The 120,203-nt window shown below is 38.2% G+C and overlaps 4 protein-coding genes, 1 non-coding gene and 1 pseudogene across 6 annotated transcripts; 4 read left to right on the top strand and 2 right to left on the bottom strand.

The window, feature by feature from the left end:
* The first annotated feature begins 2,498 nt into the window (after positions 1-2,498).
* LOC143880624 (uncharacterized) lies at positions 2,499-24,350 on the top strand (annotated as a pseudogene). The gene is made up of 20 exons (XR_013251767.1): positions 2,499-2,574; positions 3,019-3,236; positions 4,608-5,170; positions 5,992-6,409; positions 6,837-7,319; positions 12,693-12,882; positions 12,970-13,313; positions 13,491-13,615; positions 13,724-13,800; positions 13,901-14,025; positions 14,115-14,241; positions 14,359-14,486; positions 14,815-15,078; positions 15,208-15,593; positions 17,702-17,907; positions 18,059-18,143; positions 18,243-18,385; positions 22,001-22,652; positions 23,226-23,571; positions 23,791-24,350. The product of XR_013251767.1 is annotated as an uncharacterized LOC143880624 (transcript).
* Positions 24,351-33,507: 9,157 nt separating this feature from the next.
* On the bottom strand, positions 33,508-40,950 carry LOC143880623 (protein FLX-like 3). The gene is made up of 6 exons (XM_077383608.1): positions 40,801-40,950; positions 40,279-40,370; positions 37,031-37,552; positions 36,719-36,864; positions 34,670-34,749; positions 33,508-34,461 (listed from the first exon to the last, which is right to left on the bottom strand). Exons 1-6 carry the CDS (start codon positions 40,948-40,950, stop codon positions 34,378-34,380), a joined length of 1,074 nt encoding a protein of 357 aa, XP_077239723.1. The 3' UTR covers positions 33,508-34,377.
* Positions 40,951-48,343: 7,393 nt separating this feature from the next.
* TRNAA-UGC (transfer RNA alanine (anticodon UGC)) lies at positions 48,344-48,416 on the bottom strand. Its single transcript has one exon. It is a non-coding gene; the product is annotated as a tRNA-Ala (tRNA).
* Positions 48,417-48,588: 172 nt separating this feature from the next.
* On the top strand, positions 48,589-58,724 carry LOC143881046 (transferases/nucleotidyltransferase). The gene is made up of 13 exons (XM_077384039.1): positions 48,589-48,743; positions 48,823-48,918; positions 49,036-49,113; positions 55,562-55,642; positions 55,930-56,149; positions 56,230-56,288; positions 56,436-56,485; positions 56,597-56,684; positions 56,773-57,033; positions 57,145-57,240; positions 57,870-57,974; positions 58,243-58,359; positions 58,441-58,724. Exons 1-13 carry the CDS (start codon positions 48,678-48,680, stop codon positions 58,522-58,524), a joined length of 1,401 nt encoding a protein of 466 aa, XP_077240154.1. The 5' UTR covers positions 48,589-48,677; the 3' UTR covers positions 58,525-58,724.
* A 6,902-nt stretch (positions 58,725-65,626) lies between these two features.
* LOC143881045 (WAT1-related protein At5g07050-like) lies at positions 65,627-69,459 on the top strand. Its single transcript, XM_077384038.1, has 7 exons — positions 65,627-65,933; positions 66,031-66,093; positions 66,180-66,296; positions 67,282-67,531; positions 67,823-67,981; positions 68,121-68,272; positions 69,020-69,459. Exons 1-7 carry the CDS (start codon positions 65,731-65,733, stop codon positions 69,285-69,287), a joined length of 1,212 nt encoding a protein of 403 aa, XP_077240153.1. The 5' UTR covers positions 65,627-65,730; the 3' UTR covers positions 69,288-69,459.
* A 14,038-nt stretch (positions 69,460-83,497) lies between these two features.
* Positions 83,498-117,895, top strand: LOC143882088 (cytochrome P450 734A1-like). The gene is made up of 7 exons (XM_077385490.1): positions 83,498-83,991; positions 85,035-85,234; positions 93,421-94,062; positions 102,196-102,346; positions 106,391-106,588; positions 110,342-110,490; positions 117,417-117,895. The coding sequence occupies exons 1-7, from the start codon at positions 83,703-83,705 to the stop codon at positions 117,522-117,524; spliced, it is 1,737 nt and encodes a 578-aa protein (XP_077241605.1). The 5' UTR covers positions 83,498-83,702; the 3' UTR covers positions 117,525-117,895.
* Positions 117,896-120,203: the final 2,308 nt, after the last annotated feature.

Here is a 120,203-nt window from a genome sequence, read left to right as displayed (position 1 = left end):
GTTGAGTTTTCCCAACCCGGGTTTAGGTCGGGTTTGAGTTGAGAGCTCTGGCAACCCGACCTGAGTGAAGCCCGGCCGACATTTTTTTTATCATTCTTTTTAGTAAGCTTAAAATCTCGGGTTGGGTTGGGTTGGGTTGAATTCGGGTCAGGTCAGGTTCAGCCCGAGCCAACCCGACTCGATTTGTACCCCTAATCTTCAGGCATTTGCAATGCCACCCTACCTTGAGACGTCTCATGCTTTTATCATACTTGAATTGTGGGGCGGTGGTTTCCAATATGCCTCACAAGATTTCGTAGTTGAAGTTTCTAGCTTTGAAACAACTGACCAGAATATAAAAGGAGGAGCAAGTTCTCTGGAGTTTCCATTGACACACTTACTTAACGACCCGCTATTTCAGCTGGTTTCAAAGTTTTATGAAGTTGTTCAGCCAATACTTTAAGGAGCTAGGCAAGGTTAAGAATCCATGGCATAATGATGCTCACAGTGGGGGTATTTTTGAATCATTTTGGTTTAACCGAAGCATGGTCGTGACCCAGATGTTTTTGGTCACATCCAAAACAAAGGTCCCATAAGATAAGAGTACTACAAGAAATAATTTGGCTTTTCTACATGAATGACTCTTGATGGATTTAAGGGCATGAGTCAAAATTTATGTTTGTTGTTCAGGTCAACGGTCAATGGATCTAATTAAGTAAATGTAGCAGCAGCGGGGCCCAATGAACGAAAAATTGTTTTTATTTGAGTAAGGAATGCAAAATTGTTTCTTTTAGGAGAATTTATACGATGCCCGACTGTCAAAATCAGATGGGCGAGGTGGTACCTCGCCAAACCACCTGGCCTTTGGATTTTGATCTGGTCAAAACACCTGGTTTGCCACCTAGCCCTTGAGATTTTGACGGTCGGGCACCATATAAAAACTCTTCTTTTAGAACGGAACACAAATTTGTTTTTCTTTTTAGTCTTCCGACTTTCTTTTCCTTGCTTTATTCTCTTTTTCCCCTCGGTCTTTTCGGATGAACAATGCAATATTGCTTCAGTTTTCTTCATTTTTTATCTCCTGTCCCCTCTTTTAGGCTTTCCTAGTTCTTATTAATTATTGCCCACAAAAATTTTACATTCATAGTTCTTATTAATTGGAGCCAACTAAGGAGTCTTATAAATCTCTTTTGGTAAAATAATATCTGTAGGGAAATAATATCAACACAGCCATGTGTTAGTAATTGCACCGACCCAACCTCTCTTTTCTTTTCTATTTGGCTTGTGAGAGCTTTTGGGAACTGTAATAACCTTTTGACATCTCTTTAAATACTAAAAGACAAGATATGTTAGTGAAAATATCAAAACATGGTTGTGCTGATATCATTTCCATATATTTATAGGTAGTAAAAATAGACAACGTTCCTTTTCAAAAAAAAAAAAAATAGACAACGTTAACGGTGAATACCATGTTGGTGTATCTTTTACCACGCTTCACCGTTTGATGATATCAAAGTTGCGCAGCTAATATACATGGGAATATGATCCCCTTGGGTTTGGAGATTACATAATAATCCTGTATATAGAAAAACCACAAGAATCTGAGAATAATTATTCAGTTAGGTATCTCATGTACAATCATGTTTAATGTATATATGTGCATATTAATAGTCAGCCATCCAAAAGCAGGCTATTGATTCAATTGCTTAGGCTCTGTTTGCATTGGATAGTGAGAATCAATTTTTAGTCCAAAACCAATTCTTTAAAAACTTGAGTGTGTTTGGCTTGCAGTGTAAAATTGATTCTGGAACTGGACTCAAATTCGATTCTACATCTGTGAAGCAAACAACCAAATTTTCCAAGAGAATCAAAATGGATTCTTAAAATCCAAATCAAATGGGGCCCTATTTGTTTTGGATTTTGAAAACTACTGCTAGTCCAAAACTGATTATTGCACCAAAAATCAATCATAAATTTGACCCTAATAATCAGTTGAGGACAGACAATCGGTTCTCAAAATCCAAAACAAACAGGGCTTCAAGATTCAAGATCAATCGCATGTGGGCCACTTGGACAATTAAAATGGTATATACACCACGCTCCAGTGTATACCAGCCTCTATACCATAACTTCCAAACAAGTGTTTTTTTTTTGTTGGGAAAATTACATTTACACATCCACTTCTACCCCTATAGTTTAAAACGTGACAACTACACCTCCTGTAGTTTCAATTTGTAAAAGGTAGGCCCCCACAATTGACGGTTCGTCCACAGATTGAAGGGTTAGGAAGATCCGATGGAGCTGATTTTTTGTATGTCAGGGCCCATCAAATGAACGCTTTGGATCATCCAAACAATGTGGGCCCATTTGGGCCCACTGTGTTTTTGGTAGTGTTTGGCTTCGGACGTATCAATTCAATAGAATATAAACATAAAATAAAGAAATTGAGACTGCTATCTCACCTGCACTGAGTACTCTTTTCCATCCTATATAACTTTTCTTTGCAAAGAACATGATCCATGTTGTGAAAAATGGGTGAAGATGGAGAGAAGAAGAGAAAGCTTGGGGGACTCAGGACAATGCCTTTTATTTTTGGTGAATTATCTATAATCCCATCTTTATTTTTATCTTCTTTCTTTTTGAATTCCATTGAATGCATATTATGAATTGCTTTATTTTAAAAATCTTACTGGTAATAAATGATTTTTCTTTCTCTCTTTTTTTCTGGGTTTTTTTTTATTTGGATTTGGATGGGTAATTTATTTGGATTTGGAGTATTTGTGCTACCTTTATTGAATAAATTTATCTATTTCGACGGTCTTAAAAGTTAAAACCCACGAATTTTGTCACTCTCTTTTCTCTTCTTTGGATTCAATCGGCTTGCTGCTTTGTTCAAAAGCTGCTAAATAACCACAAATTTCTCTTCTTGACTTCTGTTTAGCTGCAATAGAATTTGCATACTTTTAGATTGAGAAACACAACTTATGAAGGGCTGATAAAGAGAAGCTAAGATTGTTTTTTTTTTCCTATCTGGTGCAGCCAATGATTTCTGTGATAGATTTGCTACAAGTGGTTTTCATGCCAATATGATAACATATTTGACTCAGCAGCTACACATGCCTCTGGTCAAGGCCTCAAATACCCTCACCAACTTTGCGGGAACGGCGAGCTTAACGCCCCTAATCGGCGCCTTAATCGCTGATTCTTTTGCCGGACGGTTTTGGACCATAACAGTGGGTTCCATGATGTATCAGCTGGTAATCAGTGAACTTCGTACTACTATAATTAGTTTATGTGCAGAAAAAGATATCTACACTCCCTTTCTTGATTGGATTTCGATGATTTTTTTTCGTAGTTTTAAAACTCCCATTCGTCATCATCCGCTTCCCCAAGACAGACTCCCTTTTACCTTGGCCTCATTCTTGACTCTCCCAAGTAGGGGTGTTAATGGATCCACTTTGGATATGATCCACCTATGTCTTCGTCACAATACATTCAATTCTCTTGTCGGTCGGATCGGATTCGGAGTGTTCTTTGGATCCTACTTCCTGTGTCTGGGTCATCATGATCCATTTCAAATAAGATGTCCATCGGAGTGTCCTAATAAGTCCTACTTTCATTTTTGTATTTTACTCATTTAAAATGCTCCTAAGAGGTTGAACATGAGCATGAACGATAGATGGGAGGGTGAGATGGAGGGTGACAACTGAGGGGGCTAGCAACTGAGGGGGCTAGGGACTTAGGTCAGTGGTTAGTGAAGGAAGGCAACTGGGGACTACAGAGAGATAATGAAAAAAAAAATACTAAAATAAGGATTCGGTAGGAAAAAAATGCATGACTTATTTTTACTAAAATACCCCTGAAATAATACTTAAAGTTATACAAAACAAGAGGGTATCTTTGTAAAATAGGATTTAGAACGGTCCCATAGGCTTTTGTTAGTTGTCTGGATCTGATCAGTTTGGATCATATAATAGGTTCGCGAAATGTGTCCATGGATCTTGTCCAATAAATTTTGTATTTGGAGGGTTCATTGGCACCCCTACTTGGGAGAGTCCATTGATACCCCTACTCCCTAGTTATATATGGCCGCATCAACCGAGTACTCTACCGCGTCAACAGAGTACTCGATTGCGGTGCACCGAGTCGACTAGGATTTGCTTTGGCCGCTTTTGCACTGACATCCATGTTTTGAAATACTTTGGGAGTCTACCCATAACAATCGATCAATTGAAAGTTTGAACCATTCTTAAATCAATAGAGTGTGGATATCATTTTCATTATATATGTGTGTGTGTGTAGCCATTTATAACAATTTAAGAATATAAAAATTGATGGATAAGATAAAGATAAATGTTTAGGTTAATAGGTGGATAAAAATATAATTATATAAATAGTAGGGCAAACGCATTTTGGCAATACATTGTATAAAATAGAGTTATTGATTGTTTTGGGACCTCTTGGAAATGATATCGACACAAAATTTTGTCAAAAGAAAAATTGGATGGCGTTGCCTTGACCTGATTGAATACCAAAACATAACATCAAATTAAGTTTACTATGCGTTTGATTAGGGTACATATTATCATTTTTGCTACTATGATCAAAATCAAAAGTTGAATTTACAGGGAATGATCAGTCTCACCATTTCCTCAATCCTTCCTGGGCTCCGGCCCAAACCATGCCAACTGAACCAACCATGCGAACAAGCCTCCGCGTGGCAGCTCTTGGTCCTCTACATCTCACTCTTCCTTACTTCTCTAGGCTCCGGCGGACTCCGACCCTGTGTCGTGGCCTTCGGTGCGGACCAATTCAACCTGGTCAATTCCACTGGACAGGCTTCTCGGAGCTCGATCTTCTTCAATTGGTACTATTTTATCATGGGCTTAGCAACCCTAATGGCCCTAACTGTGGCAGTATATATTCAAGACAATGTGGGCTGGGGTTGGGGCCTAGGGTTGCCCACGATAGCCATGGCTATATCTGTTGTGGTTTTTGTGTTTGGTTACCCACTCTACAAGACTATGAAACCCGGGGGCAGCCCATTGACCCGGTTGGCCCAGGTGGTTGTTGCTGCAATCAAGAAGAGGAATGCGGTTAGACCGGCGGACCCGGGCCTTCTATATGAAAATGGAGAGTTGGATGCAGCCATTTCAACCACTGGGAGGATTATCCATACCAATCAACTGAGGTACGTTTATGTTTGAACAATCATCCGATAGTGTGTTGCTTTATTGCAGATAGTCGGCCCAGCCCACATGTTGAGGGGTCCGGAAGGGAAGTTATATATTGGCCCCCATTTTTTCTTCAGGCCAGCCCCAGGTAGTGTACTTATGACCACACTTTTTACACTCCAAGGGGTGGACCTGGGAAGAAATGGGGGCAAATATATCATTTCCTGTCTGGAAGCCCATATAGTGGGCCCCTATTTGAGTGGGCAAGACAATCCACACTGTGAGCCCTACATTAGACTGTTTTGACCCCTGAACCAAAATTATTGTTACTAATTGGTTGATTGAAAGTCCAATCAATTTACTTCTGATTGTTGAATGCTGGGAATTTCCCCAATTGGTCATTGAAATTTGTGAAATGGACTAAAAATTTATTTTATTTTTAGATTTTTTTCAAAGGTCGATAGATACTACACTGACCTTCGTGTAGTTCACGCTGGTCTTTTATTATTTAATAAGCTGTTAAGAGAATAGAAAATGCAGATCTGCACCATTATCAAAACATAATACTGCCAACTCCGATTTTTCTTACTCTATTCATACCTATTCACTATTGCTCCTGTATAATCCCATATCAGAGAATCTTTTCTTACTGATATGAGACGGATAGAAAGAAAGAAAAAAGATGGAGTGAATAAATATAAGAGTGCAATAATCTCTTGTTTTGTTTAGAGATGTCAATTTTGATGGGGGTACACATGACTTGATGTGTGTTTTATTCAAAATTTCGTTCATGTATGTCATTTGCTTGAACTAAACTTTGTAACAACAATGTGTGAAGGTTCTTTGATCGAGCGGCCATCAAACAAGAAGGCGACGAGCTGGAATCCGGACAACCCAATCTTTGGAAGATCTCCACCGTACATCGAGTTGAAGAGCTAAAATCTGTCATTCGATTGATGCCCATTTGGGCTGTCGGAATCATGGTCGTGGCCGCAAATTCCCACCAAAACTCCTTTTCCATCCAACAAGCCCGCACAATGAACCGCCACCTCTCCCACTCCTTCCAAATCCCTCCTGCCACCATGTCGATCTTTGCCGTCCTTCCAATGCTCCTAGCACTTGTGGCATACAACCGCATCTTCGTCCCGATTACTAGCCGATTCACCGGTAATCCCTCCGGGATTTCGTACCTACAAAGGATAGGCATTGGCCTAACTATCAACATCCTTGCCACCATAGCGGCAGCACTCGTGGAAGTAATGTCAAACAATCAATTACTCTAAAAGCTTAAGCTGTTAGAGTTGGTGTTATTTAGGCAGCCCTATTTGTTTGAGATTATGATAACAGATGGTGAGGCCCCAAACTGGTTATTGGACTAAAAATTAATTTAATTTGAGTCTAATAATTGGTTTGGGTCTCACCGCCGTCATCATCTTAAACAAACAGGGCCTTAATTAATCATTTATATTTCAACACTTCCCTTTACGTTTGGCCTATCTTTTTCGGGTTGGCTAAACACGTGGATTTTCTTCTAATAAAGGAGCTGTTGTGTTCTGAACCCAAGAGTCCAAGACTGTCAGTGAGGCAATAGTTCATATTTAATAAGCTGTTAGCTAGAGTTGGTGTTATTTAATAATTTCATATTTCAAAGTTAGTGTTATCTAATCATTTATATTTCAACAGGTAAAACGGAAAAGTGTGGCTGCTGATCACGGCCTACTTGATAAACCACAAGCCATCATTCCCATAAGTGTGTTTTGGTTGGTCCCACAATATAGTATTAACGGATTGGCGGAGGCTTTCGTGGCTGTGGGGCATATGGAATTTCTCTACGATCAATCGCCGGAGAGTTTGCGAAGCATAGCGTCGGCGCTCTTTTGGTTGGCGATATCAGCCGGGAGTTACCTGAGTACATTTATTGTTTCACTGGTGCACAAATATTCTGGTGAGGAGCGGAATTGGGTGCCTGATACCAATCTCAATAGGGGGAGATTAGAGTGTTACTATTGGCTAGTGAGTGGTTTACAAGTATTGAACCTTGTATACTATATAGTATGTGCGCGATTTTATACGTATAAGACATTGGAAGTGAAGGGGCCTGCGGACCCACCTAAGGAGAATGATACTGATGGAGATGGACACGTGGAGCTCACGGGGAAGGACAAGGTGGATGTGGGGGGAGAGGGACATGTGGAATCTGTTTAGCTTGACACTTGTGTAGTTGTCAATTGGCTTAATTGGGGGCATTGGAGTGAAGTTTTCATTTGTTAGTTTGCTTGTGTAAATTTGCTTTAGAATTACTATTGTCCAAGGGAAAATGATAACAGCACTGCAACCTTTTGATATTCACGCTCTCTTATCTTGTCTTTTAGTATTTAATAGGCTTGTGAGAGCTTTTTTTGGAACTGTAATAACCTTTTTACAGCCCTTTAATTACTAAAAGACAAGCAAGGAGAGTGTGAATATCAAAAGATTGCAGTGCTGATATCATTTCCCTAATCTGAAGATAGTTAATAGTGCGTTAATGGACCTAGATGGTCTGATGGATCTAAAGGGTCTGAACTTAATTGGGTAGGACTTGAGCATAGCGGTTGGATCCATCGGACATGACTCAAATCCATGTGCTAAGGTCTAAATTATACTGATCGGGCCCGTACATAACCACAGAATCAGTTAGAACATCTAAATATTATTAGATGCTGATAATATATGAAAATAGCTTCAAATTGTATATGAAATACTATTTATGAAGGGCATTTTCATCATATAAAATCGCTAATCAATATCTCTCTCACACACACACTTGAGAGAGGTAGCCCAAGCCAGAGCACGAATCCTCAAAAGAAGAGTAACCCATATTCCTCCTCTTATTAGAAGCTCTTCCTTCTACTGCTGTGTAAGATCAGAAATCTACCGTTTTATTACTTGCATTCTTCACCTTCTGTTTTAGGAGGAGGTAGAAAATAGCTGCTTGACACCGCCATGATTTTACCTCTCTGCCTCTATATATTTTATGGATTTGCTAGGCAATTTCGCAGCCACATGTGCTGACCTTTGGCAGATTTTGTCTTTTTTCATTTAATTCATCTGAGGTGGCTGTTCTCTCTTGCAAAAGTGAACCGCAATATCGCTTTCTGCGAAATTGCCAAGCGCATTCCTAGATTCTAATACTAAATTTAGTATTTTTTAACTCATCAAAAAATTACTTAATTTTTTATCGAATTCATTCCATGCATGAGCATGTGCCTCGATAAAAGCTGTGATGTCTTTAGGGAGAAGTGAAGCCAAGGGAATCGTAGAGTTAGCAAGCCAAGCAAAGGGTGCCTCTCAAGCAAGAGGGGCATACATTGATGGGACAAAGAACATGTTAGGCATCTTATGACGTTTTACAAGATCAATGGCAGCAATTTCTCATAAATGCCCCCTATGCACGCCTCCCCTTCTACAATACTAAAATTGTTGAGTTGGTGATACAAAATCACCTGTTGTATTTTAGGTCACACTTGGCCCTTTTAAGTTGAATATGTTTTCTCTCTATATATGTGGTTTGTATATGAATGAAAGGGTTTGAAGAATAAGGAAAAATATAGAGAGGAAAGGAGAGAAGGCTAGGGCAAGACAAGAGGGGTTTTTTCTTAAGGGCCCTAGGAGGGCTTTTGTGGTGAAGCAAAAGCAAGGTTCTTCTTCTTGAGGAGAAAGCCAAGGCAAGGCAAGAGGGGTTTTCACTTGGAGGCTCTAGAATGGCTTTTGTGGTGAAGCAAAAGCAAGGATCTTCTTATACTGAGGGTAGAAGAGAAGGTTTAGGGCAAAAAGAGGGGTTTTTTGTTGGGCTCTCGAAAGAAAAAGGGGTTTTTTCCCCTCTTCTTGTTTATCAAGGTATATTATCCTCCTTCCATTGTTTTTTTTCTCCACAGAGTTTTCTTCTTTGCAAAAGGGCATTGTATTGGAGGGTTTTCTAAAGAGGTTTTCCTCATACTCGATGTAAGGGTTTTATCAGTGGATTTTACCGGTGGAGGTAACATTGTACTATTTTTATTCTAAATAGTGGATTGATTGTTGCAGTGTCCGTGGAGTAGCCCATTATGGTGAACCACATGTATTCGTGTCTTCCTATGGTTGTTTGTTTTGCTTCCCTTTGGTGGTTGTGGGTTGTTGGCATATATTTTCTCCATCTTGTTTATGCAAGATCTTGGATATTTCCGTGTATTCGCGAGTGGTAGATTGGCGGGTGTTATTGGTGGTGGGTTTTGTCCGCTACAAAAATTGCCCTTTATAATTCACTACAAAAGTGACTTTGTGCGTGGTCATTCTCTTGCAAATAATGACCAATTTTTGCGGGATCCAAAGGAGCCCTAGCGGCTGTTTGGATGTGGAAAATTTGTATTTGAATTTTTTTTCATGGAAACTAATTTTTCCTAGCATTTGGTGAACTCATTTTTCATGAAAATTGTTTTCTCGAATTAATTTAATTTTATATTTTCAAGGAAAACTGCAAGCCTACTGGCCTTTGAAATTTTTTCATAGAGTATTAATTTTTACTAGTTTTTCGCTAGATCCAAACACCCCTTAGCGCTGTTTGGAATACAGGAATTTTCTAGAAAAGTTTGGAAAGGAATAACTTTTTCATAGTCCGATTTTCTTCTAATGCATAGCTTCTCTCCATTCAGGTATTTTCACAGCTTGTGAATAGGTATTGGGTTCTTGTGTGGTTTGAAGAGTAGCTGAGAAAACTTGGTGAGAGCTTGAGAAATTTGAATAACTTAAGTAATTGGAAAGGGGATAGGGTATACCTGCTGAACCTGTCTTTGAAGATGTGAGAGTGGATTGGTTTAGGGGTGGATGGTGAACATGAGAGCATTGGTAGTCATTGAGGTAATTTGGAGGTTTAGTGGTACGATTTGAACGCCTTGGTTGCAAAACAGGGGCGGGCATGGAGTTGTCGTGTGGTGGAGGGTTAGAGGTGGATTTATTATTAACCATAGGTGAGGAGGTAGGAATATCAATGGTGAATGGTCTAGGAGAAGAGGTTGGAAGGGGTGGGAAATGGCAGATGGGGTCTGTAGGGGAGTGGGTGGAAATAGGATTAGCATTGGGTGAGGGACCATGGTCCAAGGCAGGTAAGGGGAGGACTCTGTTGTGATTAGTTGTGGATTGTGAAGCATTTTGGGATGGAAAACTGGTTTCATGGAATTTGACATCTCTGCTACTGAAAATAGCATGGGTTTTAAGGTAAAAAATGCGATAGCCTTTTTGACTTAAGGGATAGCCAATAAAAATACCCGGTCTAGCGCGATGGTCAAATTTGTTTTTATGGTGGATGCTGTGAGCATAACAAAGACATCCAAAGATACATAGGTGATCGTAGTTTGGTTTCTTATTAAAAAGAATCTCATAAGGTGATTTTCCACCTAAGAGAGATGAAGGGATCCTGTTAATTAAATAAGCAGCAGTTAGAACGCATTCACCCCAAAACTCTAATGGAAGATGTGCTTGGAATCGTAGAGCAAGGGCAACCTCAAGTAGATGCCGGTGTTTACGCTCCACAACTCCATTTTGTTGAGGTGTGGCAATACAACTATGTGGTGACGGATCCCTTCCTATTTGAATAGCAATTGCATCTTGGTAGGAAGAAGTCAGAACAGTTATCTGTTCGAATTTGCTGAACTTGACAATGGAATTGAGTTTGAACAAGGGCAAGAAGTAATGTAACATAATAATAAGTTTCAGATTTATGTTGCATTAGATTGTTAAATTTTAAATTGTATTTTTTTGGAACCCTATATTGTTTAGCTTAGTTTATTTTATTTTATTTTGAGAGATGTAGTGAAGGCAAATATGTATTTTTGTGTCCTTGGGCATGTTGGCCATTTTCCCTAGCTTGCACATGTGTGAGCCACACATGTTTGCTCCATCTTTTCCCACTACTCACCTATTTCAAATTCAAACCTTACTTGGAACTCCAACCCACCACTTCCCTAAGTATTAAGGACACAACTTTTCCATACCTACTACCACCTACCAAAGCTAGGGGTGAGCATTATTCGGTTAAAACCGAACCGAACCGAATTGGTCGGTTCGGTTCGGTTTTTTTCTTCTCTTTTCGGTTCAGTTTTTTTTTTTTTTGGAAATTCGGTTATTCAGTTTCGGTTCAGTTTTCTATATAAAAAAATCAGTTAGCCGAATAACCGAAATTATGGATGAAAACCATTTTTTTTCCAAAAAAAAAGTGTTATATGTGCACTCCCTAGGATGATCAAAACCGTCAATTTGATTGATCACAACTTTATTAGGTTGTGCTCAAAAAATTATTTCGATCGGATGATCCTAGCCCTCCGATCCAAACCGAGATTTAATTTTTTCCCTCTTTTTCTCCCACAATTCGGTTTTTCAGTTATAACCGAATAACCGAATTTTTATTCGATTCGGTTTCGGATAATTTCGGTTCGGTTTCGGTTACCGAAGTTTGGTAACCGAAAGTTACCAAACTTCGGTCTATTCGGTTCGGTTTAAACCGAATAACCACCCCTAACCAAAGCTATTACCCCTCTACTCTCCTTTGACTAAGCATTTTCTCATTTACTCTTTTGTGTAGAGATTCTCCACTATCTTCCTAGACTTCCATTGAAGCCATTGAGGCTTTCTTGTGTGCAAGCTAGTGTTTGAAGAAAAGGCCAACTTTTCCATATTTTGTTTATGTATTGAAGCTTTCTTCTCCCTTTTTATTCTTTATCTTGTAGTGTTGTTCTTTCTATCATATATTGAATCACATCTCTTTTGGGCATTGTTCTTCTTCTACTTTGGTTGTTCATCTTGGGCTAGTGTAAACTTTGGTTTCACTATGTGAGAAAAGGATTTTCCGGTGTTGTGAATTCCGTCTTTCTCTTTATGGAATCAGAGGTACAAGAGTTGTAGTCGGTGCTTGTCAAGATTCCCTTGGTGAAGAAGTTCAATCGGTGCTTCGGAGATGAATATGAGTGGAAGGGTTAGCGCACTCGGCATTGAGTTGCTAAATCAATCAAATTACAAGATATGGAGAACATGTATGGAGTCTTATCTTGTGGGAGAAGATTTATGGGATGTTATCTGTGGAAATGCCAATGTGGCTCCGGAAGATACACAAGAAAATGCCGATGTATGAAGGCGTGGACGATGAAGAATGCCAAGGCCGAATTTCTTTTGAAGTGGTCTATTTCTCATTACTTGTTTGAGCACATCATTGGGTGTAAATCGGCGAGTGAGATTTGGACTACCCTTAATGGATTGCTTCACAAGAAGAATATGGCTCGTCTACAAATGTTGGAGAATGAGTTGGCGAATACTACACAAGGCGATCTCTCTATTTCTCAATTCTTTTTTAAGATAAAAAATCTTTGTTCAGAGATTTCTCTAATGGATCCGGAAGAGCCTATTTCGGAGGTACGAATGACGCGGTATATTATTCGTGGGTTGAAAATAGAGTATATTCCTTATGTTACGTTGATTCAATGGTGAGATCGACAACCTTCTTTGGTGGAGTTTGAAAATCTTCTTGCTTCACAGGAGTTTTTAGCTAGACAAATGGTGGGTTGTTCAATATCCGGGAGTGAAGGAGAAACATTATTTTCAAGTAAAAAGAAGCCCTCCAACAAATACAAAGAGAAGAAAAATGTTCCAAATAAAGGTGGAGACGAAGGAGGATCATCCGTTATGGGTAATGGAAACCGAAAGGGTATCAAGTGTTACCGATGCGGTATACTTGGGCATATACAAAAGAATTGTCGTGTGAAATTGAAGGATATCAATGTAGCCGAAAATGTTGATGATTGAAAAAATGAAGAAGATTGGGGTAGATGTTTCGTGGCGGAAACTACTACGGTGGGTGCTTTAGCATCCATCAATTTTGAGGATGATTGGATTGTCGGTTCCGGTTGTGGGCATCATCTTACCGGCGACGAATCTAAGTTCTCAAAGTTCCGAAAATATGAAGGCAATGATGCTATCATCACGGCAGACAACACCATATATCCGGTAGAGAAAGAAGGGGTAATTACATTTGATGAAGCGAATGAGGATCCTATTACACTTAAGAGTGTGTTTCATGTTCCCGGCATGAAGAAGAATATTTTCTCAGTAGCAAATGCGGTGGATGGGGGCAATTATGTTTTATTCGGGCCTAAGGAGGTGAAACTTCTTTAGAATATTTCAAGCTTGAAGGCGGATGTTGTCTCCACCGGTAAGAGAGTTAAAGATTTATTTATTTTATCGGCTTCAACCTTATATGTTGATAAAATGAGTACCAATGATGGCGCTTCAATTTGGCATACTAGATTGTGTCATATTAGCATGGATAAATTGAAGGTCATGGTGATTAGGAATTTAGTAAATGGGCTACCAAATTTAAATTCTTTTGGTGGTGGAAAGGTGTGTGAGGGTTGTCAATATGGTAAGGCTCACCGTCTTCCATTTGACAAGTCTCTTTCAAGGTGCAAGGCTTCATTGGAGCTTATCCATAGTGATGTAATGGGACCTTGTAGGACACCTTCATTTTTCGGCTTCCGCTATATGTTATTATTTGTTGATGATTTTACTAGATTCACTTGGGTGTATTTTATAAGGGAGAAATCTGATGCATTGTCTAAGTTTTTTGAGTTCAAGAAGACCGTTGAAGGTGTGCTTCACAAGAAGATCAAGCGGTTGAGAACCGATAATGGTGGGGAGTTTACTTCCGATGAATTTTTCGTATTTTGCCGTGATCATGGTATACAAAGGGATGTCACTTGTGCCTGTACGCCTTAACAAAACAGAGTTGCGGAGAGGAAGATTAGGCATCTTGTGGAAACTTGTAAAAGTTGGTTGCATGCAAAGAACTTACCCAATGCCTTATGGGCGGAAGGTATGGCATGTGCAACTTGTGTGATTAATCGAGTGCCTCTTAGTCCGATTAATATGAACTCTCCTTATGAGTTGATGTTTGAGGTGAAGCCTAGTGTCATGCATTTCAAGGTATTTGGTTCAATTTGCTATGTGCATGTGCCGGATGAAAAGAGAACCAAGTTGGACGCTAAGGCGAAGAAGTGTATTTTCGTTGGTTATGATGAAAGGAAGAAAGGTTGGAAGTGCATGAATCCTACAACTCACTAGTGTATTATTTCAAGAGATGTTGTGTTTGATGAAGTCTCTTCTTATTATGGTTTGGATGGTGGTTCCACTAATGATGTGGGTGTAGGTGAGCAAATCTTTGTTGAGTTTGAGCCTCAAGCAACAATGAACTTGCCGGTGACACTAAATGTTCCAATGGAATTTGGGTCTTCTTCTTCTTTGCCGATGGGGAAGCAAGGTGATAGAGGGAGTGATGTAGCATGTCATGTTCAATAAGATGAGCAAAATGAAGAAACTAATGAAGAGGAGTATAGTGCATCACATCCTAGAAGATCAAAAAGAAAGATTGTCAAGCCGGCACGGTATCGGGATGAAAACATGGTGAGCACTTATTCTTGTTTCCTTTCCGGTCCATTTGATGACAATGAGCCTTCTTCTTTTGATGAAGCAAAAGGGGTAAGAGAATGGAAGGATGCCATGAATGAAGAGATGCATGCACTTGTGAAAAATGAGACTTGGGATCTTGTTCCTAAGCCTAAGGATGTGAACCCGGGTTACATGTAAATGGGTGAACATATTGAAGCGGAAAGCGAATGGGAGTGTAGATAGATTCAAAACATGGTTGGTGGCTAGAAGGTTCTCTCAAAAGTATGGAGAGGATTATGAGGAGACCTTTAGTTTCGTTGCAAAGATGACTTCCGCTCGAGTTGTTATCTCATTGGTCGCTTGTCAAGGTTGGAAATTGTTTCAACTTGATGTGAAAAATGCATTTTTGTATGGTGAGATTGACAAAGACATCTACATTGAGCAACTGCCGGGTTACAATTTAAGTGATCATCCCACTTATGTTTGTAAGCTCAAGAAAGCTCTTTATGGGTTGAAGCAAGCTCCAAGGGCGTGGTGTGGTAAGATTGCCGAATACTTACAATTTTGTGGTTAGTATGCTTCTAACTCTGACTCTAGTTTATTTGTGAAGAAAGACAAAGGCTTGCTTGTCATTGTGCTTCTTTACGTCGACGACATGATTGTTACCGGCAACAATGATGTTGAGGTTGTAAAGCTAAGGGATGAGCTATCTATTTGTTTTGAAATGAAGGACTTGGGAGAGCTAAGTAACTTTCTTGGCTTGGATGTGGAAACTTTGAAGGATGGAGTGCTAGTTTCTCAAAAAGGTTATGCGGAGAAATTAGTTGGAAGATTTGGGATGAGTGGAAGTAAAAGATCCTCTACTCATGATCCCAACATAAAGATAAGGCAGGGAGAAGGCAAGCTTCTTCTGGATGCGCAGGCATATCGTGCTCTTGTGGGTAGTTTCATCTACTTGACTATCACAAGACCCAATATGCCTTTTTCCGTGGGCTTGTTAGTCGCTATATACAAGCGCCACGGAAACCACACTTGGAAGCGGCAAAGAAAATTTTGAAGTATGTGAATTCTACCCTTGACTTTGGGTGCATTACAAGAGAGGAGTTGATTTTGTGTTGAATGGATTTACCGATGCCGATTATGGAGGGGACTTGGATGATCGAAGATCTACTTCCGGTTATGTGTTTTTGTGTGGATCAGCGGGTGTTTCTTGGTGTAGTAAGAAACAAGACTCGGTGTCTCTTTCAACAACGGAATCGGAATATAAGGCCGCCGCTCTTGCCTCTCAATAATGTGTTTGGTTGCAACGGTTGATTGAAGATGTTCATTTACCAATTCACAAGGCGACAACTATCTTGGTGACAACAAAGTGCGCTCAAACTTGCCACAAATCCGGTTTGTCATACAAGAATAAAGCATATTGAGATCGAGCATCATTTCATCTGTGAAAAGGTGTTAGATGGTACAATTGGTGTAGCGGAAGTGAGGAGCAAAGAGAACATTGCCGACATCTTTACCGAGTCACTATCCAAAGGACCATTTGAGCTACTTAGGGGTAAGCTTGGAGTAGTTTCCAAAAATTCACTTTAAGGGGGAGTGTTAAATTTTAAAGTGTATTTTTTGGAACCCCATTTTGTTTAGCTTTGTTTATTTTATTTTATTTTGAGAGATGTAGTGAAGGAAATATGTATTTTTGTGTCCTTGGGCATGTTGGTCATTTTCCTTAGCTTACACATGTGTGAGCCACACATGTTTGCTCCATCTTTTTTTACTATCCACCTATTTCAAATTCAAACCTTACTTGGAACTCCAACCCACTACTTCCCTAAGCATTAAAGACACCACTTTTCCATACCTACTACCACCTACCAAAGCTAATACCCCTCTACTTTCCTTTGACTAAGCATATTCTCATTTACTCTTTTGTGTAGAGATTCTCCACTATCTTCCAAGACTTCCATTGAAGCCATTGAAGTTTTCTTGTGTACAAGCTAGTGTTTGAAGAAAATGCCAACTTTCCCATATTTTGTCTATGTATTGAAGCTTTCGTCTTGAAGCTTTCTTCTCTCTTTTTGTTCTTTATCTTGTAGTGTTGTTCTTTCTATCATATATTGAAGCGCATCTCTTTTGGGCATTGTTCTTCTTCTACTTTGGTTGTTCATCTTGGGCTAGTGTAAACTCTGGTTTCACTATTTGAGAAGAGGATTTTCCGGTGTTGCGAATTCCGTCTTTATCTTTATAGATATAACCAAGTAGCACGAGAAAAATCATCAACTATGGTAAGGAAGTAACGCGCACCACAATGAGAGGGTGTATTGTACCCTCCCCAAATATCAACATGTAACAACATAAAAGGAGCAGATGTACTGATATTACTGGAAGAAAAGGATAAACGAGTCTGTTTAGCAAGAGGACAGACATGACAAAGACAATTATTTGAAACAGAAATGGATGGGATTAACTTGGAAAGTTGTCGCAGGCGGTCTGAGTTGAGATGCCCCAACCTCCAATGCCAAATATTTGATTTTGGGGAAGTGCTAATGGAAAGGCTGGCATGATGTGGTTACAGTACGAAGAGATCGCCATGTTCCTTACCCAACCCAATCTTTGTCTTCGTCGACAGGTCCTGCAAGACACATGAATCAGGAAAGAAAGTTATAGAACAATGAAGTGACTTTGTAAGTTGACAGAAAGTAAATTATGGTTAAAAGATGGAATGCAAAGGACATTGTTAGGAGTGATATTAGAAGACAACTGTGTAGAACCAATATGTGAAATATGAGCATGATTTCCATTGGGAAGAACAACTGGTTTGGGTGCAAAAGAGTTAGAAACGGAAGATAAAAGAGAAGGAGAAGACACCATGTGATCGGTGGGTCCTGTATCAATGATCCAGGTAGAAGAAGGGTTGATAGGAGGAGACTTACCAGCTAAATGGACAGCCAGCCGAGAAGTACCTGGAGAGATCATTGGGAGAATTTGTGCATAGTGGTCAGGTGTGGAGGACTGAGCAGTTGGGACAACATTATTGTCACTACCCACAGCTGTAGCTGATGAAGAAGCTGTAGCAGTACTATGAACATTAGCATTGTTGGCACGTGCAGGTTGTTTTGTACGTTGGCTGTGATTGATTCGCTTCTTTGGATACCCAATAAGTTTCCAACAGTTTTCAATGGTATGGTTGTCACGCCCACAATGGCTGCATTCTCTTCACTTTGGTACTTTGGTGGAAGGAACTGGAGCAGAGCGAGGTGGTCGGGCAGCAACAAGGGCAGAAGTTTCCACGAGCTGTTTAGGTTGGATGTGGAGGGCACGTTGGCGCTCCTCTTGCAATAAGAGATTGTATGCCCGATTAACTGTTGGCAAAGGGTCCATGATGAGGATTTGGTTCCGAATAGCAGAGTAGGAATCGTTGAGACCCATCAATAGTTGCATCAAACGCTGTTGTTGTTCAAATGCAGAAGAGCTTTGTGCTGCACCACACGAACAAGAAGGCTTGGCCGAGATAGCGGAGAGTTCATCCCAAAGTGACTTCAGCGTTCCAAAGTAAGTGATAATGGAGAAATTTTCTTGTTGCAATGTGGCGATAGAGCGGGTTAGCTCAAAGATACGAGGTGCCTGGCTTTGAGAAAACCTGTCACGTAGGTCAATCCAGACATCGTATATAGAGGAAGCATTGATAATGCTATCAGAAATGTCCCCAGAGAGGACATTGAGGATCCAAGAAAGGACCATATCATTGGCCCTATCCCACATAGAGAAATGTGGAGAAGAAGGATCTGGTCGTGGTAAGGAACCATTGACAAATGCCAATTTATTTTTGGCATTGAGCGCAATTTTCATGGCGCGGGACTAATTATAATAATTATCTCCAGTGAAGGGTTTGGAGACTAGAATGGCACCGGGGCTATCCGAGTGATGAAGATGATATGGGGAACTGGAATAAACATCAGGAGTGATGGACTGCTGATTAGAATTATTCCCAGGGACTTGAATAGAATTGGTAGGGTCGAGAGATGGGGTGGATAGTAGTGTAACATTAACAGAAGTATTGTCTGCCATGGTGGTGTGGGGAGGGAAAAAAAAATACGAAAGTGAAGTGATTCGTGGGGGAAAAAAAGGCAAAGGATCTTATTGCTCTGATACCATGTGAAACTACCAGTGACTCCAGGCGCTTAAGCTTTTGGAGAAGGCAGTGTTTAATCTTTTATACTTTAACACTCCCCCTCACATGTGGCCCCTCTTTTTAGGGTTGGCCTACGCGTGGCACATGTGGCTCCTCTTTTGGGTTTTGCCATTGCATGTGGATTTTGCTATCAATGAGGTTTGAACCCAGGCATTTGCTTTGATACCATGTTAAAAACAGATTTGGAGGAAGTGCTCATCTTCTATTCACATAGAGAGAGTATTTAAATACAATGGAATGCAACTCCCATGAATCAAGGGAGAGATAAACAACACAGTAACAAATCCAAGAGATAAGGATAAGATATACAACACACATCAGTTGACAATACACAGCTGTTGAGTGAGGTAGTTGCACAGGTAACTCCAATAAAATTTAATGGTTTTCCATCATTTGATCACATGAAAAAAAAATCATATATTGAAAGAGCGGTTCATGTTTTATTTTGAGTGACCTCAGTTTATGGTGACAACCCCTGAATAGGGCACAATCATATTATTTCTCTCTAAAAGAAAAAATAATAATTTATGCAGAATCGATTTGAGTCCAAATTTGATTCTACATATGTGAAGCAAAGGCCCAATTTTGCCAAGACTTGGTTTTGGACTCAAAATCGATTATAAAATCCAAAGCAACCGGGATTTAGTAACTCTGTGATAATTAGGCCCTGTTTATTTTGACCATGTCCGTTTTAGATTGTGACAACCGATTGTGAGCCCCAAGCCTATTATTGGGCTCAAAATTACGTAATTAATTTTGAGTCCAAAACTGATAATTAATTTTGAGTCCAATAATCAGTTTTGAACTCACAATCAGTTCTCAAAGTGCAACACAAACAAGGGCCTGTGGACCAATTGGACAATACAAATGGCTTATAAACCAAGCTCCAGTGTAAACCCACTTCTATGCTTCACCTTCCAAAGAGGGGGATATGTTTTTTTACTAAGTTTGTTTTAAACAAAGGATATTCTTCTGTCGTAGGTGCTTGGTCGCATCCATAGGCGGACATATCAATTCAATAGATTATAAACGTAAAGTATAGAAATAGTCTGCCTATATAACTTTTTCTTTGGAAAAAAACATCACCCATGTTGTGAAAATGGGAGGAGATGGAAAGGAGAATAAGAAGCTTGGGGGACTCAAGACAATGCCATTTCTTCTGGGTGAATAATCTATAATCATATCTTTAATTTTTTCTTTCTTCTTGAATTCTCTTGTCTGCATAATATTATTTGCTTTATTTTAAAAACCCAGAAAAAAAATATAAATAAAATAAAAATCACTCGTTATTTTTTCTTCTACCTTTATTGAATAAATTTATCTATTTTCAAAGGTCAGAAACCCATAAATATTTTGACCTTGGTAATCAGTAATTTTTCATTATTATTTTTCTGGGTTTTTTTTATTTTGATTTCTAGTATTTCTGCTAACTTGATTGAATAAATTTATCTATTTTCAAAGGTCTTAAACCAACGAATTTTCTAGCTCTCTTTTCTCTTCTTTGGGCTCAATCTAAAAAATATCTAAATGTCTTGATGCTTTGTTCAAAAGCTGCTGATAACAAAAAATTTCTCGTTTTGACTTGTGTTTAGGTGTAATAAAATCTTCATAATTTTCGATTTAGAAACACAATCTATGAAGACAGTGGTGTTAAAAAGAAGTTGAATGTGTTTGTTTTGTTTTGGTGCAGCGAGTTTCTTCTGTAATCAATTAGCTGAAATTGGCTTTCATGACAACATGATAACATACTTGACTCAGGAGCTACATTTGCCTCTCTTCAAGGCCTCAAATACCATCGCCATCTTCGCCGGAACGATGAGCTTAACACCCATAATCGGCGACTTCATCGCCGATTCTTTTGCCGGACGGTTTTGTACTATAATAGTGGGTTACATGATCTATCAGCTGGTAATCACTGAACATCAAACTAGTATTAGTCTATATGTTGAAAAATGATGTAGGGAAATGATATCTACACTCCCTTGATAATTGACTCCTTTGTCTAATCAGATTTTGTGTGTGTGGGGGGGTGGGGGGGGGGGGGGGGGGGGGGCGCGTCTTTAGCTAAAAAGGAATAGTAATTCCACCCTTATAATTTGGCACTCACACCATTTTTTATGCAGTATGAAAGATATATACTTTGTTTCGAGATAATCTGATGGGGCTGCTTGGCACCGAGATAACTATCTACACTAGCTAACCCTGCAGTGGTCAGATCCCCCATAGGCGGTGATCCACTTTCCAGACAACCATGGGAATTCTAGCTAATTGCAATCTCTATTTTCTTCTTTCTTTCTTTCTATGTACTGGTCTAAAATTATATTTTTAGATATTAATATATGTAATTGTGAAATTTATCGGACACGATCTGGTTAATGAGGCTTTCAAACACCTTCTATGCATGCATAGAATGTTGGAGTGAAGAGAGATCAACACACAAATAATATAATGAAGATGAAAACTAACCCTTCTTCAAATTCAGACACAGAAAGACTAAGCAAGAATCACCTATATGTTTCAACCTACAAATATAAACAGAGTAACAGACTAATAGCTAAACAAACTGACAAATTGCTTCCTCTACTTATGTTATGTTGTGAAGGAACATCGAATTAATAATGAAGAGAAAACGGGCCAGCGTGGGGGTGGGGTGGGGGGGGGGGGGGTGGGGGAGATATTTTCTCTTAAGAGGACATTTCTTTTTGGAGACTTTTTTTTTTAATGAAATAAATTATATTAATAGGAAAGGGGAAAACCCCAAGACCGAGGAGGTCAACAGCAAAGGGATAAAGAAATGAAAGATGAGAATGGAGAAACAAAGTTCAAGGAGGGAGATAACAAAAACTTTCAAAACTCACTTGGTTCACCCTAGCTATGGAAAGATTATCTTCCTCTTGCACCATTTATGGTTACTTTATAGGTATATTATAATAAATGGAGGGCCCCTCCAAGTAAAAATTGAATAGGGTTGGTTCAAGTTATCCTAGAAAGGGGAAATTTCAGAAATATTTTTCCTTTCTAAAATTTTCAAGAAAATTCCTGCAATTCAAACATGGCCTAAAATTGCTAGGAGTACAAGTGGGCCAGGCCAGGCTCAGTCCGTGGCCCATCTCGAATGAGGTTGTTAGTCAGTCCATTGCTTGGGACAGATATAGGCCCATTTATTAACCAGACCCGAAAATGGGCTCAGGTACTTTGATTGGTTTTGCATGTCAAGCCCAAACCCATCAAAGTTTACTGTGTGTTTCATTAGTGTACATTTATCATTTTTCTTACTATGATCAAAATCAAAAGTTGAATTTACAGGGAATGATCAGCCTCACCATATCCACAATCCTTACTGGGCTCCGCCCAAGGGCCTGCGAACCGAATCAACAATGCGAAGAAGCCTCTACATGGCAGCTCTGGGTTCTCTACATCTCGCTCCTTGTTACTTCTCTAGGCTCCGGCGGACTCTGGTCTAATGTCGTGGACTTTGGTGTGGACCAGTTCGACCTGGCCAAATTCTCCAAACGGGGTACTTGGAGTAACAATTTCTTCAATTGGTACCGTTTTAGCCTGGGCCTAGCAACCCTAATGGGCCTAACCGTGGTAGTCTATATTCAAGACAATGTGGGCTGGGCTTGGGGCCTCGGGTTGCCCACCATAGCCATGGCTGTATCTCTTGTGGTTTTTGTGTTTGGTCACCCTCTCTACAAGACTATGAAACCGGTGGGCAGCCCGTTGACCCGGTTGGCCCAGGTGGTTAGTGCCATCATCAAGAAGAGGAATGCCATTACACCGGTGGACGTGGGCCTTCTAAATGAAAATGGAGAGTTGGGTGGAGCCACTTCCAACAAGGGGAAGGTTATCCATACCAATCAACTGAAGTAAGTTTATGTTTTGAGTAATGATTCGATTAAGTGTGCCCCTTTAGTGCAATCGATCGGCCCATATGTGAGGGATCCAGAAAGCCCATATGGTGGGCCCATCTTTGAGCCCTAAAAGTGGGCCAGAGAACCCGCACATTGAGCCCTTAGATTGGGAAATGATATATTCGTCCAAACATTTACCTGTCACTTTTGACAGGTAAATGTTTGGCGTGCATCTCAGGTCCATTTTTGGGGTTTCAGGTAGTTAGTTTACCTTAAAATCAGGTTGGGTTCAGGTTGATTTCAATCCACTTTTTGGCAAAAGCTGAACCCAACCCGACCCAAGTCGCTCCCTTATTACATGTATCCTTGCTTATTTGTATCCTTGCTTATTTTTCTTGGGGAAACGATACATTCGCCCTTTATTTTTTACATACACTAGAGCAGGCTGTCCCAAGTTTTAAAAAGGGCAGATTTATCATTTCCCATATATATTTATATACGAATTGCACCTAAATTGTAGATTTTATTGAATATTTCGTTCATGTATGTCATTTACTTGAAATAACTTTGTAAGAACAATCTATGAAGGTACTTCAATGGAGCGGATGAAGAGCTAAAATCCGTCCTTCGACTGATTCCCATTTGGGCTGTTGGAATCATAGTCTCCGTTGCATCGGCCCACCAAGGCTCATTTTCCATCCAACAAGCCCGCACCATGAACCGCCATCTCTCCCACTCCTTCCAAATCCCCCCGGCCACCATGACCCTCTTCACCAAACTTCCAATGCTCCTAGTTTTCATGACATACTTCCCCCTCTTAATCCCAATCTTTCGCCACTTCACTGGAAATCCATCAGGAATTACATACATACAACGTATAGGCATTGGCCTCATGCTCAACATTCTTGCCACCATAGTAGCGGCGCTCGTGGAGGTAATGTGATACCATAAGTTTGTTATGATAAGGGATAGTATACAAGCTAACCCCATTATCACTAAAAAGATCATCATAAAAACACAATGAATATGCCCCTTTGACAGGAGGAGAAGTCCCTCTGCCTCTGTAGCCCAAGAGTTTGATTATTGGATCGAACATATATAGTTCTCTTCTCTGCATTCATACATTGCATCGATCATCTCTATGGTTTTTCAGGTAAAACGGAAAAGTGTGGGCGCCGATCATGGCGGGGACCCACATGCCATTATCCCCATAAGTGTGTTTTGGTTGGTCCCACAATATAGTATTCACGGGTTGGGTGAGGCTTTCGCGGTGGTGGGCTACATGGAATTTCTCTTTGGTCAAGCGCCGAAAAGTATGCGAAACATAGCAAATCCATTCTATTGGTTGTCGGTATCAGCTGGGAATTACCTGAGTACTTTGATTGTTTGGTTGGTACACAAATATTCCGGCGAGGAGCGGAATTGGGTGCCTGATACCAATCTTAACAAGGGGAGATTAGAGTGTTACTATTGGCTAGTGAGCGGTTTACAGGTATTGAACCTTGTATGCTATATTGTATGTGTACAGTTTTATACGTATAAGCCCTGGCCCGTAGACCCACCAAAGCAAAATGAGGACCCATCAAACCAAAAGGATATTGATGGAGATGGACACGTGGAGGTTGGTGGGAAGGACAAGGAGGATGTGCTGGGAGAGAGAGACGTGGAATATGTTTAGTTTTCAATTGCTAGTTTACATGTGTAAATGAGCTTCAGCATTACTATGTCAAAAGCGTTATAAGGATATGTCACGGTCTGATGAATCCAAATTCCAAAGGGTCAGAACTTAATTGGACATGAATTGGGCATGGAGATTGGATTCGTTATTCAATAGTCTAATAGATGCTTGTTATATACCACTCATATTGTAAATGAAATAATATTTATGAATGATAGTTTCGCCTTGTAAAATCTCTCTCTCTCTCTCTCTCTCTCTCTCCCTCCTAGGACTCCTTATTTTAGCATCTTTCTCTTTTCTCTTGCTAGGATTTATCCCTCCCTCTCTATGACAAGCTAGGGTTTCTGTTCCTTATGAGTTCGAGAAGGCATGTAGATTTGGGGAATACAATGAGTAGATCTTTGGAAGCCAAGAGAGCCAAGATTTGTTAGGTTAAGCTTCATTTTGATGTTATTTTGGAAGAATCTTCACTAGGGGTGAAACTTGGGCCGGGTGGGTTCAAACCGAAAAAAAGTCAGCCCGGGTTGGGTATCCTTCGAATTGGGTTCAGGTTGAGTTTTCCCAACCCGAGTTTAGGTCATGTTCGAGTTGAGGGCTTGGCAACCCGACCCGAGTGGAACCCGACATTTTTTTATCATTCTTTTTAGTAAGCTTAAAATCTCGGGTTGGGTCGGGTTGAACTCGGGTGAGGTGAGGTTCGGCCCGAGCCAACCCGCCCGATTTGCACCCCTAATCTTCAGGCATTTGCAATGCCACGCTACCTTGAGACGTCTCATGCTTTTATCATACTCAAAATTGTGGGGCGGTGGTTTCCAATATGCCTCACAAGGTTTCGTAGTTGAAGTTTCTACCTTTGAAACAACTGACCAGCATATAAAAGCAGGAGGAGCAAGTTCTCTGTCAAATGCCGATTAGTTGTGACAATGAAGATTTGTGAAAAATGGATCCGAGATATACATACCGGAGGGAGTTTCTTGAAACACTTGCTTAATGACCCGCTATTTCAGCTGGTTTCAAAGTTTTATGAAGTAGTTCAGCCAATACTTACGGAGCTAGGCAAGGTTAAGAATCCATGGCATAGTGATGCTCATAGTGGGGTATTGTTGAACCATTTTGGTTTAACTGAAGCATGGTATTTTACTGTTCTTTTCAGTGTCTCAAGAAGCACAGGACTATGCTCTTAGCTAACAGACAATCAATCTCCCGCCAATGGCCTGCCGAATCAATGGGCCCCATACACATTTTTTTTTTCAAATGGACCCCATATACATGGACCGCATTTACAAGGGGATCGATAATCAGCTCAGATATGTTACGATAAACTGATATTAAGCAACGAACTGTTTCCAAAACCAGCTGATGTAAACCATCTACACTCATGAGATTCATGGCGCAATTGAAAACAACAGAAATTAGAAATGGTGCAAAAATTACATGTGATTTTCTGAACTGATTTTTCAGATAGAAATTCCTCTGTGATACTCATAAATCTAATAAAAATGTAATTTACTCAATGTGGTAAACCTACAAGGCTACAACTGAAGTCATCTATAGGTCAAGCTGATCGCCCTTCAATCGTGAATAAAAGATTTGCCTTCATTTAACCATTTTCCGGCTCAGGTTTCTGTTTTTATGCTCTTTAAATTGTTTCCCTAATTTTCTTTCTCCTGAACTTGGAAGATAATGTTTCCAGCTTTTTTTTCCCATTTGACAAATGTAGGGCCAATCCCCTTGGCCGCCAAGAAATCAACATGCTCACCATGGGAGGCATACATGATGGACCTTCTAGCTGTGGCTCCATGTCTTGTTTACCACAGGAACATGTCCCCATTTTTGCATTGAGGCCCACTATTTTCTTATGTTTTAAACATACCCGAGTGCTTTTGCTAGTATGATCAGAACATCAGAGTTAGGGCTTTTGCTAGTATGTTCACAACATCAGAGTCGTAGAAGCAGGAATCTTCCCTCGGGGTGCCGCTCCCGACTCAGAACCTCGATTTGGTGCTACTTAGGAAGGAACTTCCAGGGAGCACGATCCTAAAGAGATGGAAACCACTCCCAACCCGCTCCTATTACTCCATTAGTAACCCCTCACCAACTTACTTGCATCAAACTCCTCCAACTGTTCAAAGTACTTCATTGGACCAAGCACGGAGGCAAATCTTCAGAAGGCATGAGGAAAGACGGCATGAAAATCAAGACGGTTAGAAATTACTACTTTTGATGTACTTAAATTTAGAAAGATTATATAAGATAGTTAAAAATTACTACTTTTATGTACTTGAATTTTGAAAGACATGATGAAAACATTACATTAACGATTCCACGGCGATCCCAACCTCAGACTCTTCTAGATCCCCACGCTTCCCCGCACCCGCTTCGTGCTTCTATGACCCGAGTTAGGGCTAGTATGTTCACACAACGTCAGAGTTCCTCTCCCCCGCATAGAAACAATACATGAAAATTAAAACAAAAAAACAGCAATTAAGAACTCAAACTGGCATTCTCAAGAACTGGTAAAATAAAATTCAGAGTAAACAATAAACAGAACAATCATTCTAATTTCATAGATTAACCAGTAAACTGAAAAATTGTAATGAAAGGTGATCCATGAATTGCATACAAGTACCACATATGTCAACGATAATCAAATACCTAACAGAATGTCGAACAGAATTATTAAGACATACGAATTTTTATGTAATACATAGTAAAAATCTAATTCATGATACATCAGAAACTAGAGTTGATCACTTGATCCTATTGGTCCTAATCGGGAGTATTGATGGGTTCCAAAGATATACTCAAGCCAATTCATAGTCCTGCAAGATCCCATCGCATTACCCCTTCTAGGTTTCAATAGTGAAAACTTTGCAGTCCTAAGCCTAGAAAATACCACCAAACACGACTGATCCATCCTAACCCCATACACATCCAAAGAAACCGAATCCATTTTTGCATTTCCACCTCCACTCTCTCCCCACTACGTATTGACCAATATTTCCAGTACGTTGAACACTATATATTGCCTAATCTCCGTCCACTACATCAGTCACTAAGAACCCATTAATCAGCTAGGATCAATTTGTATATAGCATCATCAAACAGTATTGAGTGGCATTGGGATGGTCCCAGAGCAAGTTTCACGAGGTTAACCATCAGGAAAATATTATTCATCTTGGGTTTATGTCGACAATTATGATAAATCATGAGTATAGCCAGTACAAGATGAATCAGAACGGTAACCATTTAAAAAAAAAAAAGATGAATCAGAAGTGTCAATTTCTCACGTGTACCTGACAACAAACTCAAACGGTGATAGTAACAAGACAAAAGAACAGCACGGTTTCTTTTAAAACCAATAACCTTGTAATCCAGGCCACCCTTCTTGAAAACAAATCAAAAAGTTAAAATTTGTTAGAAAAAAATAAGAAACAAATATATCAACCAAATTAAACAAAAAGACATCTTTTTACACAGAACATCAATGAAAGGAGCCATTTATAATACCCAATGCTGACTATAAATATTGGAAACAAAAATAAAAACATAACAAAAGACAAAATCTAAAATTGCAACATCTCCTTCGAATACAGTATTTTTGACATTGGCAAAGACCCCTCCCTTTGGTGTAGAATTCTTTACAAGTAGAAGAACAGAAAAATATTTTGAATGTCTTTCTTCTCTAGGGGTATTTTGAGAGTTTGTAATGTAGTGAGAATTTCATGTGTTTATAACTCTCTCATTTGCTTGATGGGCTAAAAAGAAATAAAATGTCATTAGATGTAGAACAACTATAAAAGAGACTGAACACACGACTAAAACAGGAAAAAAAAAATCTTGAATTAAAAAAAAAAAAATTCCGAATGAAACAGGGTGTTCCGCCATGTTTCGTACAAAACAGATCGAAATGGATGAAACAAACATGATGTTTCGTTCGTGCTTTACGTACCAATTTTGCAACTGCTATGAAACGTTTTGTCCATTTCAGATGAAAGAAATTCATAACTAGGTTATATATATACTATCTCCGACCTGGGTTGTCAGACACAGCAAAGACCCAAAATTAAGAAACGGGGACACGGCTAAAACAGAAAGTATATATAATCATAATTTGTGAATACAGATTTGTATGTCGAGTTTCTACACGGATACGAGGTGTCTTACATGGCAACCCTTAAAAATCTAGAAATGGTGGCACACTTATCCACGTACATACATGTAAAATTACTGGTGACTATCATAATTTACAACAATATAAATATGGTATTTACTTAACAAGCCAGAGTTACCAGGTCTGGAAACAGATACGGGAACCAAAACGTGAAATACGTAAAAAAAATTAAAAGGGAAATGAGAAACGGGAAACAATTGAAAAATGCATGTGAAACACATTGGGAAACGTTTGATAAATGTTTGGGATACACGAGGGGAATGTACATGAAACCTAAGAGAAACACAAGTGAAACATATATGAAACCTAAGAGAAACACATAAGAAATGTGATGGTAACACACATTAATAGATGAAAATTCTTGTACTAGAATCTAAAATATAATATATATATATATATATATAACATGAGCAAATCAAATGCTATTCAAACTTCAAAGTGACTCCTCTTTAGTCTTTACACTAGATTGGGCTGTCCCTGGTAAACAAAAGGGGCAAAGATAAGTGATATGTTCACCCCCCTCTTTATACTTGAAACAACCCCCTTTTACACTACATGGGATTGTCCCATTAATTACAAGGGGCGAAACATTTCCCTTTGTAAAAATATGTAAAATGCTTTCAAGCAAACACATTTTCAAGAAAAAATAGTCGTTTCCCTTCCTTTCTTGGAAACGCATTTCCCCCACGTTTCCCATACGTTTCCTAGGCGTTTCCGCCGCATTTCACACTCTTTTTAAAAAACCTTTTGTTCCCGTTTTGGAAACGTGTTTCCGTGGAAAAGAGTTTCCCACTTAGGGTAGGCGTTTCCTGCAACTATGTAAGAAACCAATAAATCATAGGATTAATAAACTATAATGTGAAATAAACATGACATAATCAAATAACAACGCATTCCTCAATTTAGTCTAGTTGTCTTCATTCTCCAATGTGCAGCGAGAAAGGGAGACCAATAGGATACAACGAATATAATATTGGAATAATAGATTGTTTATGGTTTTAGGTTTAGGAGAGGGGACATAACATCAAATATTAGTTAAAGAAGAGCTAAAAGAAGTGTTTATAATAAAAGAAGAGTTAACGAAATATGAATGTGTTGTTAAGATGGTGCTATCGCTTCCATTTCCATTTTGTCCAGCCCCCTTTGGCAAGTTTGTCCGCTTCCTGGAGTTTATGAGAGAACTGGGGATTGATCATCCTACGTAAATTTCCGATCGCAGCAATAATGCTGGATATCTTCCATGGAGCTGGAGCTGATTTATTTGCCCATGCTAGTACATTGGAGGAGTCCTCCACTATCAGGGGAGAGATGGGTGTTTCCCATACAACTTTAGACCCCACAAAAGAACCCTAGCATTTGCATATGTTTCCATGATTTTACAGAATTCCCATTGAAATTTCCAACTGAAACCGAAATATTTTAGTTACCGAGGTCACCGAAACCAAAACTTAAAACCTTGCTATTAAGTAGACCCACTACTTAATAAATCATCCAAGTTCATAGTCGTACATGGAGCCAATAAAAGCGATTTTGCCGGTACCATCATTGTGCTTTTAATGTGATGGAATCCACTCAGGTAAAACTCATCCAAATTCTGAGGTCAAGAAGTAGTAATATTTTGTACATCCTTCTTCTTCTTTTTCAAGCAGCAGTTGCAATTGCCAAAACCCATCTTGGCATAGTATTTAAACCCAATGCATTGATCAGTAATGTGAACTTTGGTGTACATCATGTACACCAAGTGATGTAGGACCGGGAAAAGAAAGAGGAGAAAAGAAAAGGAGAATAAGAAGAGAAAAGAAGAAGAAGAATAGGAGAAGAAGAAGAGAAGGAGAGAAGAAGAAGAATATATGAGAACGAGGAGGAGGAGAAGAAATCTGTAGAGGGGAGAAATCAATCTTTATTCATCCAAAAATAAAAATCCCTAATACATGTGACCTATTTATAGGCAATTGAAATAAAATTCCATGGAAAATAACTAAATTCTCTAACTCTAAATAACATGGAAAATAAAAGCCCTAAAACTAAATACCATGGAAATAAAAATCCTAAAAACTAAATATCATGGAAATAAATCCCTAAAAGTCCTAATGGGCAAATAAGCCTCTTATTAGGCCTACTATCCAAGCAAAGAGACCTTAACCTCGAGCTTAGTCTTGAGTAGTAGGTGAATCCCATTTAATCTAATTCAGAAAGTATGTTGCTCACAGGTCAAGATGGCGAACAGCCTGCGGCATGATTACCAATTTCAATAAGCGTAATTATCTAGAGCATTCCTATCAAACAATGTTGGCATTGCAACTTGTTCAACCTTAGTAAGCTTAGCTACATTAAAGAAACCCACATTTTGTTCCTATATCCAAATATATATAGTTACCTAACAGGTCTATCTGAAGGTTGAATTTGTTCCATGCAAACCAACCCTCCCTTCCCCTTTCGAATAACTAGTCAATTAGGGAGTTCTACCAACCAATGTTGGCGTCAAGCTAGTTCAACTTTGGTAAGCTTCTTGCATTGAAGAAACCCACATTCTGTTCCAAGTTCAACTAATTATGTAGCAGGTTTATATGAAGGCCAAATCTGTTCCTTACAATTCCAACCCCTCTCTCAAACAAGCCCAGCGCCCCAAGACTCCCAAGCAATAGCAAGGAAGGTAACCATGCATTCTCCAACAGGATTCTCAAGAAACCACCTACATCTTTTCCATCACTAATTGGGTTTGTAACTTCAAGGGCAATAATTACTAAGTTAATACCATATGTAATAAATCTATGCAGCATCGTAAAACCTATTCTTTCAATGTGATGTCCTAAGCAGCATTTCTGACATTCACAGCTGTAGAAGTTTGAAGTCAGGTCTTTCTGACTCAACTGCGCTGTAATGAACATCTCCCATTATAGTGATCCAGCCTTCTTTTTTTTTGAATGTCTGATGATCCAGCGTATAATCACATTCTTCTCTTAAATCTCATGTGGATCAGAAAAGAAGCAAAATAATGAAAATAAGTGGTTACAAATAAGTCTGACAATGCCGCAGTGCAGTTGAGATAACTAAGAACTCTGGTTCGGAGCAGCAACTTAGATTATCTGTTCCCCAACTTGTCAAACCTCATGTAAGAATACACAACCATTGCCACCAGCATATCTTTAATTGCTAAAGTGAGGAAACAAATTCTCCATGAAGTGCGACCAACAACAATCCCATCCCCACCAACCGGATAACGCATAGTAGAGCAAGGAAACATATAATGGTCATTTGAAAGTTCTTTGTAAATTGTAAGGCATAAAAGCTTTTACAGGGAGTCTTACAGACATCCTTTGGCCGCACTTTCCAGAAAAAACTCATGGGTTAGAGGGCAATGCAAGTGGCATTGTACTACCTAATGGTATGTGGGGAAAAAAGGACTAACAATGACCAATTTAAAAAGGATATAATATGACCGATTGACAATCAAACGCCACACAATAACAGGACGATAATAAACATAATATGGAAACTTTAGCTCAAAATATAAATTACAAAAAGGCAAATAACAGAGAAGAAAAACTTGCCTATAAAGTTCTGACCATTGATAGACAACCACTCGCCAAATGGATCATCTAAGCTCATGGGAAAGCAACTTGTTAAACATGTAGGTGGCCAGACTATTTCGACCACTGAATTACAAAAGGCAAAGTACGGATCAAACAAATAATTATTAGCAATCTATAAAATATGTACTTATAGATACTCCATATAAGTATAAGCTGAATAGATTAAGGTTCGATAGGAAGCACCATGGCCAAATCGTAAAGTACATTTTATCCACCACGTCCAAGATGCCACTGCTGGACATATAATGCACATTGCTGCATATTCAATGTCATTGCTTGGCTGATCAATCAAACCAAAGAAACAACGTGAAAGCTCCATTTATTGTCACATATAATCCCGATCAGACCGCTCCAGACCCACATTACAATTTCTGCTCTCCTCCATATATTCTTAACTTCAATTCCCCTTCATTTATCTGTAATCCTCTGCATTCATATCCATGTCAATAACTAAAATGAAGAGAAGGGTAACGAAGAAAATAAAACAAACCCGCCATGGCCTATTCCACATAAAATGCCACTAAAGATCCACAATATCCAATTCCTCCAATATGGCACTGGTCAATAAATCTCATTAAATACTTAGCACAGAAAAAGGACTATCCATGAAACAAAGGGACAAAATATAAAAGTGAACGCCTCAATCTAATAACTGAGAAACTAGCTAAACTGGAAAATCAGAACAAATCAATCTAAAATCAAAATATGCTGTATCCATGGTCATACCGTATCGCATCATTGAAGAACCTCTAAATAGGTATTGGTAGCTGAACAAATGTCAGCAACACTGATCATCACCAAATCACTTACAAATAGATATCCATAATGCCTCCATGTATGGCATTCGAACAATGAAAAAAAGTTACATGGTTTACAACATCTTGTACTAATACCAGTACGTCCCCTAAAGAATGAATCTAAAACAAAAAAATCCAATTCATCAAAAGCTATATTCAAACTCCAATTCCAACTTCTGACCATAACATATATCATTCAATTTAATTATACCACCAACAAATAAACCCATATCAACATATAATGATCCTTAATTGAAGGTAAATTATCTGTACCACGAAAGAGCATATGAAATAGATGGAGGGCACTCAGTTATTTCCAATACATCAACCAAAATCCAATAGATATTTTCCATGACACACAGAACCTAGAACCATTGCATGACTTGTGCTTCATGGAGGCTAGCAAACGCCGAATACAAAGATACAATGTCAAGGATACTAAGCACCTAGGTTATAAATTCCACTATTCTCCCATCTGGACGGAATATAGGAGTCCACAAATACGCTACAAAAGTGCATAAGGAACAATTGCACCCATGTGAACCAACCCAAAATTCTGTTTCACAGCTGCCGCAGCTGAGTCAGATAGGCTAAATGAATACATAATTGGCAGATCTCAGACAAAATAGCACGTCCCAACTTCAATCAGTTGGAAATTCATTATACTGCCATCAAATTTTAAAACTGTTTCATCAAACCATGCTCATAATCCTTGAGGTAATCAATTTTCAGCAGTCACACTCACTAAGAACTTCGTTAAATACAAGAATTAGCGGCTATAACTTCGAAGAATATGATCCAAATCATCCAAATGATGAAACATCAATGCAATGCTCCACAACAATCCTTTTGGGAAATGCAGTCTAAAACTGAGGTCTGATTACTTTGTCTCCAAAAAAGATACTCCCAGTGCTTTCCATAAATGTCCACAAGCATCATTAAGCATGTTAGTGAGTCTGATAATATTGAAAAGACATTTGGTATTGGCAGAGTTTCCCCACATCTGAGGAAGTATTAGAAGTGTGAAAAATAAAGGAAATCATCCCCTGATATCAGCCTTCACATTGCAAAACTGCATAAAATAATTCAAATCCAAAAGAGTTTAGTATCTCCATTGTTCACAAGCAACAAAAAGTTTACTGGAATTGTACAGAATCCATATCAATTCATATATCCTCCTGAGTGTGCTACAGTTCAAAACTGTACCACTCGGGAACAAAATGCAACCATATTCTACAAAAGCAAAGCATATTGTTTCTTGGATAAATTTCAAGAAAAAGGATTGAGTTCAAATTTTAAAGACTAAAACAGATTTTGTATTCATCAAAGTAAAGCTACATCAGAAGTCCCGCACCATGTATAGCTTAGATGATTAACAAGATTCTGTCACTAATGCCGCACACATAAATTAACACTACTAATCCTTTGAATATTGAAGTATCATAACTCAAAATAGGTAAGGGCAAGCTTTCAGCATTACAAACAGAAGCAACTGGACTCAGCGACGTGAAAGGCGAGACTTCTCAAATGCCCCCCATGAGCCAGAACCCACATCATACAGAGGACCCTTGTCAGAAACACCCTGACAATAAACAGAGGGAACGTGATACATTAAACAACACAACCTGAGCACTGATAAGCTTTAGAGTTAACAGCACCAAAATGTAAGTTCAAAAGGTAGAATTGAATTTCAAGTTTATACAGATGGATGGATACATATGGGACAAGGCTTAGTTGAGTTGAGTATATACAGATGGATGGATGGATATATTCCAAAAAAGTAGCCTTACCGAGTGAAGCCTATATCCATCCCCATATGAAGAAGGAAACTTCCCTTCAGGGCTGCCGAGTTTCATACCATATGCTCCACCTTCAGCCACAGATCCATCAACAGAAGAATTTAGAAAGAACACCAACTAATTAAACCCAATATATATATATAGAGGAATTCTAGACTGAAGGGAGCCGTTGCAAAAAAGAGGTGAAGGGCTTTCCTATTGGCTGCACATCACCATCATGCATTAATAACGGCTGAAAAGTCAAACATGATTAGGGGTGGACATGGTTCCGGTTCGAACCGAGGAACCGAACCGAACCGGCACATATGGTTCGGTTCGGTTCGGTTCCATAGTTATATGGTTCGGTTCCGGTTCTAATAACCTGGAACCGATGGAAATTCGGTTCGGTTCTGGGTTTGGATCCCGGAACCGAGAACCGAACCAAGAACCGACCCACCTTAAAACCCTTAGTCAGACTGGAAAACAAGTTTTTTAATCTCAGCACTTGCCCAAATATTTTTAATCTCACCAGACAAGCCTTAATATTTTAATGGCAGGAAAGAAGATGTGGGAATCCTTTTTGTTTTTAATATTAACTTAAAAGTTTTTGTAAGTGTAAGAAGAAAGTGAAAGGCTTTTAAAAATAGTAAAATATTATGAGAGTAGTTTGTATAACGCCCCCACAAAGTCATATTCATCATTTCATTAGAGACTTTTGTGCTCTGCTTTTCCCATAATGATGATGACAAGCTGGAAACAAAAAATTATTCTATCTCAAGAAAAGAAAACCAAACATTCAAACAACTATTGTGAAGAAATTCCGTTGATTTGATGAAGATCGGGTAAACCCAGAACCGAACCGAACCGAACCGATTATATATGGTTCTGGTTCGGTTCGGTTCCAAACTTATATGGTTCTGGTTCGGTTCCAATTTCAGGGAACCGATTATATATGGTTCGGTTCTGGGTATACCCCAAAACCGAACCGAACCGAACCATGTCCACCCCTAAACATGATGGTGATGTGCAGCCAATGGGGGAGCCCTTTCACCTCTTTTTAGCAAGGGCTCCCTTCAGTTTAGACTTCCTCATATATATATGAGGAAAGTGTTGAGCGCACCAAGCGCTTATGGTGCGCTCGAGTGCCCAATCACATGGGTCCCACATTTTTTGGGGTGATCCAAACCATTCATTTGCAAGGCCCTATCATAGATAGGGTGTGTACCAAAAATCAGGTCCGTTGAATCATCCTAACCCCTTCAAAAGTGGAGGGAAAAATGGGCAGATTTGTGGACAAACAGTGTCTGTCCATTTTGACCTCCACAGATGGATGGGTTAGGATGATCCTATGGAGCTGATTTTTGGTACACACCCCATCTATGTAAGGGCCTTGCAAATGAATGGTTTGGATCACCACAAAAAATGTGGGACCCATGTGATTGGGCACTCGAGCGCACCATAAGCTTGGTGCGCTCGAGCGCACCAACTCTCTCTCTCTCTCTCTCTCTCTCTCTCTCTCTCTCTCTCTCTCTCTCTCTCTCTCTCTCTCTCTCTCTCTCTCTCTCTATATATATATATATATATATATATATATATATATATATATGCATTCTATTTATAACTCGGAAAATGGCAGACAACAGTTGGGACCTGTAAATGCTAACAAGAACAGTTTAAGAACAAAATTGACATAAACCATAAGTAACATGGGACACATGCAACTGTATGTGCATGATCCTTTCTCAGATTGGCACTCTAGTATATGGAACAACTTCGCATTGTGCAGCTAAGCTATTCTTTTTTATTTTTTTTCTTGAAGGGTATGCAACTAAGCTAATTGGATCAACAGAAATTCCTGGTTGGAATACCAAACACTTTTCTGGCAAAGAAATAATTGGAAAGTTACGATACCATCAAAAGGGTAGCACATGCCACCCCCCTACCAAACCAAAAAGTGGATCACCACGTAAAATAAAGGAGCAAGACATGGTGTTATTGTGGATGAAATAAGATTAATTCATCCACATAAGATTAACAAGCTATAGGTTAGAGAAAGAGTACCAGCACCCCATGGTCTAGCATCAGTGCTAGCATAGTCTGCCCGTAGCTTTTCGACTTCACGAGCCATGGATACCACGTTTTTCTCCATTGCTTGCCTCTGTTCCATCAGTTCAACATTTGCTTTCTTCTCAAACTCAAAAGCAGTCCTGCAATAGAAAGTTTTCAGAATTTGAAATGTACAAGTGTTTGGATTTTCCCATTGACTGATTTATGGCAAATGCTTAGCCGTACAAAAGGGTCATTCTTTGAACATTTAAAAACAAAAAACTGAAAAAAAAAAAAAACATCTTAGTAGAGAATAAAGAGCCTAACCTAGCACGCACAATCTCCTGACGTAAACCGTCTATCTCTGTCCTCCAAAGAGAAATTTGCTGATTATCATCTCGTAACCTAGTGAGTTGTTTAGAAAGACTGTGGATTTGCACATCCATTTGCTGTTTTACACTGTTCAATTTTTGAACTTCCGTGTGTAACTGCACAACCTCATTTCTCAAAGGCTCAGTTGATCGTAAATCGGCTTCTAACTTCAACCCTTTCTCAATCAACTCCCTAGAATGAGCTTCTTTATCTGCTTGACTGTTTGCAATGGCCATATTCATACGATAAAGTTCCTCCTTTGCCATAACTAGTTCCCGCTGCAAACCCAAACGATCTTCAGAAAGCCTCCGGTTATCACCCACAAGCCTCCGGATTTCTCCATGCTGGATTTCAAGCACTTCCTCCAATAATGCAGGATGAGGTGGGCGAGGAACGGGACCCCGAACGAATGGGGGGCCTTCAGGAAAACCATGCCTACCATCATTAAAAACATGACGAGGTCCGCGATAAAGAAATCTGAACACAAAAGGGAAAGACGACAGTATCCCATATAAAAATAAAAAAGGGCAAATGATTAAAAAAATGCAAATATTATGCTAAATTGTTAATAAAGGGTAGATATTTAAAAATTATTAAAAAATGGCTGTGAGGTGAGAGAGTATTAGTTTAATGACAAATATACCCTCACTTTCATTCATTTTCCCACCATTTCTTAAGCTCTTTTTCTTTCTTCTTCCTCACCTTACCCAGGGAACGTCAAAAATAGCAGAGCCATTCCCATCCTTTGGAAGGTCTAATCCCCACGGTTTTCTTTCTTCTTCCTCTCCTCACCCAGCCAAGGTGAAAAATACCAGTGCAGCCATTGTCATCCTTTGGAAGCTCTAGTCCCCATGTTTTTCTTTCTTCTTCCTCACCTCCTCAGATTTTGCGAGTGCAAGAGAAAGAGGTATCATCTTTAACGTTTTAAAAAAGAGTAATTTATAATTCAATAAGCAATTTTTTCTAGCATTGCTTTTTAATCTTCTATTTTATTTCTTTTGAAAGGAATTTTACATGCTAAGAGTTCCTTGAAGACTTGATATTGGCAGAAACTGAAAAAGCCCAAAGACCTATACTTATATTAGCATCGGTAAGTATATGGGTATTATGAGTTTATTTGGTCAAATACAATTTGATATTCTCATATATGATTTTAATAATTCACTGCTAGAAATAAGAAACAGTAGAGGAGAGCAAGATAGATGTTACTAGAAACATGATAGGAGAGAGGTTATTGAAAAAAAGATTAGGAACTCATTTTGGTAACAGTTATAAATTTTGTGAGGTTGTGTAACAACTCGGCCTTCACTTTAGGGTCGAGATTAAAAAAATATGCTTAGATAGCTCAGCTCTTTACAAAAAAACTGAAAAATGATTCTTCCTGGATTGCCGTCTGAGAAATTTGCAATGTCCGGTCAAGAACGTTGTTAACCATGATTCTTTTGTGATCTGGCCGAAGAAGTGTAAGAACTAAGAACATCAAGAACTTTGAAAAGCATGCATGTTTCTGTAGCTGTTTTGTACGGGACATTTGGGGTGTGAGGTGAGAGAAAAAATGTATATAGACAAAATTACCCTTAGTTTAGGTTTTTACCTTTTACACTGTTTAAAAAAAGGGTGTGAGGTGAGACGAAAATCTCCCTCCCTCCCTCTCTCTCTCTCTCGTCCTCACCCCATTGAACAAATTCCCCATCCAGGAACCATCGCATTGCAGATATCCCCTAGTATATAACCTCTTTTGTAAAATAAAGTTTCAGGAAACTCACTCTCACCAATTAATGACTCCCTAGCTACAGCTGATGGAAAACAAACAAATTTCTTTACAAGAAAAAACATTATGCGGGAGAATTCGTTCCTTTCGACTCCCTATTTGCTTTCTCTTGCCATAGAAACAGCACCTCTGCAAAATCTTTAAAATACAATGTGACAGAATCCCTTTCTCTTGACTAGGTTTGTTCCCTTCTTTTATCTCATAATGTTTCAATCATTGAATGGATTGTGGCCGCATATGGGTATCATATATTCCTTGTAACATTCAGATTGTATCTAGGTTACCTATTGGTGTTTTTGTGGAGTTTATTTGAGATTGTGACCACTTCTTCACTATTTTTGGGTTGTAATGTTTTGAAGTTGAATATGTATGCTTGGGAACTTGATTTCGGACAATATAAGATCTAGTGTCAATCTTTTTTAGTCTTTTTTTTCTGCTTTGCAATGCTTTTATTTGCTATCAGTATCAGTTTCTTGAACTTCAATGGACATGGACAATTACATGTTCTACTTTGATAAAGAAAAGAAATGTATGTTTTTAGCAGCATGCTCTGTTTTTCTGTGCTCTTGTTCTTTAAAACCTTGCCATATTATGCCATACATACATGACAGACTCATAGAGTGATACAGAAGAATTCATGCATGAATTTCATTCAAATAAACCCATAAAAATATCCATTAACCACATAATTCATGGTCTTGAAATTTTATTTTTCTAAAAAAATGCTACAAGCAGGTTGACATATGTCTGTCATAGCACTGTCAAAGCATCCCACAGATAAGGGAAGCAATGACTCCAGTAGATACAAATACAATCCAAGAAAAGCGCATAACCACAACCAACATAACTTTCCAAATGTGAAGGATATCATGCTGAAAATACAAACCAAACAATAAAAAAGCCAAATAATGCTAGCATATTAAGTGAACATTGATTAAGTTTAAGTTTTAAATATAAAAGGTACAACAATGCAAAAGGCATTCCAAGTTCCGACTGCTGTTTAGTTGTTAAATGTTATTATATGAGTAGCTTTCTTTAATTTCATCACACAGGCCAATAAAAAGAACCAACATATTTGGAAGAACTTTTTCAATCTATACAACATTCTCATTCGTAACAGTTAAGATATAGAGCATAAATCTGTAGTACGAGTGGAAATCACCGTAAATTCATGTCAGATACCAATAAAAAAAGAAACGAAACAGTTAGGAAGAACATTTTTTCAATCTATATAACAGTCATTCCTAACAGATAAAGGTATAAAGCATAAATCAATAATAAAAGCTGAAATCATCGTAAATTCATGTCAGTTAACCCTCATGCCACATCGTTCACTCAATTAAGGTGAGCATCTTAATTTGGTACACATTAATTTTACAGAAATAAATCCTGAGTACAAAACAAATGATACAGTACGAAGATGATAACTTACAAGCTAACCAAGAACTTTAGTTTGGTAATTGAAGGTGAGAATGTTCCTGAAAAATCATTTGATGCCAAACTCCTGCAAATATCAGTCACAAACTAAAAGTAGTGCAAAAGATACACAGATTGAGACCACAGGAAAAAAAAAGGGCAAATGATGAAAAAAATGCAAAGTTTATTTGAAATTGTGAATAGAGGGTAGTAATTTGAAAATTAGAAAAAACGTGTAGTGAGGTGAGAGAAGATGGGATGTAGGACAAATATACCCCTCTTCGTCTTTTTTCCCTCCACTATTTCCCCTATCCCTATACGTTCTCACCTACCGTCTTCTCCCTCAACCCATCTGTAACGTGGAAAACTCCATGGGAGGGTTTTTTCTTCGTCAAGGCATTTGTAACGTGCAAAACTCCATGAGAGGGTTTTGAAGGTTGCCATTTACCTACCACCTTCTTCTTCCTCAAGGCTTGATGGAAGGTTTTTGAAGCTTGCCATTGCCATTGAAGTTTTGGAAAAAAACTCCATTGCCAACGTTTCCAAGCTCCATTGCCAATGTTTCCAAGCTCCAGTAGCATTTTAGTGTTGAAAAAGAAACTCCATTTGGAACGTGATAAAGGTCCATTGCCATTGTAGTTTTCGAAAGAAGGCCATTGCCAACGTGATATAGCTCCAATGGCGCCATTGTAGTTTGGGAAAAAAATCCCCATTGCTTATTTGGGTGGTCAACATAGCTTCAGTTAGGTTTAACATCTTCTGTTAATGTTTTCATGTTTTTTGTGGTTAGGTTTTTTCACCCTATTTATGAGACTCTTTGTTTGGTTGCAATGTTTATCTTGACCTCTCTCTATCTCTCTCTATGCATACAATCATGTTTGGTTACATGTTAGAATGTAGTGGTTCCGGGGTATAAAATGTGGTTCGAAAGGGGTTCCGGAGTAGAAAAGCCCAATTGTTTTGTGTTGAAAAAAACAGAGATATTACCGAAGTTGTTGTAGGTTGTATAATTGTTGTCATTCTTTTCTTGGGTTTTAAAAGAAAGTCAGAACCACCATTTTCTCTGTTGGAAAAAGACCATTACTTGTTTCTACCCAATGTGGTTCCGTAGTGGTTCTGGGGTAGAAAATGTCGCTTCGTACTGGTTCCGGCGTATAAATGTGGTTCCCAAGTGGTTCCGAGGTATAAAATTTGGTTTCGTACTAGGTTCAAGGGTAAAAAATGTGGTTCCCTAGTGGTTCTGGGGTATGAAATGTGGTTCCCTAGTGGTTCCAGTATATAAAATGTGGTCCCGAAGTGGTTCCAGGGTTGAAAATGTGGTTCCCTAGTGGTTCGAGGGTATAAAATGTCGTTCCCTAGTGGTTATGAGGTATAAAATGTGGTTATGTAATGGTTCTGGAGTATAACATGTGGTTCCCTAGTGGTTCCGGGGTATTAAATATGGTTCCCTAGTGGTTCCAGGGTATAAAATGTGGTTACCGAGTGGTTCGGAGGTGTAAAATGTGGTTCCGTAGTGCTTCGGGGGTATAAAATATGGTTTCGTAGTGGTTCCGGGGTATGAAATGTGGTTCTGTACTGGTTCCGGTGAATAAAATGTGGTTCCCAAGTGGTTCCGGAGTATAAAATGTTGTTCTATACTAGGTTCAGGGGTATAAAATGTGGTTCCGTGGTGGTTCTAGGGTATGAAATGTGGTTCCCTACTGGGTCTGGCGTATAAAATGTGGTTCCCAAGTGGATCTGGGGTATAAAATGTGGTTCCGAGGTATAAAATGTGTTTCCGTAGTGGTTGTGGGGTATAAAATGTGGTTCCGTAGAGGTTACGTGGTATAAAATGTGGTTCCATAGTGGTTGTGGGGTATAAAATGTGGTTCCGTACTGGTTCCGGGGTATAAAATGTGGTTCCCTAGTGGTTCCGGGGTAGAAAATGTGGTTCCGTAGTGGTTCCGAGGTATAAAATGTGGTTCCGTAGTGGTTCCGGGTAGAAAATGTGGTTCCGTAGTGGTTCCGAGGTATAAAATGTGGTTCCGTAGAGGTTACGTGGTATAAAATATGGTTCCATAGTGGTTGTGGGGTATAAAATGTGGTTCCGTAGTGGTTCCAGGGTATAAAATATGGTTCCCTAGTGCTTCCGGGGTAGGAAATGTGGTTCCGTAGTGGTTCCGAGGTATAAAATGTGGTTCCGTAGTGGTTACGTGGTATAAAATGTGGTTCCATAGTGGTTGTGGGGTATAAAATGTGGTTTCGTAGTGGTTCCGGGGTATAAAATGTGGTTCCCTAGTGCTTCCGGGGTAGGAAATGTGGTTCCGTAGTGGTTCTGAGGTATAAAATGTGGTTCCGTAGTGGTTCCGGGGTATAAAATGTGGTTCCGTAGAGGTTACGTGGTATAAAATGTGGTTCCATAGTGGTTGTGGGGTATAAAATGTGGTTCCGTAGTGGTTCCCGGGTATAAAATGTGGTTCCGTAGTGGTTCCGGGGTAGAAAATGTGGTTCCGTAGTGGTTCTGAGGTATAAATTGTGGTTCCATAGTTGTTGTGGGCTATAAAATGTGGTTCCATAGTGGTTGTGGGGTATAACATCAGGTTCCATAGTGGTTCCGGGGTATAAAATGTGGTTCCGTAGTGGTTCCGGGGTATAAAATGTGGTTCCGTAGTGCTTCCGGGGTAGGAAATGTGGTTCCGTAGTGGTTTCGGGGTATAAAATGTGGTTCCCTAGTGGTTCCGGGGTAGAAAATGTGGTTCCGTAGTGGTTTGTGAGGTATAAATTGTGGTTCCATAGTTGTTGTGAGCTATAAAATGTGGTTCCATAGTGGTTGTGGGGTATAAAATCAGGTTTCGTAGTGGTTCCGGGGTATAAAATGTGGTTCCGTAGTGGTTCCGGGGTATAAAATGTGGTTCCCTAGTGCTTCCGGGGTAGGAAATGTGGTTCCGTAGTGGTTCCGAGGTATAAAATGTGGTTCCGTAGTGGTTACGTGGTATAAAATGTGGTTCCATAGTGGTTGTGGGGTATAAAATGTGGTTCCGTAGTGGTTCCGGGGTATAAAATGTGGTTCCCTAGTGCTTTCGGGGTAGGAAATGTGGTTCCGTAGTGGTTCTGAGGTATAAAATGTGGTTCCGTAGTGGTTATGTGGTATAAAATGTTGTTCCGTAGTAGTTCCGGGGTATAAAATGTGGTTCCGTAGTGGTTCTGGGGTATAAAATGTGGTTCCGGGGTAGAAAATGTGGTTCCGTAGTGGTTCCGAGGTATAAAATGTGGTTCCGTAGAGGTTACGTGGTATAAAATGTGGTTCCATAGTGGTTGTGGGGTATAAAATGTGGTTCCGTAGTGGTTCCGGGGTAGAAAATGTGGTTCTGTAGTGTTTCCGAGGTATAAAATGTGGTTCCGTAGAGGTTACGTGGTATAAAATGTGGTTCCATAGTGGTTGTGGGGTATAAAATGTGGTTCCGTAGAGGTTACGTGGTATAAAATGTGGTTCCATAGTGGTTGTGGGGTATAAAATGTGGTTCCGAGGTATAAAATGTGGTTCCATAGAGAGAAATAGGAAGAATAGTGAAGGAGCGCGAGAGAGAAATAGGAAGAATACTGCTAGATATCAAGATTGCTATACTATGGGGAAGAGGGAACAAGCTCAAAGCCACAAACACGGTGAGTGATATTCTAAGGGGTCGGACAACGAATCTCATGGAGAAGAGTGGAAAACCTAAAACCTCGCTAAAGTGGTACACCCCACCCCTTGGATCAATCAAATTCAATTTTGACAGAAGCTACAAAGGAAGCCCGGGCTGGGTAAGGATTGGGGTAATCTTCCGTAACTACGATGGGTAAACAATCCCATGCCATTAAAAAAATATCTTTAAAAATCTTATCTTTTTCTGTACCACTGAGCATATGTGATGCAAATGAAGTAGAAGCCCATGCCTTAATTCTTCTTTTTTTTTGAATGTTGAAGCTTTCATTAAAAGGAAGAAGACCAAGATGATCGAAACTCCAAAGATTACAATGACAGAAAAACAAGAGAAGCCCGTGCCTTACTATGGGGGCTGAAATGGTATTCAAATGCTAGACTAGAGCCACTGATCATCGAAGGGGACTCCTCTAACGCCATCGCTTGGGCTGCTAGTAAATCGTCAGGACCTTGGAAGCAAGATGACATAATAGCAGAGATTAGATATTTGTGCTTATTCTAGCACTTCCTAAATCTCATCTTACATGTCCAGCATTTCCATAGGTTTTCATGATTTTACAGGATTTCCAGCAAAATTCCGAACCGAAACATTTCTGTTTCTCTCACAACTGAAACCGAATTCAAAACTGAAGTTTAAAACCTTGGTTGAGCCTCGTTTAGGCCTATAAAATGATATGAAGGGAGACCAATTGTCATCGCAGGACAATCCTCCCCTACCAAATCTCGTTGACGTCCTTTTCTTTCCTTCAGCATACCACCTCCTTCAACGATTCCTCCATCAATTCTTCCGATGAGGAGCTCGATCCTCCCATCGAGTCTTCGACCGACTGGGACACTCCAAGCGCCCATTCCTTCTTGCCCATATTGCTCTTTCCATCATAGGGCCTTCAACTAATTGTAAGGTTGAGACTCTCCCATCCTTGCCATTCTTCGTATGTACAATGGGGAACATGTATGAGAACCACTCGCCCATGGTACTTACCACTACAAGATGAGGTATGGGAACTACCTACCTTTGCTGCACATGAGAACTCCATTCCTTGTATCACCTGGTAGTCGTACAAGGGCATTGTCGTGAGGTTGATGGAACTCTACGAACTTTACTTCCACACCTTTTCCACCCTAGGGTGGGCCTCCAAGTTTACGACCTTCACGGGTGTAAAGTCATTCGCAAATTGTAGGCCTAACGGCATAGCATCCTCCAACACGAAGTTGCGAGTTATGCATATGTACACTGAAGCCTCGTGGTCTTCCCGTTAATGAGCACGTCCAAATATCATGATTTCCACAAAAACCCTAATATTTTAGGGTTTTTTTTGTTTTTATCAATGTTCTCTTTCTTAAAATGTGGGTTTAATGTACCCATGGGGTGGGGTTTCATTGTCTGTGGTGGAGGTGACGGCGGTGGCCGGAGATGGTGAAGGTGGCGTTGGAAGGAGGTGGCGGTGGCAAATGGCGTAACCCTAATCCCTCTGCAAATGGCTTCAAACCAGTGATAAGGGTATTTCTGTCCTCAATATATTAACCATGTTTAGTTTTACTCATTCCGTCAGGTTAAACTAACGGACCGTCAACAGCGGGGGTCTACTAAAAAATGTCATAAAGTTGAGGGGGTGTCATTGCTAACTTCCAAACCACGGGGTTAAAAGTGGAAAATGGCCAAACCACAAGGGGTGTATCTGTATTTTTCCCTTTTTAAAAAAAAATACATTAACTACATGAAAGTTTCATTATAGATGTTGAAGAACAAAAGGGACAACAAATATTCATCACAATGCCAATTAGAACTTCAAATCATCAACTTTGTTCGAGGCTAGCATTACCTTAACCAACAAAAAAAAATTCAAGAACAGGAGGGAATCTTAAAAGGGAAAAAATACAGGCAAAGTTGCTCCATGATTACCAGGTTGTTCTGTAACTCAGTATGGATCAGTTTTTCAAAATGCCGATGGGGTGAAAATGCAGCGAAAGTGAATCCTAGTCGACTTGGTTGATGCGGCTGAGTACTTGGTTGATGAGACTGAGTAATCGGTTGACTCCCCCACATAAATCAGGAGAATCAGAGGAGCTTTGATGGACTTTGTAGGACAAAACGCGGACTCGGCCAAGAACACAGCCAAGTTAAAAAGAGTTCACTTGGGTGAGTCCATGATGATGTGGGGGAGTTTTGAAACTATGGCATGGATTAAACATTTAATGGAATTGAAGGAGGTAATACAGAACAAGTTTGAGAGGGGGTAATATAGAACAACTTTGAGATGGTTCTTGTCTACTTCAGTTTCCATTTGCTAGAGTGCTAAATTGTTGCATAGGTTGTCATAAGTTTGAGATGGAAAATATTCCTTTTTTTCTTATATTTACTTGAAGCGTAAGCTAATCTTGGAATTGATATTAAGTGAAGACATCTCTCTCAAGAAAGTTTTGGTAAATGCTTCTAAAAGTAAGTAGGTCTGGGAAAGTTGTATTGACTTATAAATCCCTACAATTAAATATTGGGCTTTCATGATTTAACATTTTAAAAATAATATTTCCAATATGAAACTCTAAAAGCAAATTTTTTTTTGCATGTATGTGCTTCTGTAGAGAACCTTAAACCATCCAAAGTTACAGAATATCAGATAACAACTGGGTATAAATAATAGAAAAACCAGAACCCATTGATTTAACATATCTGTGTATTTGCATGTAGGTGCTTTGTAGATAACTAGTGTTGAGTTCATTTACCAAAAGAGAATGAACATACAAGGACACAGATTCAAAATGCAATTGCTTCTCAAAAATACTCCCAAATCGTTAGCGAAGGAAAAATGGCGGAAGATTCGCAATGCCCCTTGGGATCTAGATCTCCTATGATTTTTCTACTCATTATTCACATTTTAAGCCCTCAACGAAACCCTTTCAAACACAAAATCAAAGCCCAACGAAACCCTTTGATACCCATTAAAATCCAAAATTTTCAAAATCCATACAAATGAAACCCCTTGTAAAGCATTTCAAAGGCTTCAAAACTACATACTCATGCAAATCCCTCTCACAAACTACCAAAGAGGTACTTAAAACAGCTTCAGATACGTGAGATCCAACCCATCACGAAAAAAACCCAAATTTAAGAAAACCCTACATCAAATGTTTAAAAATTACCTTTGAATAGTGGACGAAGCAGATTTCCGGCGAGAGGGGATGTTTTCCGGCGAGTAGGTGGTGCGTCACCGAGATTCACGCGGACGTACGACGGTGACAACGGTCGTTTCTCCACCGGCGGTGAGAGTTCTTGTCGGAGAAGAGAAAGGTAAAAAAAAAACCGTGTGAAAAGTAAAAAACAAAAGTATAAACAGTGTAAAAGGTAAAAACCTAAAGTAAGGGTATTTTTGTCTTTATACATTTTTTCTCTCACCTCACACCCTTTTTTAATAATTTACAAATTACTACCATTTTTTCATAATTTCGAATAAACATTGCATTTTTCTCATCATTTGCCCTATAAAAAATAATAGGAATTACAGTTCATAGATATATATATATATATATATATATATATATATATATGAGAATTATCAAACACAAAGGGTTCTAAATATAGACGGAGGGTTTTGTAAAAACACCTGTGGAAGAATTTCGCAAATGGTTCTCTTTTCTTCTTGGCGGATTTATAGTGCGAGTAGACGGGCTACTGGCTACTGGCAGTTTGTCGACAAAGAACTGTACGGACCACGTCATAGGTTGATCCAAACCGTCCATGTGATAGAACACGAAATAAATAGGTTGTGCCCCAAAAATCATTTCCATAAGCCGATCCTAGCCCTCCAATCTATAGATGTTTCCATAATTCCTCTTATCTTAAATCGGATGGTCAAGATCACCCTATAATTTTTTAATTAAAAAACCATAAAGGAGGGGATAAGATCGAAATTATAGGGCTTTAATGGGTGCCTTTGTTAAAAGCATAAAGTACGGGGTTGGATTGAAATTATATGATTTAATTGGTGCCTTTGTTAAAAGCATAAAGGAGGGGGTAGGATTGAAATTATATAAGTTGAATTTGTGCATTTGTTAAAAAAAAGTCAAGAAATGTGACGTGTAATTCTCACATAATTTTCAAAAAAATCGAAAAAACTCTCTTCTTTTCATCCCAGCTTATTGTAGTAGATATGATGGCCAACCAGGTACCTAGCCCTTGATTTTTTATCATATAAATTCTCTTCTTTATTTCTTTAGCATGTCGAAATGACCCAAATATCCCCACTTTTCTATATGGATTGTAGTATGGTTAATAATAGGAATGATAGAATGCAGGGCGCCCTTGCAAAAACCAGCTTCAAGGGCGGCGCCCTTCATTCTATCATTCCTCAAGAAAAATATTTGAGTGAAAAATAGTTAAACCTTTTAACTACGCCCCAAATGGAGATGCAGGGGATCGAACCCTGTACCTCTCGCATGCAAAGCGAGCGCTCTACCATTTGAGCTACATCCCCGTCTTATGTCATCTGAAGGGCTAAATATATTATATAGTTTAGTTTAATACATGGAAGAAAACATGCCTCATTCGGTCATTCCATTTCCAACATCTGATTATCAAAATGAACGCCCGCGATCTTCTGATTGTTACAAATTTTCGATCTATGGCCCATCCTATGTACACTCGTTCCCCACTTCTCAAATGATATTTCCACCCTCTTTCATAATAAACCTGCGAAACCCCTCTCTCTTCGTCTCTCCCTCTCCCTCTCTATGCCATGGATTTTCAGGTGGTAGTATTAGCCGGTGGGACTTCCAAAAACCTAGTTCCTCTCGTATCCAAGGTACTTCTCCTTTTTCCTTTCTTTTGCTTGTTTTTGTGTTTCGCTAACGCAATTTATTTTACTTTTTTTTTTCTTTTAGGACTTTCCAAAGGCTCTTCTTCCCGTTGCAAATCGTCCCGTTATTTCATACGTTCTCGAGCTCTTGGAAGCCAGCAATCTCAAAGATCTCATCGTTGTGTGTTCCCTTTTTACCCTAATCTCATTTACTCCATCTTTCTATGTGCTTTTATAGCCTTTGGTTTGTGGTATGAGCTAAGGTTTTTTTTTTTTTTTTTTTGGTTTCTCGGTGTAGGTCGTGGAAGGAAAGGATGCCGCTCTTCGGGTTGGGGGTTGGATTTCGGGCGCCTTTGTTGATCGTCTTCATGTTGAGGTATGTGTGATTTCTTTTCTTTGATTTTTATTTTATTGTTTTCTATCTTTTGTGGTGTTTCTAGATTTTTTTTTAATTTGGGGGCTTTTGGTTTCCATTGATGAATGCATAAGGGACAATAGTATATTCACTCCTTTTTCTTTTTCTTTTTTTGAAAGGATCACTCCTTTGTTTTGAAGGATGAAGAATTTTATTAAAAAGGGAGGAAACACAGAAACAAAGAAATGAGAAGACAATGAGAATATACACTACATACATAGGGCTGGCAATTTCACCTGTAAAAGCGGGAATCCGCATGTGGGGCAGGGGCGGGGACGGGATGGCTCTAGTCCCTCCCCTCCCTGATTCAATACCTTGCATTATGCCATTATCAGTACATAATTTGCATTAATTTTTAAAATTCTAAATCTACCCTTTGGCCTTTGTCTTCTAGTGCGTGGGGCAGGGATGGGGATTAGATATTCCCCGTGGGGTGGGGACGGAGATTCCCTGCCATCCCCGAAGCAGGGACGGGGACAAGGAATTTTCCTTGAGGTGGGGACGAATGTTGGACGGGGATGCAACATCCATCCCCACCTCGCCTTGCCCCATTGCCAGCCCTATACATACAACCCCTCACGGGGGAGGAAATCAAAGAACTCTAGGCCTTCCCTTGTGAGGCCTTCCCTTGTGAGGCCATCCCTTGCTAGCCTATCTGCCTCGTTATTGGCCAACCTTTTGACACGATGAAAGGAGATGGACGATCCCTCCACACGATCGTAGATCTCGTCAAACTAGTGCACGGAACTCTATAGGATCGGATGACTTCTTCCAACCAACTAATGACTTTAAGTGAGTCACCCTCGACTAGTAGGCTATCAAATAGGTTTCACTCTATGCTCCTCAAACCTTGATGGACTGTTCTAACCTCTGCTTCGTTAGAGTCTGTTATCCCAATAGGACATGAGAAGGCTGATGGAGTAACTCCATGGTCATCCCTTAGTATACCACCTACTTCCGTAGGCCCAGGGTTACCGAGGCCAGAGTCGTCAAAGTTAACTTTCTCCCACCCGAACCCAGTGGTTCCCTTCTAGGGGATGACATCGCAATCTGCTCACTGTTATAGGCTGAAACAAACCTGAAGCTAGGAAGGGATTTAACCCATGCAATAGATAAGGATATTACCTTTGCGTACACAAATTGAGCTCTCTAAACATACCCTTTGGAAACCCTTTCATTCCTCCTTTCAAAGAACCCACAATGTGGCAATCAGGACCACTTTCCAGAAAATGTTACCTCCTTTCCTCCATGGGGCAAAGAACAAACATTCCAACAAGTCAGATAGTCTAGACAGGAACACTCACGAGATGCTAAAATCTGCCCATAATTCTGCTCCATACCTCTCTAGCCATCTTACAATGGAGAAGCATATGATTCACTGACTCACTTGCCTCCACACATAGGGCGCAATGATCCACGATCAGCATAGGACAATTGCTGAGATGATTGACTACAATAATCCTTACTACGAGAATCCCATCAAGGAGGATTGTCCATCCAAAGTCGTATACCCTTGGGGGTGCTGGAATGCCCCACACTCTAGCTAGAGGCAAAGGTCCAGGGCTCGGAACTAGCTTATGATAGAATGATTTGATATTAAAGACACCTCCAAGAACAAACCCTCTTATCTTCACCAGACCTCTTGTTGTAGCAATTGTCTAAAATCTCCAGCAAGCTCGCTACCCGTTTCAGTTCCCTATCAAAGAAGTTTCTTCTAAAATTAAACTTCCACATTATCTTGCCTGACACACCCACTCAAAGCAATCCCTGACGAACAGTTCCTTATCCATCACCCCTGAAAACAAGTCTGGAAACACATTCCCTATCAAAGTGTCCTTCTAACACCACATGTCATGCCAGAATCTGTTATTGTTCCCCGAGTAGACTCTGAATCTTATCCATTTGTTAAATTTATAGCTTTGCCTCAATATACCCCAGACTATAGCTCCACTGTGTCTAAACTTGTCATCTGATACATGTTCCCCAGGGTACATCCATACTTGCACTTGATAACCCGCATCCTTTCCGTTCCTTCCCAAACTTCCATAGTATATTCATTCTTTATTCTGATACTGATTGTTATACACTTTTTTTGTTCGATATCAATTGTTTATTTGGGTATTGTAACAACATCTATTGACCGATTAGAAAACTCTGTAAATCAAAGAAATTAGTGAATATGAATTCCCTATACACAAACTGTAGAGATAATTTTTTTTCTATTCTGGAATGTTTATTTGGAGTATATCCTGGCATAAAAATAGTTGATTTTACGAAGCTATATTGGCCTAGAATTGGGGTCTTGTACAAAATGGGAGCTAGAGATCATATTTCTTTAGTTTAAGGAATATATGTCAGGCCATCCTATGATATGAATATATTTTCATGTCATATATGAGGGACTGTATATTGGGATATAACATTAGGACTCCCTGGTTCTGATATTGGAATTCCTTTCTTAATTTTACAGTTTTTCTCGTTGGCTGTTACAATTCCCTAAAAGCTATCAACAACCAACACTAAAATAAAGAACAGAGTGTCAATATCAAAACAAGGAAATGTGGATATCGTCTCCCTATATATTTGGCAAGCTTGACAACCTAATGTCATCTGGGATGTTTAAGGTGAACTCCTTGTATCATCATATTAATCCTAGTTCACTTTCGTCTCATTTGTTCAGAGCGTGGAGTATCCCTGCACCTCCTAGAGTTTGTGTTCAAGTGGAATGCTTTTAAGGATAAGATTTTGACAGTTAGCAGTCTGCGTAACCGTAAAGTCTCATCGTTGATGACTTTGCTCTCTATGTGAAGGCAGGTGAATTCGTAGATCACTTGTCTATTCACTGCAGGATTGCCAGAGATTCCCTGGTCTCCTAGACAACTGGTCTTTTGCACCTTGGCCTAGGAAATGGAGGATCCTTTAGAAGGTAATGCTTTTGGATATTATTATATGGGTCCTTGGGAAGGGGAAGAATGCTCGAATATTCGAAAATGATGCCAATGGTCTGTATTTTATTTATATGAAGGCCATTTCACTTATTATCTCTTGGGTGAGAATCTTCCTTTGATTCAAGCTATCCTCGCATAGACAATGATCTTCCTTTGATTCTAGCTATCCTCGCATAGACAATAGACGATGCTGGAAGAAGATTTGTTCAAGCAAGGGAAGGACCTACGATCTCCCCTCCCCCCGATGGAACCCTCCAGGTCTAGGTTGGCTGAAGTTAAATTTTGACGGATCAAGCATCGGTAACCATGGCGAGTAGGAAGAATTCTCAACAATGAAACAGGATCCACTACATGGGCTTTTTGGGGCCCCATCGGGGTCTTGACCCCAGGAGGCGGAAGGGCAGTGTTGCAATGAATTAGGATCGCTTACATTAGAGATATGAGTAAACTTATTGTAGAGGGAGATTCCTTCAATGTCATCAGGTGGATAGATGAGAGCCTATCCTACCTGTGGAAGTTCACAAACTTGATTGAAGAGATTCAGGATCGTGTGGAGGGATGTCCGGTTTGCTTGTAGTATGTTCGGAGATCGACTAACTGGGAGGCAGATTCCCTCGCCCTATCAGGAGTTGATAGGACAAGTTTGGAGATTATTTAAATGTTCCCCTTGATTTTTTGGATTGTTGTTCTCTGTCTTGTAATTTGGTTCATTTTATTGTTGTTCCGACCACCTCGCTCGTAGGGTTTTCCCTTTTCTTTTCATTAATAAAATTATCATCATTAAAAAAAAGCATTTACTGTGCAATTTCTTTCTCTACTTCTAAATTATTGCAAATATGGCATTTTGTCAATTTGTCTTCTTTAGTGGGATCAAGGAAAGCATTCCCAGGTTGAAGAACAAAGCCTTGACCATTGAGCTAAAGGCTCAATCCCATCTTCTTCACAAATTGACAGCAAGATGGCGATGACAAGATAGGGGATGGCATGATGATGGCAGTAAGATGGTGACGATGACAAGATGTTGACGACCAAAACAGGAGCTTGAATAAAATTTGGCTACCTAGTTCAAAGAAACCAAGATTACGAGGGCGAGAACTGGTTGTAGTATAAAGCCACCCCCAGGAAGTCATACGAAGAAAAGAGTGGTTGAGTGGGTTTCAGAAAAAAGCTGATCTATCCCAAATTTATTCCAGAGCATGCGAAGCCCTAGGGTGAATGGAAGGGAAGGTCATTGGGGGTTCTCCAGCTTCTGTCCCTAATGAAACTGGTTGGAAAGGAATTTTAGGGGATTGGGGGAGTAAAGATAAATCTAAGTGGTAAAGGATATAGTGTATCAGTAAGATTCTGACCTAGCATCAGTAGTAGAGTTCAAATGAAGGGACTGATATCCAGTAGTTAGAGGTGGGGGACAAAGGTGAAAATGTGTCCTCGTGTAAAACAAAAGGTTGTGTGGGGCAGTATTGGACTGAAATACATTTAATTCCTTGCCATGGGGCGCTTGGTGCGAGGCATTTAGTTACTGTATCATCGAAAGTGATAATGTGGAGTCGGCGGTTTCCTCGAAACAGATGTTTATCATGAATTGATCTTGTTTCCTGTCCCATCGAATGTCTACAACGAAGAGAAAGCCTCTAGGGACTATAGAGATGTATCCGGTCCCATCGAATGTCTTACCATTTACATGTTGGAAATCTTGTTTCACATGCTATGGTTTGATTTGTGGGGCCCTGCTATTGGCCTTCCTGGGCGGTCTCTTCCTCGTTAAAAAGGAGTATCTTGAGCTTACTCAGGAGTTCCATGAATGGTCTCACCCCTAATCGTAAAAGGAAACAGACTATGGATTTCTCGGAGCAAGTGGAGGACTTTTGAAAGATAAGGGCGATGGTCTACAACGAAGAGAAAGCCTCTAGGGAGTCTCCTACTCCCAGGGAGATTGTCAGGGGTATAATAAAAAGACAATGGAAGCAATTAAAGGAGGACGCTCAACAGAATGCGGAGGGAATTAGAAAGCTGGAAGATCTTTTTTGCTGCAAAAAAGCTCTCGAAAGGTAAGGAAGTGGACTCCGCGAATTCCATTGTCTTTCTGTCAAAAGAGGATGAGATTGGATTTGTGATCGATTTTCTTCTGAGGGAGTTACGAAGTTGTTCTTGATTGGGGGGGAAGATTAATGGGTTGGTATAGATTTGGTTAAGAGCTTGTTTCTTTTTCTTTATTGTTGTGGGTTAGTCTTTTGGAATTAATCTTTTGGGGGTGGGGGGGGGGGGGGGGGGGGGTGTTAAAAAGGAGTGTAGGAGAACTGGAATTTGTTTTGTTTTGAGGAGACTACCTTGGGGTGCTAATGCAATGGTAGATAGCAATCCTCTTTGGTGGAAATATGCCTGAAAGGCTGAAAGTGGTTTGGCTCTATGTCTTTTTCAAGATCTCAAGATGGGATCGCAAAAGTCTTCGCAATGGTTTTTCTCCCAAAGTTTGTAGTATACTGATGGAGATGGAAATGTGGTTTCTTTTTTAGACAAACTGGTTGGATTGCAAAGGATTGTGTACAGGAATGGAGGACAGGGTTGGCATTTTATTGTGACATTGTTAAAAGTTTGATTTTTGTTTTCTCTGGCCTTGGAATATGCTCCTGGCTATTCATACTATATAATACGTGTTGGGACCCCGATGTAATCTTCATGGTATGAATAAATTTGTCATATTTCAAAAAAAAAAACAAAAAAAAAAAAACCTACCATTCAAAATAAGAAGAGTTAAAACTCCTTAAGCATAGCCTGAAATCAAACACAACATATCATTGTCTCTTCTAAAACCCTTGAATGGGCATGCTTTATAATAAGAGAACTACACGAAATTAGACTTATATTTCAATAAGGAAACATCCAAGAAAAGAAAGAAAATAAAGGAAACAACATGTCCTAAAAATAACATATGTCGCTACTGTCCACGCGCAATTTCAATTTACTGCTGATCTTTTGATCAACCAAAAATCCCATTGATTGATTATTTGGGACGTCGATTGATTATCTGGTCTGCATCAGTCTTACACCGAAAATTAGTTCTGGGTATTACTGATTATACTTGGTCCCTTGGGTATGTTTGAGACTCTATTGACTCTATTATACTTGGGTATGTTTTTACCAGACGCCTAGGGCTTTAGGTTATCGCTTTCTTTGCAGGTTTCTTTTCTCCTTTTCCTTTAGGAATGCTTATTTTACACCACCAAAAAACTATAGTGACTATCGTGGCTAAAAAAACTAAGTGGCTACCCCGGAATTTATGCTTTAATGATAGTATAGATGCAAAGTTGCAAACCTATGAGACTTTTAGGCAGCAATGGCTTATGTGGCTGGTCTCAACAATTACTAGACCACTACTAGAGTTGATTTGATTATTCTCTAATTAATATTTTTTCTTGGTATACTACCCAACAAAAAAAAGACTATTATTTTGCCCTTTGTAGGTAGCCGAGATCCCCGAGGATGTTGGTACTGCAGGTGCACTCCGGGCTGTTGCGCACCACCTTACTGCAAAAGACATATTGGTAATAACCAATTTCTTAACAGGAGGAATGCTAGACTGAAGGGCGCCCTTGCAGAAATCGTACGAAAGGGCACCCACATTGGTTGAAACTTCACAAAAATGCAATAAATGCTCTTTGACTTTTACCTATTATAAATGCCTTTTGTGATGTTTCAACTAATGGGGGCGCCCTTTCATCCAATTTCTGCAAGAGCACCCCTCACTTTAGCATTCCTCTCTTAATAGAACCAAATATCTATTTATTTATTTATTTATTCTTTTATTAACTTAGGTTTGTATTTTCTGTAGGTTGTGAGTGGTGACCTTGTTTGTGATGTGCCTCCTGGGGCTGTGGCGGCTGCTCATAGAAGACATGATGCTGCTGTAACTGCATTGCTTTGTACTCCTCCTGTCAGTGGTCCATCAGAAACTGGTTCCTCTGGGGGAAAGGACAAGGCCAAAAAATCAGGACGATACAATATCATAGGGTTGGACCCCACAAGACAATTCTTATTATTTGTAGCCACAGGTTTGTTCCGAGGGAATACCTTGCATGCACTACATTAATTGATATGCTCACTTATGGAAATGTCAATATATCTTTTACAGGGGCCGAGATTGAGAAAGATATTCGAGTTCAGAAGAGCATTTTCCGGGCTGTAGGCCAGGTGTGAATCATGATATAGTTCAGAAGAGCATTTTCAGAGCATTTACCGGGCTTTTGTTTTTATACTCAGTCAAGGCCCTCAACATTCAATTTAGTTTATTGGCCCTGTCATTTTTGCTTTCACTAACTTCATTTTTACTGTGTATAGATGGAAATACGCTCTGATCTCATGGATGCTCATTTATATGCATTTAAGAGGTTTGAGTTTTTGCCTTCTTTCTGAGTTACTATTCACTTTCTGGACTTTTTCAGAATTTTCTCTTCCCTGTAATTTATTACTCATCAGTCATCACTATTATTATTTATCAGGAACGTTCTGCAAGAGGTTTTGAATCAGCAGGTTGCTTTCCAAAGCATAAAGCAGGATGTAGTGCCGTATCTCGTGAGGTCCCAGCTGGTTAGTCAAAGTGAAAGCCATTCATTTTTTTTTTTTTTGTGATTTTCTTACTTATTTTTCTCAACTGGTTCCGTCCCATTTCTTTTAGAGGTCAGAAGTATCATCCAGCGGTGTGCCTCAAGAAGAAGAAGGTTGGAATGAGAGAGACGCTTCCCAAAACAACCAAACGTGGCGCTCTCACCACTTAACTAGTTCTACTCCTGGCTTTCATGAGCTCTATGCTGTGGGTCCTAATGGCTCTGCGGCTGTTCAAAGAAGAACACATAAATGCTGTGCTTATATTGCCAGCAAAAACAAGTACTGTGCACGCTTAAATTCTATTCAAGCTTTCAGCGACATAAATCGAGATGTGAGAACCTTCATCAAATCGTTGTGTTTCTGTGACTTTGTTTACTTAATTTTCTTTTGAGCTTTTTGTCTGTTTTCAATTGGGCAAACTGGAATTTCTTCTCAAATGTAGGTGATAGGAGAAGCGGCGAGTCACCTCTCAGGATATTCTTTCTCTGTGCATAACAACATCATCCACTCAACGGCTGAGCTTGGATCAAAAACTACTGTGAGCCAAACTCTTACATAAAATTACTTAAAACTGCTCATTGCTTCTTTAGGTGCAATTCTTGGTTGCTGCTTATTTGGAAGACAAGAATCAATTAAATACAACGATTTTATTTGAGTTCCATAAAAAAAACCCAAAATTGTGAAGACAGAATTACTTTTAGATTTCTGGTCTTCGCCGATTGTTTGTGGTATTCCTGCTTTTATCTCTTAACTGATTCATTACAAAAATTTCTATGTCGATCAATTCTTGTTCCTGCTTTTCAACAACTGGTCTAGTAATAGGCCCCTTTACCAATATCATTTAACCAATATTGTGAAACTTATGTTGGCCCAGAAATTGTAAGATGATTCCAAAGTTTGGCGTGTCTGAAAATTGGCATAGTGAATCAATGGATAGGCCCCTTTATTCTTTGTTCTTTTTTTAATTAGATTGGAGCTTGCTCTAGGTACTTGCAGCCTAGCCAAACACAGGCATCATGGCTGGGTTCTGAATTAATCAACATGTGTAAAACCTATCTGTTTAATATACTGTGGCGGCAAACCCCTTTCTTTTATTTATTTATTTTTTTTAATGGCAACCCCTTTCTTTTACTTATATTGAGTTTTTTTTTTTTTTTTATGGTTTAGGTTGGACCGAATTGCATGCTTGGGCAAGGTTCACAACTAGGTGACAAATGTAACGTCAAGCGATCTGTCATTGGCTCTCATTGCCGAATTGGTTCCAATGTAAAGGTAGATTTCCTACATAGTAAAATTGGAAAAAAAAATTCCAAAAAATTTCATAATTTGTTCCAGTAAAAAAATGAGATTTTATCATCTGTTTTCTCACATCAGTGAAGTGGTAAGACTGTTGCACAGCTAATATATGGAAACTGGGTCCATGTTTTTTTTGGACCCTTTTCATGGCTTAACCATTGGTTGCCAAATTTAAAGAAAGTACGCGGCGTTGTGGAACTCTCTATCTATTTATTGAAAGGAGACCTTTTCCTTCTATTTGCAGATTTTCAATTCGGTTGTGATGAACCATGTCACTATTGAAGATGGATGTTCAGTTCAAGGCTCTGTTATTTGCAGCAATGTCCATCTCCAAGAGCGTGTGGTTCTCAAGGATTGTCAGGTAATTTATTTTTTTTCTTTATTCTTTTTCCCTCATTTTTTTGGGTTTTCTTATTACAGGGTCTCTGTTTTTTCCTGCCAGGTTGGAGCAGGTTATGTTGTTACTGCTGGCAGTGAGCACAAGGCAGTGTCATTGGCAAGAAAGGAGAAAACCTCATCTCAGTAAGGCAATTTTTTGTTTCTTTTGTACTCTTTTTCTTGCCTATGTTATTGCCGATATGCACACATTTTTGGCTTATTTATTGAAGGGTTTGAGGAAAAAAGTATAGGTAAAAATGGATGCTTGTTGTCCTTTTCTATAAAATGCCCCAAGGGTTGGACATGGATATGCCTCCCTACTTACAAATAGTTTGTTTTTCCTGTGGATTTATGGGCTGGAAAATCCCTATGGATTTTATGGGCTGGAAATGTGACTTGTGTTCTTGTGGGAAATGGATACCTGGTTTCCATAGGCTGAAAACCAGTTACAGTAGAATTTATAAAACTGTAGGGATTGTACCTGCTATTCCAATGTTTCAACCCAGAGTTCTAACTTTTTAGAATACTATTCTAAACTGCTTTCTTGGAGCTTGTTTACTGTTAGAAGCTTCATAGATCTGTTTTTGTTGTTGAATGTTTCTGGAGTTTTAATGTAACTCCACGTTTAGTTTGTGCTACGTAAAGAGGTGGTCTTTGTTTAATCACTATTAAGGGTTAATTATCCATTCACTAACATACATTAGGCTCTACGGTTGGAATGATCTAGACCCTCCATATAGTGACACTTATCATGGATGAGCCATGAACTAACATTGATCAGATGATCCTAACCTTCTGGTGAATGGGCTTTTGCCTGTTTGAGCATTGAATTTCCCCTAGAATAACCATTCCTTTCTCTGCAATTTCCATTATCAGACTCTTTGTTTAGGCCTTTTACAATGACAAGCCATTGCAACAGGCGTAATTACATCGAACAACACTTATCCCAACTGGGTATATTTTTTCTTAAGCTCCGTTTCTTTTCGACTTAAAAATTGTTTTATGTTCATTTTTACAACATAAAACAAATTATACGTCCATTTTTACGTCGAAAGGAAATGAGCCTGTGTTTAATTTATCCCTGGATAGACTTGCAATCCTCTGTTCGCGTCGTCTTTGTTCTTGGATAACATATTATAACGTGAACATGTGTAGCTGAGATCATGAGGTGAGCCATGGCCTTGGTTCTATGCTGAAGGGACATCCCATTCGTCAGATAAAGCCATAAAGGCCTACAAAACCAAATTAATGGTTTTGATTATCTATCCATACTCTCTTCTCACAACCTCTCAAGTCTCTACCCCTCCTCAGCTCCTCTCATAATCGGGCCCACAAGTATTTCATGGAATAATTTTTGGAACTGATATATTTGCCCCCTTTTCTTCCCTGGGTTCCCCCCTCCATTGCATTTATGATTACTGTTTCTACATTACAAGGGGGTGGCTGGAGGAAGAAAAGGGGGCAAAAATATCACTAGAAAATTATTTTTCTAGTGATTTCTTTAGAAAATGGTTTTTGTTGTACAGTGCTGGAAACTGATTTCCCAAGGAAATGATTTTTCCAATATTTAGTTTAACTCAGTTCTCCCATTTTCAGGGGACCTTTCAACTATACACATTTGTTTCGGTGTAGAGTGTTAGAAATGATATCTACATTCCCATGCTGAAGAATGTGCTCATTATTTTACACTTCTCTAATTAGCAACTACAAAGGGTGTTTCCAAATTTACAATTCCCGGAAAGCTATCACCAAGCAAGTCTCTGATCATCTATGAATGGTGAGAACGATACCTTAATTATTGTAACAGAAACGAATATGAGAAATCCCAAAACTACAATGCTCGTGGGCGCGCAATACGCATATATGAAATGGATTGCAGTTATTCCCTCATTGTCACAATGTTTTAATATCAAATGTGGTATCTCTTTTGTGCCCTCTTTGAAAGGGACTCCATTCATTGATCTTGCTTTAGTGAAGAAAGGAGCAGAAAAATAAATATATGAGAGAGGGATAGGACTTATAGGCCATGATGTCACCAACTTGAACAAAATAAAGGTTAGAAAGGTTATTTTAGGGAGAATTTCTATGATGAAGGGCCGTAGAAACATGTACCCATCATCCCATCCTTGATATTTGATCCAACAGCAGCTCACTTTTTGAGGAGCTGCTGTGGGATCAAATATCAAGGGTGGTACTTCTGGCATACCACCTTTACATGTTTATATGGCCCGTCATCATATAATATCTCTATTTTGAGAGAGAGAGAGAGAGAGAGATGGCTAACAGGCCATTAAATCACATCATCTCACTAACTTAAACAAAAGAAAGGTTAGTTTAAGTGACATGAAAGGATTGAAATGGACGAGTTCTTTGATTCATGCCCTTCTTTTTCGACGTCTTGTTTGGACTAGGACTGAGTGTTTAACTGTTTACTATGAATAACTGTTGATTGGTAGCACTAATGAAGACATTACATTGACCATTTCACATCTCTCTAATAGAAATCTAGGTTTAGAAGACAAATAATGTACATTTTTTAGCGATTTGGGTTTGATTAGTCTACAATTAAAAGCAAAAAACTGTAAAGCTCACTCATGGGTGGCTACTTGATTGAACCTATAGTTTCATTTTCTAAGGCTTTAGTTCTTGAATCTTTGACCAAAGAAGTTGGATCTATGGCTTCTGACAAAAGGAGGACAAGATTGACTCAATTATGTAGACATTATTGGGCAAACTAGTGTCAAGGAGATGACAAGATATGGCAAAGACAATCTAAGGGATGACACCTATGGCTTCATGTCTTCTTTCTTCTCTCTAAGATTATCCTTCAAAGGAACCACAAACTGCATTTGGGTGGAGAGGAATGTGGGTGTAAAAGAAGACCCTATAGGGTTTTGGAAGTTTAGAAGGCAACAAATAGTTTGCATGATCTATGCATAAGAACGAATTTTATAAGCAAACAAAAGAGGGTTTGATTGTGCTATGATTTCAATGCTTGGTCCAAAAAGGGTAAATGTTATAGACAACACTTCTCTCCATGTTAGTGTAATGAAATTACCAAAAGCATTGTGGTAATCACTATTCTAAATAATCTAAGACCCTGTTGTTTTGGATTTTGAGAACCGATTGTGAATTTAAAAATTATTGTTGGACTTTACTTTGCATTTTTGTGAAACTGACCAATTACTCCAAAAGCTTAAGCTGTTGGAGAAAGGCAGTATTTAATCTTTTATACTTTAACACTACCCCTTACGTGTGGTCCCTCTTTCTAGGGTTGGCCTACACGTGGCACATGTGGCCCCTTTTTTTTGGTTTGGCCATTGCATATGGATTTTTGCTATCAAGGAGGATTGAACTCAGGACCTTCGGCTCTGATGCCATGTGAAACTGACCAATTACTCCAAAAGCTTAAGCTGTTGGAGAAGGGCAGTATTTAATCTTTAATACTTCAACAAATTTTGTGTAAAATCGATTGACAAACAGGGCTATGAAGCAGTTTTGTGTCTGCATGCAAAACATATAGCAAAGAAAAGTGTGATACTTTATAAAATATTTTGGATGTACAAGCGGAGCAGGCATTTAAACAAATGTTCTTATTGATGTGTGCATACGTGTACCACCCATATTATATATCTATCTATACTAAAACGTTTCTTTCCATTGTCATTTGTTTTCTTTCCAAGGAAAACTTTAGGGCATGTCTGGCAACCAAGAAAAGAAATTAATCTAATCTGAGAGAGAGAGAGAGAGAGAGAGAGAGAGAGGACTTAGGTTTTGAACTAGTTATACCTTTGGTAAGGAAAGAGGGAAAAGAGAGGAGATCGTTTTCTCTTGCGGTGAGCAGGAGCTTTCTCTTTATTATTTCTCAAGTGATTAGAAGTGTAAGATTTTAGTTCGAGAGAAAAGAAAACGGATTTTGTGGGCTTTCAGTTAATCTGATTGTATTTCTGTATTATATCTTTCTCAAGGTGGAAGATTCATTCTCGTCTATCTCAGACACGTTGAGCAGCTCTAGCATTGCTCTGGAGGGCGTTAGGCAAGGCCTTTTAAACCTGTCCCATACTATACAGGCTGGGTCCCACCTAGTCCCATAATTAAGCGGGCCCCACTTAGGACCGTAATATTCCACTATGCTTCTGCATTTGCCGTCCTCGGTGGCCTACTCTGGCGTCTTTCACTTTAGCCTTTTTTCCAGGTAACCCTCTTCACTCTGGCGTCTTTCACTTTGGCCTTTTTTCTAGGTAACCCTCTTCACATGTCGCCTCTTCCGCGGCGGCCCACTCTGTGGCAACTTCACTCCGGCTGCTTTCACTCTTGCTTTTTACCAAGTAACTCTTTCGAGGTAGTCCTCCCCCACGGGTCCGTGACTCGAACACAGGACATGATGGCTTGTCTGATACCAAACGTTAAGTACCTTACCAATACGCGAAAAGCTCTAGACCCAATGGAACGTGTTAGGCTAGACCTTTTAAACGTGTGGTATCGATCCCACCCAGTCCCATACTTAGGTGGGCCCCCACTTAGCACTTTAACACTGGCATTAAGTATGGGTCCCACCCAGTCCAATACTTAGATGGGTCCCACGTATATTTTGTATTTCTGAGTAGGTTTTCTTCTACTTCTTGTGCATGTGTTGTTATGCTTGTATTTTAATTCATAGGTCATTATATGGTAATGAACGATGTTAGACTTGGCTTTTGTGATTCTCCATTTCATGAATTTTATGTGGGTAATATGAATTTGATTTCATTACTAAAATTCTTTCTGCCCCCACCACCACACCTGAGATGCCGACAAAGCATGAAAGCCACAAGAGGACAAAACCAAAAAGCTAAAAATATAAAACAAATCAGGTGACGTTGGGAAGCATCCACTCTCTTGATCAGACCCTATTTTTCAACCAAACATTCTTAGTGGTATTTTCACACACGCCTCTAGTCTATTCCAAACATGGAAAAGGAAAATAGAAATTTAAAGAAAAATGTACACTTATTACTTTAATTTTTAATTTTTTTTTTGGAAAAAAATTAAACCTTTCTTCTCTCAAAGAAATGCCTTAGAAATTCCAACACCCCTCTCTTGATAGAACTCACCTCCATTTACTTTGTGGGACACTCACTGAATTATAAGGGCACCCCACACAACCAACCCATGTGACCATGTCCCCCTTCTCTCTCTCTCTCTCTCTCTCTCATATTTCTGACAATTTGTCTTGTTGTAACTGTAGTTGAGTATTCATAGCTCACCCACCACTAGAAGAGAATGTTGTGGAATTATCAGGAGAGAAATAAAGGGCTTTACTGCTTACTGAGTGGGCCTGTTTGTTTGAGATTGTGACAACTGATAGTGAGGGGCCCAACTGATTATTGGCTTTCCAGAATATCATGGCATCTGTTTTTCCTTTTATCTTGAAGTTCCCACCGTTAATCGATAGTTTGTTTACAAAACCTTAGCCCTGATTGGATTGCAGGAACTTTTTGGAGAAGTTTGGAAATGAAAAACTTTTTCCCAAATTTTATGCTTTTCTATTGTTTTTGGTTATGTCTTAAACACAACCATGTTCTCATAAATACACGAACTCATCTTGTCTTTTAGTATTTAATGAGCTGTCAAATGTTATTACAGTTCCCAAAAAGCTCTCCAAGCCAATTATAGTAGAAAAGACAAGCAGGGTTTGTGCAAATATGAAAACATGGTTGTACTGATAACATTTCCCAAACGGAAACAATTCAAAGAAAGGAAATGTTATAAGCACAACCATATTTTGATATTTGCACAAACCCATCTTGTCTTTTCTTCTTTAATTGGCTTGTGAGAGCTTTTTGGGAAATGTAATAACCTTTTGATAGCTCTTTAAATACTAAAGGACAAGATGGTTTGTGAAAATATAAGAATATGGTTGTCGAGATATCATTTCCCTTAATTTATAGTGATATCACTACAGTATATCATTTTCCTCTGAAGTGTTGTGGCAACAAAAAACGAAAGTTTTTACTCAAGAAATGCTTTTCAAGCAATCCAAACAGAGCCTAAAGATCAATATTAATTTAATCAAGCGAAGGTTGAACTTAGAACTCAGGCATAAATAAATGTATATAAGAAAAAGCTCTATCTGCATATAAAATTGAGTTCTTTTGATGTGGTATGTTAACTAGCATGTCGATAGGTGAGAGAGAGAGAGAGATTCTTAGATTTTGTTTCATTTCTACAATTTAGAGGGAAATGACATAGCCATGGCTTATTTAAAGGGAAAATGTGATAAAATCAAGGTCCCCTCCAAATAAAACTTGAACCATGTCGGTTCAGGTTAACTTTTTTCCATTGTTTTTCATGTGTATCAGACAATGAAAAGGTCAGAAATCCTAGAAAAGCTTTTCCTTCTCCCCCTTTCTTTCCCCAACCGAAAAAGAAAGAAAGAGGGGCTCCGTTTTGATATCATTTGCTTAATGAAGGCGTGTCGATGTCAATCATATATTCATTTGGGAAAATATTCATTTGAGGAAATCCCCTTACTAATAGGGGTCCTCTGTAGTGAACAAGTCAGTAATGTAGCTGTGATCTTAATTTTTCCTGGGCCCATCTAAGGCTAAACAGATTTCCTATTTGATCGTGCAGTAGGGCCCGTCCGCACATTGTGGCACAGATAATTCTACACTCAATTGGTTGTAGCTTGTAAAATGAACGGTTTCGATCCCCACACAGACACCATGCGTACATTGTGATTGGATATCACAGCGTTGGATCGAAGATGATAAGCTTGAAAATACTAGTTTGTGGTGATCGTTGCCACTGATCCATGTGGGCCCATAAGTTCATGATCCGTGTGGGCCCATAAGCTCTCGTAAACTTTAAAAATTGCCGGGCCGCCGCATCACGTGGTGTCGAATGTGGCTGCATCACTATTGCACCAATCTCCAATCCGTTTGGACATCCACTCAAATGGCTCGCCACTACGTTACGCACGCTGGTCCCACCACCCACTTAAACATACACCCATTTGTGCCATGTGGAACTCAACTCATGTGTGGGCCCTGACCTTCTAATTGGGTAATTTTGGCTGTGATAATTTTCAAATTTTCACATAAATCCCAGGTGGGCACATGCTGATGAATGCAGGGGGGGCCATGAAAACGGTAAATCTAAAGTTAGCCTCACACGTAAGAGAGCATTTCCTTTTTGTTTAGTGCCCACAAAATTATTTGAATAGAGACTCCCAAAACCTTATAAATTCGAGCGGGGTTGCCATCTTTACTTAGGAAAAACACTACAAACCATTTGGGTTCTTCCTCCTCGTCCTCCCATCCTGTTTTTCTCCTCTTCTCTCCTTTGGCCTTCTCAATTCCTTAGAAAAAACATGGAAGGCCAAGGATGCTTTACTAACTTGATCCAACGGTGCAAGCCATATATCGCCATGATCTCACTCCAATTTGGCTACGCCGGTATGAACATTATAACTAAGGTCTCCCTCAATAGAGGAATGAGCCATTACGTGCTCGTCGTCTACCGCCACGCGTTTGCCACCGCAGTCATCGCCCCATTCGCTCTCATCCTCGAGAGGTAAAAATTTTACCCTTCGATATATATTTTCGATAATATCATCCTTAACTTATGTTTATGGAAATGAGTCTAATACACTTGTGTTTGTGTGTCACAGGAAGGTGAGACCCAAGGTTACATTTCCTATTTTCATGCAGATCTTTGTTCTGGGCCTTCTCGGGTTAGTTAGATATTCTATGATTTAAGATTGCATTATGTGATGGAAATTTTTGGTTAGTGTCTTTGACACAAAATTGGATTTCCTAGGCCGGTGATCGATCAAAACTTTTACTATGCGGGTCTCAAACTCACTTCCCCGACCTTCTCTTGTGCCATGAGCAACATCTTGCCGGCAATGACGTTTGTCATGGCGGTCATCTTCAGGTAATTAATTTCACGTTAGGCTCAATTCCTTTCTACTTAAAATGGGCGTAAAACAAATTTTACCACCATTTTCCTCTTAAAATGTGTGTAAATTTTGTTTTACGCCATTTTACACCGAAAGAAAGAGCCTTAAGTACTCTCTTCAATTCAGATAATTTATGGGCCAACAATCAATGAAGGACGAATAAGTCTTACACATACATGCACAATCAGGAAAAGATGGGTGTAAAATTTGTTTGATGCCCCTTTATCGTGGATAGAAATGACCTTAGTACTCTCTTCAAATTCAGATAATTAATGGGCCCACTTACATAAGTGCACAATCACTATCATCATCATTTCCATGAGAATTGAAGGTTTTAGTAGTGAATTAGGATGGAGAAATTATTGGGTTTTCACATTATGCTCCATTTAGACTTAAAATAGGCATAAATCAAATTTTACACCCATGCATATTCCACTTAAAAATGGGCGTAAAATTTGTTTTACGCCCAAGTCTTAATACTCTATTGAGTCCAGTTAATTTATGGGCCCACAATCAATGAAAGTGCACTAAGCCTTATATATATATATATATATATATATATATATATATATATATATATATATATATATATATATATATATATATATGAGAAAACGGCTCCTACACATATGTGTAGAGAGTTCTCTACACACTAGCTTAAAATACAGTGGGGGCCCACATTGTTTGGGTGATCCAAGCCATCCATTTTAAAGACCCTCACATAGATAGGGTGTCTACAAAAAATCAGATCCATAGGATCATCCCAACCCTACGATTTGTGGAGGTAAAATGGATGTCTTTAAACATGAATGGTTTGGATCACCCAAATAATGTAGCCCCCACTGTATTTTAAGCTAGTGTGTAGATAACTTATCTACACATATGTGTAGGAACCGTTTTCTATATATATATTGATCATCATTATTTCCATGAGAATTGATGATTTTGGTGGTGAAATAGGATGGAGAAATTAGACATGAAGAAAGTGAGGTGTCAAGCAAAGGTGTTGGGAACTGTAGTGACAGTGGCTGGGGCCATGTTGATGACCTTATACAAAGGGCCTGTTGTGGAGATGTTGTGGACCAACCAAATCCATCCTAGGAAATCCTATGTGACCAACACTACTGGAGCAACTGACAAAGACTGGTTCAAGGGCTCCATCTTACTTATCATTGCAACTCTAGCTTGGGCAGCTTTCTTCATTTTACAGGTAAACAAGACAATCACAAAGACCCACTTAAAAACCACCTCTCTCTTTCAAGAAACAGAAAAAGAAAAAGAAAAAACCTTAATCTATCTTATAATGGCTTTCATTTTCATGAACCTTTTTGGGTTGCTATGTTGTTATTATTATTTTTTATTGGCATCTTTATTTAGATTTAATTATGGTCTTAAAATACTAAGGTAATATTTCAAAGTATTAATTAAGGGTACTTTAGTACTTTACAGGACTATGATATAAAATAAGGAAAATTTTCTGCTTTTGGTGTTGGGTTTGCAGGCAATAACAATGAGGAGATACACAGCTAATCTGTCTCTCACAGCCTTGATATGCTTTATGGGAACTCTACAGTCCATTGCTGTCACCTTTCTGATGGATCACAGACCTTCTACCTGGACCATTGGCTGGGACATGAACCTCCTTGCTGCTGCCTATGCGGTTACTCTCTCTCTCTCTCTCTCTCTTTCTCTCTCTCTCTCTCTCTCTCTCTCTCTCTCTCTCTCTCTCTCTCTCTCTCTCTCTCTCTCTCATATTTATAATCCAATAGTTTCTAATAAAATTGTATTTACATGTGCAGGGGATTGTCTCTTCTAGCGTTGCTTACTATGTCCAAGGGTTAGTGATGCAGAAAAGAGGGCCTGTTTTTGCCACTGCCTTTAGTCCCCTTATGATGATCATAGTAGCCATCATGGGATCTCTTATCCTTGCAGAAAAGATCTTTTTAGGAGGGTAATTTCTTTTTACTCTCGAACACATTTCACATCACCCTAAAAAATAAATAAAAAGGCATTTATATGACAAAAATCACTATTCTTTTCTTCTGTTATATACTTCAAATTTGTTGAAAAAAAAAAAAAAAAAACCCACATTCCTATATATTTTCTTATTGAAAAAAACACTCTTCCCTTTTTCTTCTATGTACTTCAAATTTGCTTTTTATCTGCTTTCACTTATTGGGTATATTCCAATTCAACATCCTCATCACATTTTTATTTTAAATTTTTTTCTGTTATATACTTCGCATATGTTGAAAAGAAAGAAAACACTTTCCAATTTATTTTCTTACATTAGAAAAAAAAAAAAACAGATTCTTCCCTTTTTCTTCTATATGCATCAAGTTTACTTTTTATCATGGGTATGTCCCAATTCAATATTGGTGGAGTTGTCAATGTTCGTTTTTGCAAGACTCAAGATCAAGTTGCGGATATTTTTACAAAAGCTTTGAAGACCGATACATTCATCAAGATGAAAGCAAAACTCGGTCAAGATTAATTTCCAACAAATATTCTCATTATATATATATATATATATATATATATATATATATATATATATATATATATATATATATATTAGTATCCCTATCAAAAGAACAATAGATAATAAATCAAAAAAGCATCAAATAATCTTATTCTTTTCCTTTTTTTACTAGTTTCATCTACCACGCTACTGATCTTTTTCCTCTCATGGGTGCAGTATTCTTGGTGGCATTCTAATTGTTGCAGGCCTCTACTCAGTTCTATGGGGCAAATACAAGGAATACAAAGAGAAAAAAGCCATGGAAATTCTAGAGGCAATAAATGGAGGAATTGAAAATGGGTGTGTGATAAAAGATGTTGAAGCCAATGATGTTGAGTTGGAGAAAGGTGAAGCTATAACTGTTTCTTCCTTGGACCAGCCCGTCATGCTCACCATTACCGTCCCAGAAGCCATAATAAAACTAAAAGGAGAAGCAGAGGCATAACTGGTATTTGAATATTGAGAGAGAGAGAGAGAGAGAGGAGGGGCTCAGGGTCAGGGAGGGCCTTTTTGTCATTTCCTTCCCACCTTTTTTTTTGGGTGTTTTATGAGGCCTTTGTTCTTATTCATGTACGTTGATATTTTGAAAACTTGAATAAAAAGGAAGTTCAAGAGAAGCGCATAATCTCTTCTTATTAAGGAACTGCATATTATGGAAACCTCTATAATGATTCCAACCCTCAGATCTATTAAGAAACTGCATATTGTGGAAACCTCTATAGATAGGAGGGCTAGGATCATCCTATGGAAATGATTTTTGGGTCACAACCTATTTATGTTGTGGCCCATCACATGGACGGTTTGGATCAGCCTATAGTGTGGTCCATACAGTACTTTTGAAAAATGCGGTACTATAAGGGCTTATATGGCTAGACCATATAAAATCTCTTGTTATTAATTGCCATGTTTTGCAACTGTGATATTTTTTATGGGATATTAGGTTATAGGGATTTGCTAGGGAATTTCACGGGAAGGCATTTCGCGGCTGACTCTTGCATGAGAGAACAGCCACAGGCTCACTTTGATCAGCAGATTTTGTCTTATTCATTTAATTCAACATCAACCTGTTCCACCCTTCTTTTATTTCATAATCTCAATGGAAATTTGAGATGATTTGTAACAAATTCTGAGAGTTAAGCGGATTCGCTCCACCCGTCTGTTTTGCCTGATTTAAAAAAGGGGATTGAGAAGCGTCAAAGAACACACCCTTAGGCCCCCTTTGGATTGCAAGAAAAACGTTTCAGACATAATTTTTTTTCTCGGAATTCTTTTCTTCCCACAACTTAGAGGGAAATGATATGATTAACATTAATTTAGAAACATATCATAATAAATTGAAGGCTCCTGTCGATAAAAATTGAATATGGTTGGTTCAAGTTATCTTTTTTTAGTGTGTAAATAAAGTAAGAAATTTTAGAAATATTTTTCCTTTCCAAAATTTTCCAGAAATTTCCTGCAGTCTAGACAGGCCCTTAGTTTACCCGGTGGTGAGAGAGGGTCAGGGAGAGGGACAGAGTTGAGAGGACGTGAATGAGACAAATATGATTGTGGCTGAAAATAAGAGGGAAAATAAAATAACAGCCAGGTAAACTATGGCCATGGTTGGCAACCACGAAAGGTCGAGTTTTTATATGGTGTTTATGTGTTCATGCATGTAAAGGGGGCGCTCCCCTTGATATTTGATCCGACAACTACTTTTTCAGATGTTGTATCCCCATTATGCACATGAACTTGCAAACAGTACCATATCATTTTATTGAAAAACTATGAATTGTGGACACATACACACAGTGTCGGACATGGCAAACCCCCAAAAATTAGAAACAGGGATTTGTGTGTCGAATTTCAAAATAGATAAGAGGTGTCTGACATGACAAAAAGTCTAGAAATGGTGTATATATATATATATATATATGCGACAATATAAATATGGTATTCATTTAACAAACTAATAAATCTTAGAATTAATCAATTATACTCTAAAATAAATAAGAGATGATCAAATAACAACGCATTCATCAATTTAATCTAGTTCTCTTCATTCACCAATTTGCAATGAGAAAGCTGACAATACGATACAATGAATATAACATTAGAATAAGAATTTGTTTAGCGGTTTAGGTTTATGGGGGGAGATATAACAGCAAATATTAGTTAAAGAGCTAAAAGAAGAGTTAATAGCAAAAGAGGTAAATACGGTATTCTTTAATAAAAAGAATGTCACACTTGACAAGGTACAAAAACGTGTCAATATGTTCACATTAAATATGACACTTCTAGTAGTATATTTGAAAGCGTCGAAAGGAGTGTCGACACAGGTGGCCACATGTGTTAACAATAAATTCAAAGTGTCAGCTAAATCATAATTGAAAAATAATTTCATGGAATTCCTATTTACCTAGTGTGAGAGAGGGGCATGGCAGATGGGGAAGAGAGATTTCAGGGGTGGTGAGTGAGGAGAGCATAGGAACGGCCTGGAAAATAGGAAAAAAAAGAAGAAGTCTTAGTTTAGTATTAGGAATTTTTTCCCCTCTTTTCCAACCTCTTCTCATGCTCTCCTTACTCATTACCCTCACAATCTTTCTTACTTGCCCTCTATCCCCCTCTCACTCTAGGTAAACAGGGGGATTCCATGAAATCTTTTTTCATGGTTGTCAAACATGTCCTAAATTTATTTTATTTTTTTCAATTTTCAGCAACTTCTCACTACTCCTTACTCATGCCTCCTCAAGTTTCTCCCTCCCTTACCTTCCCTGCTCCTCTCTCACTACGGGGAACAAACTAATATTCTACGAAAAATATTACGGTTGCCAAATATTTTACTTTCTTCATTAGCGAATAATTCTCAGAATTTTTCGTTTTAACACGTGGTGGAATCGCTAACATCGGTGCACTTCCCACTAATGGCCAAATGGTTGACTTTAGAAGCTACTTGAATCCACCATTATGTGTTCTAATCTTCTTAGATCTAGGATTTTTTATTTTTTTTCATTTCCCTTTTTATCAATTAAAAACGTGTTTCCATCTTCTTTGATTAACTCTAACAAGTCACCAAGGGTACGAAAAAAAAAGAAGATAAAATCATTTATCAAATGTTTAAGTACATTATCATGCATTACATGTGTTACAAAATTGAAATAGCTAATTGAGCTACTTAATTAAAATGGAGTATGATGTCTAAATTACGCTAAACTCGATCCCAAAATCTTCTCCATCCAATTCATCCATCTGTTTATCCTTACAATGGATGTAACATACATTAAGGGCGTGTTCAGATTCTCCTCTTTTGTAGCTGTGGAAAATGAGAAAAGCAAAACTTCTCAAAAATCTTGTTCGGCTGTTTACCTACTTTTTTGAATAAAAACTAGGATTCTTCGGAGCAACTAATAGTTGCTTCCGAAGACTCTCATCAATCTGCTGTTTAATGGGGCGATATTTAGAAGCCTTGCCAGACATGTCCTAAAAATCTGTTGCATCACACAATCTTAACCCTTTGATTTGGGGAAATTTCTGTAACATTTTTTTTTGGGATTTGCTAGGGACCATCGCAGGAGGCATTTCGCCGACGGTTGTTGCATGAGAAAGCAGCCACATAGCTTCACTTTTCAACCGATTTTGTCTTATTCATTTAATTTATCTGAGGTGGTTGCTCGCTCGTGCTACAATATGAATGGTTAGTATTTTTCATTTGGGGAAGATTTTTGTGGCAAATACCTGTGTATGATGGCCTCAAATAAAGGACTGGTATGTATCTTTGTATGAACAACCAATTACACGTGAATTTTAATATCAAGGATTTTTTAACCCATGACCTTTGCTATTATATCATGCGAAACAACCAATTACTCCAAAAGCTTAAGCCATTGGAGATAGTATTATTCAATCATTTATACTTTAACAGTAAACAATATGAAGTGTAACCCTATATCACATTATTACTCATGTGCGTGCTTTATATTAGGAGGCACTTATTATGGTTTCATGAGATGTAGACTAGAGTCGTCAGGTAACATTGTAGGGCCACAGGTATAACCTTGATAACCATACGGGTGTAAGGTCGAGATCTGAAAGGACATAACTGGAACTCCAAAGTTTTCGATTACGAATATTATATGGTGCCCGATTGGGCATCCTCGTTTAAAAGAGGGCCACCCTTGATATTTGATCCAACAGCAGCCCTTTAAAAAGATGAAAAAGGGACTGTTGTTGGATCAAGGATGGTGCCTCTTGCACGAGCATGCACAATCGGGCATCATATAAAAACCCATCTATTACAACCCTCTAACAATAAAAGTTAAATGATATCAGCACAACCATGTTTTAATCGAATTTTGTTTATCAGCCTATATAATATAATCGAATTTTGCTTACCAAAGTGGTCTTACTAAAAGTAAGTAAGCAACCAGTTCCGCCTGCTCTCTTTCCACTGAACTGGGGCTCCTGTAACCATTCTTCTTGCTATTGTTCGACTACTGCTTCCCGCAGCCTACTCTCTTCTCCGCTCTACTGAAGAAAGCGCAATTATTAAAACATGGTTGTGCTGATGTCATTTCCACAATAAATATATGAAAAATGCTAAATTGAAGGGCACGTTGCAAAAAAACCCGACTACAAGGGCAGCCTCATTTGACCATTTCACCAAAGTAGTACACTTACTATTCCTTTAATTTTTTAACTTTCTATGCCATTATAAATGCACCACTTCGGTGAGATGGTCCAAACACCCTCTGATTGTTTACAGCTAGTTAAAAAAATGTAAAACGAGGAGGTTCGTTCCATTATCAAATCATGGTCGCGCGGATATCAATCCCCTTTACAAATTGGTCCATTTTATATTAGATCAAACCAAAGGAACACAGATTTTCAATTAAGATGGCCAAGTGGGGAACATTGAATTGCATAAAATCATCAGGACAGATTTGAAATATAGAGCAACCGGGGATAGTGAGGATAGCATTAATAGGACATCTTTAAACAAGTAATCTGCATGGGAATTATTGAGAGAAACAAAGGGCGTGAGTATGCAACATTGATTCCCCACGTTTCTTTATTTTGAATGTATGTCTTTTTGTTTTTGTTCAAAGCACTTCCTTTCAGCTTTTGTCCTATTGGCAGGTGACACTAAATGGAGAAAATAATGAATTAGAACAACCCACTACAATATACTTTATTCTTGCTCCCCTTATCACATGATTTGACATAAAGTAACTTAATTTTCACTTCAAATCAGATTATAAGGGGGTGTGCACGTAATGCAGGGGGAGTGAAAATATCATCTCCCTAAATATAATACCACTGAAAGTAAAACAATTCCCCACATAACCCACAAACACAAATAACACCTGCCCAATACTAAAACATGAGAAGAAAAAGGAGAAAATCCTCTCTCTCTCTCTCTCTCTCTCTCTCTCACGCACGCACACACGCACATAGACACAATACAGACATGCGGGTGGACCCGAGCACAATGCCACTCATGTAACATGCATATCCTAGAATTGTGGATAAATCCTAAAGCTTCACTACAAGAAAACCCCCTTTTAACGACGGATTTATAATTCGCCCCCATAAATCCATTGCAAGAGATTTTTTAACATTGGAAACTAGTTCCATCTCCATTAATGGAAATTAGAAGCAAAAAACTTCAAGTTTAGGAATAATCTTGTATTATAAGTAAAAAAGGATAAGCTTCTTTTCCTCTATGAATTTTCATTTGCAAGCTAACACTTCTCTGTCATCAAAGGGAGGGAGTGTATATTTGTTGTTACTTTCGTGTGCCTCATGTCATATGCATGATTTTAATGTTTCATTGGGTCCTCATTTCCTTTTACATTATTAGGTTGAAACTATTGCAAATACAACACTTTGTAGAGGCTAATGCAAATCCAACACATTTTGCATCCACCAAATTTTCAAAACATCTCTTTATCACTTTTTTTTGAAAGGTGAATGATTTATTAATGAAGCAGACAAAAGCAAACAAACTCGTTCGAGATTGTCTGGGAAAGAAAATACATATCTCTTTACCACTTTACAACAAACCACGACATTATTAATTGAAAACTCTTCTCTAAAGTTAGTTTAATTAAGGTAGGTGTCCATTTGACGCAACCACAACAAAATGTATGCTAAGAACATGGTGGATGTGAAAAGGTTTCACTTTTTTCTCACATACATACATTTCTTTAATGGATTGAATCTTTACTTCATTCTTAATATTATTGAATGATGGGTTTCTATCTGTAACTTCTAGTTGAGAGAGATTGGTTCTTATTTGCAAATTAAATTATTTGAATTTAATTAGTCTTACTGCAAATTGGACATTAAGGAGTACGTCTTTCAAAGCAATTAACCAATCTAGAAGGAATATACTAAAAAGACTAGGGTTGTTAGGTTTGTTCCTAACAGATACTCGATGGGGCTCGCCTGTGCCATATCTGTGTTGTAAAATTAATATTATGTGAACACCACGATTCTTAAGACTGTTGGAAAATATATAATACAGGGAGATGAATGAACTAATCTTTGGCTAACTAGAACCAAAAGTTGGTGTTGTCAGGACCTAAATTTGGTAGCTTGAACCAAACTTTGTTGCTATCTGAACTGAAATTTTTATACAATTTTAAAATTAGAAGAAGAATAAAATTGAAGAAGGCATATTGTACTTATCGTTTTGAAGATCCAAAACCCTTTGCAAATTGATTGTTGAAGGAAGAAGGAAGAACCGCCGAGTCATGCCACATGGTCATGTAGACACCCCATTTTTCAAAGATTGAACTAACGATAGTTTGCCGCAATGATGGTCCCAATGATGAATCCATTCTAGGCAGAACATACTTATCCTTGTGATATTGCATCCCCAATGTGGGGCTGGGAAGCTTTGGCGCTCTCCAGACAAGCTGATTGATGGTCTATTGTATGCATAAAAGTTTAAGAATTCCCAACCTATTACCTTTTGACCTAGAAAATACCTTCAAATTCCGTTTAAATTTGACCAAACAAGATTCCAAATATAGGCCTGATCGAGCTTGCACATCTGAAATCCTTAAGATCGAGCCTAGAAACCAGCAAAACAACCCTGATCTAGCCAGTTTCGAAGCCATTGTCAAAACATATGATTGGACGAATTATGAGACAAACGACCATTAGATTTGAGCCAATCGTACAAATTGCAAATTTTCCAATTTCACATTGAAATGAGCGGGAATTTTCCCACTCTTTTGTGCCTATAAATAGGACTTCGATCTATGAGTTTGGAGAGAAGAATTTCTAGCTTAAATTCTTCATAAAATAGGGAAATTCCCTCCCTTGTGAGAGAAAGAGAGTGTGAGATCTTATCAAAGATGATTGGAATCTGACTGGAAATCTTGCTGGAGAAATTATAGAAGAGAATAAATGTTTTAAAGGCCTTTTCCGACCTCCTCCGTCGAATTGTTTGGCAAAATCATTGGAAGGGTAGTAGCGGGACCGGAGCGGTGCCACTCGGATAATCGGAATTCACCGGATTTTGTCAGCATTTCATCAACTCAGGTACTCTATATTTCAGTTTATTTCATTTCCTAGGATAATTTGATCTAATATTAGGGAGAAGTCTAGGGAATTAGGTTTTATACCCTAATTTTCAGGACTTCTCCCTAATTTTGATAAATCTAAGTTCGAATTTTTACCTTCCTAGGTTAGTTTAGCTTATTCATGTCAAAATACAATGAGATCCAATATTGGATCATGAGAATTGTAGAGAATTCTTCCATAATTCCCATGAATCCCCAACGGAATTCAATGTAATTTGAAATTAATTAATTGAGATTTAGTAGGTAATTCTCTGATAGATTAGTGTTAAACAACCCTTAAAACTAGTGCCAAGTCTCGGATCTTAGAAAATACAGTGACTTGTGCAAATTTTCCAAGAATTCAAAACGTACTATTGAAGCTAAGATTGTACGATTTTCAATCATATGATCTGAATTCATGAGGTAAGATTGCACTAACCGTGTATGTTGAAAATACCGTGGTTTCTTTTTGATGGGTCATATTGTGGTTACTGGTTATGACTATGAAGAGATTCATAGGTTGAAAAGTTGTATACGATCTGAACTTGAGATTAAAGATCTAGGAAAATTGTCGTACTTCATTGGGATTGATGTAGCCCGTTCGAAAAAGTGTTTCTTCATTTCCCAAAGGAAATACATTCTACATCTTTTGAAGAAAATGTGTATCCTGGGAGTGAAGGTAGTAGCGACATTCATTGAGCAGAATCACAGGTTGGGTACTAAGAATAGTGAAAGGTTGATCGTGCTACTCATTTCTAATAATTATTGGGTGTTGGTGGAAACAAATGTGCAAAAAATAAAGTTGTGATTGATCCTAAACATAACTAATAAGATATTTTTAGAAGCATGTCTATAGAAACTAAATTGTTGACTTTTGCTGACATTGCTCTTAAAGATGCGGCGTGCATGGGTCCATGGGACATCGATCATGTAGGTCGCCTCATAGGAATCCACAATATCAATGATCTCAATCACACTTATGACATGTAGGATCTAGGGTTGATCATTAAGATCATATTTGAAAATTAATTGTTTGGATAGCGAATTCATAAATTCAAGCTCTCGATTAAATTGTTCCTGATGATGTTCAAATCTATCTGAGAGATTGGACGAGCAAGAGCAAGGGTTCCGCCTGACATCTATCCTGCCCACAACCTGCACCCACAGACAATAGGTTAGGGACCACCCGGATTTTTAGCTCCGGGGGAACCCCCCCAATGCTCAAGTCAGTATTGAGATCAACCAAAATGAGAGCTTGGAGTGAGTAAAGTGTTACCCCCAAGTATGGTGTCTTTTGTTCTACGGGGAGTTGGTTCCCTTGGATGGAGAGGAGGGTTCCTATTTGTAGGAGGCTCAATTGCTTCAAGGGTGACGTGACGGCGGCATGGCGCCGTGTATTGGTACGGCGTACTTCCTGTTGTCAGGGCATAGTGGAATCAATGTCATACAAACGTAGTCATATATAAAAGCAAATACAATTTTCATAATCATGTTTGTGTGTAGGCTGTGTTGTATCCATCTTAACAAATATCCGAAAATTCTTGAAAGAGTCATCCCCTTTCGGATCTATTTCTGGTACAAAAGATAGCGATTTGGAATTATTTTTTTCTTATATTTGTTAAGACAGTTATAACTCTACCAATAGAAAATTAGATAAATGTTCAATACGAATACTGTGATTGCCAAACAAGAGAAAGCCCATTTCATATCTCTTTGGGAATTACATCATTCTCCAATAACTAAATTAAAGGTGAAAATAAAGAAAAGGGTGCTATATATTACTAAAAAGTGTAGATACCATTTCCTATATATATATATATATTTTTTTTTTTTTTTTGAATGGTAGCAAGTATATTAAAAGAAGACTGAGGGTGTCCCCCTTACAACACAGAAAAATAAAAACAGACTATAGTAATACAATTAGGGCGGGAGAAAATCATAGAGTTCTAAAGTCTGCTGCGATACGCCATCTTTTGCTAACTTATCTGCTACGTCATTAGCAGAGCGTCTCACATGATTAAAAGATACCGGCCGCCCCTGTAGGAGATCTGTAATCTCGCAATTTCCTATTTATATATATATATATATATATATATATATATATATCATAAACCATAACGACTCTTAATCATTTTAATGTCTTTCAATTTACATGAGTCAACTTCCTCTTATAAGTGTCCAGACTTTTTTTTTTTTTTTTTTTTTTTTTTTTTTTGATAACGTAGGATGTCCCCACCCCCTTCGGGAGTAGGACTAGTCCCTACGGATGCACGCAATCGCCCGTAAACCACGTGCATCGGGCAAGTCCGGGTGGGATTCGATCACTGGTCTCCAGGGAGCATACCCGAGACTTATGCCGAAGAGCCACACCCGGCTGTAATCTCGCAATTTCCTATTTATATATATATATATATATATATATATATATCATAAACCATAACGACTCTTAATCATTTTAATGTCTTTCAATTTACATGAGTCAACTTCCTCTTATAAGTGTCCAGACTATTTTTTAACAAACCAAGCAAAATTATTGTCATTGCATACAATTTTTTATATTACATGCATCCCATACGCAATGCAATTGAAATATGAATATTTTATTGTTTATTTTATTGCATGTGAGAAGTGAGCCTCTGTACTTATTCCTATACTATTCCTTTAATACTTTTAAATGCAACCTTGATTCTTCCCCACGATTAATAGTTAGTTTCAAGTTTTTAATAATTGCTTCTACTTGCAATAGAAAAAGAGAAATGATATCTCCCCCCCCCCCCCCCCCCCCCCCCGCCCGCCCGCCCTTAACTGTTTCTGTGAGAATTGTTCACTAGTCGAGGATAAACTTACCCCCTTTAACGTTTTTCTTTGCCTTTAAAACTTGACGAATAACGTTAAAACTTTGACGAATAACGATAAACTTACCCCCTAGAAAAATATGTATTTTTTTTTTTTTTTAGCAAAAGAAGTCCTCTACTTGTCCTTATTTGCCAAAACAGTCTTCTAGATTGACAATTTACAAATAGAGTCTTCATACTTGAATGAATTTTGCAAATCTGGTGACCAAAATACCCATGGTAATACCAAAATGTCCTTATATGCGAAAAGAGGATAATTACTTTGTAAAAAGACCAAAATACCCATGATGCTCAATGAAATGTTTGGAATCGAGAATATCATTTCCATATGCACAATCATTCTTGGTCCGTGTTAGGCAGGACTGCAGGAGTGTAAAAAAATGGGCCCCGACTCATCAAAACAAGAGGTGCGAAATGGTGGGCCCCACCCTATACATGTGCTCGGGTGGAGATTGTTAGACCTACCTCATTAAAACATGAGGTAAAATGGTGAGTGTGAGCCCCACCCGATACATGAGTTTGAGTTGAGTTGGTGGGACTCACACTATCAAAACATTACAAGGAATCACGGGTATTTTGGACTTTTTACAAGGTATTTTTTTTGTCTTTTTATGAGACAAAAAAAATAATCTACATGGGTATTTTGGTTACAAATTGGTGGCATGACCCGATTTGCAACATTCACTTGGAAGAAAACAATGCCAAAACGGGATTTGGTTTGGAAAATATTTTTAATTGGCTTCTCAAGGCTTATTGGGAATAGTAAAAAGCTTTGTCAGCTGTTTAAATAATAAAAGACAAGATAAATTAGAGCACTTATCAAAACGTGGTAGTGCCAATATCAGTAGCCTTTGTAAATTGTCAAACTTGAAGACGTTTTTTGCAAGGAAAGCAAGGTTGAAGACTTCTTCTGCAAAAACCCTGCAACATGTGATGAGCTTTGACACTTGAAGGGGAGGAGTTAAGGGTCATCACTGGCTGCTCGTGATCAGATGGTGATGTCCGTGACCACCTTTGTCGGTTTCCACCTCCTTGTTGAAGCTCAAGGTATGGGTTTTAAATAGTGGGCCCTTTTGCTTCCATCTGATTGAAGGTGATGTCTCATATCCACTGGCCTATTTATATTTAAACTCCTTTCATTGGCTATTTTGCTTGGGGAATGATATCCCCCTGACGGATAAAATCTGTCAGATTAAAACGTTGAAGAGGTTGAATTTATCCTCGAGCAATGAACCAATCTTACAGAAACAGTTAAAGGGGGGATTTTATCTGTTTGTGGGGTGGGGGGTATCATTTCCCTTATGTTTTCATAAAGGGTTTTGCTAACTGGTGCCCTGAGAGCACTTGTTAAGCATCATTTAATTGCTCTTGGGACACATACTTTTAGACTATTACACATGTTTTGAGATTTTTTCCTCAAAAGTATGTGGAAATTCAAGATCCCAAGGGCAATTAAATGATGCTTAACAACTGCTCTTAAGGGCACTCGTTAGCAAAACCCAGTGGGCCCTTTGGGGTTGATTGACTATGTTTGATAAGCTTATAATAAGAAGGAAAGCAATTCGAAAACGGGATTTCGATTGGAAAATAAAGAAGAAAGTAGAATTGTCAGACGATTTGGTCATATCCGGTGTTTTTTTTAAATTTTGTGGGGATTCGAGCTCACTTCCTCTGTCTTCTAGCTCAGGGATCACAATCATAATTAGCAAAACGTGATATGGCACGGGGGGGGGGGACGTAGGGGAAAATTATAGTTTAAAACATATTTTGCTGGAAAATGTTTTATTAAAGGGCGAACCTACTATACGAGTCTTTAAAAAAAGGAAAACACTTCCATTTAAGTCAAAGTTTTGTAAACTGTAGTCACAACACAGGGTTTCATCTTTATTTTCCGAATGAAATCCCATTTTGCTAGCAGCACTCTAGAAGTTATGTCCTTCATGAGAATTTATTTTTTATTGATCAAACTGATTCAGAATAATTTTTAAGTTTAGATTTTGATCTTTTCATATCAATATATAAATGCACATCCTATAAGAAAATGATAAGAAAATTTTGAGTTATCTCACTGGTACAAGGATTCACATTTTCCTATTTTTCTTTACCCTACCTCTTAGGATTTAGGCATTCTTTTGCTCTTCCTTCTTTGGAAGGATGCTTCACAAAAATTTAAGTTTATGGCCCTTATTTTGCATCCGGTTTTGGGAGATTTATACGAATGTGTGCGCGTGAAGTCCAGCATTTTTCAGAAAGTCAAGTGGGGCCCACTTTTTATGACGATCCAAACCGTTTGTTTGATGGGTCACAACGTAAATAGGTTGTATCCATGAACATCTTCATAGGATGATCTTAAACCTCGCTCTGTAATGTGTAATGTGACCGTACATTTTAGAGACCTCTATTAACGGTTTTGGTTGCGTGGTATAGGCGAGGAGAGTAGTAGAATAACTAGTCAACAGGGAGGAAACTAGCATTGGATTTGCCTTGAATTACCTCGAAGAATAGTGGTAAGTAGTATACGGTTGTGCGGCAAAGACTCATTAGGAGAGTAGAGGAATAAGTAAAGGGTGTCATTACCAATATAGGAAGAGAGAGAGAGAGAGAGAGGGAAGCGAGTGTCGAGAAAATCTGCAGAGCAAATAAGATCCGATCGCGCACAAATTAATAGAAAAGTAAAATAAGAAGCAGACTACAAGATGAACACCAAGCCTAAATTCACGGGCGAGAAACACGATCTTCCACTATGAGAAAAACAACATACAAGGATTACATTCGATTAAACTCAAAACCCACAAACTCACAATCCTTTCCTTGCCCTTTCACCCAAGACCGTACACCAAAAATAGCCTAAGAAAAAACCCAAGACAATAGAAAACCCAAAGAAGAAACCACACTCTCTCTCTCTCTCTCTCTCTCTCTCTCTCTCTCTCTCTCTCTTCCCTTCTCTCTTTTTCTCTTCTCACTCTCCTCCTCTTGGGAGCCGAACACACAAAGAGCCTCCACCAAAGAGAGAATACCTTTATCTTACTTTTACCACATTTTAGGTTTTAGGAAAAACCTAAAACACCTTCCAAATTTGCTTCCTTCCCACCGCACATGTATATGTGAGAAATAAGGCAACTTTCCCCACAAAGAAAATGGAGAAAAATCATCATTCCCAAGAAATTTCAAAAAAAAATTTACTTTTTACAAAGAGGGAACATGAATGCCAACTCATCAAATATGCAATAATTACCCAAGAGACATCCTAGAGAATATCCATGGAGTTTAAAGCTATATGCTCTGTTTGGTTGCTTGTAGATGACTGGGAGATTAGGAGATGAAGAAGTCAAAGAGAATTGAACAAGCATGGAAGATGGGGAGAAGATTCGGAGGAAGATTTGTGAGTAGTGTTTGGTTGCGCAGGAAGATTAGCAGAAGATGTAGGGTGTCGCTATCAAAATATAGGGTGGAAGAGAGAGAAAGGGAAGAGAGAGAAAGAGAGAATAAGACAAAAATCTTCTCCTAATTTCCCACACAAATTTCACCTTTTTTGTGAAAAAAGGGGAGAAGATTATGGGGGAACATCTCCGCCACGTAGGCACCACCTAGGATGAAAAGCAATAATGTCGTCTAGAAGTTGTCTAATGGTCAAAGGTGTAAATGACAACCAAACATGCTTTGGGGAGATCTTTGAAAGATCTACATCATTTGAAACTCCGACAAATCCCCCCAAATGGGAAACTTCGCTCACGTGACACCCAAATGCCAAGCAAAACAAGAAAGCCTGACTAGCTTTTGTGTAACCAAACACATTAGGGATCAATTGATAAATTCACTATTCCTTTTTTAGAAATGATATAATGAATGGCGCCCTTGCAAAAACCAGCTTAAGGGGCGCTCGTATTGGTTAATTTCTCCAAAGTGTGGGGCCAAAAAAGTAAGTGGCGCCTAAAAAGGTGGAAACTGTACGTGTTGTTGACTTTGCAGAAATCAACCAATAAGGACGCCCTTGAAGTTGATTTTTGCAAGGACGCCTTTCATTCTATCATTTCTCAATTTTTTAAAATTTTCTACTGAAACTTTCTGGGCAATGATAAATCCGCAAACCCTGTAGGATAATTCCCTCCCCTGTAAAGGAGGATACGTGGCCGTTACGTTACAAGGTTGCGAATTATCCTACCAGGGGTGCGAATTTATCATCACCCTACTTTTTTAGAATGATGACAGTCAGCTGAAGAGAGTAAGTGCCGTTATTGTTAGAATGGTGTGCGGATATTATTTCCTAAACAGAGAACAGGATAAGAAGAAGTAGAAGAGCTTCCCCATCTCTCTCTCTCTCGATCTCGAAAACCAGATCTGTCAATAGATAGCAGGAAAAAAAAAAAAACTGAAACCCTTTAAAAAAAAAACTCCATCATTTTCTTCTCCATTTATGGTGTATGTATATGAAATTCTCACCCGAAACTCTCCAAAATGTCTACCTGTGAAGGATCTCCTTATACTCTCCTAGGGTTTCTGTTTGAAACCGATCAGTCCCGATTACAATCGAGAGATTCTCATTTCTTCAGAGAGTATGCAATTCGAGAAATCAACGTCCTTCTATGGATTTCTCTCGTTACGATCACATCTCTTCTGATACGGAAAGTTTATTTCTTGCTTGAAATTTGGGCGAAAGGGAGTAAGATTCCAGGTCCTCCATGTCCATCATTTTATGGACACTCGAAACTGTTTTCTGGATCCGGATCTGGCGAAAATCTCACCGGTATTTGCTCCATATATGATTTTTTTGCTTGATCTACGCTAAATACAAGTTATTCAACAGGTTATTTGTTGATTTTGGTAGTTATTGTTGACTAGGGTTTGTTATTTGGATCCGGAGCGATTCGATACTTCTGAGTCACTGGAGAATATTGAAATTTTTGTCTGATGTTGCTTTTTCCTTTTTCTGTTTACGAAATTTGCTTAAGTTTCATTTATAGGATTCTTTTTTGCTTATCTGGAGCGATTCAATACTTCTGATTGAGTGGAGAATTTAGAATTTTTTGTCTGATGTTACTTTTTCCTTTTTCTGTTTACGAAATGCGGTTAAGTTTCATTTATATGATTCTTTTTTACTTGATCTGGAGCGATTCAATACTTCTGATTGACTGGAGAATTTAGATTTTTGTCTGATTTTACTTTTTCCTTTTCCTGTTTACGAATTGTGGTTAAGTTTCATTTTAGGATTCTTTTTTGCTTGATCTGTTGCGGTTACTCGTTGAATTTGATAGTTATTGTTAACTAGGGTTTGAGTACTTCTGATTGGAATTTAGGATTTTTTGTCTGGTGTTATTTTTTCCCTCTTTCTGTTTACGAAATGTGGTTAATTTCATTTTTAGGATTCTTTTTCGCTTCATCTGTTGCGGTTACTTGTCGAATTTGATAGTTATTGTTGACTAGGGTTTGTTATTTGGATCAGGAGAATCATACTTATGATTGACTGGAAACTTTAGAATTTTTTGTCTAATGTTACTTTTTCTTTTTTCTGCTTACGAAATGTTGTTAAGTTTCATTTATAGGATTGTTTTTTGCTTGATCTGTTGCTGTTACTTGTTGAATTTGATATTTATATTTGGATAGGGTTTATTGTATTTTATTTGAGTCTGTCTATTTCTGCTGTTCTCTTTTTCTTTATCCGTTTGTTTAGGTTTGTTGATTTATTTGGAGGTTAGATCAGTTCTCAGTTGATGATAACATCTCATTGATTTTTTTTTTTTTACCCAAACTGTGCTCCAATTTTCACTATATATATTTATCGGGTTTCAGATTTTTTGTCAAAGTGCCATGTTAAATATGGATCGATTGTGAGGCTATGGTTAGGCCCTACTCAGCTTCTGGTGTCAGTAAACGATCCTACATTGATTAAGGAGATGCTTTTAAAGGCCAAAGATAAATTGCCACTGACAGGGAGGGCATTTCGTCTGGCTTTTGGCCTATCCAGTCTCTTTGCTTCTTCATTTGAGAAGGTATTTTGTTCACAATTGTTTCCTTTCTTTATTCCTTACCAACCGCTGGTATGTGCGAGTTCTTCTCTTTATGCGTATGTAGTATGTACCCTTGTGGGGTTTCTTACATGCACATAGTTTCTTCATTTATGCTGGATATATCTGTTCATTAATCTTGCAATTTAGAGAAGTTCTATGTTTTATTTGTTTTCCTGGATTGTATCTTGTTATTGATCCATGAAAAGAATTTAGTATTCCATTAGAAAGCCTGGCATATTTGCAATTCTGATTTTAATTACATAGTGAAATTCCCTTTCAAAAAAATAAATAAAATTACATAGTGAAATTAAGAGAATAGAATGCACGAGGAAAAGTGCATGATTGATATTGTGAGTCATATCCTCTCAACCTAAATGTTCTGAGAAACCATATAACCTTGTTTTGGCATATGGCTGGTACTGTCTGTTGTCTTCTGAAAACTGTATGCAATCTGAGAATATTGACTCATCAAGATGCGTCCAAGATTTTCTTATCAAATTTCTTTCCCAACATCATGGACCCCGTTTTAATTTTGGGTGTCGTTTCACACACTCTTTATGAAACGAACTTGAACTCTCTCACCCCAACGTACTTTGAAACGAGATTTTTTTCCACTGAAAGAGAATTTGAAGACCTCCGATTGGTAGAAATTTTACCGCTTTTCGACTTAAAATGAGAGAGTTGTGGAGGTTTTAATTTTGGGTGATGTTTCACACACTCTTTATGAAACGGTCATGAACTCTCTCATCCCAACGAACAGTGAAACGAGATTTCTTTCCACTGAAAGCGAATTTGAAGACCTCCGATTGGTATATATTTCACCACTTTTAGACTTAAAATGAGAGAGTTGTGGAGGTTTTTATTTTGGGTGACGTTCTGCTCACTCTTTATGAAACGGACCTGAACTCTCTCATCCCAACGAACTTTGAAACGAGATTTCTTTCTACTGAAAGAGAATTTGAAGACCTCTGATTGGTATAAATTGAACCACTTTTAGACTTAAAATGAGAGAGTTATGGGCGTTTTAATTTTGGGTGAGTTTTCGCACACTCTATATGAAACAAACCAGAACTCTCTCATCCCACTGAATTTTGAAACAGGATTTCTTTCCACTGAAGGAGAATTTGAAGACTTCCGATTGGTAGAAATTTCACCACTTTTAGACTTAAAATGACAGAGTTGTGGAGGTTTTAATTTTGGGTGACGTTTCACACACTCTTTATGAAACGGACCAAAACTCTCTCATCCCACCGAATTTTGAAATGAGATTTCTTTCCACGGAAAGAGAATTTGAAGACCTCCGATTGGTAGAAATTTCATCACTTTTAGACTGAAAATGAGAGAGTTGTTAAGGTTTTAACTTTGGGTGACGTTTCACACTCTTTATGAAACGGACCTGAACTCTCACTTCCCAATGCACTTTGAAACCACATTTCTATCCACTGAAAGCAAATTTGAAGACCTCCGATTGGTATAAATTTCACGATTTTTAGACATATAATGACAGAGTTATGGACGTTTTAATTTTGGGTGACGTTTCACACACTCTTTATGAAATGGACCAGAAGTCTCTCATCCCACTGAATTTTAAAACGAGATTTCATTCCACTGAAGGAGAATTTGAAGACCTCTGATTGGTAGAAATTTCACCACTTTTAGACTTAAAATGAGAGAGTTATGGACGTTTTAATCTTGGGTGACGTTTCGCACACTCTTTATGAAACAGACTAGAACTCTCTCATCCCACCGAATTATGAAACGAGATTTCATTCCACTGAAAGAGAATTTGAAGACCTCCGATTTGTAGAAATTTCACTACTTTTAGACTTAAAATGAGAGTTATTGGCATTTTAATTTTGGATGACGTTTCACACACTCTTTATGAAACGGACCAGATTTCTCTCATCCCACCGAATTTTGAAACGAGATTTCTTTCCACTGAAAGAGAATTTTAAGACTTCCGATTGGTAGAAATTTCACCAATTTTTGACTTAAAATGAGAGAGTTCTGGAGGTTTTAATTTTTGGTGACGTTTTACCCACTCTTTATGAAACGGACTTGAACTCTCTCATCGCACCGAATTTTGAAACGAGATTTCTTTCCACTGAAAGAGAATTTAAAAACCTCCGATTGATATAAATTTCACCACTTTAAGACTTAAAATGAGAGAGTTATGGACGTTTTAATCTTGGGTGACGTTTCGCACACTCTTTATGAAACGGACTAAAACTCTCTCATCCCACCGAATTATGAATCGAGATTTCATTCCACTGAAAGAGAATTTGAAGACCTCCGATTTGTAGAAATTTCACCACTTTTAGACTTAAAATGAGAGTTATTGGCATTTTAATTTTGGATGACGTTTCGCACACTCTTTATGAAACGGACCAGAACTCTCTCATCCCACCGAATTTTGAAACGAGATTTATTTCCACTGAAAGATAATTTTAAGACCTCCGATTGGTAGAAATTTCACCAATTTTTGACTTAAAATGAGAGAGTTCTGGAGGTTTTAATTTTTGGTGACGTTTTACCCACTCTTTATGAAACGGACTTGAACTCTCTCATCGCACCGAATTTTGAAACGAGATTTCTTTCCACTGAAAGAGAATTTAAAAACCTCCGATTGCTATAAATTTCACCACTTTAAGACTTAAAATGAGATAGTTGTGGAGGTTTTAATTTTGGGTGACGTTTCGCACACTCTTTATGAAACAGACCTGAACTCTCTCATCCCACTGAATTTTGAAACGAGATTTCTTTCCACTGAAAGAAAATTTGTAAGCCCAATGGGTCCCACCTTGGCATTCCCATCTTCTTTTGATGATTCCAAACTCAAGTGATTTTATTTCACTAGTGTGTTTGATTGTCATAAAGAGTGTATGAAACATCACTCAAAATAAAAACCTCCACAACTATCACATTTTAAGTCTTAAAGCGGTGAAATTTATACCAATTGGGGGTTTTTATATTCTCTTTCAGTGGAAAGAAATCTCGTTTCAAAATCCGGTGGGATGAGAGTGTTCAGGTCCGCTTCATAAAGAGTGTGCGAAACGGCACCCAAAATTAAAACCTCCACAACTCTCTCATTTTAAGTCTAAAAGTGGTGAAACTTCTACCAATCGGAGGTCTTTAAATTCTGAAATTCCAATGTTAGGCCCGAGTATGCTTATTGGCAACTTATGAGGAGGGAGATCAGGTTTTTATAAAATCAATTTTTAATCTTTTGAAAACTTTAACCCAATTAAAGGTTAAGAGATAAAAAAACAATTAAGCAAGAAAGTTAAATCTAAAGTGCAATGCAAATGAAAAGAGTAAGAGTCAAGAAAGAGTGCACCCGAGATTTAAAGTGGTTTGGTCCTCACACACGAGGCCTACTCCACTCCACCAACCAAACACGTTGATGGCTTCGCTATGTTGATCTTCTTAACCTTGGCGAAGACCAGTGCCAATTACAATCTCCAATTTCATTAACCTTTGTGGCAATCCTCACCACGGAGAGAGGGCTTCGCTTCTCCGAACACTTGCCCAAATACAAGGATTTGTCAAGAAAGAAAGAGCACAAAAAATCCCTTCCAAAGGGTTATAATCTTGAAGAGGATGTACAAATGAGAGCTTATGATCCAATCCTTAATCTAGAGGATGAGAGGCATAAAACAAGATTGATTCACTCTTAGGATGTTCCAATATAGTTTTAGAGTGTTAGAATCATGTATGATGAAGTTTAGATCTCATATATATATAGAGAAAACCCAAAAATGAACGTTTGAGGTTCATAGTCGTAATTCTGCGAAAATCCCCAACGGATATATTTTTTTCCCGACATAGTGTTCTCGGAGTTCCGAGAATTACTCTCGGAGTTCCGGGAGTTCCGGGAATTCAAACAGAGATTGAAAGTTTAGTCCCTGGACCATTTCTCGGAGCTCCGAGGACTCTCTCGGAGTTCCGAGCTTGGAGCTCCGAGAATTCTCTCAGAGTTCCGAAAATCTATTTCAGCAGGATTTTCAAGTCTGTTTTGCTGATTTGTTTTGGGCTTCGTGGACTTCCAATTTTATACATAGTTGAGGGTTCCAAAGTCTTGGAACACCACAAGGACAATCACTTAATCATTTACTCTATTTAGGGGTGTGTGATTACTTCATTTATGCTTCTCAAAACCTAAACAAGGATTGGATCTTTACAATCTAACAAGACTTCAAAGAATGATCTTCACTTTGCATTGCTTCAAGTCTTCTTGCTTCTTGGATCTCCAATGACTTTGGCCTTTCGAATACGGTCCAATAAGAGCTTCTTGGACTTGATCCGAGCAACCTTGATATCACACTATTATGATCTACAACTAAGACAATCAATCACATTAGTGAAATAAAATCACTTGAGTTTGGAATCATCAAAAGAAAATGGGAATGCCAAGGTGAGAACCATTGGGCTTACAATCTCCCCATTTTTTATGATGACAAGCACAAAAGATTTTCCAATAAAAGCAAATTTATTTTTCTTACTCTAGATTTTTCTCCCCCTTTGTCATCAATAAAAAGATGGGGCAAAAAAAAATTCAAAGGGATAAAATTTTCAATTTTAAGCTCCCCCTTTTTCAAGGAAAAAATCAAACATTGAACTCCCCCTATTTATAATACTAATACAACACAAGAGGGGATTTTAAAAACCATAATAGAATGATATTCAAATTTAAGTGCAAGCCCCTAATCTAGGATAAAAATATGAATAGAATCATGTGGGGGCTTTGGGAACCCAAACTTTCTTGGTCCCACCACTATCTCTAATCTTAGATGCACATTGGAATTGATAGTGACCATAAATTCCACAATAATGACATCTAACATGAGAGTTAGATAGACTAGTCTTATCATAAAACACATGCCTAGGTCTATGACTAGCCTTCTTCAAGATTATGTCAATGATTTTATCACCATTTAAAAATTCATGAAGACATAATCTCAATCTTTTATTTTCATTATGAAGATGGGTTATTTGATTCAAAAATTCATTATTCTCATCTTCATAACATTTGGAAGAGCTTGCCACATTTTGGAATTTAACTATTTGGCAAGATTTCTCATCCAAACAACCCTTAAGGGTTTCAATCTCAAGTTTAAGATTTTCAATTTGCACTTGAACTTGAGATATGAAAGAAGATGATTCATTTTTCACCATATCAAGTTCATTTTCTAATTTGGAAATAGATTTCGTAAGAACTTTATTTTTTGAAATTTGGGAATGCAAAGTATTACACAATTCATCATATGACATGCTTCCACTATCACTATTAGACGAACTATGAGAAGAGTTTGAATTTACCTCATCTTCATGGGTGAGTGCCATGAAGAATAAATCATCTTTCTTTGTTTCCCTTTCACTTGGGCTTTTGCTTGAAGCGCTTGATGCATCCCAAGCGGCTACAAGACCTTTATTTTTCTTCCAATCGTTCTTCTCTCCTTTGTACTTCGAGGATGAAGACTTGAGAAGTGGACACTCCGGTCTTTTATGTCCCGTCTTCTTACAATTGTAGCATCTTATTCCACCCTCTAAGTCACTTTCTTTTTCTTTTTTCTTCGTATTTTTATCTTTCTTGTGCTTCTTTCTCCATAAGCTTTTAAATTTTCTCAAAGCTTCCTCTTCATCACTATCCGCTTCACTTGAGGATGATGAGTCCGCCTTGGAAGCTTTGAGTGCTAGGGACCTACTTTTTTTTTTCTTTCTCTTTTGCTTTCCTCTCCTCTTGTATTCTAGTGATGAGCATCTCATGAGTAATAAGAGATCCTACAAGCTCCTCCAAAGTGAGTTTAGAGAGATCCTTCGATTCTTGTACGAAGGTAACCTTTGGATCCTAATGTGGAGGAAGTGACCTAAGCAATTTACCCACAAGCTCATCATTAGGATAAAATTTACCAAGATTAGCCAATTCATTTGTAATTTTAGAAAATCGGGTAAACATTTCGGAAATACTTTCATTTAGATTCATTCTAAACATTTCATATTTGCTCTTTAACAAGTTTATTTTGGAATCCTTGACTTGAGATGTTCCCTCATGGGTAATGGCAAGGGTATCCCAAATAAACCTTGGCGGAATAAAAAAGAGCTATCATATTAAACTCCTCCATACATAAGGCACAAAATAAAGAATTAATAGCTTTGTAGTTCAAGTTTGCTTGCCCTTTCTCTTCAATATTCCATTCTTCAAATGGCTTGGAAGGCAAAGTGTATCCATTGTTAACAATATGCCAAAGCTCCACATCTATCGAAAGAAGATAGATGCGCATCCTCGTCTTCCAATGTCCATAGTTAGACCCATCAAAGAAAGGAGGTCTAGTTGTGGAATGGCCTTCCGGAAGTCCAGTTCCAATCATGTTTGCCATTTCACAATTAGAAAAGTTGCCAATGAGCTTTCCCTTGTGTGATTTTGAAAAATCTTACCAAAGTTCAAAAAATCTCTTCTAAGAGCCAAGGCTCTGATACCAAGTGAAATTCCAATGCTAGGCCCGAGTATGCTTATTGGCAACTTAAGAGGAGGGAGATTAGGTTTTTATAAAATCAATTTTTAATCTTTTGAAAACTTTAACCCAATTAAAGATTAAGAGATCAAAAACAATTAAACAAGAAAGTTAAATTTAAGTTGCAATGCAAATGAAAAGAGCAAGAGTCAAGAAAGAGTGCACCCAAGATTTAAAGTGGTTCGGTCCTCACACACGAGGCCTACTCCACTCCTCCAACGAAACACGTTGATGGCTTCACCATGTTGATCTTCTTAACCTTGGCGAAGACCGGTGCCAATTACAATCTCCAATTGCTTTAACCTTGGTGGCATTCCTCACCACGGAGAGAGGGCTTCACTTCTCCGAACACTCGCCCAAATACAATGATTTGTCAAGAAAGAAAGAATACAAAAAATCCCTTCCAAAAGGTTACAATCTTGAAGAGGATTTACAAATGAGAGCCTATGATTCAAATCCTTAATCAAGAGGATGAGAGGAATAAAACAAGCTTGATTCACTCTTAGGATGTTCCAATATAGTTTTAGAGTGTTAGAATCATGTATGGTGAAGTTTAGATTTCATACATATAGAGAAAACCCAAAAATGACCGTTTGAGGGGCATAGTCATAATTCTGCGAAAAACCCCAACGTAAATATTTTTTTTCCCGACATAGTGTTCTCGGAGTTCCGAGAATTACTCTCATAGTTCCGGGAATTCAAACAGAGATTGGAGGTTTAGTCCCTGGACCATTTCTCGGAGCTCCGAGGACTCTCTCGGAGTTCCAAGAAGCCTATTTCAGCAGGATTTTCGAGTTTGTTTTGCAGATTTGTTTTGGACTTCATGGACTTCCAATTTTATACATAGTTGGGATTGTTATGAGGGTTCCAAAGTCTTGGAACACTACAAGGACAATCACTTAATCATTTACTCCATTTAGGGGTGTGTGATTACTTTATTTATGCTTCTCAAAACCTAAACAAGGATTGGATCTTTACAATCTAACAAGCCTTCAAAGAATGATCTTCACTTTGCATTGCTTCAAGTCTTCTTGCTTCTTGGATCTCCAATGACTTTGGCCTTCCGAATACGGTCCAATAAGAGCTTCTTGGACTTGATCCGAGCAACATTGATATCACACTATTATGATCTACAACTACAACCTTTTTCTTGTCTTTTTCCTTTTTTATTCTTTGTTCTTTTTTTTGAAATTTTGTTCAACTTCTTAAATGTTGAATGTTGCCTGCTGATCTTGTCCATGCTGCAACTCTGGACATTTAGGTCTCCTATGTTATTTTTCGAATTTCAAGCACATGTGTGCAGCACAATATTGTTTAGAGATTTTAATTGAAATTATGCCTTAAGAGAGTGGATTGTTTGGAGTTTGTGATTGCCTTTCCAAAGCCTTTGTCTCCTCCACCAACAATATTTGGTTCATTCCATTGGCATTTTGACTGTAGAGCTTTCCACATACCTTAGGTATGTTCAATATCCATCGTAACCACATCCTTGGTGTTCCAATGAATTGAAAGTGACACGTAAAAAATTATGCTTTCGCATAATGAAGTTGACATTTCTACTTGCATAATATAGTTGACATTTTACAATCAATACATTTACACAGTTATGGTATCAATATCTCATATTGTTTAATCATTTTTTAATGCTATCTTCAGGTACAAAAGAGAAGGGAATCCCTAGCAATAGAGTTGAATGGGAAATTTCCTGAGAGAGCAAATGTGATTCCTTTGAAGATAGTGGATTGTGTCATGGAAAGAATTGATTCAATTATGGCCAAAGGAGTTCTTGATTGTAGAATAATTTCACAACATATGGCTTTTTCCATTATTGGAGCCACACTTTTTGGAGATTCATTTTTATCTTGGTCTAGTGCAACTATCTATGAAGAGCTTCTTATGCTGATTGCCAAGGATGGATCTTTTTGGGCATCATATAATGTTCCTCCCTTTTGGAAAAGAGGATTTTGGAGATACCAATCTTTGTGCAAAAAGTTGAAAGGCTTAACCCAAGATATTATTCAACAATGTAGACAGAACTACAAGTTTTCAGGCCAAATTGATCAAAATTCTCAAGGAAAAGTTAAAAATATTGGAAGAGGAGCTGGGATTGGGACATTTTCTCCCAATGGTACGATGGCGGGCAGCTTATTATTAGAGGCGTTCAATGACCATCTTAACCCAAGAGAAGAATTGTGTGGGAATATCATGGGTGTGATGTTTCATGGAAGCCTGACCTGTGCAGGTTTGATTGGAAGCATCTTGACAAGGCTTGTTATGCATCCAGAAATCCAGGAAAAGGTATTTTTCATTTCTTTTATTTATTTATTAAGCTTTGAATTCTGTCTTTATAATGCTCCTGCTTGGTTTCTATTTCATCCAATAATCATGTAAAGTAATTTTAAGCTTCTTGAGTGAATGCTATATGAAAGTGCATTAGTTACTTACTTTAACAATCATTGTTTCCATATGCACGATCAAAGTTTTGCCAGACTTGTTTGCTTCCACTCTGTAACACCCTTCCTATATCACCATCTTGGGGAACACTCATCTTAGGCTTCTAATGGTCTGGTTTGGGCCTAGTTCTCATGGTTAATGGTCTGAATATATTTGTTTCTTTAACTCCAAAAAGATTGATTAAGTACTCAAGGATCCTGATAAAGTGTCAAGATTTAACTCGACTTGAACTCAGGCACTCATCATGAATAAGTTGAATTTTGAATTTTACAATCATTTTCATTATCTTTCCATCTTGTGAGTTGTGGTATTCAATATCATAGGCTAACTTGGTTCATGGATGCCTCATAGTACTAACTCTGTCTCGTGCACCTTGGGCATCATAAGGTTAACTTAGTTGTGCAAAGTACAAAAGGTCCTTTTAGGGAAAAGTAAATGACTTAATGGTATTATCCCCTTCTTGTTGGGTTTTTTTTTTTCAATGGTATGCAGTGATTTGGGGATAATGGATTTAAAAAATAGAAGAATATTTGAGGAACATGAGATGTTACCTCATCAGTTATTTTGTGATATAGATGTGAACATCAGGCACTGGTTAGGAAGGAATTTTGGAGTCTCTCAGCGAGTGACATCCTAAAGAATTGGAGAATCATCTTGTGTAGTTGTGTGACCCCAGATAAGATATAAGCTAGATGGACTTTGCCACCCCAAGGTAAACACAAGCTTAACTTTGATGGGGGCTCTTCTTGCAACTTGGGATTCGCCATCATTGGCGCCATTCTTTTTGTAATTCTTTGGGTGAACTAGTTAAGGTATTTTATGGGCAGTTTTAAAAATTCAAATGAAATGAAAATAGGATCTCTTCCTTTTGGTCTTCACATCTTCACGGTGTATTTGTTAGGGTCATTAATGGCGGAGGGAGAGTCATCAAATGTAATCGCTTGGGCATTGAGAGACACCTCAGGACCTTGGGTCTTAGCAAACTTCGTTAGTGACCTTGGCTCTCAGCAAACTTCGTTATTGAACTGTTGGTTTTATGTAGAGGTCTTTCAGAATGTTTCAGCCATGTTCTTGGAAGTGGTAATGACATGACAGACATACTTGCTAGGGAGGTTGTTTATAGGACTGAGTTGGTAATGGCCGCGAATTACCCCTTTTGTAATTTTTTTATTCCTTATTTGAATTTTATTTGCATTTCTCCTTATGTTTCCTGTCTTGTGTAATAGCAAACTTTGTTAGTGAACTATTGGTTTTATGCAGAGGTCTTTCAGACTGTTTCAGCTATGTTCTTGGAAGTGGAAATGACACGGCAGACATACATGCTAGGGAGGCTGTTTATAGGACTGAGTTGGTAATGGCCGCGAACTACCCCTTTTGTAGTTTTTCTATTCCTTATTTGAAACTTTTTTGCGTTTCTCGTTAGGTTTCCTATCTTGGGTAGGGCATCTCTACCCCTTTATGTATTTCATTCCCTCATTTAATGTGCATCCATCTTGTTACTGTTCAAAAGCGAAGGTTGACTTGGTTGTGTCTAGTTTGCAGAGAAACCTATATAATCTGTTGTGCATCTCTACCCCTTTAGGTATTTCATTCCCTCATTTAATGTGCATCCATCTTGTTACTGTTCAAAAGAGAAGGTTGACTTGGTTGTGTCTAGTTTGCAGAGAAACCTATATAATCTGTTGTTTCAATTTTCAAAACTCGGAATCGGACAAGAACTCATCATGGCTAAAGGGAGCTGACTCGAGCGAGTCAGTGATTGAAGCGGTCAGTTTTTCACCGATTCTATAGTGTGAGGGAATTTATAAAGGTAATATCATGGATTAATAGGCATGGAAATCAGAATCAGAAACAAACACGGTTAAAGAAAGGGACTGAAAAATTCAAAATGGAGAAAGGAACTAGACATCCACCTAGAGTGCGCGCACACAAACACAAAGAATCCACTCAGCATAGGCTAAAATTCTTAATTCATTTATATAAAAAAAAACCATGAAGTTGGATGTTACATACTCTTCTTTAAATAAAGAAAAGCTAACATGAATCAAAGTAAGACTAGGACTCTGACTTTTCTAGGACTCCCAAAGTGCTTAAAAGCCACCAAAGTGATGGGGGACCATTGATGAGGACATCTAGCCAGGATTTCAAGTATACCAGCATAGACAGAGGCGCCTGTAACCAGCCATCACCTCCATTTGGTTTGATGAAGGATTTCTTAGTATTGATCGAGATGGATCTGGACTCCAGAGTACAGATTGTCCAGAGTTTCAGATATCGTTTAATTTCTAGTTATTTTTGTGCTAGGCACTGCTAGGTTATCGTGGGGTGTAACATTTTTTTCATGTCTTATGTGTACCTTGTGTTAGTTTGGATTTTTTTTTATTTTGTTGCGTTTATTTATGTTGTAAGTTTGTAATATTGTATTGAGACAACAATGAGATTGTCATGTGTTAGTTTCTCTTTTAAAGAGAGAGCCTCGAGTAGTTGTGTCCTACCATAACCCCAACTTGCCATGCCCATGCGTTAGTCTCTCTTTTATGGCCATCGGTGTGATGTCTTTGGCTATTAGTTTCACGATGCCCCATTCCCCAACTCCTATCCTTTCTTAAATAAGTTTTTTTTTTTTTTTTCAATCACTATTCTTCATCTGTTCAATCATATAATCTTCTCTAGTTTCCAATTTATTCATCCCTTCTTGTTAAACTTTCTATACTTTCGGTCATGTTGATTGTTGATTTCGGATTTAAATGTCGGTTTCGGCCACCACTGAAACCGAAATATTTTGGTTTCGGTGGAAATTTCGGCTGAAATCATGTAAAACTTTGACAAAAATTTCCACCGAAAAGTACAAAATTTCGGTGGAAATTTCGGTAATTTCAGTGGAAATCTTTACATTTTGGTGGAAATCTTTTAGATTTCGGTAGAAATTTTGTAAATAAGGGTGAAAAACGAAATTTCGGAGAAATCATGTACAAATCCAATTCAATGTAATTTTGGTTTCGGTCCAAACTGAAACCGAAATATTTCGGCCGAAATTTAAAACTATGTTTCGGATGAGGATGTAACCAAGGTTTTAAATTTTGGGTTTACTTTCTGTTTTGGCCGCCACAGAAGCGAAAACATTTCGGCTTCTGTTGGAAATTTTGGTGGAAATCTTGTAAAATCACGAAAACGTATGGAAACATATGCAAATGATAGAATTTTAAGATTTGTTAACTTACCAACTTCTCCAATAGCTTAAGCTGTTGGAGAAAGGCGTTATTTATCTTTTATACTTTAACACTCCCCCGCACATGTGGCCCACTTGGCAAACACGTGGCACATGTGGTCCCACTTCGGGCCGACCATCGCATGTGGATTTTTGCTATCGGGAGGTTTGAACTCGAGACCTTTGGCTTTGATACCATGTTAACTTACCAACTTCTCCAATAGCTTAAGCTGTTGGAGAAAGGCGTTATTTATCTTTTATACTTTAACAAGATTAAAGTTCAGAAAATGTGCATCGCTCTACAAATAAGGAGGCTTATAGCCTAGCTAGAGAAGGAGTATCTAAGGAAACATTGGCGTTGTTTGACTCTCTTCTGCCTTGAGAGCTTGCCGTTTTGCTGTACTTTCTTTCTTTTATTTATGTTTCTTCTGTATTGATCCTCTCTTTCTTTTCCTTTGTAATATAATTTTGGCTACCATCCAAAAAAAAAGATTAAAGTTCAGGAAATGCTAGAATAATCATAAATACACACTTAGAAACCATTCAAAAAAAAAAAAAAAAAACACACACTTAGAAACCATTACATCAGCAAGACAACCATCCATAAAGGTTTAACAACTTCGAACACCTAGTGACATTTCACATGCTATATTATATAAATATTTACATGCAATTCATTTAAATATTTATATATTATACATACGTCACATTTCGTATTCAATTCATATCAGTATAATTATGTAATACATATTAATATATTATACCATTGATACACTTACGGTTTTGGTTTTAGTATGCGTTTCAGTTTTGGTATGCTTTGGGGATGGAAACAGAAACATTTCGGTTGTTTCATGTCAGTTTCAGTGGAAATTAACCATGGTTATAACCCGCCTGCCATGGGTCTCCCCAGGGCCCCAACCACCACATCTTATCACCAGCTCTGCTCATGCCTTGGGGCACGTGTCACATAGAATCCCCATCTCGTATAGGGACCCACTAGCACATGTACTCAGTAAAGGGAATGAAAATACCAAGAGACATGTGAGGAGTTGCCAGTTACCACCTTTCTGGTGTGGTTGCACCCCGCTGCCACATGTTGCTCTTGCTTATCGACCCCAAGGCTCATAACTTCCAATTCATCATCATCAACCTCTAATTGCCTCTACGATTTACCAACCACACTAGCGATGACAGAGTTGGACGCCAGACACTAGAACCACGACAACCACGAGCCAAAAAACAAGATTTCTGAACTGATAGGCACATCATAGATACCACTGGAGGGGCTCCCGACTCCATCACCACCATCTGTCCTTAGAACAAACAATCTTCAACCAAACCAGCACGGTTTCGCATTCCACTGCGTCGTCGAACAGACTTCTGACCCCTTAAATGTGATTGAGTCCCATGGACAGGGACCCACCTAATCTGCAACTGAAATATGTGAAAATTGCTACTCAAGTCTGACCTCCAGCAGTTTTTGAGGGGGGGCCACCCGACCAAGACAATTTCCCAGCCAATATTCTCTCCACATCAGTGGAGAGCAGGGTGGGAACCTCAATCAGGCCAGACCAAATGTCCACCTTTACGAGGTTTGACTTTCTATCGTTAACCACTCCTCCAGAGTCTCCATAGATGATTGCCTGGTCTGGATAATGCCAATCAAACACCACATCAATATCTCCTTATTACTGGCAAGCTCCTCTGGAACTATAACAGTTCATATTTCCTCGTTTATCACCTCGATGATAGAGGCCCTGTAACCATGAGTGTTTTGTTGCACCACATGTCTGAATGACCTAATTGTTGCACTAGTCTTCACCTGATTCTCATCGAGGCCTAAAAGATGCTTTAACGTTACTCCGGCCCCTCTAGTGGCTGGTGAAGTAGCCCTCGTAGGACCCGAGGACCAACTGCAGGCTGGGGGATCGTTCTGGTTCCTTGGAAGCCAACATCCTGAACAAAATGAATTCCCTATCCCTTCATGACTCTTTCAAACTGCATGGGTACATTGCTTCTGATAGTAAGCCATTCCCCATTCCGAGGCTGTGGTTGCTTGATCTCACAATCCCCCACTTTGACCCCTATGCCCATTGCTTCTGGTGCTCAACAAGGTTTTAAATTTCGACCGAAATCCGAAATTCGAAATCCGAAATTTCGGATTTCAGTCAAGCCTGAAATTGAAATGTTCCGAAACCGAAATGGGCAAAATTTGGTAATTTCGGCCGAAATTTAGTTAAAATATTATTATTTTATTTGTTTACAAAATTTCAGTCAAAATTACCAAAACTTCGGCCCAAAAAAGCGACATATCACGCCTTTGTACCAAATTTCGCCAGAAATTTTGGGATTTCGGCGGAAATTTTGGTTTCGGATAGGGCCAAAATTCATGCCGAAACCGAAATTTAAAACCTTGGTGCTCAAGGAGTCTAGGCATTCAGAACACTGCCTTCCAGTCCTTTTTTTCGAACTGTCGAGGGGAGCCTCTTGGGTGATGATGATCCTCCCAGTAGCCATGAATATGATGCTTTCCTCTCGTCTCCATCTACAAATCTGAAATTGAAGCTGCTTTTGAATTCAAAATCAGTAGGTTTCTCAGTCTCACTAGCATGCATGTTTTTCGACTTACTGTCCTAATATCGGAGCCTAAGTTTGAGTTTCTGACTTGAAATTTCAATTTACTTTCTTGAGTTTAAAAAGCTCATGTGGTGGGCCAACTTTTTGTTTTTTTTTCTACTTTACTGAGTTTTCCTATTGATTTAAGTATTATTTGGGTATTGAGCCTGTAGCTCAATAGATTAAAGCTCTACTTTTCAACTTGGAGTAAGGAATTTCAATCCCAACGTACCTACAAAGAAATGAGGTATTATCTGCTAAGATTTTTTTTCCTTTTTTTGTATTTCAAATACTAAACAACATATCTTTCATTATTTTTTCATGTAATATTGTCGAACACAAATCTGTGCCAGTTATATCATATGATTGGGATGCGCATTGGACTTCGCATGTGATTTGTCATGTGGGACCTAGGTATTTATAAAAAAAATATAGAAAAGATACCTCTCTCTCTACTCTCTCTCTCTCTACACACACACCTACTGGAAAGTGTTTCTAAGGGATACCTTAGATAAGGTATCCATTGTTTTGAAAATCTTACGATTTACGGTTCAATTTACGATTCGATTTACGATTCTTAGGCAAAACGATTTGAATCCCATGATGAATCTTAATTTGTATGAATCTTACGATTTTTTATTGAATCTTACGATTCGATCATAAATCGTACGATTCATACGATTTATGTGATTTATCCAAATTAAGTTTTGTACAAAAGAAAATATGTCTTTCTTTCAAAAAACCTCATTTCCTTTCTACATTACAAGAAGCCTTTGAAATCCCTCTCATTAAAAGGAAGAAGACACAGGAGGATTAGGACAACGAACAAATCGAACCAATCGAGCACGGAGCATTTGTTGAGAGCATTACTCACATCGAGGTGGGAGTCGACGTGGGAGACTACCATAATAAGGACAGCATTGATTCCCGTCTTTTATGATTGATATTTCTCATTTGATGTTTGAGACTTTGAGAATTGATATGATCATGTGTCTTTTTATAAAGATTATTAACCAAGATTCATGGTTTTGGATGAGACTTAGATGATTAGTATGTGTCAAGTTTGTCAGCAAACAATTTGTATTACGATATTGAATGCTTATCATGGTAGTTTCTGTTTGAATTAATGAATTTGGATGAAAAATGAATAATTGGCTATTTTTATTCTTTAATTTATTTATAATTTTTTATTATACATATATTTTTATATTTTTGAATGAATCTTACGATTTACGATACGATTTACAATCCGATACGATTCGACCCCAATTACGATTTACGATTCGATTCCGATTTTCGAAACATTGAAGGTATCTAAGGGATACCTTAGATAAGCTCATTTTTCTGGTTCCTTTGCATTTGCTGTTTCCTTTTGAATCGGTACAAGGGTTTTTTGATTTTCTGAACACTCCTGATTTGGTTCTAGGGAAAAAAAAAAAACAGAAAAATATTCAAAGAATGGTTGAACAGATGGGAGTAGGATTGTGTGTTTTACTTCGGACTAAATAAACATATTCAATGCATGAATGGATGTTTGTTCTATTTGTAGAATCTTTTAGGGTTTATTTTATCACTGTTTTTTGTGTGTTAATGATATATGTTATTAAATACATGGGTAGGTACACATAGGCATATCTGTTTTTTATTTATAAATTTATGCCATAATTAGTAACTATAATTTTTTGTATTATTACCATTTCTCTATTTTCCCTTATTTATCATTTTTTTTTTGTTTTTTTCAAGTTTTATAATAAAAGAAAGGCAAAAAAAGTATTGCTGCCATTTAATACCCCTTTTTGTATGTAACATACCCCTTTTTGTATGGTTACTACTAAAGGTGACTCCAAGTTATCGATCCTTTTTTTAATACTTATTCAACTTTTATCGGTTTAGAAAGCCGAGTTGCCTCAACCCAGTCTTGGTAAAGTTGACTCGAGTTGGTGAGCTTTTTGAATGCTTTGTTTTCTAAACTGTTGCAATTGGAAGTACACAAACAGATTTATTGAAAGGTACATTTTAAACATTCAAGATTATCAAGTGTCCGGTGGCATTTGATTGATTACTGAAAGTATGAAAACTCATCTATTGAATTAATTTATTTGATTCTGTGCATGTCTGTTTATGCATTTTATGTGACTTTTTTTTTATTGCAGATTTATTCAGAGATTCTTTTGGTGTGCAAAGGCTCATCCAAACTGGGGGCAAATGATGTCCAAAAGATGACTTACCTATTGGCTTCTGTATATGAATCAGCTCGTCTCTTGCCAGCAGGACCTTTACTTCAAAGATGTTCTATAAACCATGGTATGGACTTCTCTTTTCTGTACATAGGACTTGATTCTTTATCCTGGAACCCTCCGTGGATGCCATTAGTGAAATTGTTTTTGTTGATGCTGTTTTCATGTTCTTAGGCTTATGAATTTCCTTGATGATGCAAAACTTCCACATGGTGGCACCTTATAAATTTGACTTTTGGAATGGTATTTTCTGTTGGAATGGTATTTTCAATTGCCGAAACTTCATTCAAGTGATACCCAAAATTATTGATTGGTGGTAGTTTGGATTGACTAATCAAGATCGTGTTCTAAGAAGACATGAGTGAGTTGTCAGCCATTTCTTGGGCTTTCTCATGCCTCACTATCCACTTGGGCTTTCTCGTGCCTTGCTCTCTGCTTCATTACTATTGAGCTGGCATTTTTGGCATTTGCAATACTTCCATTGATAATTCAGCAGTAAAAGAACCACATCTGAGTCATGTAAATAGAAATTTGCTAACAATTTTTTTATTAATTAAAACCCTGCTTTATCTTCTGTCCAATACTTCCATTGATAATTGAGTTTCTTATCATGAACCTGGAGGCCAAATAGGCAGAGGCATCCCTTGCCTTGCGTGGGAATGCAAGTCAGAAGATTCTCAATGTGATTTTCCAACGACTTCTCGCTGTGTAAAGAGCATCTCTCTGTAGTAGTAGGCCTGTGCCTCGTCTAAAACATTTCATCAAAAAGTTAAATAAAATGTAAGTTTCTTATGTTCTCCACAAGGCATTCACATACCCATATTGGAAGGACCTAGAAGCTTTTGATTTATTTCCATATTCCATGGCAGTGTCAGCATATCAACTGCATTCTTTTCTCGATTACAGATTAAGGTTTTGTGTGAATACCAGTGGAATCATAACATCACTATCTTCACATGTGGTTATTTAAGTTAATGTTAACATCATTCACATGTGGTTGTTTGAGATAGCTCGGTTTTACCCTAGCTGAGTTCTTGTCTGAATCCAAGTTCACCCATTCTGAGTCAATCAAACTCCTTTGACTTGCCCAAGTTTACATGCCAATCATTGAAGCCTTCGAGTCTACTTGGTTTTACCTTGGCCTAGTTCTTGTCGAGTATGAGTATTTAAACACGGTTTTAGTTTGTTTGGACTTTGGATGCCATTAATAATATATTTATAGTTAATGCAATGAAACTATGACCCTTATATCCAAATGAGATTACATATTCTCCAACAAGAAAAAATCTTGTATTTAAATAACATTTAAAACAAACCATTCAAAAATGTATCATTTAAGCAACGCATTTTTGGTCAGACATGCTCTTTCAGCCTCTCTACTATCGACTCCAACATGCTCCCTCCCTCTCTCTCTCTCTCTCTCTCCTTTGCCCAACCATCCAGTCTCTCCTTTTTTTCTTACAAATGAAATCCCTAATGCTTAGGTTTTTGGAAAGAAATCCTAGCGCAACCACGTCAAAGAACTCTGGAAGAATAGGAAAACAGGAAGATGAGAAGGAATACAAGAAGTGGAGGGAAAAATCAGGAAGTGAAGAAGATTGAGAATAAAAATAAATCTTGGAGAACCTCTATCTCTCCTAAGTAAAAGCTCTGACTTGGTGGATTTATTAGTTTGTCTTGTAAATTCTGTAGGTTAAAAACCGATTCGATTTAATGAGTCGCGACATTGAGTTCTAAAACATTTCTTTCTTAAAGTGATAGTGCCAATTCTAAAACGTTGAGTCTTCTTTGAAAGCAATTTTTTCGACATTTATTTGGTGGAAGGAACTTTAACTTTCTTTTTATTGGAGTGAATACTGTCGCACAGACATGGATATGAATGTCATGTTCGACACATGTCATAGTGTTTGATGGAAAATAGTGCTATTTTAACTTTGAGACTCCAATACTGCTTGAACAAAAAATGTGTTAATTCTACAATTCTTACACATATATAGCCATACACTTGAATGTTAATTGAACAGGGTATGTTTAAAAACCCATTCTACTTTGTTAGCTTTTAGCTAGTCACAGCTGTTAGATATCTTATAATGTTTCAAATTTATCTTATTCTCTTCTTCTGTTTAGGGGAGTTCCATTGCATTCAAAAAATTATTAACCCTGTTACTTTATATATTGAAAGATGTATTGGGCAATCTATTATTTTTTAGTAAGGACTGCTGTATTACCTTGACATGTCCAATAGCCAATAGTCAGTAACTTGTCCCTAGTGATTTTGCAATGCAGGATATGTTAGTTACTGTTTTACCTATATTAGCAAAATAATGATGATGCGGAGGCATCTTTTGTTTCTAAGTTATTAGAATAGTTTCAAGAACTTCATAAGAGCTCGATGAAAAAGTGAAAATTTTCATCCCAATACTTTTTATGGCATAGCTTTTGAGGATAGTGAGGCACAACTCCATCAAACTGTATGAAGTTAAGGTATATCATATAACCATTTAGGATTCCATCCGTTTGTATATTATTCAGCTATCATGCTAACATCATAATCTGTAGTGTTAAACTTATGTTAGACATCAAAATCCCTGGGTCTGAAAGTAATTATTTAAAGAACTAAGCCTTATGTCAACTTGTGGGATTTGGTGAGATGCAAGTGGAATATTGTTGCTAGGTTCCACTACTCAATGGACTTCATATCCTGTTGAAATCCATTTTCTCTTTCATGTATCTCATTTAATTTTCTATTAACTGCTCTGTTAGTTGTGAAATCCCCTCATGTTCTATAAAAATTTGGAAGTGTGAAAAAGACTTGGTGAAAATATTGTTGAAGAAGCACAAAAAAGGGTAGAGAGGGATGCTCATCCGAATTCAAAAATAGCAAATGCTTATCTAATCTTGCATCCTCCTTTCTCTGCCCTTATCCTTCCGTCCCCCTCCACCAGCTTTTTTTTTTCCTTTTTGGAAATGATACCTTGATCAGATTTGAAGTATCTTGCGTTTGAATTTTACATTTTATGGATGGAATAACAAAGAATGATTTGGTAAGATGCAAAAATGATAAATGTAAGTTACATGCCTTCCAATCTTCAATCTTTTAGTCTTAGAAAGGTAGGGAAGAAGTGCTTGGCTGGTACTCTCATTTCTTACGGGATTTTACATTTTTACACTTTTTAAAATATGGCAAGTGTCACAGACTCACTGGTCTTCGGTTGCTCGACTAGGTCTGTGTGGCACTCATGGATGTCTCGCGACAAGGCGAGTCAGCTAGCCATTCTTTCAGGGCCTTTAACCTACTAGGTAAGCACAAGAGGGAAGCCAAGTACTCAAGAAAGCAAGGAACCACATGCACTAGAGCGGAAGACCAATGATCTCTTATTGCTAAACTCAAGTCAATGTACAAACTACAAAGAGGGCTGCTAATCACCTGTTGGCTAGAATGGGATCTCGGCTGGATCAGGCACTAGCAAGCACCTCTCAATGCCAAGGAAACTCCCATGGTAAGGGGTGAGGCATTCACCCCCCCTAGCTCATAGTTCATACTGGTGCATTTACAAGGCACGAGCCATATGCCATGCGAACTATCGCTGAACAAAATGGTTGCGATGCAAGGCAAATTACCGTGTTGGGCACTTGTTGGGCACTTCTTGACACGTGATTTAAAACAACACATGAATCAGACGTGACGATCACATGTCCAGCTGTGGGTCCGTGCAACACTTAAGATCGAATTAGAATTTAGTAAATCTTGAGATAAAATTAAATACTGACATTTGTGTTTCAGAAAGAGAGAAAAAGATCAATCCTCTGGACCTTTTTCATTGGTGCAATTTGGTTGAACTGAGACCTAATGATATGCAGCAGCCCTCTTTGTATTGGGATAGATTTCACTCCCCCATCTCTGTTTAACTCTAGTTCGCTGGGGCAGTAATTTTTCACCTTTTTCGATGTGGCATTAATTTCTTTTTCCCTTTATCTTTTCTATGTGAGTATGTTTCTTATGTACCAATGGTGTGTGACATGATTGTTTTGCCAACAACTGCTGCCTATTTGTAATATTGACTTACTCACAATGCCCTAAAGGATTTTTTTTCCTTTTTTTGGCTTCCAGATTTGAATCTTAAAACTGGTGTAACTGTACCTGCTGGTACTATTCTGGTTGTTCCAGTACAGCAAGTGCAGATGGATAGTTCCATTTGGGGAAGTGATGCTAAGCAGTTCAATCCCTATCGTTTCTTGTCGAAGGCAGCCCATCAAATACATAATGTCAAGGAGGAATCTGATTCAGTGACCAGGACCCAATTTACAGGTTTACATCTAACCTACCGGAAATTTCTCTCTTTTTCCAATATAAGTGTCAGCAGATTCTTTTTGTTGCAAGGCATATGGTCATTCTTTTGTTAGTCAATCTATGCAGTAGTTTTTTATTATTTATCTTGTCTATAAGATTATTGTGTGCAATAGTTTATATAGAAACTCCTAGCTGTTCTATTATAACTTCTTGATATTTTTCTCCATTTTATGTTACAGAAAGTCTACATTTGAATCTGCATACGCATATTGAATATGTATTGCTTTCTGGTGGAGATATTCGTTTTTTTACTGCATAAAATGCATGTGGGTTCTACATTTTTTGGTGATAAACCGCTGACATTTTATGGTTTTTATGCATGCAAGAGCCTCTTTTTCTAGGCCTCTTAATTATCACTTCTGTTTGTTTCTTTTTTATTCATTTCCTATTATGTAAGTTTTTTTTTAAACTTTTGTTTAACTCATTTCCTCTGAGCAAGTATCCTTTCTTCATGACAATAGCCTTTTGAGCTATTTCCCCTTTTTTCCATCATGTTTTCCTCAGTGCCTTTGAATAGTTGCTGCCCTTATCATGGTAGAAGATACGGTATTTAAATTCATAGAGAAGTTAAATGGAGATGAAAAGCATGGGAACGATGGAATCATTAGGATGTGCTAGCTGGAATTTAATATATTATAAACAAATATTAACAATTTAGCATTATATGGGTGTGTGCGTGTGGTGGTGGGGGGGGGTTCTATTCCTTCAAGTCGTGGTATTTTCTCTATCCCATATCGGTATGGATAGAAGTTTTCCAAATATCTGGAGTATTCTGGCGTCTCCAAGAGCTATTGCTTTCCTTTTGTGTGCTTTAGAAGTTACGAGGGGACTGGCAAAAAGGAAAATCTGCGACAAACGACTTGTCCTCTTTGTGAAACCTGTGACTAATCCGAACGTTGGTCATCTAATTTTTCTATGGGACTGGTCTTCCAACATCTGGAATTCTTTTCTAGTTCTTTTTAAGACTATCAGCATTCACAAGAATATATCTAATTCGGTCGTCTTTGGTTTTGGTGGACCAATCTGAAATTTGTTGAGAAAAGACTTTCTTGTATGTAGAAACTAGTATTCCCCTCTATTTCATGGATAATATGGTCAGAAGGTAACAATCAAATCTTGAAAGAAATTGGCCCCTCTGTAGGAAACTCTGAAGAGTTTCATTGTGAAGGAAACTCTGAAGTTGTCTCATGGGCCAATCATGGGGTGATATATTTAGATGTTATGGAGTTGTTTAGCTAACTCTAACTTGGATGCTATGAAGTTGTCTCCATAGAGGTTTACACACATTTAGAGAGTAGTTTCGATTAAAACTAAATAAAACCAAAGAAGCAAAGGGTCTAAGGGTTCTCTAATACATTACATCTTCCCCTGTTTATCATGTATAGCATCTTCCTCTTTTCTAGAGCGAGTGTTTAAACCGCAAGCAACATCCGGGCATCTCTTCCTTTTGATTTCACCCCTTCTACAAGTATTCTCTCACACTTTTTTTTGTGTGCATTTCATGGCAATGACAAACTTCTATCCTTGCACTTGTTTTGGTTTTTTCGGAGGTTTGTGTTGGACACTTGACATTGGCATTTGTACCAAGTGTCTAGAATTCAGAAAAAATGGTAGCGCCACTATGCAGAATAGATATTGGGTGCTAAAGAAGGTATAGAATCAAATATAAGTAGAGTGGTCAATCTGGGTTATATAGATGAGAGACGAAGTTAGTAAACAAAGTGGGGCTAGTAAAGGGCAGTTAATCACAACATAATGAGTGTTAAACATAATGAGTGTACCCTGTTATCAGTATGAAGACATTTTACCTAGTGAAGAATCAGCTCATATGAAAGCTGAGACAAATGATTTTTGATAATCGCCTTCATCAACAAGCATATCATACTATACATGGTCCGTTCTTAAAAATGCTGCGATATGCAAGTATAATTTATGGGAGAAAATCTGGTCCGTGACTGCTTGATCCTACATATTTATCTTGTAATATTAATTGTTATGGCTTTGAATATTTATTGACTAGCCTTCTCATCCATGCAAGTTTAGATAGTTATGTTTCTGCATTTAAGGAACATCTTATTTAGGTGTTATTTGACTCTACTTTAATTTCTCTTTCCTCTCCTCATGTTATTGAGAATATTATTGGTTTATCTCAAGTATCGTGACCTTCACAATTGTGCATTTTACTGTAGTCATGTACCTATAAAAGATTAAATAACGTATTCTCCAACAGCTTAAGCTTTTGGAGTAATTGGTTGTTTCACATGGTATCAGAGCAAAGGTTTGGAGTTCAAGCCTCCACGTGAGGGGAGTGTTTAAGTATAAAAAGATTAAATAACGCCTTCTCCAACACCTTAAGCTTTTGGAGTAACCGGTAGTTTCACATGGTATCAGAGCCAAAGGTCCTGAGTTCAAACCTCCTTGACTCAAAAAAATCCACATGCAATGGTCAAATGTGGGGCCACATGTGCCGCGTGTAGGCCAACCCAAAGAAAGAGGGGCCACACATAGGACTGTCAATCAGGCCGAGCTTGGGCGGGCCTAAGGTGCTCAAGCTCAGCCCATGTCTATACAACGGGCTTCGGGCCGAGTTCGGGCCTGACTAAATTAGAAAATTTGCTTGCCCAAACCCCACAACGGGCTTCGGGGCAAGTTCGGGCTTGCCCATCACCTCTTATTTTCTGCACTAGAAAAGACTAAGGCAAGCACAGAAAAGCCAATTTCATAGAAAGCCATTAAACTTGTTGGCTTTGGCATGTGAGAAAAGCCACACCGATTAATTTTTTGCCAGATTTTGTCTTATTCATTTAATAAATCTGAGGTCGAACTATAGCCTATAGGATATGATGATCCAAACCGTTCATATCGAGTTTGCTGAAGAGGGGCCCAATTTGTATACTTCAACGGTTTGGATCATCATATTAAGTGGGATGAAGAGGGGCGAAATAAAGAAAGAAAAAAACCTATTTAATGTCGAACTATAGCCTATATGATATTAATGTTTAAGTCACCTATTTAATTAATATCTACTGATTTTTAAGGGCATAAAAAATCTTGAAAAATTATATAGTAAATATATTATTGGGCCCGGGCCTATAACGGGTTGGATGACTCTTGATCAAGCTCAGCCCAAATTAGAGTTCGGGCTTCAACTTTTGACCAAGCTTGATTTGGCTTGTTCTCATTTTAATTATGGGCGGGCTTTTAGCGGGCCGAACAGGCGGGCTTCGAGCTTGCCCATCCCGATTGACAGTCCTAGCCACACGTGAGGGGGGAGTGCTTAAAATATTTAATGACACCTACCATTAAAAAAAAAAAAATTAATTAATAACACCTTCTTCAACAGATTAAGCTTTTGGAGTAATTGGTTGTTTCACATGGTATCGAAGCAAAGGCCATGGGTTCAAAACTCCTTGATATTAAAAATCCACATGTTATGGCCAACCCAAAAGAGGGCCCACATGTGCCACGTGTAGGCCAACCCTAAAAAGAGGGGCCACACTTGAGGCTGAGTGTTAAAGTATAAAAGATTAAATAATGCCTTCTTCAACAGCTTAAGCTTTTGGAGTAATTGGTTGTTTCACAAAGTCCTTATCCAGTTTTGGGTTTTATATTAATATTTGCGAACTTGTTGTGTGTGTGATTGAACATGCCACATCCTTATATAACTAGTTGTTGATTTTTCCTTCTCACGGAAAGCAATGGAAATTGCAGATTCTGAAAGCAGCCCATTTGTGTTGGATGACCCGAATGAAAATTTAGCATTTCTTCCTTTTGGTTCTGGTACGCGAGCATGTGTTGGACAGAAATTTGCAATTCTTGGCATTACAACATTATTTGCATCTTTGCTTCAACGCTATGAGGTATATACTCTTTAACCATTGTTTTCTCCTGCTTACTGCTGTGTTTTTAGGCAGTGCATGTGTACTATTTGTGTAGCTAGATTTAGATCAGCTCAATATATTTTCTTCGCATGATACTTTTTTTAGTGCAAATTTTATTGACATTGATGCTATGATGTTGGAAATACCCTTTTGCACTAATTAAACTTGTTAAAGCAAGTTTATTATGCAATGATGAGGTAATATTGTTCTGCACTAAGTGAAATTGTTAAAGGATGTTTATTATGCAATGATAAGATAATATTTTGCTAACAATATAATTTTGTTGTGCGACAAGAAATTCACCGAACAACAGCTAGGAAAGTGCAAATTTGCAACTAGTTCTGGTACTCCAAGACACATTGTCACACAGACCCCTTAATTATCAGGATAATCGGTAATCAAGTTCAGTTCTCAATGGTTTTATTCTTTTGAGTGGCAATTTTCAATGATTTTGAGAAGCAGAGATGGGCCTCCAAGATATTGCAACTAGTTCTGGTACTCCAAAACACATTGTCACACTGACCCCTTAATTATCAGGATAATCGGTGATCAAGTTCAGTTCTTAATGTTTTTATTCTTTTGAGTGGCAATATTCAATGATTTTGAGAAGCAGAGATGGGCCTCCAAGATATCTTTCTAAAAGAAGTATGGGCCTCCAAGAAGAAAGGCTTCATCATTCAAAAAGAAGAAGAAAGAATTAAGGCTTTAAAATATTTCCTCCTAAAAATGTTTGCCAACTTCTACGTAATGAATTTCTTAGTCTTAGTTGCCATCTTAGGCTAAGTGTTTGGACATATAAGACACCTTCAATATCCTTGATAGGTAAACAAATTCATGGAAAGCCTTTTCTCATTGCAGCCGTGTAGTGAGGTATGACCAAAGCTACTCTCACAAGTCACAATAGATAGCAAATCACCTAGGCCCCTTTATCTGATATTCAGTGCAATTTCAGAAAGTGCTAAAGAACTCAAGAGGTAGTAAAGTCAAATCAAGAAATTGGTCTTGTGCTACATATCAAACAACTAATAATATATAGTCAGGTCAAATCGAGAGTACACTTTCATTGTTTAACATGTAATCAAATCAGTCTTATGTTATATATCACGGCTACTAATATATCTTGACAATTTATTCATATTTTTCTAGATTTTGTTTTTAATTTTATTTTTTCTTTTAACAATTTGACATATCCCATGAGACCTATTGAATTTTGTAGTCCTCGATATACATTTAATTTACAAACAACAGATACCGAACAATGGAGATCAGTGATGCTCCATGCTAGGTCTTCTTCCTTATCTTTAGTTTTTTAAAATATATTTTATTTCAGATGGAAATGGAGCTTAAGAGTTGGCAATGGTTGTTGGGGCTTTGAGGAAGTTGATTGTGCAGTGAGGAAGAGGAGGAGATGGTCGAGGAGAGAGGGAGATGCATTTATAGAAGCGCGCACACATGTTTTTTTTCTTCTTGGAAATGAATATACATGCCCTGTTACTGGATCTAATCATCTTCGAAAAGTAGAACCTGTTTGATTTTACTTTACCCTAATATAAACAATCTCCTCAAACAGGATTGAAGAAAATTTTATGGTTTGTCATAAAACATTATAAAGAACTAAAAACTGTCCAATAACTCAAAAGTATTTGCCACTGTAAACGTTAATTACTAGGAGTCATGCTGTGTGTGTACGAACTTTTGCATGGATAGCAACTCCGTAATTAATTTTCAACAAAATTTGCACTTCAAATTGGATGAGTGATCCATCAAAGCTTGCAAGACTTGGTGTCTTTGTCAAACCATACAAGACACATGAATATCGAGAAGATCATATAGAGCAAACCCTAATCCACGAATTAGAGAAATGATGAGTTCAAGTCAACCTCACGACTTATCCCTTCTCCTTTATATAAAATAATAACAAACCAAATTACATGGAAGCCCTTATGAAGTGTTACATCGAGGCATAAAAGACTATTCTTAATGAATTGTAAACACTTGTATATGCATATACAAGTAATTACAAAAACCTTCTATGCGATTGTTCGCAACAAATTTCACATGCATGAAAAAGTGAATCACTCACATAAAATAAATTGGGATCAAATTTCCTTCTTGCGAGAAGAGGTTTTATTAATTTTGGTAGGGATCGTACACTTCCAGCTCTGTTGGCCATTAATTACATTTCTTAAAGAAGAAAACACCTCTGATTATCCATTAAGAGGTTCCCTATCTAATTACAACTTTTGATTATCGTTCCGAAAAGATCCTGGAGAGAGAATTTGATTCTCTGATGATTTTTTTTTTGTTTTAGACTCTTTTGTAAAAGATTCTCCCCGAAGAGAGAAACCTTTGAGTTATCTCAGATGATTTTATTTAGACTTTTTTGTAAGTGAGTTCTCCGAAAGAAGAACTCTCTTAAGTCATTTCATCTTTCTCCAGGATCCCGGCAGAGAAAGGTCTTATTTTCATCTTTCTCCCGGATCTCGGAAGAGAAAGGTCTTCTGGCATCTTTCTGCCGTACACCGGAAGAGAAAGGTCTTATGGCATCTTTCTGCTATACACCGGAAGAGAAAGGTCTTCTTTTCATCTTTTTCCCGTACATCGGTAGAGAAAGGTCTTCTTTTTATCTTTCTCCCGTACACCAGTAGAGAAAGGTCTATCTTTTCATCTTTATCCTGGATCTCGGAAGAGAAAGGTCTTTTGGCATCTTTCTCCCGTACATCGGAAGAGAAAGGTCTTCTGGCATCTTTCTCCGGTACACTGGTAGAGAAAGATCTTTTTATCTTTCTCCCGTACACCGGTAGAGAAAGGTCTTCTATCTTTTCATCTTTCTCCCGGATCCCGGAAGAGAAAGGTCTTCTGGCATCTTTCTCAAAGAGAAAAGGTCTGCTGCATCTTTCTCTCATACCCCGGTAGAGAAAGTTCTTCTTTTCATCTTTCTCCCGTACACTGGTAGAGAAAGGTCTTCTGGCATCTTTCTCCCGTACACCGGAAGATAAAGGTCTTCTGGCATCTTTCTCCCGTACATCGGTATAGAAAGGTCTTCAAATTTCTCTATCATATTTCTCCCGGACCCCGGTAGAGAAAGGTCTTCTTCACCTTTTGAGTCTCCTGGAAGAGACTCAAAAGGACTTCTCTCCTTTTTAGATGTAGTCTGCAAAAAAACAGAAAAAAGAACTGTTAGTTTTGGGAAATCTTTACCTTTGCTTTCTTTCTCTGCTTCCTTCTTTTGCTCTCCTTTTGCGTAACTTCTTTTCTCTAAAGGATGCGATCCCTTTCCTCAAACATTGGGTATCTATTTATAGAATTCTCTTGAAGTGGTTGGCAACTGCCACTTCACCCCTTATCCCTCAACTTCATGATCTTCACTTCCCCTTTTGTGGGGAGTTACGTAACTTCGTTTCTTTTTTGGGAAAAGTGAACGACTCACTTCTTCCTTCGCGAAGGTTACTTTATTTCCTAGAGTTTAGGGATTTCTCTTTCCTTAGTCGTAGGCTCCTTTTTTTTCTTCTCTTTATTACAGTACTTTGACTTTATACCTATCCTTTTTCACTTTTGGGGAATAAGTTAACGTGTAGTCACCCCTTTTTTTTCTCTCTTCTTGATTTACTAAGGGATTTTACTATATTCCCTATTTTATAAAATTTCAAGTCCAACAACAACTTACATATACCATATAATGGTGTATATGTAATCTATTTTCTGCTCCCCTTCAAATTGATGCACTGGTTATGAAGCATAACTTTGCTAATCAGAAAATCATGTTGAGCTCTTGATGACCTTCATGAAGATATTTTCCAGGTGATGCACTGATTGAATATATGGAAGTGTGATCTTCCCTCTTGAGTAACAATAACGGATATAATGACATTTCACCTAAATATGTTTCAAACTAGTGACAAGCTGGATAGCACTCTATTACCCCCATAAAGTGGTGTTGACGGAGGGATGGGAATACCAAAGTTTGAAAGTAGTACACGAAGCCATAGAACTTCCCTAAACGTTGTTGACATTGATGGATATTCTCCTTCAGCTGAGAACTTAGAGACAACGTCCTGCTTCTTCCACTACCAGGAGATCAAAGAATCTCCTAAGAACATACACCAACTACTAGTAGAGTGAAGTGTATTAGGACTTGGGATCAAAGATTGAAATTTCGGTTTTGGTTTCAGCCTCAGCCGAAAATGAAATTTCGGTAAAAATGTTATAATTTCGGCCGAAATTTAAAACCATGGTTAGGACATCCTGCCCAATTGGCATCAGCATAGGAAACTAAACAAAATGAAGAAGAGGATGAAAAGAGGAGACTCCGTCCTACTGTTCCCCTTAAGTACCTGATGGTCCGATGCACTACGCTGAGATTGAGGATTAGAAACAAATTGGCTCCCAATTTGGACAGAGTATACAATGTTGGGTCTTGTCATCATTAAATAAATCAAACTGCCCACAAGCGGTCGATAAATGGTTGGAACATCAAGAGGCATACCATCACTAAGTCGATACTATACATTGAGTTCAAGAGGGTTTCCACTATCTTATCTTTGGTAAGAGTGAAAGTTCAATCAAATCCTTGGTATATTTGGTCTTTACTAATTTGTGTCCATTGGAGCGCGACAGCTCTAATCCATGAAAGTATCGTAATTATCCCAAGTCTTTCATTTTGAAAAACTGATGGAAGGATTTCGACCGTGTAGTGTCATCTGAGTCATCTCCAAAGATGATATCATCGACATAAAATAACTAGGAATGATGATCCCTGCGCTTCTACGCAATGTAAAGAGAGAATAATCAGATGTTTTCATTAAATCAATGGCCCCACTATTTTTTCAAACTTCCCAAACACGCTTTAAAGTGCTTGCTCAAGTCCATAAAGTGATTTCTTAAGTTTGCGAACTAGTGGATGTGATGGAATAGAAATGCCTAGTGAAGGAGCCGTCCTGTATATTGTCTCCAGAATATCATGTAAAAAGGTATTCTTGACATCCATTTGATATAATGGCCACTGGCTTGTAGAGGCGATGACAAGAAGAGTATGAATTGTTAGAGATCTATGCCCTCCATACTATAGTTTATTGATACATACAGTCATGTTTTCATTCTATGTGGGTGCGTGATTTTCAATGACACGAGATGTGTTCGCTATAGTTCCTTAGATGGCACTATAGGAACTCAATGCTAAAGACTTTCAGGTCCTTGACAAGGGGTATTTAATTCCAATTTCTTGCAAATCTAAAAAGGTTCACAACTGGGGAAGAGACTGGAAATCTCATTACTGTTACAGTTTTAACTTGTTATCCTACTACCTTGATGGGATGACCTCTCTTAGTCAGTCACTGGGGTGAGACTCTAAAGCGGACTGTGTAAAAGAAGTTTGCACATTGAACATGACCTAATTGAGCAGGACAATTTGTGGATATCTCTTGAGATTGCTCCAATTGTAAGGGGCATTTTATATGTGGCCTTGTGGGCCCAGTAGATCACTTTGAGGTCAGCAACCCGTGATGCCTAGATGGTCAACATGGAATCCACCCCCCTCCCAATAGGAAGATATTTAGGGTCATCGGCCCCATCCTTATTTGGACTTGCTAAGTCTGGCACTGGTGGATTTGATATATTTTTTTAAAGAGTTTTCATCTATATATGATAGAGACTATATGTGCAGAAAGATTTTTCTAAAATCATTGCCTAGAATCCAAATTGAGATGTTGACTCTATTTACTATATTGGACATAGGGGTGATTCAAATCCACCTTTGGAATGGTTCACAGGTAAGTATAGAGAGGTGGAAGGATAGGACTGTAAAACCCTACAAGCAGGGCAGAATGGTAATTTCCTAATAGGGAATAAATGGTATGTTGGGTAGGTTTACCTTGACTACCATAGTGGATGCCCCTTATTTAGCATTAAATATGCTAAAAGGGGAGAGAAATTTCATGGGCTTATGGCCTTTGGGCCTCAAGGGAGTTCAATTTGAGATTAAATTCCATATTCCTACAACCTTATCTTTGGAAATCCCTTTAAGGTCACACCTAAGACTTTCCTTATGGGAGTAGAATTCTTATATGGGATTATAAGAAACCTCCCTACAAAATTTCAAACTACCTCATTTTCAAAAAAAAAAAAAGAGAAAAAAAAGAAAAAATCAAACTGCCACAATCCTAAATTTCGTGGAGCTTGCCCAAGATCTAGAGCTACTGGAGAGAGATGGACTAAGAGGATAAGTGCTTGGATCTTCATGAAAAAGTTAATGCTCTAATCCCTCCTAGTACTTTGATCTACAGCTCCGAAGGATCACATTGGGACTAGTTAAAACTGAAAAGAACCCCTTAATCAAGAGAAAGTATTGGTATTGGAAAGTGTCAAAGTATTAAAAATTCTTACATTGTTAATAAGTGTCGTGCACTTTGGCACTCCCCAGCATGATACTTGGGCACAATAAGAAGACAATATGTAAAATTATACAGGTATACTGGCTTGCCTTTCCAGGCAGCCTACTGATTCTCAATTCTTTCTCAGATCTTACTGTTCTTAGAATTTGGAGAATTTTCTTATAATACAATTTTATTGTTGATGTCTCTCTATGTTGGAGGTCCTGAAACTAATTATGTGGGCAGTAATATATTTTCGTAAACTCGAGGTGCTCAACTATATATGACTGACTCAACTCAACTCAAGTAAGCCTTTGTCCCAAACTAGTTGGGGTCGGCTCAACTATATATATGACTGGCATGATTTTTAAATTTCAAAGGGGTGCATGTTTCTTCATTGACTGAAAAAATCATATTAAGTTGTTCTACGATCCCATGGTTTTACTTGATTCCTCCACACTCCCTTATCCCTGCTTTGTGCCTACCTTGAATGGACATTCTAATCTCAGACTCTTCTATTCGTATTCCAATTTTCAGATAAGGCTTCAGCCGGGTTCTCAGAATGATCCAAAGCCAACAATGAATGGCTGTGTTCTCCAGCTTCTTCCAAGCCCAAAGATCATTTTTGTGAGGAGAAACAGTTAAAAATGACAAAAGGTCTGATCTTTTTCCCCCCTTTTTTACTAGTGTGAGTTGTGGACATGGAAAACCTCTCTTTTTCGCCCGCTTTTTAGGGTGAAGAGAGATCTCCCCTTGTTTGTATTGTCATGCCTTTTTCCTCCCGGTTTTTAAGGCTCAAGTGCTGCCTGCAGTGTCATGAAAATTTTAGGACTTTTGAAGCACTTGGGTTCAGTTATTTCAGAGGAGCTGTGTTTATGTATTCCCTTTTCTTCTCCTTTTTTTTTTTTCTCCCAACGGAGTTTATTGTAATCTCAAGTTACTGTACTGATGACGATTGTGCTGTTGTAATATAACTATATGAAATAAATAAATAAGTGGTCGATGGTGTTGTATCATTTGAGTCATTTCTCCTTCAATCTTTTTAGGGTTTTGATGTCACTATCTTTGGTCATGGTCAAGGGGCATATTACCGAGCCATTTCACTACTTTAGACTCCATATAAAATAGCATTGGCAGTTGTTTTTTCAATCTTGCACACTATTGGGGCTTTTCTCGACGTGAATGACCACATTTCCAATCTGAAGAAATTGAATCCAATTGGGGTTGGGCTTGTAGTTCAATCGTTGAGTCTTTGTTTCTTAACCTTGAGATCGCAGGTTTGACACCAGCTTACCTACGAAAAATACTTTTTTTTAAAAATCCGATTCTCGACCATACGGGGATAGGGCTTGGCAGGTGATCAATTCTAATTTTGGAGTTGATGGATTTTTTTAAGACAAGGTGGTCAGTTTAGGTTGTAAATTGCTCTAATGGGGCTGTTCTCCATGGATCCTTGGATGGGTTTAGTATCCTTCATTCACGTCGAGAAAAGTCTCAATAGGCAGGGACTGTACTAGCAGGGTGGCCAATCCCAAAGATTTATTCAAGATAAAATTATCCAAGCAGGGTAGCAAAGCCCTAGAACAGCTTGTCCAAGGATTTCTATGTTAGGTGCCTAATCGGCCGTAACGGAGATAAACAGGAGGAAAATAGAAAAAGAGAGGGAGAAAGAGGTTGATTTGAGGCAACCGGACCTCGTAACGCCTCGATTCGAGAGGAGCCATGACTCTCCTAAACAGAGTCTCCTTTGCTGTAAATTTCTTTTCTTTCCATTTCATTGATTTACTACTACTTAAATACAAGCAAAAGGGAGTGCCACATCACTATCCCATTAACCCACTAACACAACACATAGAAAATAACTACATCCACAACCCACTTACATAAACATAGGCAATAACTACTCCCACAACTCTACAACACATTAGCTATATAACTGACACCCATAAACACACATCCATCCACTAACTAACCCCCACTATCATGCACACATCATTCTACCCCCATGGAAAACAGGAAGCAGCAGCATGGTGTAAGCTTGGCACATGTATGGTGATATTAGGCAAGTATTTTCTGGACTCTTTAGGAAGCCACCAAAATCTGTCATATGTGCAAATCAGATTATTTCTCGTGATATTTTATCTTATACATATTGTATTAAGAAAAATTATTATATTGAAGGGCTTAATCTTTCCGAATGGGATAAATGGGATGGCCATTCGGCATGGGATCAAGACCATGTGGCTTGCCTCATGATGTGCTACAAGATCAATGGTCTCAATTTCACATAAATGTCCCAACTCATTGGTATCGTCCACATCGCTCAAAGATCTAACATCCATCTATGAAAAAAATCCTTTCGAAGTTGAAGTTGTTGATTAATTTTTTTATGAATGGTATCATCGACGTTCGGCATCGGACTTGGACCCATTTGGGTCACCCTGTGATGGCCCATCAAATCAATAGTCCCAATCCCCAAACACATACAGTGAGTGTAAATATCATTTTCTCAAATGTAGATAACATGTAAAGAGTTTCAAAGTATTCAAACCAAAAATTCAAGAACTAGCATTCTTCAACAATTAAAAGTAACAATGTTTTTTAGGCCCTATAGCCCATGTGGGACGCATACCACATACCAAATGCTAAAATTACCATCAACATTTAGTTAACCAAACTTCCTCTTATCAAAGGGGGAATGATCAAAGGGCAGGAATTACCAACCAAAGTGGAGCCCACTATATAACAGCTCGGACCATTCACATCCATACACTGAAAAAAAAAAAAAAAAAAAAAACAGTTACATAAAATCATTCAAAGAAAGATGAGTCCTCCTATGTAGACGGCCACAGTGGGGATTAATCCTAGCTACCACTTACAGGGTCACACATGAAAACGTGCATACAATTAAGACTCTTGATCATTTGTATCATGAGGTGACTCATGATCCTAGTCCCATGTAGAATGGGCGTCCATCATTAAGCTAAAGGACCTAAAAGTAATCAATGGTTTAGCTATTCTTGAAGGAACCCTAAAATAAGCTACAATCATCCAACCATAGCAATGGACTGTGATCCCCATCAGATCAATGGTCACGATCACCAAGAAAAAAATGAACATACTCATGGTCATTTTCATTCATCAAGATCAGATGATCTTGCTAGTCAATCTCCCATAAAATTCAATGTGATTTCTAAGGAGTATCAAACTTTATCGTGCATTATGAACAACCAGATAGGACTTGCTAGTCAATCCCAATAAAATTCAAAGTAAAATCTTGGAACCATCAGTAGTCATAAATCAAATAGGATTCAAGTCTGCGGA

Source organism: Tasmannia lanceolata, unplaced genomic scaffold, assembly GCF_043159265.1.
Source record: "Tasmannia lanceolata isolate RefF3 unplaced genomic scaffold, GAP_Taslan_0.1 ptg000007l, whole genome shotgun sequence".
Classification (NCBI taxonomy): Eukaryota; Viridiplantae; Streptophyta; class Magnoliopsida; order Canellales; family Winteraceae; genus Tasmannia; species Tasmannia lanceolata.
This window is presented reverse-complemented; position numbering and strand designations above follow the sequence as displayed.

What these genes read in the sequence shown, in the direction of transcription:
- LOC143881046 (XM_077384039.1), top strand. Translation starts at nt 48,678, where the DNA reads ATGGATTTTCAGGTGGTAGTATTAGCCGGTGGGACTTCCAAAAACCTA. An exon ending in CTTATTATTTGTAGCCACAG is followed by an intron (nt 56,150 to 56,229) that starts GTTTGTTCCGAG and finishes TATCTTTTACAG; the next exon opens with GGGCCGAGATTGAGAAAGAT. An exon ending in AGCTTGGATCAAAAACTACT is followed by an intron (nt 57,241 to 57,869) that starts GTGAGCCAAACT and finishes TTTATGGTTTAG; the next exon opens with GTTGGACCGAATTGCATGCT.
- LOC143880623 (XM_077383608.1), bottom strand. Translation starts at nt 40,950, where the DNA reads ATGGCGCCATTGGAGCTATATCACGTTGGCAATGGCCTTCTTTCGAAA. An exon ending in CTAAAGTTCTTGGTTAGCTT is followed by an intron (nt 37,553 to 40,278) that starts GTAAGTTATCAT and finishes TTTTGTGTTCAG; the next exon opens with ATTTCTTTATCGCGGACCTC. An exon ending in TGCTAGACCATGGGGTGCTG is followed by an intron (nt 34,750 to 36,718) that starts GTACTCTTTCTC and finishes CTGTGGCTGAAG; the next exon opens with GTGGAGCATATGGTATGAAA.
- LOC143881045 (XM_077384038.1), top strand. Translation starts at nt 65,731, where the DNA reads ATGGAAGGCCAAGGATGCTTTACTAACTTGATCCAACGGTGCAAGCCA. An exon ending in CAGCTTTCTTCATTTTACAG is followed by an intron (nt 67,532 to 67,822) that starts GTAAACAAGACA and finishes TTGGGTTTGCAG; the next exon opens with GCAATAACAATGAGGAGATA. An exon ending in GAAAAGATCTTTTTAGGAGG is followed by an intron (nt 68,273 to 69,019) that starts GTAATTTCTTTT and finishes TCATGGGTGCAG; the next exon opens with TATTCTTGGTGGCATTCTAA.
- LOC143882088 (XM_077385490.1), top strand. Translation starts at nt 83,703, where the DNA reads ATGTCTACCTGTGAAGGATCTCCTTATACTCTCCTAGGGTTTCTGTTT. An exon ending in ATCTGGCGAAAATCTCACCG is followed by an intron (nt 83,992 to 85,034) that starts GTATTTGCTCCA and finishes ATCGGGTTTCAG; the next exon opens with ATTTTTTGTCAAAGTGCCAT. An exon ending in GACCAGGACCCAATTTACAG is followed by an intron (nt 106,589 to 110,341) that starts GTTTACATCTAA and finishes TGGAAATTGCAG; the next exon opens with ATTCTGAAAGCAGCCCATTT.